Genomic DNA, 122,500 nt, shown 5'->3' on the forward strand with positions numbered 1-122,500 from the left:
TTCAATTTGTCAAGACCCAATATTAAAAAAAATACTAATAAACTATTAAATTGTGTGATAATATTAAAAGCAAAATAAAAAAAAATATGTAGATAGATTTTTTTTAAAAAAATGAGATCACTGCCTAAAATAAAAAAAATACAAAGTTAAAAAGATACGTTAAAATTAAAAAATACTCCATAACAATTTCAAAGGGAGTGAGAAATGACTCCATTAACATGTACTTGATATTAACATGTCGCATGTGATTACGTGAACATATGCTGTTGATCACGTGTATCATTATATCAGCCGTGTGACTCCTAAAGGATAAATACTGTTTTAACTTTGATCCGACTCGTAAATAAGAATTTGGATTCATTTATTTTAAAATCTTATGAATTTAGGTTGGATTTGTGCCCATGAGTTAAGAGACTAAGTCCGGATCTACATTTTTAATATCTAGATTCGACCCATAAACCTTTTTATATCTATGTTTTCTCAAAAAATAATATGTGACGCTAGGTCGCTAGCTATTATGTGTATTTAATTTCCAGTCTTCATGAACAACTGGTTGATCGGCCGATCAAATTAATTAGCAACTTTATTTGACAACTATTTACCAAACAAATATTAAAAAAAAAAATAATATATATCACCAGCTATTATATGTATTTAATTTTCATTCTTCATGAATAATCGATTGATTAGTCGATTAAATTAATTATCATCTTTATTTAATAATTATTTACCAAACAAATTGTTTTACATTGACTAATTAGTTCACGCAAGTGTAAATTATTCTTCTTTAACGTCATTATTATTATTATTATTATTATTATTATAAATTATTGAAAACATGATTACACTAGCAATTATGTCACCTAATCAACCTCCTTTTTAAACAGTAATTAGATAAAGAACCATCACCAAGTCAACTCACTCAAAAAGTCTACTACTGGATCAAGTTTTTGATATTTTTTAATGAAAGACTAAAAGGTGTTTTGTCTTGTGGTTTGCATTTGTTCTTTAGTTCGTGATGGTTTATTGTTTATTAGAAAATAATAAATCAATAAGTTAAATGTGAATGAAAAATCTAACAAAATTAGATTTTTTATTTTGGCGTATAAAAGTGCTAGTTTCCAATTCTATTTTTTTACTAGGATCTTTTTCATTACTTTTCTCTATTATTCATATTAGGATTTTAATATATAGGTTTTAAAATAAAAAATTAAATGTTAAAATCTCTCTTTTAAACTCTATCAAGTAATTATAGCCATTAAATTAAGTAATGGACCATCCATTATATTTGAAGTAATGGAAAGAATCCTAACACTATTTTTTGCCAGAAGCTAAAAATAAACCAAAATGATAACTAAAAAATCATTTATGAAGAATTAGGTATTGTCTCGACTAGTAATAAATATCACTTTTTAGAAAAGATCTTGAGTACAATTTGCCTTGGCGGCTTGACCTTTCCCTGTGCCTACCTCGTAATAAAGAAAACAATTTACCGAATACTTCCTCATATTCTTCATACTAGTATCATTTACTTTTTAGTTACTATTTCACTCATCCATATCAATTTAAAGAATTTATTCTTAGTCTATAATCTATAAGTTAAAAACATAGTCAAGTGTACTCATATTTGACTCGTCTCAATGTAAAAATTATTAATATAAAATTTCCATTATTGATATAATTAAACAAATGTGAAAAACCTAAATAACACTAGTAAGTAGAGTTGTTCAAAATCGACCCGAGGACCCGAAATTTACCCAACTTTGTAACCGAATCTGATTTTAGTCAACTTCAAAAAAGATTTACAATTTTGCAAAAGATAATACGGATACATAGCCCAATTTCAAACCGATCCAAAACACATAACTCGAGATCAACCCGTCTACAATAAGCAACTACCATACTTTATTTTTCTACTATATACCGGGCAATGCAAAAAGATAAATGAGACTAGTAAGCTAATGGTAGCAAATATATATATATATATATATATATTTTTTGTGTAGATTTAAATAAACCTTCTTTCTACTGCATGCCAGGCTGCCAGCTCAAAATTCTGTACCAAAACGTTGAAATGTCTCTGTTTTTGCATCCACTTTCCTCTCTTCTTCACACCATCCCCCTCTTCATTTTTTCTGTCTTATTCAAACATTTATGAATTTTAAAATCTTATATTTTTCCCCCAAATTCTTTTTTGCAACTTCCTTGTTTTTTCATCTATTCATTTACATAAATATAATCCTCCCTGTTTCTTAGAAAGCTGATTTTATTTCTGAGTTATCTCAAAAAAGAAACTCTTACTACTTGCTAGTATTGCTAAATTTTTATTCATGGGGTGTTGTTTTAGTGTACAAATTAAGGCTGATGCAAGCCCTCTTTACCATACTAGTAAGTATCCACCAAATATTTTGGTGTTTTTTTAGCATTTTATAATAACATATGGTTGTTTTCATCTGGGTTTTGATTGCTTTTGGGTCTAATATGTTGAATGATTATTGATTTTTGATTATGTTGGTTGGTTGTTGAATTGGAGAATGTTGGGTTTTGGGTTTCAATTTTTGGGTTGTTGTTTGAATGTGTGAATCATGATTGATTTTGATTATGTTGATTGGTTTTGAATTGTAGAATGATGGGTTTTTGGGTTTTAATATTGGGTTATTGTTTGAATGTGTAAATCTTGATTGATTTTGATTGTGTTGGTTAGTCACTAATTTTAATTAGGAAATGGTAAACCTAAAATCGATGTCAATAAATAATATTTTAAGCATGAAGTAAAAACAAAGTCGTGTCGAATCGACCGCATTATAACATTTTCAAAATAAATAAATTGATATTTTTTTTGGTGTAAAAAATTTATATTTTGGGTTTAGACGCTATGATATCCACATCATTTCTATTAATGCATTAGCATTCCGTTACCGCGATCATGAACATTATTGCATTTTTACCCTATTGTTTCATGTTAAAAATAGAAGTAATAAACATTAAATAAGACAAAATTATATGTGGTTTTGTTGTAAATTAAGAACTAAATTCCATAATAGGAACTTTTTGTGTTTGGATTTCATACTACACATATTATCCATTTGTGATATTTGTTAGTCATATTAGTTGAAGTTTGATTATTGTTGGTAATTGACTTTTCTTGTTCTTCTAGACATGATTTGCATTATCTGCATGGTTTGGAAGAATTTGCTTTTTCTCAAAAAGGAAAAAAGATGGGAACTTTGAATTTTCAACATTCAACCCTAAATATTTTAGTTATATTTTGAAAAAGTTGATTTTTTGGGGATTAGATTCCAAATGCAATAATCCTTCCTAGTTCTTTCCTACTAAAGCAGTGTAACATAATTTATCATTTAATTCGCAATTCGCTCAAAAGGACCCTAAAATAACCCAAAATTGATCATAATTCCCTTATTTTGATTCGCAATTCGCAAGAAGATTTGTGAATCATGTGACAGTGTACTAAAGTCTCGATAGGATTCTTGAACAGGGGGCTTTCAATGTTCATGAACAATCACATGCTAAATTTTGATTTTGGTTAGTTAAAAAAGTTCCCTTTTCCAAGTTTTTATCATTTTTGTGTTCATTTTGAAGGTGGTGGAACTGAGAAAGCTCCATCTGAAAGACTGAATTTAAGATCAGAGGGAGAGATTTTGCAATCATCAAACTTGAAGAACTTCTCCTACAATGATCTTTCCACAGCAACTCGAAATTTTCGGCCTGATAGTGTGTTGGGTGAAGGTGGTTTTGGTTGTGTGTACAAGGGTTGGATTGATGAGCAGACATATGCACCTACAAAACCTGGTTCTGGAATTGTTATTGCTGTCAAAAGGCTCAATCAAGAAGGATTCCAGGGTCATAGAGAATGGCTGGTAATTTTTTCATCAATTTTACTGTCTCATTGTATGAGAGAATCAGGCATACTTCTTATTTATGTGAAGTTGCTGATGATGTTTGTCGTCAAAGTTCAATCAGAAACAACCTCTTTGTTATTAACAAGGGTATGGTTGTATACATCTGACCCCCAACTAGTGGTGAATCTAGTATACTAGTATATGTTAAAAGTATATAATATATCTTGGGCCTCAACTATCAGCTTAAGCTTTTGGTTGAGTTGGTTCCTTGACATGGTATCAGAGCTTAAGCTAATAGTTGAGGCTTCATAATATGTTATATACTCTAACTGTATAGGGTGATCAAAACGCTCCTGCATGTGTGCAGACCTATTTAGCTGTTATTCTCAAGTGTTATATGTTACACAATTCAATATTATCACCTCAACTAATTAGAGATGGTTTCACCATGAGACCGTGTCATTTAAGAATTTGTTTAATATTGATAGGTTTATTTATCAAATAACCTGGGCCATTGCCTAGGCAAGTCCGGGCCTAGATTCTCTCCTGCTCGTGGGACTTGGAAGCCATTTAATGGAATTGGGGTGACAGAATGAAATAATTGTATGAGATAATTTGACTTGGTTGCTCCATTCATACTACAACTGAGTAGCGAACTTTAGATTATCTGTATTCTATTGTATCAATGGGTCATCATCATTGTACCCAGTGTATTCCGCCCATAGGAAACTATGATCCGGGTCTGGGGAGAGAAGGAAGGAGGCAACTCATACCCATAATGGGTTATTTACATATTTATGAATCTTATCCAGCAATGATTCAGACATACACCTTCAAATTTCCTTTTTCTGTTGCATTCACCTAAACATATCTTCTGTTAATTTGGAACAGACTGAAATCAATTACTTGGGGCAATTGCGGCACCCAAATCTTGTGAACTTGATCGGATACTGCTTAGAGAACGAACACCGCCTTTTGGTGTATGAGTTCATGACGCGTGGTAGCTTAGAGAATCATCTGTTCAGGAGTAAGTTTTATAGCCTATAATCATTTCGGTAAATCATTCTAGTTTCTTCCGTCCTCTAAAATGTGGATATGTATCGTACTTAACCAGGATCATCGTATTTTGAACCTCTATCATGGAATCTCCGGATGAAGGTCATTCTTGGTGCAGCAAAGGGTCTAGCTTTCCTCCACAGTCCGAACATAAAAGTCATTTATCGAGATTATAAGCCTTCCAACATACTCCTTGATTCAGTAAGTTTAGCCACGGGATTAGCTTATTAAAAGCTTCCGAACCATCTCTTGCATTGCTTGACATCCTTATTATGTGTAATACAGGATTTCAATGCAAAGCTTTCGGATTTCGGTTTGGCGAAAGATGGGCCGTGTGATGATCAAGGTTATGTATCTACAAGAGTCATGGGTACCCATGGATATGCAGCTCCTGAATATATGGCCACTGGTAAGAGTCCTCTAATTTCTCTTTTACATATGTAGGTTGATGTTAACATAAAAACTCTTTTCTAAACTCGTTATTCCTGCCCAGTGATATATAATTCGCTAGTTAGTTCGTCTTTTGAATTCGTGATTCGCTCAAAATGGTTCAAAACTAGCCCAAAACCGATCATTATTCGTTTTTTTCGATTCGCAATTCGCGGGTCGATTAGCGAATCATGTGACACTCTTCCTACTTGACGTTAATGGAGGCATATAAAAAATATACGATAGTTATATAGGCCTTATTTATATTACATTTGTTCGTAAGTTTGACACCTAAAAATAAATAACTAAACTAAAGTAAAACTAATGAAAACTAATATTTGAGGCTGTTAATTTAGGAAAAGTGTTGTATAGACTTGGTTTACGCTATTTTAGTCTGCACCAACCTAATAATAGCAAGTATTTCCTGAACATTGTACTATTTTAATACTTTTAAGGTTGGTGCATACTGAAATAGTGTAGATCAAGTCCATACAAAGCTTTCTCCTTAATTTAGGAGACTTGTGCTGTCAGGCACCTTACACATGCCCATATTCACCCCGGAGCTTGAGTTAGTTGCTGATTAAATATTTTGAACTTACTATTCCGACATCGTTTGACAGTAGTTAAGAACTGAGCTCCGATACGCAGCTCTTTAGATGTGTTATACTAACCTTGAATTGCTGCTTGTTTTGTAGGTCACCTCACACCAAAGAATGACATTTACAGTTTTGGAGTCGTTCTCCTTGAAGTAATGACTGGAAGACGAGTGCTAGATGAAAATGCGGCTCCTAAGGAAAAGGATTTGGTCAAATGGGCAATGCCTTACCTTCGTAAAGAAAAGATACGACGTATTATGGATACAAGAATTCAAGGGCAGTACTCCTCAAGGTCGGCAAAGGTCATAGGCAACCTCGTCATCCGATGCTTGTCAATGGACCCGAGATTTAGGCCTAGCATGACCGAGGTTGTCTCGACACTAGAGCAACTACAAGAGACTAAACCAATTGTTGATTTATACCCTATTGACCGTGACTTATACCCTATAAAAGCCGAAGTAAAACGAAGTGCAAATTATCAAAAAGCCGGCCAAGGACAAAAAACTCGGAGAAGAAGTGCAATTGGTAACGATATGTGTAGGGGCGGTGGTACAACTTCTCCCGATTATAGATCTCCTATTGCACCTATTCGTTGTTGACAAAAACAAAAGAACATCTCTTCGTTTTTCCCATCATTCAGTCGAGGGAGTAGGGAGGGTACGTTTTTGGAGAGTTTATGCATAATATCTTATGCCGTGTGCCTGTTTAGTTTGACTTTAAAAGTCAATCACTGTAGAATTCTTTTATAGAAACATCTTAGAAAAACATGTCTATTAGTTAGGATGCATAATATATGGTTTTTCCAATGTAAATTGGAGAACTTGTGTAAATGGGTTTATATGTTCCCATGATATGGCTGATGATTGTACAGTAAGTTTATTGTTGTAGCTATTAACTTTATGTATTGAGATTAGGAAAGTCAAGTTATTATTTTTTCCTGCTTGGTTAATGTATTTCTCAAGGATGATGTGGTAATAGATTTGCTTTGCATCTTTACATAGTATCTCAACTTGATTGATTTTGGTTTATACTCCCTCCTATTCAGCTTATGTGTCTCATTTCTTTTTATGGTCAAGTCACCTTAATTGTCCCATTTCTGTTTTTGGTATGGGTTTTTGACTTTTATGCCCTTAGTAACTTTATCCTATTTTCAATTATACCCTCTATTACCCATACTAATTTTCCTCTCTTACATTAAAAAACCCATAATACCACTCTCTTATCTACCCTTAGGGTCCTACTTTTGACTCTCCTTAAAATCCGTAAAAAGTCAAATGAGACTCCTAAGGTGAATAAGAGGGAGTATATTATAAAGTTCATTTACATATTTTTAAATGAGAAGGTTTAACGGTGAAACTATTTTTATTGGGCTAATAGGCTCGTTTAATGTAAATTTACGATCACCTTAAAGTGTTACTTATATTGTTAAAGTTATTATTTTTTATAGTATTTGAATAATTACTAATAATCTTAAAGTGATTATTTATAATCTTTAAATGACCAATTAGAAAAATGAATTAATTATATGAGCTCGTTTTATGGTGAAGTTATTTGTTAGTATTACCCTCTTTCCGATTTTTTCAAATTTGCTGGAATTTGTAATTGAAATGAGGTTAAAGTAAACAACAAATTCAAACCCTTAGCAAGGCACGACACGATGGATAAATCATACAGCGCTAGCCCTTGTTGCGAGATCGCCAAATAGCATACCAAGCCGAACTTTTTTTTTTTTCCAAATTCGGGAACACGAAACCGACAATCAGGAGGTATAAAAAATTTCAAATTACATGTTTTGAAATCGTCTCATTTAAAAACGGTCTTTCACACTTACGCATCATACCGCAACCGCATACGTGCTGACCCGGGCCGTGCTTTTTTTTGGAAAGATTATTCTGAATAATACGATCTTTCACTGATTTCCCAACAATAATACGAACTTTCAATTAACCACGAATAATACGAAGTTTAAGATATTTTTTCCGCTAGTATACCTGACTGGTTTGTAACCAGTAGAAAAGGTCATTTATGATCGTTGCACATCAGATTTTATCTCCTACCTCTATTTCATTCTTTTTTTAAGATTTTTTACCTCATCTCCTCACTTTATTCTTCCATTTTAATTACTTCTTCTAGCTTCTTCTCAATTTTTTTTTTCCATTTTTATTTTCAAAGGTAAACTAATTTGATGTTGAACATGTATTCCCCTTCGTCATCATCTCAATCTAGAACATCAATTGCAAAAGGAATTCCTTTATGTAAACATGGTGTTCATGCTAAATTAGAAGTAATAAAAAAAGGAACAAGGGTTGGTGAGAGGTTTTATAGATGTGCATTTTGGCCAGTAAATATATATTTTTGAATAGCTTTATTTTGTTTTATGGTAATTTTTAATTTCTTTATCAATTAGGGTTTCATGATTTGATTTGAAATGTAAGCACAAGATTGTAAATTTTTTAAGTTGGAGAAAGATGTAGAGTACTCAAGTGGAATATCATCTTGTTTGGAAGAAAAGAAAGCTATGTTAATTGATAAAATAGTGAAATTGAAGGCCAAGATGCAAAGTTGAAAAAAAGTGAAGCCACAGTTGAAATTGAAAGTTGTTAAATATGTAAATGCACAAAAAACATTAAGTTTTATACTTATCGCATCATGGGTTTTATTTGGATTGTTCTTATTTATGTTAAGCTAAGTATAAGAATTTGATCATGTAATGAAACTTCATGTATTAAAAATTCAATGTAATGAAAAAATGTAACAAAGTTTCTTCTTTTCAAGAATTATAGTTTCATTCCATACATGTTATAGCCAAAATGTTACCTTTACGTACATAAGCATTCCTTACATACAAAAGTACTAAATTGTTTTCCAAAATGCAATATTTGAACAATGTTCTAAGCCATAGATTACACCATAATGGTAACTTAATATATACAAAAGAGTTATGTTTTCCAAAAGAGCAGCAAAATGACACTTAGTCTTGCAACATCATATCTTTGTTGTCGATGCTTGGGTTGATACTATTTCAGGAGGGTTCTTCTTTGGTTGTCCCCTTTTAGCAGTAGTGACAGCACTCCTTCCGCTTGCACTACCAGTCTTACCTCTTCTATTCCCTTCCCCTGTTCTAATTGTCTTGTTGCCTTTACCCAAAGAACTAGGTTGTGCATACATGTTGTGATGGGATAACCATGGTGTGTTGGTTGCTACATCAACAATTTTTTTGGTCTTCCTCAACTTTCAACTTCTCTTCAATGGAGGTGGTTGCTCAATCGCTTTACCCTTTTTCGGACACTTCCTTTTATTATGTCCAACCTTATTGCAAATGCCACATGTCATCTGAAGGCCGTGTCTTGAGAGCTTTCCTGGTTATTTTAGGATGATATCAAAGACAAAATTCATATTTAACCCCAAAATCCTCCTTTACAATTCCTTCTAACTCAAAAAAGATATCTTATCTGGACCTATGGAGATAGTTTTATATATTTCATACAAATACTCAAACCCCTCAACTCCTTTTTTGAATACCCAACCATACCAAAACTTCAAAGTAATTGAATCATTCACATTAGTGATTAGTCTAAAAACAAGCAAAAAACACTATATCACATCCATGTTCAAGTAAACAGACATTTTCGAGTAAGACCAAGCAATAATCACAGTGAATGAGAAAATGGAAAATTTGAGTTTTTAAAACCCTAATTTTTTGGATTAAACAAAATTTAGAGATAAATAATGCAATTGAGAAGAATAAACTAATCATAGTATGCGTTTATGTAGCCCAAGTATTGCCGTCTTCTTCAATTTGTATCTTCGAAGCTTGGGGCAGTGACTTCCTAAGTATATCAGCAGTAAGTTTTAGAAGTTTTGGAAGCATGAATGAGAGAGAAGCAGTAAGCAGTGACTTCTTGAGTATACCAACAGTAAGTCTTCTTTAATTTGTCTTTCTTAATTTTCTCAAAAAAAAAAATAAAATTAGCTCACCTCCAATTAGCCGGTTATAGGTAAAAAAATATATCAGCGAAAAAACATCTTAAATTTCGTATTATTCGTAGTTAATTGAAAGTTCATATTATTGATGGAAAATCTGAAATGCAGGGTAATTTTTTTTTTTTTCGATTTTGAAAAAGATACTGCCCATTCTTCGTGCCCACTTGTATTTATCCTTCATGAAAAAAAGAAAAACCCCAGATAATTAAGCTGAGGTTTGGGGGTTTTTCCTGCAAGTTTTGTTTCTGCTAGAGGCAGAGAAAAAACTCAAAAGTGAACAACAATGGCGTTTCTACTACAAGTTTATTCAATCCCATTCTCACGTACCTCCATCCGCTCACACGCTTTAGCCTTTACAATTTGTTCTCGTTCTTTTCTATCTTCTTCTTCTTCTTCTTCCTCTTCTTTCTCTACTATTCCAACTGCTACTACAATCAATAACTCAAATATCTTTAAAGTTTCATCTCAAATTTCACAAACATCTCCTACAAGTGTGTCGCAATCTGATTCTCGAATTCTTCTGGGTATGTCTGAGCAAGAACTTCAACAACTTGCCCTCGATTTTGGACAGGTAAATTTTGTAAGATTGAATATTTTGTGGAAGCCCTTGAATTATTTTTATTTTTTGATGTATTTAACGTTTGGGAATTTGTGGGTATTTAGCAAAGTTATCGAGGGAAGCAGATTTATCATCTTATTTACAAGAGGAAAGTGAAAGAGATTGAAGAATTCACCCAATGTATGTTTGATATCATGGGTTTTTTAATAAAAATGTTGGTGTTATTTTAGTTATGCATGTAAAATTGATTAAAAATGGGTATTTGTATGAATCAGCTGTTCCTAATTAGGTTATTTGATTGTATATGGAGGAAGTGCCACAGGTATTGAGGAATGAGATGCAAGAAGCAGGGTGGAAGGTGGGTCGATCTCCTGTGCATCATACTGTCACTGCTGCTGATGGCACAATCAAGGTTTGCGTTTAACACCTTAATACCCATGAATCATGATAGAGTATATAACATATCTTGTGGCTTGAACCATCCACTTAATCTTTTGGTTGAAGCCTCGGAATATGTTATATTACTCTATCAAGCTAATGGTTAAAGGCCATGTTATATACTCTATCAATTCATTTAGGTTATCTAGTGAATTACTTGTTTCTTTGTGTTTTTAGTTGTAATATGTTGTGCTATATTTACGCTTTTGGATTTGTATGTTTAGTTGGATTAATTGTGAAAAAATTGTTGTGTTAGAATTTTGAGTTATAGGTTGCAATGCATATGTTTATGGGAATTGGAAATTTACTTCTTATAAATTGCTTGGGTTATTTGGAATTAGGGAAATATTTTCAACTTCTAGTGCTGTTTAGGTTGGTAATTTTCTTTGTTAGCGATGATTACCCACGTTAATATATTTTGGTTTATGTAGCTGAACCCATATTGTTGAGATTCAAGCCTTGCATTGTTATAATGTTGTGTCATGTGTGATCATGTCCAATTGTTATGGCACTTACTGTAATGTGAATTGTAATTCCTATTGCTTGCTGACCCATACCCATACTGGTGAATGGTGAGGAAAAAATTCCGCTTTGGGTGATGTTGACGAGAGGTAATAATGATTGGACCAATTGGTACTTGTTTTATAGATTTGATTTGGTTTCAAATCATCTTTTTTTTCTATCCCTGCAGCTACTTTTGAAGCTGGAAGATAACAGGTTGGTTGAAACAGTTGGCATACCAGTGAAAGATGATGAGAAGGGTTCAATGCGTCTTACGGCTTGTGTTTCATCACAGGTCATTTTCTAAAATATGCCTTTTTGGGATGATTTTTTAGTGTCACTTCAAAATCGTCTTCATGTGCATCAATGAATATCACTTGATTGTGCCTATGATCTTCTTTGTGTGATGCTGCTACGATCTTATACCTTTCATGTTGGATTATTGGATTAGGTTGGTTGCCCATTACGATGCTCGTTTTGTGCTACTGGGAAGGGAGGTTTCTCAAGAAACCTTAAGAAACATGAAATTGTCGAACAGGTTTGTTCAATCTGTTTCCATTTTATTGAAAAACTATACTTTTACTACAAAGCATGGTCATATTACTTAGGAGGAATTTTTCTTAATAAAATTAAAAGCCGCAACTTGCAAGAGCTTCTCATTAGATCTATCTTTGGCGTTTTTATTTTTGTTTCATATAGTTATTTTTTAGTGTTCCTTGTCATACTTGTGCCTAAAATCAAAAACTATTGAAGCCTGAATGGTATATTTGATTATTGTACGATGTGATAAGTTAGTTTACCTTTAATAAGCATATGAATTGCCTTTTTGCCTTTCAGGTCTTGGCTATAGAAGATGTTTTTGGCCATCGCGTCACAAATGTTGTTTTCATGGGAATGGGTGAGCCAATGCTCAACTTAAAATCTGTTGTTGAAGCACATCGATGTTTGAATAAGGTAAGTAGTGTCTCATCATGTTTTCATTTGAATGTGTCTCCGGCCCACATGTAAATACAGGGGCGGAGCAAAATTGACAAATTTTGTTAAAAGCCCTATGCAATTATTAAAATTTAGATATTTTTCTAATAATTTTGTATCTTTAAAAACTAAAAATATACTACGTAATTTATTATTGAGGCCCCAAAATTTTCGGGGCCTCGTGCGGTCGAACTTGTTGAACATGCTCAAAACCTCCCTTGTGTAAAATACGTAAAATTGGCTCAAAAGCTAATGAAAATCAGTTATTTTTGTGGCAATAATGGTCAGGTTATCAATATACATCACCTAATTGCACTTTAAGCCAAGAGCAATTTACCCTTGTTTAGTCTGAAATCAGAATCAATGACCCTCATGTATCTTAGGAGATATATTGTAACACCCCGGCCTCTCGGACCGCCGGTGATTACTCATGGAGACTGTAGACTGGCCTCACAGACCAACACAAGTCTTTCCAGCGCACTTTGGCCTCATTCGTGCGCGCCCGGGAAAATTTTCCAGGAGGTCAGCCATCCTAAGATTGCTTCCCACCAAGCACGCTTAACTGTGGAGTTCTTAGCAAATGGGCTCCCATGAAAAGAAGATGCACCTTGTTGATATGAGTAGTCTATCAATCCTTTTTCATGCTAAATCCGGGGTATCACATATATAGAGGGATTTATTACACCATTTCTAGTATTTTTCCTAGAATTTCCTAAATATACAGGTTCAACGGAAAATTGCATAGCATTGCTAAACAGATGGTTGATATTGTGAAGACTTCGCTAACTATTCTGTGAAACTCTATGATTCGGTGAAAATCTAATTTTGACTATGTCTTAATATTTCAGGACATTGAAATTGGGCAAAGAATGATCACTATATCGACTGTGGGAGTTCCTAATACAATCAAGAGATTGGCTTCGTACAAACTTCAATCCACGTTAGCCATCAGGTTTACCTCCAATTACCATGAGAATGCTTGTAAAATATATTTGGGAATATTCTGTGTTTTATCATATTTCTGTTGTACTTTAAACTTTGACTTACTTAGTTACATGTTTATCTTCTCTTGTGCTTACTTATTAGTTGTCTTGAATGCACTAGGAATAGTAGCACCTTCTTCACATGTTACCCTGAAGCTAATTTCATAAACAATAAGTCGGTTTCCACGTAATATGAATCCTGTTATGCCAGTAATTCAGGAGCTGGGACTGCTAAATACTCGTAAACTTATTTATGCGTAATGAAGTTTGTTGACCAGAATTTGAGTTTTTTATTGAACAGTTCAACCCTTTAGAAGTGTTGATGTAGATTGCAAACACCCTTGTGAGAGTGCTTTAAAGGCTCAAAGACTTCCCTTTGGTTCTTTTTAGGATTTGTAAAAGGTTGGCTTTTAGAAAGGATCATACTAGGAAGATGAGATTTGTGGAATTGCGAATCATATGATGGATGAGTGGAGATACCTTTAGGAATTATTGAAACGAAAATATAAGGGTTTAGGAGTTGTGAATATTGAGGAAAAGATGAAAGATCATTGTTTAAGCTGGTTTGGACACGTGTAAAGACCGGGTATTAGCAAAGGTAGATCGAAAGTTGGAACTCGGGAGACTAAAAAATAAGGTGAGGAAGACTGAAGATGACTTGGAGGACATGAGTGGAAAAGGATATGAAGGATCCAGACTTTCAAATTGAGATGGTGGAAAATCAAAATGCATGGAGAAGAAAAATCCTTGTGGACAACCGTTGGAACTGATATATTGGTTCATGTAGCTGACCCTAATCTTTTGGGATTAAAGCTCTGGAATTGTTGTTGTATTATCGATAGTCCTTTTTTTATGTGACTTATGGTCTTTACACTTTACTAAGGCTTTTTGTTGAGTGACCCAAGGTTTTTTTTGGCAAGTTATTGCTTATTCCCTCAGGCCCAGGTAATCTTAAGATGCCATTTGGAGGCTGAAATATGTCTTTAGTGTATTAATTTATACTCTTGGCGGGGGTGGTGGTGGTGGTTGGCAATATACTGTGAAATTGATGTTGTTTTTAGACTTTTTTGCTCACCAGGTCTCACTGCTCCTACTTTGATTTATACTCTTGAAAATCTATTGGTTCATTTTTGGGATTGTTGTTATAAGTACTATATCTGTCTTAGAGAAACATTGCATAGCTTTTTAAGTGCTTGAAAGACTTACTTGGAATTTCCATCTAGGCAATGAGGTTACAAAAGGATGTCGTAACTCATAGCTGTTATAACATTTGATATTACTTTTTCTTAAGCCAATTCAAAATTATTCTCATCTATGGTCGATATTTTGAAGCCAATTTTATCTAGATTGGAAATCATAACTCAAGAACTATTACATATAGTGCAAAAACAAGACCACATCACTGTATTGTGATTATTGTAAAGGTTTTTGAGTTAATGCAGCCAAAATATAGGCCGCACAGACCGCGAAATCCGTTTCTCGACCGTTACCGAAACCATATTTTTGCACTATGTTTTTACATGCATCGAGTGATTTAGGGTATTCATGTGTAATTGGTCATGTGTATTTGATACCTTTACGTTTCTAGGATTTGCACCAAACACCCATCCAAAGCTTTTATTTTTATGATCTTTCCTTCAGCAAGGTTTGATCTTTAATACCAACGGTGAGGCCATGTACTAATATTATTAAATTTCTTCCAGTTAAAAGGCATTGTATGATACCCCTCCCATTATCTCTTTTGTGGTGTGCTGCTGAAGAATAGTAAATTCATTTCTTAGAGATACACAGAAAAATGTTTTTTCCCTTGAATTACTCCATTGTTCCAACGAGAAAGCATCCAAATGATTTCATTGTATTGTATTTTTAGTGGATGAAGGAATTGGGATGGAGAATAAGACAAAATACAAGTGGATGGTAGAAATGTGGTTAAGATGGAGAGAGAAAATAAGTATACGAATGAAATTAAAAGAAACAGAGTGGGACCAATAACTCCATTGTTCCAACGAGAAAGCATCCAAATGATTTCATTGTATTGTATTTTTAGTTCTACACTATTTTCTATATCCCCAATTCCCCAGAATGTTTTTTTCCATGGCTTGTTTTCGAGCAGCCTTGGTTGATTAGGATTACGTTTGAGTATCTCTTAACTGTCCCTGCCCCTGATGGGGCAGAACCGACGTCTAGAGGTGTCAATGTTTTCTAACTGACTTTTCACTGTAACTTGTGCGACAGCTTGCATGCACCAAACCAGAAACTTAGAGAAAAGATCGTGCCAAGTGCAAAAGCATACCCCCTGGAAGCATTGATGCAAGATTGCCGGGGTTACTTCCTTGAAACTAATCGACGAGTGTCTTTTGAGTATACTCTCTTAGGTACTGCATTTTTTACCTTAAATTGGCACTTGAGTGCGAGGAAAATTTGACTAATCGATGTCTGTTTCAGCTGGTGTAAATGACTCGGTCGAGCAAGCAATAGAACTTGCCGACCTACTGCATCAATGGGGACGAGGTCATCATGTTAACCTCATACCTTTCAATCCGATTGAAGGCTCTGAGTACAAACGGCCTCACCGAAAGGCGGTATGTTTTTAATCTCTTTTGGTGGGGTCCTCTTACTTCACCTGTTTTCCTTTTTTCCTTAAGAATTTTAACAACTTAAGTTTTGGTAGTGCAATAGCATCTCCATGCCCCTTTGTAGGTCCGCCACTGGTAACTAGGTTAGACTATAAAAATTAACGGAGTAGGAACGGATCATCGAACATCTTTTCGATGCTTCTATATAATTGTATTATATTGGGTTTTTCTTAGTAAAGGTATTTTCGGAAGAAAACCCTTTGAAATTGGATAAATTTTCCATATGAGATCGGGATATCTTGACTTGGGGAGGGGCCATTTGAGGAGACGATCATACAACTGTAGGAAGCAGCTGCAGCGCCTTTCTTACGTTACTTGAACACCAATATCGACTAGATTGCACTTATGTTTTATACACTTTTCAGATCCACGCGTTTTCCGCTGCTCTGGAGTCCCGCAACATAACCACTAGTGTACGTCAGACTAGGGGTTTCGATGCAAGCGCAGCTTGCGGACAGCTGAGGAACAAATTCCAAAAGACACCTCTGCTTAGAGACAAAGAAATCGAGCAATCTGGAGATGTTGCTTTTGCTTGTTGATGAATTACATTACATTCATTATTAAACTTCCGCTATAGAAACGAAGGACACGAAAGGCCGTTTGCAACAGCCGATGCCCTATAATGGTGCGCATTTCGGGCTTCAGCTGCCCATCTTGGCAATTTTCGATTGTGGAATTGTTCCGAGGGCGAGTTCTATAAATGTTGTTGATATTATTGATCATGATAAAGTAATCCTCAATGGTGAAACCGAGCTCAAAGATCTGCTACAGATGGACTTACGGACCGTAACATGATCCCTTGAGAAAGCTAAGCTTGAATTTTGAAGGTTGTGTACACTATACACTTGTGTAATAGTAAGCATAGAATGAACTATCTATATTCTAAATTACTTTGTATACACAATACAACTTGTATTTTGGAGTGAATTTGAGTAAATTTATGACAAGTTCAAATTAAGGCTCACATAGAAGTATACTTCTATATGTTAACTTTTTATAAAATACAAATTTTTAGCTTTTTTTATTAGAGAAGTAGTTTTAAAAGGTTGGTCAAATGATTACTTAGCTCAATTTAAAAGTATCTTAAAAAAGAATTTGTGACAATTATTTTAATTTTTTTCTTCTTATTACTAATTTTATTTTACTCACTTTATTCTTATATTCTTCTCTCCTCCAAATGGAAATCTCAGAGAGTTATTCTATTTTGGAACATGTTTTACAATCATTAACAACTCAACATTAGAATCATTCATCCTTGGTTCTTTCCCTTATTTTATAAGGAAAGACTAAATATGATTAGAGGCCTTCTTATTATCTCACTTAAAAAGATAATGTCTTGGCCTCTTGGGTTTCATTCTCACCAAGGCCTTCTTTTTTCGCCTAATATTTCTACTTGCTAAATATTCTTCATCAATTAATGTTGTTTTGCAATATTTCTATATGTATAATGTAATAGTCGAGTGAAATTTATTTAATTCTTTTTAATGCATATATTTTCATAATATTGACTTTTTAGAATTATTAACGAAATTAAAATTATACATTTAATAGCGTATTTTTTACTAATAACTAATCAAAAAACTAGAGGGACCGAGATTGTTTATTCGAGCCATCAGGTCAATTTCGAAATGTTTTGGGTCAGTTCAAATTCATATCTCGTGTTTACATTAATTTATATATATTTTGAATTCATTTTGAAATTAAGTCAAATTAAATTCGGTTTAAAAGGTCAATTATATATTAAATCGTCGAATCCGTTTTCTAATACCAGTAAAAGGGAGTATATTTATGATAGACATTTTAGTTGACTTGAGACTTAGTTTTAAATAAATTTTCGTTCGCTTTTTATATAAGTCACCGTCTCTCCTTTGTTCCCCTTTGTGAACTAATCGTTCAATTTCTTTCTCCTATCGCTTTCTCTCTCTACTGAACTACTCAGTTTTTAAAGTTCAATCCAATTTCAGGTATGGTAACAATTGTCAAATTATTTCGCTTTCTTCTTTCAAACAATCATATATACTACAAATTTTCTTTTTTTTTTCTCTCTAATTTATCGATTACGAAACCCTAATTGTCGTTTTTTTCCTCCTTTTTTCGGTTAGAAAATTTAATATTTTTGCGCAATTTTTTACTGAACATACTGTCTGTATCATCTAGATTTTGATCAGGGTGGTGATTTATTTGTTATGGTTCTTGATTAGAGATCGATGTTATGATATTGAGCCTTTTTCGATACGAAATTGTTGCGCGGTTTAAGATATTCTATTCTAAGAACATGAGCTGGTTGTGAATTTTGATATAATAAAAGGATAACATTTTAATTTTTTGATTGATTGCGTTATTTAGAGCACTCTAGGTTAGTAGGAGTTGATTGAGGAACAAAACTCATAATCATTATTGTGTATATATCAATCAGCTAACCAGTTAGCTGTTGGTTTAATGGGTCTTGTTATTGATTTCAAATTAATGGCTCTTATTAATAGACTTTTTCTATTATTTGTGTATGAAATGAGTTTTATTTCAGAAATTTTACTTTGGTCTATTGATGTATGGATTTTTATGGAATGCTTTTCCTGTTAGTTGTTTGAGTTTAGCAGTTTCCTATACTCATAGTCTTATTTGTTATTAACCCATACTTTTGGTGATTGGTTGTTGAGACTTTAGCATACTTTAGTTGGGAACTCAAAATTCATTGTTGATCTAGAATGATAATTGATGGAAGTATACTTTTTCAGGGCACATCATGAGGAGGTACAGCCCGGGGTATTACAGTCCCCCAAGAAGGGGATATAGTAATCGTGGAAGGAGTCCACCAAGAGGTGGTTATAGCCCGCCGAGGCGGGGTTATAGTCCTCCAATAAGAGGATATGGTGGCGGTGGTGGTGGTTTTGGAAGACGCAAGGACTCAAATAATGGAAGTTTGTTGGTTCGTAACATTCCTTTGGACTGCAGGTAAACTATTGTAAAGTTATCAATGGTTTGCATTGTCATTTTCTTCTTGTCTTATTCATTTTTCTGATATAGATATAGATTTCTCGCTTCTATACAGCAAATGGATGACTTTTAGTTGTGTTCGTATTGCAGACCTGAGGAACTTCGAGTCCCTTTTGAAAGATTTGGGCCTGTTCGTGATGTATATATTCCAAAGGATTATTATACAGGGTGAGCTTTTTCCTTTTTGCTGTGTATTTGTAAACTTATTATGGTCAAGAGTCTATGGTCGTACTTGTCTTTCGGTTTGTAATTCTGATGCTGTAAATCATGTTATGAGAATTATTTTATTTTGCTGATGATAGGTGTCATGTATGTGGCATAGTCTTGTGTTATTTTCCTGAAAATAACATTATTGGGATGAGTGTATAATGTGTCTTGTTGTGGTTAAATTTATTTGATGGATCATTGTGGCATTGCTCTGGATAGTGATCAACTGATTAGGTAAAGTAATCATAATCTTTCTAGGCATTCCTCTTTGATTACTGATTAGGTGTTCTTCAAATGTTTTTGGGCTTTCCTCTTTAAATCGTAGTAAAATGTTTTTTTGAACTGGTTTGTCAGGGGGTATATTGGTTTGAAGCCAAACAAGCCCAAGCCCCACTTTTGATGAAGACCTACTGTATATGATTGTTAACATATTGCCTGCCAAGTATTTAGGAGTAATTTTAAAAGAAGAATCTTCCTATAAGAAGAAAATTATGTGATGATTCATTTTAAAGACGCTTGATGAAGAAGATGATTGATTTTTGATGAAATGAAGACAAGATGCCAAGAAATTAGTGTTATCCAGAGTACAAGAATTTCTTTTGTAATCAAGTGCTTCTTTTTTATATGCCCATATGAAGAATTTCAAGTCACATTCATTTGAGGTTGCTATTCTCATTTGTTTTGATTGCGAATGGAAAATTGGTAGTGGCTTAATGTTAAGGAAGAACCTTGGTAGATCGAAAAAGAGGTATATGTAATTACATTATGGTCATGCATCACTCACTGCAGCGTGTCTAACATTTTCTTGAATTGTATGAGCTGCTTTGCTTAACTTCATTTATACACTGGCACACAGGGAACCTCGTGGCTTTGCCTTTGTGCAGTTTGTGGACTCGTACGATGCTTCAGAAGCTCAATATCACATGAACAGGCAGATTTTTGCTGGACGGGAGATAACCGTAGTAGTTGCTTCAGAATCAAGAAAACGGCCTGAAGAAATGCGCAGGAGAACCAGGCAGAGGTACGCACACCTATCCCATTTGGTCCTGACTTCCTGCTGTATGAATCCTTTATTATACTTTATTTTTCTTCTATGATTGTAGTCTTATTTCTTGCATCTTGTACAGAAGCGGTGGTCCTAGATACGGTGCTCGAAGATCACCTGCTTACAGTAAGTTTTTGGTCTTAAGCTTATCATTTATGTCCTTTATACTCTTTTCGGTGGTCGATTATCTGCTAGAGTTCTTTTCCTGTTTACTAATGTAAGGTCTCTTGACTTTTTATTTATAAGATTCCTCGGATTTTTCATGTGTTGTCTTGAAGTGGTGAATTTCTAATTCATATTGGTCTAAGATTTAGTTAAAAATTTCCCTGGTATTGGATCTATATGATTGGTAGATATGACTGTACTGCATTGTGCCAATGTGGTTTTGATGGCGTTGGCCGTTTGGGTCAATTGTATGATGTTGCTTGGTATCCTGTATTTGGCTGTTTAATGCTGTCCATGGTGTAAATTTCATTCTGTTCCTTTGCTGAGTGAACCTGATGATTCATATAATTCTTGATAACTATGCATTTAATGTCATAGTTTATCCATTTTAACTATTGCAAATGCAATTCACATCATTTTCGGTTGGGGTTGTCTTTCTTTTAGACCTTGGTTGTAAAGTTTTCTGGGCCAACATTGTTAAGTATAGCTCGTCATCAAAAGGTCAATATTCAGGCTGGTTGGGAATTTATCTTGCTTCTCACAATTGAGGTGGCTATTGAACTAAGGGTTGAGGTCAAACTCTTGGCTTTTTCTGCAGTCATGGCCTTTTAATGATCTTTTTTAATCTATTTTTGTTTAGTTTGCTGCATGATATTACTCTTGCAATGTAGAAGGCTGCATTGTTTGTGTACCCTGATAAATGTGCTGCTAAACTCTAGCATAGTATTTGATTCTGTCCAAAAGTTATTAAAGTTTGACGATTTTTCTGTTTGATTGGGATGAGAATTTCTAACATTTTTTTCAACTTGTTTCATCTCTCGATCTAGCTGAATATGAACAATTTATTCCTGGATAGGCTATATTGCAATCTATCATGTATGGAAGGCTATCTGCTTTTGTATGCAAGGGTCGGTTGGGGTCATAAGTCATGAATTTTTCTATTTGCTGAGATACCCAGTCTTTAGTTGAGATGTTTCTGTTTTACGTTCATGCTCAACCTTTGACTGATATCATATTTATGTTGTGCTGCCAGGACGTTCTCGTTCGCGATCAGTTTCTCGTTCACGTTCGCCTCCCTATCACTCTGTTTCTAGAGGGGGTCATCACTCGAGGTACGTTATAAATGCTGTTTATTTGAATCATTTCTTACTGATTTTTACTGAAGAGAGATGGTTAGTTTGGATGCTAATGTCTTACTTTTCAGATCTTATTCTCCTTCTCCAAGAAGACGTGAGGAGTATTCGGCTTCCCCCACTCGAAGACCTGTTGATAAATCAGGATCACCCAGGGAATCTCCTCGTGGAGATGTCCATAGATCATATACTCCTGATCATGAAAATGGGTATGATAAACTTTTTTTGTTGCTATTTTCTTGGTTTAATTGATGCTCATTATTTTTTTAAGGAAAAACCGACATTAATAATTCAACCTTTCACCCATCCGTTGTGAATAGTTTTACCTTTGAATTATTTTATAATAATCTAACCTTTGCCCTTAATTTGCTATTAGCATAACCTTTTATTTTATAATAATTCAACATTTGACCTTAGCTTGCTATCAGCATATCCTATTAATATGCTGACAACAAACTAAGGGCAAAGATTAATTTATTAACAAATAATTTAAAGTTGAAATTATTCATGGCGCATGGGTAAAGGTTAAGGTTGATTTATTAACAAATAATCCAAGGTTGAAATTTTTTATGATAAGCAATCGAGTGAGCCACTGAGGTATTAGCTGGCATATTTAGGCTTACTGGGTTCCTGTGCTATTTTACTGTTGCAGTAAAGCGAAATATGAAGCCGAAGAAGGAGGTCACAGAGATTCTCAAAGGCGTGTTTCAAGATCACCGTCTGGCTCAAGATCTCGATCAGCAGATGGTTCACCTGCGCTAAGTAGATAAACGATTGTCGAGACGAAGAAATCCATGCTTTGTGTTTGATTCAGTTTACATTTGATATCCAGAACGGTTTAGAATTTGCATGTTTTCTAATATCAATGCTTCGTGTGAGTCCCAAGTAATTAAGTTTTCTATTGTACCCAAATTATCAAATGCTCTTTAGAAAAATTTAACACACTCGTTCGTTTGTTAAACTTGGCTGTATTACTTTTAGCATTGGACTTTTACTCATTATCCCTACCAATTTTTTTTTTCTGACTATCTTATATGTATTTTTTTTCCTCCATTTATTTTTATTTTATTTTATTTTATTTTATTTTTTTACTAAATTTAGACTATCACGTCCACAAGTATGTAGGCGATTTTAATTTTTATCTGAACTTAATTCATTCAACTGGTTTCTTAAGAGACCGTCTCTTTGGGAGACGTATGTCAAGTTGAATTCAATAAAGATTAATATCTGCTTACCGTATCTATAATGTCAACTTGTACTATCCTTAATGCTTACTTATCATATCCTTAATGCCTATTTCAATATCGTAAATGTCTACTTACATCATTTTTAATGCCTATTTATAATATTTTAAAAAAAATATATAATGGGCGGTCCAAATGAGAAGAAACCTCTCACAAGAATTTGTGTAATTCATGAGCTCTCGTATTAGTCTTTGTGGACAAAATCTAAATGCTCTTCCAAGCCTTCATTGTAGTATTTTAAAAAGTTAGATTTTAGAAGCATCAAATCTTATCTAAGTTGGAGTAAGTAATGTCTTTTTTGGTAAGGATTTAGGATAGAATCTTAATTTGTCCTCCCCTTCTCTCGGCTTATGCAGTGATAAAAAATTTTAAAATTTTATCTCATGAATGATCATTATAACACAGATTGTTCATGTCAAAATCTCATATTTTTGCTTGAAAAATGTGGTCGTACTTCATTAGAAAATTTATCAAAAGAAATCGGTCAATATTTTTTACAAAAAAATTGTTTAATTTATTTGGACTATTAAATTATATGCAATTCTTTTATATTAAGTTGCAGTCCGTACATCAAATTTACAACCAAGTGTCAATGAAAAACTATACTTTGTTATAATTAACAAGTAACAAATAAAATAATGTATCATGCCTTATTTTGTAACCTTTAATATTGTTTAAGTATTAAATAATTTATATTGTTGCCGTCTTAGCTCAGTGGTAGAGCGCGTGGCTTTTAACCACGTGGTCGTGGGTTCGATCCCCACAGACGGCGAAGTAAAAAATTAAAAAATTCACATAGTTTAATAAATAATTCTAGTGTTTTGTTTATATTCGCTTCAATATCTATTAATTTCAACCATAAACTAAATTAATAGATATTTATATATTTTTATATATACAAGTATAAAAGTAGATATAGTTTTAATACGTACGTACTAATCCTTTGACCAAACAATATAAATAAACATTTACTTATAAAAATCAAATAATACATTCGTGCCTAAGAAATTGTCACATTGTATATAGCACAAAAATTTAGAAAATAGTAAACCATTTGAAATGTGAATGATATCATTGAAAATTTAAATATTTGAAGAGAAGAGTTGAAATGCGTTAATAAGAATAAAAGAACGTAGTGGAGAATGCTATTTTCACAATAATTGCACAATAACTAAACATTAAAAAATAAGAATTAAGAAAATATTTTATAATCTTAAGAATTATACAGCACTAATTTAATCACATTATATGATATTAAGCTGAAAATTTATAATCAAATTATGCAATAAATGAAATAATCAATGTTAAGAGTTTCCATTTTAAACCCTTATACATAGCCTGTTAAGGCTATAAATATCATGAATACCGAATCTTATCTCATTTTAAACATATGGCATTCGCATTTTTGATTCCAAAAGTAACAAGAAATATGATATTTTTATCTTTTAGGGTTATGCACAATAGGCTTGAAAATATAATCCTAATAGAATTCTATTAAGCATTACTAACATTGGTTGTCGTATGATTTTGTCATAAACATAGGCAGAGATAGGGTGGCCAAGGCCAACTTCATAACTTTTTTGAAATTAGCTTATAAGAAACTTGTATGAATTCTGGTCTCTCAAACAACTATAATCTAATATTTTGGCGTAAGTGTTGGCTTCACCATTGGTTATAGATCTCCAACTATCAGCTCATTACCTTCTACATCGCAACTCAACCTTGTTCTAGTTTCATACTATCCCATTCTCCGTGTACATAAGTCTTTAATAAAATTGGTGGAACACTGCAGATTTGCAGTCAATGACTCGGAAAAATTGGTAATTCTTCACGACAATTATGAAATTTGAAAATTTCCTCATGACATTGAACCAGAAGCAGCACAGAAGGATCACTCTTGAGGAGGTCACTACTTGGAACATGATCAATTTCGAATAATAAGTGTTCATAGTTTAATGATCGGAATTCATGTTCAACAGGTCGAGGAGCTGCAGACGTACGGTGTGCTTCAAAACACATTGAAATAGGAATCTGGCTCTATTAGACCATTCGTTCAACAAGATTCCATTAACCCAATGCCGTTGTGTGGTTCCCACCTAGGATGGAGTTTAGGAGGATCGGATATACTTAATCTTACCCTTGTTAACAATTAAATTAACAAAAAGGTTGTTTCCAATTGACCCTTGGTAGCAAACGTCATGTTCAACTTCACATAAATAAGAAGTGCATATGAGTTAATGAGGCATTTCGCTTGGTCTATTAGAACAGTAAATCAGTTATGGAGTTTGTGCATGATATGATCTTAGCATAAAAAACATTCAATAGCATCATTGCTTTATTTGTTATTCATAGTCTCTCACATCCCAACAAGTACTAAATCTCAGCTATTAACTTTGTTACATGGCCTTAAAAAAATACTCTTAAACTCAAATTATAGCCTTTTATTTGAGGACAAAAACATATGATCTCGATTTGGATATGGGTCATACATCATACCACAATCCAAAAATATGGTTTCAATATCAATCGCAAAACGAACTTTGCGGTCAATGCATATGGTTTCATGATGATCAGGCCCCTATTTTTTGCAATATGCTTCATTTGACTAATACTCCTTCAAAGAAAACTAGAAACTTAACGTGAACATTCAATGAGCTATATATGGATTAATATTTTCACAACATATTTCAACTCAGTTAAATTTCATGCTGCTGGTGCAGATGCAGGTGCTTCTACCTGAATTAGCAGTGGCATAGAAAGAAATTACTTGGTCGGAACACAGCGTTGAAAGCTTAAAAGAATCTTTACACTGAGGTGAAGCTGAACAAAGATTGTCAGTTGAAGCAACCCACAAACACCTGTCTGTCTCTGACGAAACTTACTCTTCTGCTAAGGTTGGAAAATTGTTCAAGTTAAAAAATTTGAATTCCATTTTCTATAATACAGAAACTTATCATGAACAGTGAAAGAATCAAACTAGCATATAAAAACAAAACACGCAGAAAAAAAAAGAATAATTCAATAAATGAGTGTTGGGTCACTTACATTGTCAATCCATCGGTGAAAGACTGAAAGCAGAACAAACTACCGGAAATACCTGAGAATAATAAGATGTAAACCAAATCATAGCACAGATGATGAAGCAGTGAGAATCAAATAGAATCACGAGAGCCACTCAGTTGTAAAGCAAAATCACCTATCGATAAGGATGACGGAATTCCAGAAATTTGTTATGGTGCAGAAATTGATCTTGGCCCCTTCAAAAACTTCATCCAAATCACAACAAATGCACTGAAGACAGCTCAACTTTCAGATTCTTATCCTTCAACCAGAAAACTTGGGTACTTTTGTATATTCCTCACTCCTCAGTCAACATGTACTTATCATGTAGATATAAAAATAAAAACTAGCTGTCATGTCAATGCAAACGTAATTAACATCATGCCTCCATAATGCACTTACTGTAGCTCAGTAAGACATCTAACTCGCCAAGTCCAGTAAAGAACAAAATATATGGCACTAACCCAAGTGTTATGTGTTCTGGAACAAGCCTATGCCAATTCCAAATACGCAGGAAGGAATGCTGACGCTTCAGAACAAGGTGAATAATCTTCATACTTTGCAGGCTTAAGCAACATAGATAGGAAGCATGGATAACGTTAAACTAGAACAAAAGGGCAAATTATAAATACTTAAATCATATGATAGGGAAAAAATAAATGCACACTTTTGAACCAGGCTATGCTAAATATTGGCGGAATAATGCTGTATGCTTCGGCTATTGAGCATTACCTTCTATGGCATCCAAACTATCCAAAATATGTAGATAGTCAAAAATTTTCCTATTTTCATCAATTCACAGCTAAATAGGACATAATAAGAAAGCAAACAGAATTCATTCATGCAGAAACCACTTTCTTAATGCACACTGCATCATGAACTAACTCGTCAGTTTCATTTTGTACGATTTCACATATGAAGGAAAAATGTTACTATGCCGTGACTTTACGGATTAGTACAGTCTCCAGAAATGGACCAAAATAACCTTTGAACTTGGCCGAGGAAAACTCCTTCACCAGCAATGAGTATAATATACTGGATTTTTTACACGACAATATCCTTGTTTTACTACTAGAGCAAAAGTGGAATAGTTAGAAGCTTCCATATGAGTGACAAGCACGACAAAGGTCCTAATGCCCAAATACCTTAAATGGAACATGCAAGATTTTGCTGATCACATGGAACCATGAATAGAGAAGATTTATGGCTCATTGCCTTCAAACGGGATACTCGAAAGAGCAATAATGGAGTGTCTCTAAGAAGACAGAAAAATGCCCGAGGAGATAAAAATTGTGCCCTACCAATATGGTTTTCAATACTTGCTGTCACATCGAGGAAAATCAAACACAAATAAGCAACTCCTAGAGTTGATCCAACAGGCAAACTTATAAATAACGGCAGGTACACAGCTGCAGTAGAAACAATAAAACAGATAACATGTCAAACTTTTCAGGTAGCTAACAATCATAACTCATAAAAGGACTGGTTCATGTAACTTCCGCTCTCGATCCTATTTCACAAATTATTGTCTAGAACTTGCAAAACAATGATTGTAGAACTCCTACGTAGTATGTAGTACACATGTTCAACCGAAAAAATATAACCGAAACCTCAGCGGTGCATATTCAATCTGAAACACACAATTAGAGGGTCCATTTTCCATCCAAAACACATAAAACAGGTTCACAAGACATAAAAAATATACTTTTCTCCTTCAAATAAACCAATGACGGCAAGAGGGTGCGCGACACAACCATAAGCATCACTAAGGCTTTACCAACGTGAGTGTTCATGGACTTGAAACTTGTCTTCGCCGCACTCTACAAAAAGAAAAGTTCAAGGGCGTGTAGAATTGTCACAACTCCAGCCCCCAGTTTGGGTGAAGGATTATATACAAGCTGCCATATCAAAGACAGGTTATTAGCAGCACAAAGCATTACCAATGAGAATACAGCCAATACACAACTGGTTAGCTTTCATTAGCATCATGGTTTTGGAGAGAGCAATACACAAAGTGATATCATAAAATAAAATCTTGCTTCTCATGGAGCTTTTACAAATCCACCAATCAATTTTCCTTGATAAAATAAGTACAGATAATGAAAATAAAATGAAGTAGAAAAAAAAGAATGAGAAACTGTTTTGAAGTATAGAAATGTAAACTAGTAAGACAAGAAAGAACCACAACTTAATAATTCTCAAGTTTGACAAGTACATAAAGACAGGAAAGTTTATTCTTTCCTTAAGAGCAGCTAGACAAGGGTTCAGCTAAGAAATTTACAACCCTGTTTAACAGATTTAAGCCAAAAACAGTTTCTTCACAGTTGACTTTCACTGACATATTCAGTGGTTCTGAACAAGCACCTTCAACTGTAATGGTAATCAAGCAAGGAACAGAGCTGCTTAATATTTCAGCACTGAACCGTAAGCACAAACCTGATGCATCATCAAGTTTAGATGCCAGAGGTAAATCCACAGAAACAAGAAAAAGGTTTGCATTACTTAGCATCTTTAAAGCTATGCTCTCACAGATTATAAGATATGCGTCTTTCGAAAAGGAGTTCTCACTATTGTCCTTGCTCAGCTCAACAACGTGATCAGAAAAGGTACACCTGAAACATAGTTTGCAGGTGATATACATCAAGTCCAAAAATCATGACAAAAGCACTAAGCTTAAATCAAAAAGGGAGCAAAACAGAATTAATACACTCACATCAGATGAAATAGTGACCCAAAAGGCAATGTAACAAAAGCAACATTGCATAGATGTGTGCATGTAGATAAAGAATAAACTTAGACAACCCTTAGAACTAATATATGGTTTCATGTAGTACATGTAGCCGACACAAATTTTTTGGGATTAACGCCTTAGCAGTTTTATTGAAAGAGAGGTATTCTTGTAGAGTTCCAATAGTAGTAAGATGAGCTAGAGATCTCAAACTTGAAGATATAGCATGATTTGGCTTACTCTCTATCAATCTGTATCATGGCTCTAATAGGTGATCACATATCAATTGCAAATTCAAAGTTCATATGGTAACAAAGTCTAATTAGGTGAGGTTGAGCAAAGTTTTAAAGCCATGAACAATAACAATGAAGCCATACCTTCTCACATACTCAAACATGCCTGGTAGCTGTGATTCTTTATTTCTAAAATCTAGAACATCCATCTTTAGGGGTTTTATAAAGTATCCAATATCAGGGCGCAACTTTACAGGGTACTTCTCACCATTGCACTGTAAAGACAGCTTTAAGGGTAGAAGATGGTGATGGAACCGAACATGAAGGACTCGTTTCACTCTTCGACGAGGTTCAAGAGAACTAATAGCTTCCATGGGAACCAAAGTTGGGACATCATCGTGAACTGCAGAGGACCTGAAAAATCACCTTTGTTAGCCCTGTCATCTCAGAAATCAATAAGGCAACTTCGGAGAATCAACTCGGCAACAAAAAGACAGATAAAAAGGGGGAGTAAGTAGTTCCACATAACATATACACCCACTGGGAATCTTTGTACATTCTTTTAGAACTAGCAACCAGTAAACCATATATTTTTCAATTGCTACACTTTGGCTTTTGCACATGCTGCTCACATTTCAAACATACTATCTTTATCCATTTGTGAAAACTAAAAAAAAGTATTTAGTAAATATACATATAGCATATCCAGCAAAATTTTACATAACATTTGTTTTTATATGTTAGTAGAAAGATATATGGTCAAAATTTCGTATATAAATAGTGCTCAAGTCAAATTGCTGCAATTGAAAAATTAGAGCACGTAAATTATTTCACAAGAAAGACGAAATTATAAATGCATTCCTCCTTGAGTAAGAAGGGATGGAACTGTTTACTAGAAAAGCAAACACTCCAATAAAATTTATCAATAAGGATTTATGATATTAACTTTCATGTTCCATCTGCAAAAGCACATAAGTGATTCAGAGCATTTCACTCAATACCTTTCTAATTTCATCAATCCTTGCTCTGTCGAATCTGGACCTTTATTAGCCCCCTCATCTACCAGTATCACTTCTGAGAAAGAATCGTTAGAGCAATTATGAAAAGTAACCTCCACACAGACAAGCAACGGTGAGACATCAGACACCTGACAAGAAAATGAATAGTCCACCTTCAAACCCTGGCCAGTCACAGTATCCAAAAGAGTATATGATTTAGGCTTGACTCGATTGCCAAAATCGTCAATGGAAATTCTGGCAGATCTTTGAACGGTATTGATACCAGATGGTTTCAGGTCCGACAGAACAGGTTGCTCACCCAACCATGACTCTAAGTTCCTTCTAGAAAATATTTCCTCTACTCCGCCAGATCCAGATTGGGCATGACTAGTTTCAGCACAATTCTGCCCCTCAAAAGCGTTATCAGCATCTGAAATCTGGATCAATGGATCTGCACTCTTATGAGCTTCATTAGGAGATTCACTCTCCTCACTGCCATCATCAAAACTTGACCCGCTATTTGAATGCTGAGAACTATAACCAGACACGTTTTCCTCATCCAGAGAACCAGATAATGTCTCAGAATCATCTGTTGCATAGTCCCCAAAGCTCTCTTTTTCTTTGATAATATTTGAGTCTTTGTCAACATCAGCAAGAAGCAAACTACAAGGTTTAGGGAGAGGTTCATATCCAGGCGCAGCATGCAGAACTATTTGTGAAAGAGATCCAGGAAGATAAAAGCGGGAATTGAGGGGTTGAGACAATGGCAACCCTTTGGATGGGCCGAGCATTTTTTCTGCAATAAGATGTGCTGCCCCCTCTTTTGGCGAGGCATGATTTACATCATCATCAAGAGATTCTAAAAATGTTGACAATATTTTTGAAAAAGCACGAGCTCGGTCTCGGACATCATAATTCATGTCGTTTCTTGCCAGTTCAAGCACATAACTTACAAGTTTTCTAATTGTTAAATGATCTTCACTTTTGGAATACAACAAGACCTGAATCCAATGGAAGAATATAGTTCAGGAATGATATACAAGCTTACTGACAACATCAAGAACTTTAACAGCAAGCTTATCAACCACCAGTCCACCAAGAATGAAGAACGACCATCATAAGTATCACAATAATCCAACAGAAATTCAACATTTTACTTTTCAGTTTATCCTGATTAATTTTAACTTATTCTTTGTTCAGGTCCCACCAATTCTTTACAACATCTTACTTATTCCTTTGAGCTCAACTATCTCTCCAATTGCTCCCCTTCAAGCCCCGATCTTATCTACTTACTTTTAGATATAGTAATGAATGGAGGAGGAGAATATATGTAGATGATCATTGGATTAGATATTATTAATTGTAGATTACTCATCCGTCCCTAAGATTTAGCATCAAAAAGAAAGTAGGGTGTTTTTAAGAAAAAGTGGATATTTGGTAATAAATGAAGAGAAAGATTGAATTATGTGTATAATATTAAAAAGGAGTAATAATATATAGATAAGATTAAAAGAAAATGGTGGGTCCATTTTCTAAAATAAAAAGGATGCAAAATGAAAGAGACAACCCAAAGTGAAAAATGATAATAAGTGAGGAACAGAGGGAGTAGTATTATACATTTATTATTAGCAGTTGATAGAGCCGAATGAACATCGTTACCAATCAATTATCAGGCTGATTTAAATTGTTTCATAAAGCCAACCTCATATAGTGAGATTAAGGCTTACGCATTATTTTTGTGTTGTAGTACCATTATTTTTGTGTTGTAGTACCTCCTATTAGTAGAATAAAAGATGACTAACCAACATAAAACCTATAACAAAACACTATATGGGCCCAAAAGAAGTGTAAGAACTATTATAGAATGATAACAAAGAATAAAAAAGAGTAAACATACCAGACTTAACAACGTTTTAAACATGAAAAAAATTTCCTATTACACAGGCACACTATTTACAAGTCCTTAATGCTATCTGCGTCATCAATATACTTGATCCTACGGAACTCTAACATTATACCCCATCGTCCATCTAACTACATCCAAAGCTAAGTCCATAAGATATTTTAGTTTTGCATTAAACCAGTAATAATAAGCAGTAACAACTGATGAACGGGTAAATGGTAAAATAAGAACCATCCAATAAACCTTATTTTTTTCTTACCTTAGTAGCAGTATTAAGTATCTGAAGTTTTGTTTCAGCAGCTTCTGAAGTGAAACAATGAGCAAGATACTTGAGCACTGAAGTTAACATCAAAGGAATTCTGTCTCCTAAAGAATTGTATTCTCCAACCATCCACACAATTATTGCTCGGGCTGCAGGCACCTTGATAGAATCCATACTCCGAACCAATTGAATAATTACCTTAAAATTGTAAAAGATTAACAAATAAAAAACACCAGAAACGGCGCAGTAGTGAAACGGATTTTAAAAAGCATTAAAGAACAACCACTTTAGTCGTTAAACACGGTCATAACTTTCTAAATATTCTAAATCTTCTGTTAAAACACCAGGATATAACTTCTAAATCTTCTGTTAAAACAATTACAAGAACCATCAAGAGAAAAGCTTAACTTTTTCATTGTCGCTTGACACATCCTCATAGAACTTCTCTTAGGACGTGCAGCAATTGAAACATATTAAAATAGAACCAAAAAAACGCAACGGAACTACAAACTAATTAAAAGATTTATCAAAGGTTTTCATTGACGTGTTTATTTTGAACATTGAACCAATTTCCACCTTACATCAAGAAACAGTACTATCAAGCATACTTTCCTCACATTCATAGGTTTAGTACTTCAGTCAGTTCTTTACACTACTAGCATAAAGAAATTTAGATGTTCTGAATTCTGGTAAATGCATATCCATTAACATTATATAAGATAGATATTGGTATAATAAGATAAAACAAAATCACACTATTCGTAAATACATTAGGGAAACATCAATTTGCAGTCACTCAAATGGCTCCTCAGACCTGTCATGAAGGGAAACATCATCGTTGTAACAGAAAGTCAAAATAGGAGTAAAAGATTTGAGACACAACACACGACCTAAGACTTCGTTTTTTTTTTCATTTTGTAAGTGAAGACTTCGTTGTTTCTTCCTAGATCTGTAGAGCACTTTCTGGAAAAAATGCACGCGTTTAAATCTTGAATGCAGCCAAAATCATGATAATAATGTCACTGGTAACGTGAAATTGTGAATTATTTGCAGCTAATTACAAACTACTCCTAATGCATTTCACATTATAGAAAAAAGGCTATGTCTGCAATTCAGTTGCAGCGACGGTTCATTCTCTGACATCACAGTGTAATTTACGATTTGGAATACTTTATCATAGTATTCAACAGTACAGAAACATTTTGTCTAACTTAGTTACTTTTTAGCACCTAATTCTTTTTCAAACAAAAACAAAAAAAGGATTCTAAATGTTTGAGATGACTACAATATGAGCTAAAAAGTTTCAATATCTGGGAATTTGAATTGGATCAATAACATGTTACACCATACAATGGCAAATGGAGTACTATATTAATTTATAAAATACTTCGCAATGTGATTTTTAGCACATGTATCATAGTATTCAACAGTTTTGAAACATTTTGTGTAACATAATTACTATGAAGCATCTAATCAATCTTTAAGTAAAAAAAAAAAAAAAAAAAAAAGAAGATTCTGAATGTTTGAAATGACTAAAATATGAGATTAGAAGTTTTTATATTTGTAAACTTGAATAGGATAAATAACATATTAAAATGGCTAATGGGATAACATCAATTTACGATAGATGTCAAAATCTGATTTTAAGCATGTGTTTCAAACAGCCTTTTGGCAATGGTAAGTTGGATAATAGAAAATGTTCTTTAGGATGGCCACCATTTGATTTGATAGATCCCAACCCACCCCTGGATGGACAAAAGTCATTCACATCATGGAAGAGAGAACTACCACTGACAAAAGTTCTTAATGAAGTTTACCCAAGTTTCAATTAATATTGCCTTCAGGTAATACTAGGAGAAAAAAAATCCAAACAAATTCCTACAAGCAGAAGCGAGCTGTATGGCATTGGATTCGCATGCTGTGAGTGATCACCATATTGTCACACAACATAACAACAATTTGCCAGTTTTATTTTCTTAAGCCTCTCATCATAAAGAGAAATGGCAGTTTGACTGGAAATGCAATAAAGATGATTATACCTTGTCATGACTTGGTGGATCTTGACTTATGATAGCTTTCATTGACATTACAGATTGAATCAGTATTCCAGCTTCTCCATTTGAAGCATCTTTCTCAATAGATGAAAATTCTGCAATATTGCCCTGTTTGATAAATGCAGTGATCTCATTCCAGAGAAGGAAATTTTATTAAAAAGCTTCAAAATGTCTACCCTTTTTGGTAAGTGATAAAAGCCCTTCCAAGCACATATTAGCGAGTTTCGGAAGACGTTGAGCACATAGACCAATGGCAGCTACCGTATCAGCAGCAAATCTTCTATCTGGATCTTTAACATAATCCTGCCAACAACAAAATAAAGGTTAAAATAGCATCAGATACGACATCACAGTTTAATAAAGGCCTTTATCTTAAACAAAAAATTAACCCTGGTTTTAATCCCTATTCATAATAGTTTGAAGCAGTACCACACTGCCGTCTCATTATATATAATAAAAAATTATGAGAAATATGTTTTGGAAAAGGATAAAGAACCAATCAACAACCTACTTTACCCTATTACGTAAAACCTTGTAACAGGCAACTGAAGTGTCATTATCACCTCAAGTAAGAATTATCAATTAGAAAGTAATGAAGAACAATAATTCAAAACGATTGTATGTAGGGAAAAGCAGGTCATCTTCATAATTACCTCGAATTCCTGAAAAATGCTAGAAATTGAAGAATCTGTAGCAATTAAAGACAGAATTTCAAGCTTCAGAGCTTTTATCTGATATGTTTCTGAAGTTGATACAAAAAAATCTTCATAGAAATCGGCAAAAAGAGAAGGCATGACTTTAGAAAAAACTTGAATGTTGCAGAGCACCTAAACAAGCAAACGACAAATAAATGGTTTTATCCCAATTCTCAATGCACCATGTAAAAGTACAGCTAGTAATCAATTTGAACTTGCAAAACCAAGATTACCTAGATCACATAAAAAATTACTTATAGTAACAAACTCTAACACATTTAGGGGGTATTTGGCAATTAGCTTTTTATTGGCTTTTGGCTTTTTGGTTGATAAAACAACCAAAAAAAGTGTGGTAAATGGCTTTCAAGCCAAAACCAAAAAACTACTCATAGTAGCTATTTTCATTGGCTTTTGGCTTTTTTTTAATAAACAACCAACAAACAACAAATAATTTTTACCAAATATCTCCTTAACAGCAACCAGCTACTGGTTTATCAGCCAAACCAGCCCACAACCAACCATTTGCCAAACATTTGACAAACAAACCCATAAATTTAATCTAAACATAACCTTAACAATTGGGGCTTATCAGCCAATGCTTTTAGCTGGTCAAACAGCTAGCACCTCCAACTAACAATTTGCCAAACATTTGCCAAACAGGTCCACATATCTAATCTAGAAGTTCTTAATGGACTATAAAGAATCCAAATAGAGCCAAGAGGCTCAAGACCACAACACGATGAGCATTTATGCTCGTTACAACAACTAAACAGTTAGTTAGCAAAAGGGTTCTTTTTTGTAACGCATTGTACTTCAATCACAATTGTTACAATGAGACCACAACAAGACTTGGTTAAATGATTCACTCAACAAGATCTACAGGACAAATAAGATGTTGAATGTCAGTAGAAGAATTACTCTAGTGCCCATTTAAATGAACAAAGGAGATGTCCAAGATTGCTCCAATTATCAAGAAATAAAACTCATGAGTCAAACTAAGAAGTTATGGGATAGAGTGATAGAGATACGTATGAGGAGATGTACTTACATATCAGAGAACCAATTTAGATTTTTGCAGGGAAATCTACAATAAAAGCGATTCTCTTATGTGACCCATAATGAAGTACTATAACGCTAGAAAAAGAAACTTGCACATGCTCTTCATTGACTTGGAAAAAGAATACAACAAGGTAACAAGACAAGTACTTTGGTAGACAATGACAAAGTAGGGTATTCCCAAAAATACATTAATGTAGCGCAAGATATGTACCGAGAAGTAAAGAACATTGTTAGGACATGTAGAGGGAAAACAAGCGATTTTCCAATCATAATTACTCTTTATCAAGGCTCGGCCTAAAACCCTTTTTTTTGCAGCAGTATCAGATGAGATAACTCGATCGATACAAGGAGATGTGTGTTGGTGCATGTTGTTTACTGATGACATTGTTTAGTGGATAAGACGAGAAAATGGTAAACTCTAAGTTAGAACGATGGAGACAAGAGTTGGAGTCACGAGGTTTCAAATTAAGTTGGAGCATGAGAAAGTACATAGAGTGTAACTTCAGCACAAACAAGGTAATGAGATGCACTATAATGCTAGAAGAGAAAGAAATCTGTGACATTCGGGAATTTAAAATAAATAAAATAATTTTGGGCTTTAAATTAATTAAGAAAATTACCGTGAATCAAGTAAGTAAAGTAGGTAATAATAATAATAATAATAGTTATAGTAATAATAATGATGATAAAAAAAAAAAAAAAACTAAAACTAAATATCCAAAGAAAAATCAGAAACCCAATTCCTTATCCCCATTTCCCTTCCCGTCACTTTTTTTTTCTACCACCTTCTCATTCCTTCTTCTTCCTTCTTAAACCGACACCCTTCCCACTTCCTTTTCCTTTTCCTTTTCCTTTCTTCTTCTTCTTCGAGCGACAGCAGCACCGGCAACACCTTCACCATCTTCTTCCTCCTTCTTGTAATTGTTGGTGTAAACAAACTAAGGTATTAAATCTCTTAATTTCTATGTGTAATTTCATTTTACTCATCTTTTATAATCGATTTTCTTCTTATATGTTCGAACCCTAACTATTTCTAATCGAAATTACATGTAAAAAAATGAATATATTTGTAGAATTTATTCCATTAAAGAAGAAAGATCTGAAAATCCTTTTGTGTTCTTTGTTCATCCATTTCGAAGGCTTTAGTTGGGTTCTTTTTAGTGTTGATTAGTATTGGTTTTTGGGTTATTTGATTTCTAGTATAAAGTTTGGTATTTATTGAAATTTCAGTCCGGAATTTGAACGTTCTGTTTTGGCCACTTTCGAAGTAGTTCTAATTGTTTTTGGGTTCTGGTTCCTTCATAAGAATTGTAAAGCCGAGGCCGTGGAAGCTTATAGTTTGTATTAGGAATTTGTTTAATGTATAATAGTTCTGATTAGTTTTGATTATGTTGGACTCGTAGTGAGTTGTATGGTTACTTTATGTTTAGATTAGATATTTGATTTGAGATTTAGCTGTGTTGGTTTCGTTATAGAGCTGGTGATCCCTTTGCCCAGGTTTTGGGATATGATTTAAGTTTCTTGGGAAATAATCCCCGTGACGACCCTGTTTACGCGATCCGATCATACCGCGACCACTACACCTGTCGTTCCGGCTGCCATCACAGTCGAACAGTTTGAGACTATGCTAAAGATGTTCCACACGCAGCAACAACAAAACCTTCTTCTGCAACAGCAGATGTTTCAGACACTTAACGTCGGATCTTCAAAGGGTAGTTCTGGGCACGATTTAGGGACGTCACAAGCAGAGGGTATTCAAAGATTAGCCCCTAGGAAGTATGACGGTAAGGGTCTTCCTATTAAGCTAGACGATTGGATCCGGGAAATGGAGAAGATATTCGTGATATTGAAGACACCCGAAGATATGAGGGTAGATCTAGCGGTTCATTACCTGACCGGTGACGCCGATACTTGGTGGGTCACTCATAGAGATGCTCTTCTATCAGCCCCTTCCGCAACTACATCGGAGCACCCTTCTACCGTACCTCCTCTTCCCTGGAGCTTGTTTGTGTCAACGCTTCGCGACGAGTTCTTTCCTCTACATCTTCAGCGGAGGATGTTCGATGAGTACTCTCGACTTACGCAGGGAACCCAGACCGTTCACCAGTACTACATTCGATTTATGGAATTAGCTAAGTACGTGGACGATATGAAGATTGGGGAGAGATTCAGAGGTTCTTATTAGGGTTAAGTCTGGATATTCGGGAACGTATGAGGAACTTGGGGCACGAACATGTTAGAGATGTGTACCATGATGCATGTGAGGCTGAACGCCTATGGGATGAGCGGAAGGCCACTCAAGGGCTGAAGCGACGTAGGGAGGATACCAATGAGATATCACAGAGTGTTGGGGGTCGAAGATATTTAGCACCTACTCAGTCACACCGAGAGCCCCGATCTAGTTTTGGGAGATCAACATCGAGCACACCCCAGGGTAGCAGAGTCACAGAATGTTTCCACTGTGGGAAGAAAGGGCACAAGAAGGCTGACTGCTTTACGCTTTTACGAGAGCAAGGATTGATGAGGACTTCTCAGGGTTCAGCGCAGAAACCGACCGGCAGTCAAGCTGTTGTAACTCAGGATAGAAGGCAGGGTCGACCGCAGGCATCTTTTAGGCGTGGTTCGCAGAGTCAGGGGTCCGCTATGGGGAGTTCATCTAAACCATCTGTCGGTACACCAGTTAGCGGCACCAAGGCTACAGGGAAGCTTATGGCTCTCAAGAGAGATGAAGCAGAGGTTACGCCAGGAGTTATCACGGGTACGTTCTTAGTCAACAATAAACCTGCATATGTTTTATTCGATTCGGGAGCATCTCATTCATTCGTTGCATCTTCGTGTGTATCAAAGTTGCTCTTGCCTGATTCGCTTGAGATAAATAGCGAGTTTACACAACCATCGGGCGAGAGAATCTTATGTCAACGAGTGTATAGGGATATAGCTTTAGACTTCATGGGATTGGATTTACGCGTAGATTTGATAGAATTTTCTTTAGATAATTTTGATGTTATCTTGGGTATGGATTGGCTGAGGAAGTACAAGGCAAGTATCGACTGTTGGATGAAGAAAGTAACTATACGAGGACCTAAATGGCAGAAAGTGACTTTTAAGGGTTTTGTGCCAAAGAATCACACTAAGATCATATCTGTTATCAAACTGAAAACATATTTGAGGAAGAATTACCCGATGATTCTATGTCACGTAGTAGACACGACGATGAGAACACCTGAGATAGGAGAGATACGTGTAGTACGTGAGTTTGCGGATGTCTTTCTTTCTGAGATACCTGGATTACCACCTCCAAGAGCAGTTGATTTGACGATTGATCTTGTACCGGGCACGAGTCCTATATCTAAGGCTCCATATCGCATGGCACCTAGAGAAACAGCAGAGTTAAAGGTGCAACTACAAGAATTGTTAGACGAGGGTTCCATAGTGGTAGAATGACCCACATTTTAGTATACACGAGGATGGTAGTTTGCGATACAACGATAGATGGTGCGTACCTAATGACACAGACCTACGTACTCGCATTCTGAGAGAAGCGCATAGTTTATGTTTATCCATACATCCGGGCACTGACAAAATGTACCAAGACCTCAAGAGGACGTTTTCGCCGGGTCTACCGATATACCCTCACTAGACACAATGCGCCCAAGAAAAGAAACCTTGCGTAGCCAAAATTCGCACTTTGAGAATTTGGCATACAACTTATGCTCTCTCAAGGTCTGTAATACGATCCTCAAATGTTCGGCATGTTGATCCTCATCTTTAGAATAAACTAAGATGTCGTCGATGAATATAACAACGAACTGAACAAGGTATGCGGTAAAGATGTTGTTCATGAGGGTCATGAATGCCGCCAGTGCGTTGGTTAAACCAAAGGGCATAACCGTAAACTCATAATGCCCATATCGTGTCCTAAAGGCTGTCTTAGGAATATCCTTTGGTGAGATGTTCAGCTGATGATAGCCAGACCTCAAATCGATCTTAGAGAACACCGATGCACCTCTGAGCTGATCGAACAGATCATCTATCCAAGTAAGAGGATATTTGTTCTTCACAGTTGCCCGATTGAGCTCTCGATAATCTACACATAACCTAAAGGATCCATCTTTCTTCTTAACGAAGAGAACGGGTGCGCCCCAAGGAGACACGCTTGGGCGTATATAACCCTTGTCTAACAATTCTTGTAGTTGCACCTTTAACTCTGCTGTTTCTCTAGGTGCCATGCGATATGGAGCCTTAGATATAGGACTCGTGCCCGGTACAAGATCAATCGTCAAATCAACTGCTCTCGGAGGTGGTAATCCAAGTATCTCAGAAAGAAAGACATCCGCAAACTCACGTACTACACGTATCTCTCCTATCTCAGGTGTGCTCATCGTCGTGCCTACTACGTAACATAGAATCATCGGGTAATTCTTCCTCAAATATGTTTTCAGTTTGATAACAGATATGATCTTAGTGTGATTCTTTGGCACAAAACCCTTAAAAGTCACTTTCTGCCATTTAGGTCCTCGTATAGTTACTTTCTTCATCCAACAGTCGATACTTGCCTTGTACTTCCTCAGCCAATCCATACCCAAGATAACATCAAAATTATCTAAAGAAAATTCTATCAAATCTACGCGTAAATCCAATCCCATGAAGTCTAAAGCTATATCCCTATACACTCGCTGACATAAGATTCTCTCGCCCGATGGTTGTGTAAACTCGCTATTTATCTCACGCGAATCAGGCAAGACCAACTTTGATACACACGAAGATGCAACGAATGAATGAGATGCTCCCGAATCGAATAAAACATATGCAGGTTTATTGTTGACTAAGAACGTACCCGTGATAACTCCTGGCGTAACCTCTGCTTCATCTCTCTTGAGAGCCATAAGCTTCCCTGTAGCCTTGGTGCCGCTAACTGGTGTACCGACAGATGGTTTAGATGAACTCCCCATAGCGGAACCCTGACTCTGCGAACCACGCCTAAAAGATGCCTGCGGTCGACCCTGCCTTCTATCCTGAGTTACACCAGCTTGACTGCCGGTCGGTTTATGCGTTGAACCCTGAGAAGTCCTCATCAATCCTTGCTCTCGTAAAAACATAAAGCAGTCAGCCTTCTTGTGCCCTTTCTTCCCACAGTGGAAACATTCTGTGACTCTGCTACCCTGGGGTGTGCTCGATGTTGATCTCCCAAAACTAGATCGGGGCTCTCAGTGTGACTGAGTAGGTGCTAAATATCTCCGACCCCCAACACTCTGTGATATCTCATTGGTATCCTCCCTACGTCGCTTCAGCCCTTTAGTGGCCTTCCGCTCATCCCATAGGGGTTCAGCCTCACATGCATCATGGTACACATCTCTAACATGTTCGTGCCCCAAGTTCCTCATACGTTCCCGAATATCCAGACTTAACCCTGATAAGAACCTCTGAGCCCTGAATCTCTCCCCAATCTTCATATCGTCCACGTACTTAGCTAATTCCATAAATCGAATGTAGTACTGGTGAACGGTCTGGGTTCCCTGCGTAAGTCGAGAGTACTTATCGAACATCCTCCGCTGAAGATGTAGAGGAAAGAACTCGTCGCGAAGCGTTGACACAAACAAGCTCCAGGGAAGAGGAGGTACGGTAGAAGGGTGCTCCGATGTAGTTGCGGAAGGGGCTGATAGAAGAGCATCTCTATGAGTGACCCACCAAGTATCGGCGTCACCGGTCAGGTAATGAACCGCTAGATCTACCCTCATATCTTCGGGTGTCTTCAATATCACGAATATCTTCTCCATTTCCCGGATCCAATCGTCTAGCTTAATAGGAAGACCCTTACCGTCATACTTCCTAGGGGCTAATCTTTGAATACCCTCTGCTTGTGATGTCCCTAAATCGTGCCCATTTTACCCTTTGAAGATCCGGCGTTAAGTGTCTGAAACATCTGCTGTTGCAGAAGAAGGTTTTGTTGTTGCTGCGTGTGGAACATCTTTAGCTTAGTCTCAAACTGTTCGACTGTGATGGCAGCCGGAACGACAGGTGTAGTGGTCGAGGTATGATCGGATCGCGCAAACAGGGTCGTCACGGGGATTATCCCAAGAAACTTAAATCATATCCCAAAACCTGGGCAAAGGGATCACCAGCTCTATAACGAAACCAACACAGCTAAATCTCAAATCAAATATCTAATCTAAACATAAAGTAACCATACAACTCACTACGAGTCCATTATAATCAACATAATCAAAACTAATCAGAACTATTATACATTAAACAAATTCCTAATACAAACTATAAGCTTCCACGGCCTCGGCTCAAAAGGACATCCTTAGCAATCTCATCAACATTGCTAACCCGATTATTCCCGACCGGATCCGACCTGTAATCAGCTAAAAGATGGGAACAACAAGGAATCAGATTAAACTGAGTGAGAAGCAACAATCCAAAACGATTAAACACAGAAATTCAAACAATGGTTTAAAAACAACATCAGTTTCCTAGATCTATGTGCGCACAGGGAGTCTAGTTTGAGAGGTGCCCCATAGCTCTAAGGCTATGTCGCTCTCGGGTGAAGCTAGTCAATATCTCAATGACAATTCGCTTCAAAAACAGGGAGTAGGGAACCATGTTCCTCAACTCTGTCAATGACCAGCTCGCAAGCCCGATCCATTGACCATATCAATCTCAGCATAATCATTCATAAATATTTATCACATTCATATAAATTTCACAAATTTTAAATAAACATTTTACAAATGGTAGCCTGGCCAGACCCCTTTTTAAGGGACTGTTACTACTCACCAAAAAGAACGCTTCAAGAAGTAAAATTCGTTTCTCCGCTATCACTAGAAAGGTTCCTCAATGACGTCGTCTCCTGGAGCATAACAAACACAACATCACAAGGTTCATTGGACCCTACGAGATCCTTGAGCGCATAGGCGAGGTCGCATATCGACTTGCGTTACCTGCGTCTATTGATAAAGTGCATGACGTGTTTCATGTATCCCAACTAAGGCAGTACATCTGGGATGATTCACACGTTCTTCAACCCGAACAATTAACCTTGGATGACACCTTGCAGTATGAAGAGACTCCCGTTCAGATTCTTGATAAGAAGACGCGTGATACTCGTCGAGGTAGTGTAGCACTTGTGAAAGTGCTATGGTCTAATCACGTTACCGAAGAAGCCACGTGGGAGGCAGAAGATGCCATGAGACGCGATTATCCTTGGTTATTTGCTTAGGTATTTATATTTTTATCGTTTTATATGTATTGCATCTCGTTAGTCTTATAAAGTTAAGTTCAAGGACGAACTTCATTCTAAGTTGGGTAGAATCATAACATTTCGAAATAATACTAAGTTTTAGCGATGCTAAGCCTTAAAATTTTGATTAGTTCACATAGTTGTACGAGTTATATAGATTCTTTCAGTGCATAAGTATGAGTAATTGGGTAACATAGTCTTATGATATGTATGATAGCTGGATATTTGAGTTTGTGCATGAGACTTGAGTTAACTTCGAGGACGAAGTTCTTCTTAAGTTGGGTAGAATGTGACATTCGGGAATTTAAAATAAATAAAATAATTTTGGGCTTTAAATTAATTAAGAAAATTACTGTGAATCAAGTAAGTAAAGTAGGTAATAATCATAATAATAATTATTATAGTAATAATAATGATGATAAAAAAAAAAAAAAAAAAAAAAAAACTAAAACTAAATATCCAAAGAAAAATCAGAAACCCAATTCCTTATCCCCATTTCCCTTCCCGTCACTTTTTTTTTCTACCACCTTCTCATTCCTTCTTCTTCCTTCTTAAACCGACACCCTTCCCACTTTCCTTTTGCTTTTCCTTTTCCTTTCTTCTTCTTCTTCTTCGAGCGACAGCAGCACCGGCACCACCTTCACCATCTTCTTCCTCTTTCTTCTTGTAATTGTTGGTGTAAACAAACTAAGGTATTAAATCTCTTAATTTCTATGTGTAATTTCATTTTACTCATCTTTTATAATCGATTTTCTTCTTATATGTTCGAACCCTAACTATTTCTAATCGAAATTACATGTAAAAAAATGAATATATTTGTAGAATTTATTCCATTAAAGAAGAAAGATCTGAAAATCCTTTTGTGTTCTTTGTTCATCCATTTCGAAGGCTTTAGTTGGGTTCTTTTTAGTGTTGATTAGTATTGGTTTTTGGGTTATTTGATTTCTAGTATAAAGTTTGGTATTTATTGAAATTTCAGTCCGGAATTTGAACGTTCTGTTTTGGCCACTTTCGAAGTAGTTCTAATTGTTTTTGGGTTCTGGTTCCTTCATAAGAATTGTAAAGCTCCGAGTCATGGTTGCGTGGGCACTTGAATTGCCCCAAAATGAGTTCGTATGAGGAAGTTATACCCAAAATGCTAGCAGGGTGTCTTGTAAATTCGAAAATGATATTTTTGATTTACTTGTTCATAATTAAAGTTGGAGTTCAAATTGAGTACTCTTTTTATCATGTGTTTAGGGTTAGTAGTTATCCTTCAATTGGGTTTTATTAATATGAGGTTGATTTCATTGACATACTTTCATTAGCATGCTCCTTCGTCATGAATTAAGCTTTAATTTTATTGAATCTTGAGTTTATATAAATTAATTAGATGAGCTTTGTTGATTGAGACTAGCTGTGGGATATGTATATTTAGCTGTTGAATTATTGTTAGGAATTAGGAGTTGTGACAAGTTATTATAGTGGTAAATAATTGAATAGATTAATGCTCATAGGTGTAATACTAGATGCTTGTGAAATAATTTATGGGAATGGATTAGTTGTGTTCTTCTTCTAGGATAGCTGGTTAATCTTGTTTAGTTTCTTGGTTTGAGTTAAATGAACTAGAAGTGTTTGAATTGGAAATACAAAGGGAATTGTGGAGACGTATGATCGTTACAAGGTTATAAGCTAGTCTTAAACAAGGTTACATTTTTATATATGTTGAGGTTAGAATTAGAACTTGTGCAATCTTTGATATTAGGGTCATTAGAATAGAAGATAGAACTAAGATACGATCATAGGAGGAGATGCAATGAGTTATATAAACCTAGTTCGTAGTATCGAACGCTTTGTTGTGATGTTGTGTTTGTTATGCTCCAGGAGACGACGTCATCGAGGAACCTTTCTAGTGATCGCGGAGAAACGGATCTTGCTTCTTGAAGCGTTCTTTTTGGTGAGTAGTAACAGTCCCTTAAAAAGGGGTCTGGCCAGGCTACCATTTGTAAAATGTTTATTTAAAATTTGTGAAATTTATATGAATGTGATAAATGTTTATGAATGATTATGCTGAGATTGATATGGTCAATGGATCGGGCTTGCGAGCTGATCATTGACGGAGTTAAGGAACATGGTTCCCTACTCCCTGTTTTTGAAGTGAATTGTCATTGAGATATTGACTAGCTTCACCCGAGAGCGACATAACCTTAGAGCTATGGGGCACCTCTCAAACTAAACTCCCTGTGTGCACATAGATCTAGGAAACTGATGTTGTTTTTAAACCATTGTTTGAATTGTTGTGTTTAATCGTTTTGGATTGTTGCTTCTCACTCAGTTTAATCTGATTCCTTGTTGTTCCCACCATTTAGCTGATTACAAGTCGGATCCGGTCGGGAATAATCGGGTTAGCAATGTTGATGAGAGTGCTAAGGATGTCCTTTTAAGCCGAGGCCGTGGAAGCTTATAGTTTGTATTAGGAATTTGTTTAATGTATAATAGTTCTGATTAGTTTTGATTATGTTGATTATAATGGACTCGTAGTGAGTTGTATGGTTACTTTATGTTTAGATTAGATATTTGATTTGAGATTTAGCTGCGTTGGTTTCGTTATAGAGCTGGTGATCCCTTTGCCCAGGTTTTGGGATATGATTTAAGTTTCTTGGGAAATAATCCCCGTGACGACCCTGTTTACCCATTCAACAGTAAGTCGGGTTGTTACAAAATCGCTCCAAGTGAATGCTTCAACTACCTTGTGTCCATATTTCAGGGGGACATCCAATAAGAAATGTCCGTTAAAGCTAAAGAGCAAGTGTTATCAAACAACCATTAGGCGCTATTACATGAATCTAAATGATGGGATTTTAAAATTGATCAAAATAAGAAGATGGAAGTAGCAGAACGCAAATGCTTCGATAGATGAGTGGACATACCTTAAGTATTAGAATTCAAAACGAAGATATAAGGGATTAGGTGTTACAAATATAGAGGAAAAAAGGAAAGAGAATCGTTTGAACCGGTTTGTGCATGTGCAAAAACGGGGAATTAGAAAATCGTACGGAAGATAGAAAGTTAAAATTCGGGAGACTTAATACGAGGGTGAGAGAGACCGAAGATGATTAGGAGGACGGGATTGAAAAAGGATATGAAGAATCTAGACTTACAAAATGAGATGGTAGAAAATCATGAATCGAGAAGAAGAATCCATGTAGATGATAACTGAAATTGATATATTGATTCATGTAATCAACCTCGATCTTTTGGTGTTAAGGCTCTGGTATTGTTGGTGTTGTATTGTGCTTCAAAAATGAAAATGTCGATACAAATAAGAAACACTAGCTAATCGGAATTTTTTCACAAAAGGTGACAATTACAAAAGTGACTCTAAGCATGTACAATAAATAGAACATGAGAAGGAAAAAGACAAGAAAACAAACCACATATTTTGAGGCGTGTGATGATCTTAAGAGAAACAACAATGGCTTCACAATTCTGTTTGCATCATTCTTTGGTGCCATTATCCAGTGCACTCCAGCAGCTGCAAGTACTACAGCACTATTTTGACTCCATAGTAGAGGTGATGTACACTTCAGAAGCATCATCAAGTCATCATTGGTAACAGAAGTTAAGGATGCATCATCCAGGTCAAGAAATATCTTTTTCTCAGAAGTTGAACGTGATAGGTACTCATCAGATCCTTCAGTGTATGACCTCGCAACCAAACCCACTAACTCTGGCTGAGTGCTTCCAAGGGCCAAGTCACCACTGCCCTGGAAGTGAATGCCAGGATTTACATCATCCTTTTCACAGCACTTAGCCTCAGTAACACAGGGAGAAAATAACACTGATTCCTTTGCAAGGCCATGCCTTGCAATCACATAACGCAATAGAATACCAATCAGAATAACTTGACCCCATTCTTCTATATCAGGGAGAACTTCACAAAGCTTTCTATAATTTTTTGCAATCAAAGGCAAGTTTTTTGGACATATTGAGTTAAAAGCAGCAGCAGCAGCTCCAACAACTCCAGGTGAATGATCATTTAGTAGTATACCGATAACCTACAGAAAAAGTTCTTGTTACAAATTTGTCGATAGACAAACAAAAAACTAGATGTTACCATTAATTACAAGAATAATTAAATGGTATGATGAACAGACAACATTTTATTTGACACATTAAGAGTGAATCCTCTACACCAAAAAAGAAAAAGAAATACTTATTGTCCCTCAATAAAGTAAACATCTTCCATCTTTTGGGTGTCCCATTAATATTACCTTTTAGTAAACTTATCCTCACTATTTTCTTTCAACTTTGAATTCTCCTTGATCAGTTAATATTCATGCAAAATAAGAGTTAGCTTTGCCAAGTGATGATGGCAGAAATAAAGAAAGAATTATTTTGATGTGTAAAATGAAGAGCATGAAGCAATTTCTGCTTTTATAAATTCACATGAAGTACTCAAAATTATATTACCCAGGCCTTGCCCCCACAAGTGGAGGTGTGCATCTTGGTCTCTTTTAGGGTTTAGGTTGTGTACGATGTCGGTTGGCTCACAAATTGGGTCTTATGTTCACAAGATTGATGAGTCAATACGGTGTCAAATTTGAAGTCAAATTGGTTTAATGTTAGGCAGCGACGCAGCGTCTGTTTTGCATATCTCTATCCACAAACATGCTTGAAATGCGTTATGGATCCAGATTACCTTACATGATTATCCACACATCAAATTACAGCTCAGAGATAATATACCTCTTCAATTGCAGATGCATTTTCATCTAGCCGCAAATCATTCAATTTAGGAAGAGCATTGGCAGCGCATTTTCTAACATAGACAGATGGATCTCTGGCACATGTATTGACAGCAGCTAGAACAAGGGGTGCTATTACATGTAGGCGAATACCCGCCATAGTACGGAGTGCCCATGCACGCACCAAAGGGTTGGTGTCTCCTAGATCCTTCTGAAAACAATTGATTGATAATAATGCTTCATTTGGTCGCCTGAAGCCAAAATGTAGGGTACATTGATAAGTACTAGACTAAGAGCAGTAGAGCATAACAATAAGGAAGCAACTAACCACATAATCTTCATGACCTCTACATGTATGTCTCCATTGCTACAGAACATATCCTAGACTATACATAAAAAGATTGTGTGAAAGGCAAACAATAAAAAAAACGCGAGCACAAACAAAGCACACCACATTCACATGAGTGAAATGGATTTCCCTTTTCTAAAAGGAAGGAAAACCATGAGTTTTGAAGTATACCGATCATCGACACATCATAGAGACTATTTATAAACTAATAAATCAGATATGTTTCTACTATCACGTAGTCAAGCTCTACATCTACACCTAAGACACTAATCTTGACTCTAGCTAATAAAAACTTGGATATTTGAATTTCTTAAATCCCTAAAAAAACATTTACTCATAGCTCTTGGTCTCGCACTTTAGCATACGGTGTGTTTGATGTATGAGATGCATTTTTATTTTTGACAAAAGAATTCTTAAGATTCATCTATCATCCAAACTCTTAAGATCCACATTCATTAGATGTTCCAAGCATAGTGCAAAAGGAGGTAACGGTCACGGACTCACAGTTATGGTAACGGACACGTGGATGCGGGAATAGGGATGATGTGGTTATCGTACCGCCAAATATCAGCCTAAACTAAACCATGAAATAACGCTTAAAAAGGCCTAAAACACGGTTTTTCACTCCTTTACGATGCGGCCAATATCGGCTTGGTAAATTTGAAAAACTTTACGATGTTGCCGATACGATATAAAGCGGGCTTATTTTAGCACTATGGACTTCCAAGCATGAAGCAATATTAGCGGACCTATTTCATTTGGGAAACTACGGTAAATAGAAACAAGAATCTAAAAACTGCAGAAGTCCAAGCTGAATAAAGGGAAAAGGACCACAAATAAGAAAATAGAAAGAATTGTAGACTCTGAACCATGGCTGGTAGCTCCATCCTTCAAAGTTCAAACCGTAAGAGAATAGTTTCAAATAAATCTGACATTCAATTTGCACATTACACACTTAAACCATGGTAATGAGTTAACATTGGTGTGAGAAAAAGTAAGAGATGTTTCCTAGAAAAGGGCGGACACAAATAATTAGGATAGTCAAACAAAGAAAAATGCCTAAATAAACTAGGAAAAGGAGGTGTAATATAAGCACTCTGATCTTCCATGAAACTACTATAAATTGTAGTCTAAACCAAGTCTACACAGAGCACTGAGACATTTTTTATTAAAAATTAGGATAAATCCTACCACTAGCTTGCAAATAAAAGTTCTGATGTACAGCCTCACTCTCTAACCCTTTGAACTTTGAGCAATCATGAGCAATTGTTCTGTTTCAATGGTGCACCAAAAGAGAATTAAAGAAGATTCATACAATGAATCAAAAGCATCCCTTTGCTAAATTATATCATGTCAAATACCAGTGCAAGTCACAGTTACGAAAATTTGAATATTTGTGTTGATTGGACTAGTAGATATTGAAAGTTAACTATCGGACATGAACAATCAAATAGGTGATAGACTAACAGTCCTATTATTTTTTGAGCAATACTTTAAGTTCCCTAAATCATTAACAAGGAGAGGGTAATCTATTAGTTACAGTGTTTATAGATAAAAAATGCAGTTGTGTTTCCTAACTAGTGACTACAAATTTAAAAGTTGACAACACACCCAAGTACTAAACCTCAGCCACATCACAGCCTCAAGACTGCTATTTTCCACAACTGTAACATTAAGCAGTAAGAGCAGCAAACCATCTGAATCACTCTCAAAGTGGTTCCGACACTATTATCATTGTTGCAACCTCAACAAAATTTAAATTAATGGTACAAACTGTAAAACATTGTAAATAGAAAGAATGGGAGTCTAAGTGAAGTCATAACTACAGAATTTCTAGATGATGAAATTAACAACAGTCCACCTATCTATTATATCAACTCTAGAAGACCAACGTTGGGGGACATGACCAACGAAGAACTGAAAAGCTTTTTTTTATTCCAGAAATTTGTTTTGCCTTAAAAATTAAGGATCTTTCACTTTTTGACTTCTCATGCGTCTTTTTGTAATCATTTCAAGCCAAGAAAAATTCCCACAAGATCCTACAGAGAAATGGTAAGTCCAATAAACCTACTACTTGGAGAAGGACAAAAAAGGTTTTCTCCGACAATTTTAACAGCTTAACCTCAGCCCTGAGGAATCTTCCTTCTTCAAGGCAACTTTTTCATTATTCGTTTATAAGGATGCTTTAAGTATTGAGTAGCAATCAACCTTCCAAAAGAGAAGTCAAGTAGAGTTTTTCTTAAATAAGCATAGCCTCTTAGTAACGTTAAAAAATTGGTTGCAGAGAGTCAGATTACCAATTTAAATTCCACAGAAAGTAATTCCATGATCAACAGTGAAGGGATTACAAGCTTATATCGACTATATAAACGACACATATGGGTCTGTCAAAAGAAATACGATACTTAGTCATTACTTAGGATTTATGAAGCATACTTTTCCGCATAATGCTGCAGGTATACGTACACCAGCTTCTTGACTTCCAAGGAATGTGATGCCACATTCTTGACAACCTGTACACAAAACAAATACAAGCATGTCCTAATAAGTATAATTGAAAATCAATGCGTTTCCAGGAGAGAACAGATGGAGGAACACAAGTACGATATAGTATTCCAATATGAATCATTACAATTGAAGTTTAACCCAACCAAATGCAATATCAATGTAACACTATCAGTCTTTCACACTATCTTCTTGTAAAATGTTCCATTAACTGATTACTTACGCTTGAGTAAGCAACCACAATTCTCACTGACTTTCATTCCAAATCCAATCTGAAAACAAGTAAATTTCCATTTGCTACTATAACAATGCAGAACAATTTATCCGCCATAATTTAAAACCTAAGCATAGAATAATGTATAGTATCTGCATTCAAAGAAAATTCTTCTTTCGGCATCAAAAAAAATAGTTTATCCTGAAAAATAAAACTAGACCAGAATGATCTGCAAATCGGATTTTTTTTTTCTCCTTTAGTATTAGATTGAGCTTAAGCCGGAGATTACTAAAAAAATCGACCTCATATACACACAATTCTTACATAAAAATTAACAAAAAAATCAGTCAACTTCATAAATTAAGCACCTGAGGGAAGAAATTGGAGACATCGAATCCTTGAGCAATGAGAGCCAGAAGACGCTTAAGAGCTTCGCATTTCTCCGAGTCAAACTTGCTATCGAGAAGAGGAGCAATATTGACATCCTCAGGATCGTCATAGAGATGAGCATCAGTTCCGATCCGAAACACCATTGTTGATGCTTTGCTGAGTGATTCTGCTGTTGCTCCGAATTGCGGGAACATTTCTCCCTAATTTAGATTTATCAGTGGTTTTCTAGGGTTCTTGAAATGATAGTGCGCTTCTGATGAATGAAAAGGGGGAGAAAGTATGGAAACGAAGAAAGACGATGATACAGCATCACACAGACCAAAAATGGTGGAAAAGGTAACTAAAGTGTTTATAAAATTATCGAAGTAATTTTTTTTTAAGGTGAATTATCGAAGTAATTAGTACTCCGTATATTCGCTCTATGGAGTATTGTGTTGGAATATAAAGTATAAATAAATTAAATTAGATTAAAGTTAATTTAAAATTTAAAGATTTAATTTGAGGAAAATAAAGGTTTTTGACAAAATATTTTTGAAGTTTGTGTATCAATGAAGAAACATTATTAATAAGCAAATATTTTTGGCCGAAAAAAAAATAATATATATATATATATATATATATATATATATATATATATATATATATATATATATATATATATATATATATAGATATTTAGGATCTAATAGGAAGGGATTTGAAAATAAGAGGGATACGAAGGAATTTCATTAGTCAGATCTTAGATCAATGGTCCATCTTGTACGTGGTTCAGAACAAAAAATAAATTGTGATGTTTTCTTAATTAATATGTGATAGTTTCTGTATAAACACGTGTCACTTAAAATTGTGATGTTTTTTAAATTAATATGTGATGTTTTCTTCATAAACATGTGTTACTAGATCTTTTGCTAAGATAACTTTTTTTAAACCGTTAGATCTTAATTAATCAACCGTAGCTATTCCTTTCTATCTTTCTTATTTTCACACCCTTTCTTTTATATATATATATATATATATATATATATATATATATATATATATATATATATATATATATATATATATATATATATATATATATATATATATATATATATATATATATATATATATATATATATATATATATATATATATATATATATATATACACATACATATATATATATATATATGTATATATATATATATATATATATATATATATGTATATATATATATATATGTATATATATATATATATATATATATATATATATATATATATATATATATATATATATATATATATATATATATATATATATATATGTATGTATATATATATATATATATATTTATATATATATGTATATATATATATATGTATATATATATATATATGTATATATATATATATATGTATATATATATATATATATATATATATATGTATATATATATATATATATATATATATATATATATATATATATATATATATGTATATATATATATATATGTATATTTATATATATATATATATATATATATATATATATATATATATATATATATATATATATATATATATATATATATATATTTAATAGAATATTTATGTGGATTATAAATCCAAAATTTTATACTCCACGAAACTTTAAAAAAATATTTTGTTGTGATATACAACTCATATATTAAGAGATACATTGATGTTAACTTAGTTTGATAGGATATATTATTTTTTGATTTGATAAACTTATTATGAATTATGTGACATGTAATTTTGATTTAGTCAATAATTACAATGACAAACCGATATGAGATTGTCATTTGAAAATTTTCAATGTTTTAGTGAAATACGACAATTATATAAGCTAGACTACTAGAGTTAAGGCTACACTTTGATTAAAAGAGATTGGATAATGAAATGGAATTAAACGTTGGTGATCAAAGTGAATTAGTACAAGCTACATTTGTCAAGATGTCTTTTGAATGCAGGTGGAGACCTAATGAACATGTTGAACTTTGAAGAGCAAGCAAACAAGTTTAAAAATCGCCCGCATTACATTGCTTAAACCCTAACGTATATCAGCATGGGTCTTTATTTTGTTTATTACATATTTGTATTGTTGTCTGAATTTGTTCTAACCCTATCTTTGGCTATTTAAACACATCATTCCCTTGTATAGTTGTATATTTGTGAATCAAGCAATGAGCTCGACTATATATTCTCTCACACCTTAATTGTAATTCTATTTTTTATATATGGTTCCTCACAAACACTCAAATGTTTCATTTATGTAATTCTTTCAACTTTGTATTGAGCCTTCAAGCTCTTTTATAATCTAAACACAAAATGAAATACACTAGTGACTAGCTTATGATAATGGATGTAGCCTAATTCATTGTGTACCATCTTAAAATACTTGTGTTATTGTTTGCAATAATTTTTCATGCTTAATCGTGCATCTTCAAGTGACGATGTTTAACATTTCTTAGCACATCTAAATTATCAATTCCATATCGTTAGGCCTCCCTAACTCCCTCCTCTTTAAATTGTCACACTTTTTATTTTAGTTCGTCTTTTTAATTTATCACAAATTTCTTTTATAAAAATGTATCCTAGCACCTTCTATCTATCCTTTTATAATTATCACATTTTTCATTTTAATTCGTCATTTTATTGTGCCACAAATCTGTTATACAAAAATATATTTCCCACTAACTTTTTTGTCAAATGCCTTTGTTGCAATTTCAAAGGAATTAAAATGAATATGATAGAGAGACAAGGAAATTATTACATATCTCGGGTAATTGGGTATAAAGTACTTCTATGTTCCACTTAATTTGTTCCATTTTATATTTTTACTAGATAATGTCCGTACGATGCACGACTTTTTAAATTTTCTGACATATTTGTTTAAACTAAAATTTTAAAATTTTAACAGATAAATTTTACATTATAGTTATATCTCATTTCACTCTAAACTGTTTAATATATTACGTTGTATGATATCTTGTATTGTGAGCGGCAATGATTGTGAAAATTTAGTTTACGACAAACAAATCACAACAAAAGACAAAAAGTATGTTATGCTTTAACCATCTCAATATATCCAATACATCAATTAATACTCGTTTAATAAATAAAATTGAAAATATTTTATAAATAATTGAAAAAAATGAAATAAAATATATAACTTTCTAATACATTAAATGATGTGACCTAAAATGTAAAAAATAATAATTAGATTCTATTAAGTCAAAGATATGAAAATAATTTATAGGAGTAAAAACAATGACATTATAATCTAAATTTTGAGGAAATGACACTTAAGTAATTTCTTAAATGATGATGTCAGCTGTATTTTGTTTTAGTAATAGTTATAGATTTGTCCAATGAGTTGCCAAATCAATTTTTGGATACAGTTCCATAACTTTCTTTATGTTTTCTCTCTTATTTTAAATATTCAATTATTATAACTCAATATATTCCATTTTTTTAGCCTCCATACTTAGAGCAACTAAGGTTAAATGATTGAGATTAGAGGTGTTCATTCGGGTAATTGGATCGATTTTGAATTGGTTCAAAATTAGATTTTGTGTCCACATTGATTTTCACATAATTGTAAATTTATTTAAATCGCATCAAATCGAATTCGATTACAGAGTTGGTGAATATCAAATCGTTGGGTCAGTTTTGAACCTTATAAAATAGGAAAATTATCAATGGTACCCATAAGTTTTTGCAAATTATCAATGATACCCTTAAGTCTTTTCGATTATCAATGGTATCATTATGTTATTGAGCGTCTTATAATTATAACCTTTTCTAATATTTTCCGTTCAAAATCGTCCAAAACCATAATTGTTTTTTTCTTTTATTAATTATTAATACAAGTATAGTAGAGTACATTAAAGCTTCTAACGAACCACTAGTGGCATATATAGTAGTTCGTTAAGGTGTGATCAAAATTCATCATAGTAACACACTAATCTCATTCTCCTCATACTGTCTGCTGTATTTCTTTTTCTCTTTCTCATTTTGTCTCCTCAAATGAACAAACAGTAGCTTGTTTTTATGGTTTACTAATTACTAGGTAGTATAGCAATCTCAATTCTTCAGCATTTTGTTAATTCTTCAATTATTTCTTAATCATTTTGATTAACTCCTTTGATTATATGCTGAATTGCTAATTGTTCTTTCTTTCTATCCTCAACAGGCAATCCCTAAAAAGATTGTTAACAAGGCCAGTGAGACCCATCACCCATTTTTCAATTTTATGTTTTCATTGGTTTATTTTGAATTTTTATATGCTGCTCTTTTTCATTTTCAATAGGCCTATGATTTATACTTTATACTCACATTATTTTAATTTCGAATTATAGTGAAATATATAGATGGAAAATTTATAAATAATTCTCTTAAGTATTGCTCATTGACTTAAAATACGACAACTATTATTTAGACCTCTATATCCCAAGTAAAACCTTGTATACCCAACTATTGCTTATGAACTCAAAAATACCTAAAAACAATCGGTTAAATATAATGTGCATAGTGTTTAAGGATAAGTAACTCAATGAGCAATAATTGAGATTGTGAGTATTATTTACAAACTTTCCAATATAAATAACCTTAATAAATCAATGCACTTTATTTAGGAAAAATTGCTTCTAACAACCCTACCTTCAGTAAATGTCATTTTTCCCCTCTTTTTCCCATTGATTTAGTCTTGAACTCTTGTTTAACAGTTAATCAAGATTAAGATGTAAATTTGGTTACTCAGTTGGATTTTGGGTCGATTTTATCAGTCTGGATTTTTCAGGTTGTGTTAACAATTTTGACCTGGGCTGGTTCGGTTACAGGTCATTTTGGGCGAGTATCTATGTCAGGTCAATGCCACATTGAATCATGTACAGTTTTGGATGGAGTCAAATACGGTTCGGGTTTATATTGGATCAGCTCAATGCAATTAGTGTATTGGTATCCGAGAATGTAGACAAAGAAATATTGCTGGATCAGATGTATGCTCGAATCAGTTCCCTTGAACGAGAGAAAGAACAGATGCTTTTGAAGACTTCCTGAAGTATGAACGCATTGAAGGAAGAGAATGAGAGGTTGGTGAACGAGAAATTTGTTTGGCCGTGAAAATTCATCACATAATCACCCTATTGGCCCACTCGTGTGGGCACACCCACGGGGCACCCGCAAGGTTGGGCCCACAAATCCACGGGTAAAAAATGTTGACCGGCATACACACTTACTTGATGACGCTCACTTTTTTTCAAAGCCATATGGTTTTAGGAGGATTACCCATCGAGCATTATATATAAGTCCACAACCGACTAATTAGCAATGTGGGATCTTTTTTACATATGAAGTATTTCCTAAAAAATCTGCTTATCTTCTTCATATGGTATTGATAGGCTGCGCAAAGAGAAAGAATGGCTGCTTAACGAGAGCTTAACATGTATGAATGCATTGAATGTCGAAAGGGAAAGGCTTGTTAATGAAAAAGCTGCAGTATCAGCACTTTGATGGTATTGAAGGAAGAAAACAAGATGACTATGGAGGATAAATCTTTGGCCATTAGCAAGTTGATGGCAGAGAAGGATCAGTTGCTTGAAGCTTTTGAGAAAGGTACATGGCTGTTTTTTTGATAGTTAATGTCCAGGTAAACTGTGTTTCCTGTTTCCACCATTTTGAAAATATTTTTTTAGTTTGAAAATCATAGTGAAAAAATGTAGTAACAGACATGGTGATGCCGTAACTAGAGTAATGCGGTTATTGTATCTCCAAGTATTGGTCTGAGCCCTGAAATATCCCTTGAAGCGTCCTAAAATGCGTTTCTTACACCTTTACGATGCAATTTATATCTATTCGGTAAAATTCAAAACCTTTACGAACCGACCGACATGATGCTTTATGGCCTTGTTTTTGTTTTGCATTATGTTCATGATTGTAGTTTTACCACGCATAGAAAAATATTTTCCAATTGTTAGGAAGGAATAACATGATTGTAGTTTTACCAAGCATTGAAATTGCTACAGCTCAAAATCGAAGTGATAGCTTTACGTACTTGTTGTAGAAAATTCAAAGAGACATAGGGAGTAGTTTTTTCCAGCTCAATTATCCTTCAGAGTGAAATTTTTAGTTTTTCTAGGCTACTTCTGTATAAACAACTACATCCTAGTGCTGTCTTCATGCACCTTTTTATATTTTTCTACTATTTCCTAAAGTTTGTTGTAGCAAATTGCGGATGATGATTGCTACCAAGGGTCAACCGAAAACAATCTATTTGTTATCGCTAACAAGGGTAATGTTATGTACATCCAACCCCCTATACTCCATAGTCGGGAGCCATTTAATGGCTTTGGGATAGTGGAATGGAATGGTCCTAAAGTTTGTTGGTATTTGAGACTTTGGCATGGTTGTTGTCGCCTAGTCGGGTCTTAAAATTGATGCTAATGATGCAAATCCTGGTGTACTTTGTAGGATCAACACAGACTAGAAATATGAAGCAAGAAATAGAGAAGATGAAGCATCCAATGGAATCTCAAAAGGAAAAACTAGAAATGTTGATGAAAGACCGGGTTCAATTAGTTCAAGAAATAGAGAACAATACTGAAATTCAGATGGTGGTCGAATGCTGCTTCGAGCCTGAAATGGGTGTTCAATGTCAGCAACTCAAGGATTCAAAGGTTCGAATTGAGAAAGACCATTGTGTCGTAGGAGTCGAAGTCTAGGAAAGAGCAAGGTTATACCTATAAGGGGGCAAGAGGGGCCTATGCCTCGGGCCCATCCAAAAACATTAGTTAATAGTTGATAGTTAGGGGCCCATGATTAATGTTTCGCCCTAGGCCTCACAAATCTCAGGGCCGGCCTTGGCAAAGAGTCAAATTGCATGCTTTTATCATTCATTGATTTATGCTCCTAAGATGTTTATTTTTATGTTTCTTGTTGTAGCAGTTGAAATTAGAAAATGTGGTAGATTTGAGAACCGAGATCAACAATCTAAGAAAAGAAGTGCAAGAAAGTGCAGAGCTACTCGAAAACTTGGAAATGAACAATCAATTTCTGACGGTGAAAGAGATTAGAAGTAACCATGAGCTACAAGCTGCTCGGAAAGCTGCTATTGAAGTACTACCGATTATCTTGAATTTTCATTGACGGTCTTACAAGACTTGACTAATTTTGTAGGGTGTGCTTGGCAAGTGACTCCGACCAACAACCATGTGCCGAACAGACCGCTTGATGTATTTGTATTCTATGATTTTTCACCTTAATTTGCAGGGTTTGCTAGCAATGCAAAGTTTGAAGATGAGTGTTGGGTTCAAAATAATGGGAGAGATCAAACGCAAATCTTTTCGAGATGCTTGTTCAAAAAGGTTTCGTAGTGGGGAGTGGGATATGAAATTCGGTAGATGGGAAGAAAAATGTGTGGAATTGTGCGTAGCATGGCAAAATAATATAAGTGATCCCGAGTGGCGACCTTTCAAATGAGAGATCATCGATGAAAAACTAACTATAAGTCGTATTATCTTCCATTTTTAATACGAATAATGAATCGCACATCGAAAATTAGAGCTGGTCAAAGTGTAGTTCCCTAATCCACCCTCAACATGTCTAACCAAAACTCAATTTTTGGACCGTGGCACATGACCGTCTAAAATCATTAGAATTCGGGTGTTTGGCATATGTTCGTTAGACTTAGTTGGAGTTGTTGGCTTGTCTGACCAGTTTGAAGTATTGGCTGATTTGTTAGCTGTTTAGTCAACTGTAACGTTTCATAAGATTAAAGTTTTTCTCACATGGATTCCTCCCAAATTTCTGCAGAAAGTGATTGATGAACACGATCAAAGATTGAAAAGTTGAAGGAAGAATGGGGTGATGAAGCTTATACAGAAGTAGTCGAGGCATTGCTTCAAGTGAATGAGTACAATGCAAGCGGTCGTTACCGGTTGCTGAGCTTTGGAACTATAAAGAGAACAGAAAGGCCAGTCTAGACGAGTTGATAAAATACGTTATCAAGCAATGGCGAACTCACAAGAAAAGGAAGTTCTTCGCGTAAATCCTAATGTTTCGTGTTGAGAATTTAACATGCAGAGTTGCAGACTTTTCTTGTGGCTCTTCTCTTCAATTTGTGTTAATCTTTGGATATTAAAACTAAAGAAAGTATTTTGAAGATTTTTCAGGATGAATTAATTGAAGTATTTAAGCTAATGCAGTAATATGATTAGTAACAAGGCATAGCAGAAAATTGACATTAACCTTAAAAAATTAGTCTATATTCCTATTAAGTTGTGCTGTTGTGTATGTCTAACCATATTTCTATAATATGTTGTCTTTATCATCAAGCTATTATATGATAATGATGCTTGATGAACCTTAGATGACATTACAACTCTTGTATGTGACCGTTTTATTATGAGTATATCGCTAATTTTTCTAATTGATCACTTTAAGATTATAAGTGATTACTTTAAGGTTGTAAGTTATACATTCTAAGTCTATAAAAAATAATTACTTTAAAACTGATAATAAGTGTATATTGAATCAGCCTAATAGAAGAATTTGTGATGAAATTATAATGTCTAAATATATTCGTGTACTAATTATTAATTAGAGAAAAAGTGTGTTAAAAAGTCAAAAGCTAATAAAAATGCTACTCATACTTTTCGACCTAAACAAAAATATTATATTGAAAAAAATTAATTGTTTGATCAACTAAAAACCCACATGTCAATTAAAAAGCAAGTAATAAAATCATTTGCCAAACTTTTGGGAGAAAGTTTAATATTAATATTAATTCTATAAAATTAGAAGTACAAAGTACTTATCTAATATTACTTGCTATGTATAACATTTTTTTACCTATAACATTTTTTTACCAAAATGTCATTAAATAATTTCGCTATTTAATTACATATAATCAACAAAATAGTTATGTTATCAAATGATCAAACAAACAAATATCTAATCCACAAAAGAATCGCAATTTGTAGACTTGAAAGTTGAGACTACTAGGAATCAAATATAGTCTTTATTAGAGTATGTACTATTTTTCTTGTGGGACCAATCAAACTTATCCCAATGAATCACAACTTTTATGTACATCGTACAAATAGACTTGTCCAAACAGAGCCATTTTGGAAAATTTAGATGTTCAGTACAAAACTTTTATTTTACGTTTTATTTATAGTAAATATATTTATTTTATTAATAAAATATATATTTTTTTAATTTACATTTTTATATACAAGAGAAAGAGAAAACTCTATGCGATCAATGACCTCGCACGTACTTAAAAGACTCCCTGGTCCCAAATGGCAAATAAAGCAATTTATATTTTCATTTTCATATACTGAAAATTTTTCACCTTTAGATTTTATTTTAGTTTCATACTCCTCTATTTAACATCCCAATTTTCCTGCTCCTCCTTCTCCAAGTAAGTATTTAACAGCTAATTTCATTTCATTTGTTTTTTCATTGATGGTAGAACTAATTACATTGATCCTCTCTAATTGTGATTTTAGTTCATGAAGAAAGAGTTTACAGCTTTACAAATCTCAATTTTCTGCAATTCTTGTTCTTTCCAGGAAAAATAATTTGTGGGGTTTTCCGACAAGATTAAGTTTTGCCCTTAATTTTATGTATCATTTCAAGTTTTGATCTTGGGTAGTAATCCTATGAACTTAACACTGCTTAAAAAGAATTTCTTTTTTTAAAAAAATTAAAAGATTTGGATTTATTAGGGTGGGTTAAATGCAATGCACATGGATTGCTGCTGGTTTTTTTTTTTTTTTTTTCATGTTAGTAATGTAGACTCATGAACTTGATCCAAAGTGTGATTTACCAAAAGAATTAAGTGATTATTTTTTTGGGTTTAAAAAATTTTTTTTTTCTTCCCAATTCCACAGTTCTAAGATTTTTCTAGTCATTTGTTTGGAAATCTTATATGATAGAACTTCATTTTGTGTTTTTAATATGTATGATTGTCCAACTATCTTTGGTTGCAAGTTCACTCTTCTATCAGAATTCCAATTTCCTAGTGGTTCTCCAATTTATAAAAAAATTTAATGTACCTTGCTCAAGGGTAATAATACAAAGTTTATAGTAAGTGTTGCTTAAGAATATGATTAGCAGTTGGAATTTTGGGTTTCTCTTGAATTTTTAATATTTGTTGTGTGATGCAAATTACTATTCAAATCTAATTAGGATGTTGCCGATTAGACTAAAAGGAAAATTCTATCTAGTTGTCTTTAAATATGGTACAGAGTGTTGGTTTGTTAAGAAGATTTACGAACAAAAGATGGAAGTACAAGAGACGTGAATGTTGAGGTGGATGTATAGTTGCACAATGATGGATAGAATCAGGAATTGAGAGTTTAGAGACATGCTAGGGGTTGCTCCTTTTATCCACAAAAGAAAGGTTATTGATGCACCCGTGAGAAGGATAGAAAGCATCATAGTAGAGGATAAAGGAAGTCAAAGAAGAACTAAGAAACTTGGGATGAACAAATTAAAAAAAGACTTGAGTGAGTTGCCCCTCTCTCGAGACCTGACTAGGGATACGAATAGTTAGAGTCATTAGATACATGTCTTAGACTATTGATGCTACCCTTAGTTTCATCTTCCTATCCTAGTTTCTAGTTTCTTTTTGTTGTCTTTTTTCCCATTCTTTACTCTTTCCATGTACTTAACATATTTTTCTATTGGCTTTGCCCTAGTTTTACCTAGTGTCATTTTTTGCATGTAGTTCCCATCATGAGGACTATGACTATGACATTATTGATAGAGTATATAACACATTTGAACCTGTGACCAGGGTTTTGATACTTTGTCAGGGAATTATCTTAACGAAAAGGTTAAGCTAATGGTTGAGCCCGTTGAGGCTCCAATATATGTTATATACTCTATTATTATGCCATTATACAATTATGACTAGGATTATTCCATGTCTTTCACTAATAAGATGATCATTGTTTTTTTGTGTTTGGTCGAATTTACAGATTTTGTTTTAGTGGGTGTAATGGAGGATGAAGAACATAATAAAGAGTTACAGCAGCTACATAAGCTTGTAGCAAAGCTTGCAATGGAAATTGATGCTAAAAACATGAGGCTATTTCACTTGGAGGAGAAGTATGAGCAGTTGACTACAACTGTCAAGAATATGGTAATGGCAAAACGGAAGCTGCAGCAAGATCATGCTGAAGGTATATCCTGCTCTACCTTCCTTGACATTTTCCAATATGAATGATCATGAATCAAACTTCTGATTTCTACATGATGTTTGTTCCACTTGTATGATGAGCCTAAACTTGGAGTGTAATTGTTTCAGTTTGTAATCATTGAAAAAAAAGTGGTCACAGATGTGTTTGCGAAAACGATTGTAGTATCGCGGAAAACGGCTAATAACGGAGTAATCACACGAGTTGGGCCGATGTGATGTTAATTTTCGAAAAAAATTCAATTAAGGGGAGTTTTGAAGTTATAATTTCATTTTTGTTGTTGAATTATTATTATTATGCAATAATATGCCCATAGCTATTATAATGGCACTGTATGAGGTACATATAGTGGATAATTAATAAACGTATTAGTTGATTTTTTGTTTAACAATTAAATTATGAATAACTATAATTTAAGTGATCTGTTATATAATTAATGTTAATGGGTATAATGAAATTGTAATGGAGATATGTTATAAGTACTTTTCCTACAATTTAGGAAGATGTCAAGAAGAAATTTTTTTGTAACCTTTTCTTGAAAATAATGTTTTAACGGTGAAATATCAGCCGCTACAACGGTCGACGCAGCGTTTTAACCGCAAAATTCATGCACCATAACATAACAAGATTTAGCGTCACGACAGCTCTTAGACAGGTTACATAGTGGCCATTACGTAACGTAATAGGCGAGTTTTATTCTTGTAATTATATCGTGGAGAATAAAATGGAAGTTTGTCTTTCTCTATGGAGATCATGGTTGCGATTGTGCTAATTAGTTTCAATACCATACATTCTCTTCTTTTGAAGGTTTCTTGAGGTGTTGTTGATGTCTGAATTATGTAAGCTCACACTTTGTACAGTGTCCTTGTGCATCAAGCTTTAGCAATCAAATTGATGATTTCGTTTCAGTTGTTTCTTTCAGAAATCGGAAGATTGCAATCTAGTTTGTCGGAAAGTGAGAAAGTAAGATCCGAGTTGGAATATCAAAGAAACCAAGTTGAGCAAAAGGCCAAGGAAGTTGATAAACGTGAGATTCAACTGATATCTGAACAAGAAAGGGTACTTCACTAATCACTTATTCTCTGTTCATTAAGATGATTGATATTCATCTCTTTGTACAATAAATTTCTTTGTGGAAAGAGGCACTTCATTTAGAAGCAATGATTTATAGTGTGAATATATTCATGAAATGTACCAGGTCATTTCCATGTTGATGAAATTTTGATCATTAAAAAATTTTTTTGTTAATAATTTTTCATTACCACCTCTCCAAATAGTAATCTATTGGAATAAATACATGATTGAAGTAGAACAAGTCTAACCATTAAAATTGTCAAGAGATTTCTGCCAAAATTGCTCTAACTTTTCATTACCAATTCCCACCAATAATACTAGCAACCAAATGGGCCGAGAGAGTTTTTTTGTTGCGGTATGTCTGCCTGTTCCTTTTTAATCGCCTAAATCTATATTTTGCTTCGTTCTAATGGTTGTTAATTTTGAACTCGTACATCCAAGTTTCTCCATCTTAATTTTCTTTCCATTAAATTTTTTTGTAGATGAATTTATTATTTTTTTATGTCAATTAGTTTCTAGGTAGCCAAATATGTTTTTCGAAAAAAGAAATCTGAAGTGTAATAGCTAAATTTTTATGTTTTATTTTCTCGACTACTAGCTTGAATCTTTAATGAGAGATATGGAAGATGGTGGAGATGAGATGCAATGCTTAGAAACCCTTAACCAGACACTCATCAGCAAAGAACGTATAGCTAATGCAGAGCTTCAGGAAGCTCGCAAAGCATTGATTCATGTAAGATTCCCCTAGAACTCATTGCAACTTCATTTGAGATGCTAACTTGTGTCTTCTGATATGATAGCAAAGCGCTCATTTATGAATTATGATGTAGACTTTGCGAAGACTTCCTGATGTTGACACTAACATCGGAATTAAAAGAATGGGAGAACTTCAAGTTAAGCCTTTTCGAGATGCCTACTTGAAAAAGGGCCCTTCGGGGGATTGGGAAATGAAAGCGTCTGAGATGTGCTCATCATGGCAAGAAATTCTCGGTGATCCTAGTTGGCATCCTTTCAAACATAATGTTGTGAATGGAAGGCTGCAGGTATCTTTAATAATCTAACCTTTCACCCATTAACTATGAATAGAATAATCTCACTCGTCGATTATTTTTTAATAATCAACCTTTGTCCTTAGTTTGCTATTAGCATAACTTTTTAGTTTATAATAATTCAACCTTTACCCTTAGTTTGCTATTAGCATACCCTATTAGTATGCGGACGGCAAACTAAGGGCAAAGGTTAGTTTATTAAAAAATAATCTAAAGTTGGGATTATTCATAGCTAATGGGTGAAGGTTGGATTATTAATGTCAATTTTTCCTAAATTTTTCATAGATATTAAAGGGCTAATGTTTTAGGTTGATTAGGTGACTTTATTATTTGTTTATTGAGGAGACTGGAGACCAAACTATCAGGTAGAATTTCATAAAATTGTCTCCTAGTAGTATCTAAACTTTGTTAATCCTAGAGTCTTCAAAATATGTTGTAAAGTTCTATTAATGACAATGTTATGTTTGATTTGTGGGTAAGGCTAGAGAATCCCTCACATGCAAGGTGGAGGGGGTTAAAGAGAACGCCTTAACCACTAGGTCAACCCATGATTCTCGACAATGTTTAGTTAATGCTATGTGTTGGGAAAGGAGAACAAAAAAGGAACTTGTTCCTGTTTGTTTTCATCCCTTGTGGTTACATTTTTCCAATTTAACCCGTCTAACTGAAATCGAATGTCTCAACTTGACCCGGAATAACCCACATATAAAAATCAAATCAAATTGTTTAGATATTTACGTACACATAGAACATAAATCATCTCGACCCAAAACATCGTACCCAAAACCCGCCCGAACACCCATATATGCTCTAATGTGGTTATCGTTTTCTTCCTTGACTGGAATTATTGATTCTTAATATCTTATGTTCATCATCTAAATGTTAAAAACATTGAATTTTCTAGGACTTGTTGTTCACTTGTGATGCTTTTAAAACATTGATATATTGTTAACGTTAAATTGTCTCGTGTAAATTTAGGAAGTTATAGACGAAGAGGACTGCAAGTTGAAAGAATTGAAATGTCGATGGGGTGAGGAAGTATACAAAGTAGTGGCCGATGCGTTATTGGAGCTGAATGACTACAATCCTAGTGGTAGGTTTGTTGTTTCAGAACTCTGGAACTACAAAGAGGGAAGGAAGGCTAGTCTCAAAGAGGCGATAGAGTTTCTTATACAGAGATTGACTACCAAGTCCATGAAGCGCAAACGATAACAGGTACAGATTTCATGTTGTATATTTCAAGCTCTGTTTTGTTTTCGCGAATTATAATCCTTTTCTACTGCTCTTTGTTTCCTAGCATCTGAAGAATTATGTCGTTGATGTACTCAATTTTCATTTGCTTTGCATCATTATTCATTCCCAATTTGAGCCATTTTGTCTTCTGTTTTTGCAATACTTTTGTTGAAAGTATATATTTCTGGCTGGAGTAACTAATGAAAGATCTTGTGATACCATTCCAAATTACTCCTTTTGTCCCATGCATAGTGCAAAAAGCCAAAAACAAGGCCGTATCGTATTGTATTGGACGTATCATAAAGCTTTTCAAATTTCCAAACCTGTATTACCTGCATCATAAAGGTGTAAAAAATTGCATTTTAGGCCGTTACAAGGGATATGTCATGGTTTAGGCCGATATTTAGTGGTATGATGACCGCAGATTCGTATTACTTTGTCTGTTACGCAACCATGACCGTTACCACGTTTGCACTATGGTCCCGTGTGGTTTGCCCAAAGTACAAATCTTGTGCATATGAAGGAAAGAGAGAAAAAGGGGTAAAGGGATGCTTTATGGGAAAGTGGGAGAAATGTGTGGACGCGAAGAAAAAGTAAGTAATATATGGATAAGAAACAAAGAAAGTGTTCAGGTCATGGCCAAAAATAGAAATGGAGCAAACATCATGAGACGAACTTAAAAGGAAAACTGCGCAAACCCCGTGAGACCATAGTGCAAAAACAAGGTTGCACCGTATCGTATCAGTCGTGTCGTTAAGTTTTTCAAATTTATTGCATGGGTATTACCCGCATCGTTAAATTCATCGAGCATGTGTCTTTTTCATTATATGCGTGAAATGTCGTATCCATGTCCTCTTAAGTCTTAACTATCCGATGCTGATACTTTTGGTTTGCGTAATGCAGAACCAGAACACAAACAATCTGCACAGGTAGAACCGTCCTTCGTGTAATATTACTTATTCAGAAAAAACTCGTGGCTGCTTGGATGTGGATGCACTAGGAGTTACATTTATGTAGGTATTCTGGGTTCGTAACTTCGTTTGAATGTACGACATTTCTAAGCACTCATTTCTGAACACGTATTTGCATACTTCATTTCAAAACAAAGAAAAAAAGAAGCAATAAAAAATACGAGCGTTGTTACTGCACAATGCTCATGATCTTTTGTGCCCTAAATATCAGTTCTCGCCCGTCACAAAGAAGAGCAAGTACTACCTCCGTTTTCCCCACTCGTACAAATGCACCGTTTCTCCTTTCTATACAGGGTTTTTTTTGGGTGAAATAGTAATTGGAGGAAGTATAGTATTTTGAACTCTGGAAATATCATGCTCGTGCCATTTTTTAGGCTCGTGTTGCATCACTCAAAGAACATCACTACACGAGTTTAGATCTTACATAAATGATTGCGTTTCTATATTGAAAAATAGGAAGCCTCTTTTGTACAGATTGAGTTTAACAATTGATTTGTCCTACTCATTTTACCACGAGATGAAAAATAGAGAGCCTCTTTTGTACAGATTTTGAGCTTGCCAATCAATTTGTCGCACTCATTTTGCCACGAGACCTGGTGTGTGGCTCGGTGACATAGATGATAGACCATTGCCAGAGCAACGGTACCGAAATTTTTTTTTTTTTTAATGAGTATGTCTTTTTATCCCCTAAGATGACACAAAAATTTAAAGAGACGAACCCTAATAGCTTTGAACTGTTTCTTCCTTTTTTACTCACAACAATGCTGTTTTTGTTACAATCATCACTAATCATTATGTAATTTTATTCCACAAATTGTTCTTTACATGTAAGAAAATAAAAAGGCTAGAAAGATTTTATTTGATTTGTTTTAATGCCTACTTTCCAAAAATCAAATTTATAGTATATAATTTTTGTTAGACCAAAACGTGACGAGATCATATCTAAAATGACGGACTAAGCTAGAAAAACCAGTAATGTTGGATGGGAGGAGCGACATTGAAGGACCGTCAATGATGTCGAGATCATATCAAGTCGAAAATCTAGCATTGGATTCAAGGACTGTCAATGTTGTCGAATAACAAACGCGGGTAAGATAATCGTACAAGAGCAACACAACATAGAAAAAGAAAATCTCTAGTACCAACTTATCCAAACATTACTCTCAAAAAAAACTACAAAATCGTCTAGTACGCGTCAATTTGATGACACATAGAAAGGTAACAAAAACTCAAGCACCAATGTTCTGGGCCTTGTTGAGGATGACACCCTCGTATTTGACCTGAAACCACTTCATTGCATCCTCCTTGGTGACCCTGTGCTGGATTCCAACACGGGACTTGCACCTTCTACGACGAGCAACACGGTAGCCAGGGCGCTCAAGCACAACATAGAAATCCATGCCGTAAATACCCGTTGATGGATCGTATCTGATCAAGGGGGAAAAAGAAAATGGAAATCAAGGACTATAATGCGTTTAAACATCAACAATATATATTGGAAACGAGATAACAATCTTGAAGCCATCGACTGCTATGAGCATCTCCAATGTTCAATTAATCACAACGGCGAAGCCAAAAAATAAAAGTTCAGGGGAAAAATTATCAAAGCTTCCTTTGTACTACCTCTTGTAACAATACTAGCATTATACACCTAAAAATCTGCAGGGACTGAATTATAAAAAGAAGCCGCTAAGAGCGAGCCGCAAACAATGGCAGATCCAGGGTTCAAAATCCCATGGGACACCATCTGTTAAATTAACTCTTTACCCATCTGTCGCCCCCCATCCCCTATGCAGAATCAGAATACCAAGTATTGCCAACAGACAACAGAACTGAAAAAAAAAAAAAAAAAAAAAAAAAAAAACTCACTTGATTCCGAGATCAATGTGCTCCTGTATGCCGAAGCCAAAACAGCCAGTGTCACTGAAGTTCCTCCTCAGCAACTCATATTCCTTTACTTTCAAGCCACTCTCCAGTAGTTGCATGGCCTTTTCGCCACGCACAGTCACATAACAAGCAATCTTTTCATTACGACGGATGCCAAAAGAACGTACAGTATACCTGGCTGTTGAACATAAACGTACAATATAAGCAAACTGAACCAAGTCCATCATCTAAGCATTCTTGACAGATCATACATACCAATTTCATCTACAAACACAACATTCAACCACATAAATGATACGGTAAATGATAGATTAATAATAGCACGGATGAAGAAAAGCATCAAAAGGCATTGATTACATAATTTACACTCAAGAACGCTACCTGGCTGTTACTCATAAATAAACCAATTAAACAAATTGAACCCGTCCATTGTCTAATCATTTAATCAACAAAAACATAGCAATTTCATTCACAAACACAACAATCAATCAGAAAAGAAAGCATCAATACGCATCGATTCCACTCAAGTACAGCATTCACTTCCATTATTTATAGAACAGCAATATTTTCAGCACTAAGACATGTGATATTAACTATCTCGTTAACACTCGTTAGTCGTATACAAAAACAATAAATTACAGGCCTTTGTAGTCTCGAGATCTACTCTCATCATAGTGACATATGATGATCAAAAACAAAAAGACATACATTTACCAAAACAGTTCAACCAACCAATTAAATAACACAAAATCCTAAAAAAAACAAGGGTAAAATCGACCGCTTTCCTCTGGTCCTCCTTGTGAAAGAAGTACGGGTATGGATTGTCCATCACCTTCCCTCAACCAAACCTACTCTCGAGGGGGATTGTGGTCGGCCACATGAGCCACAGATAGTGGTTCACGTAAAATATCCGTGTCCATCCCGGCTGATTGTCTACAATCTCAACCCATAAAAATTATCTTTTTCCACTAAGACACAATTCATGGGATGATTAAAACCACATAAATCAACAAACAGAATTTTCCAACACAAAACAATCATTAGAATTTATAATCCCTCCAGATCATGAAAGACAATGCCATTACTTAAACTATACAAACAATAGAAAAAATACACATTAAACGCAGAAACAAAAAAAGTTCGTTACCTTTAGAATAAACAGGTGTCTGTCCACTGAGTTGCTCCAACACCTACAAGATTAAATACCCAGAAAACGAATTAATATCCTAAGATTTAAATTGAAAAAAAAAGCCCAGAAATTGAAAAATATTACTTTAGCAGCCCTAGTCAAACGATCACCACTTTCACCAACTGAAATGTTGAGAACCAATTTCTGGACCTTAATGTCTCTCATGGGGTTGCTTAATTTCTTCTCCGGCGCCTGCATATGTAACATCCAAAGAAATTAATACTAATATTAGGGAAAGTCGAAATGAAATAGATAATTGAAATGATATTCAAAGAATTTCATTCGGTGATGGAAAATTCAAAACCCTAATTTAAATCCAAAGCGGAAGAAAGAATCGCACCATTTCAGGGTGTTTTGAAGCTACAATGAACTGAATAAGAACCCTAATTTACAAGGGTTTTTATTCCGTATCCCGCCATAAAATTGTGTAATGTGTTATATTATTGTTTATGTTTACTTATAATATATATAATATATTTAATGTCAATATTTAAAATATCTATTCATAATATTTTTAATTGTCCATCGAGAAATTTAGTCTATTAGTCTACTTATTATGTCTTTAATGCTTATTTATAATATTATTAATACCTACCTACAATATACTTAATACACCGAGTAAGTACTTATGTACTTATAATATTCTAAATGCCTACTTACAATATTCATAATGTCTACCCAAATGTTTTTTTTTTTGGGCCAGCCCAATTAAAGAGCGTCTTTCACAAGAATTTGTGATTGAATAATCACAAATGGTATGAAACTAGGTTTGACAAAAGCTGAAAAGCTGACTTGCTAACCTAATCTGAACCTAATCCGAAATAAGTAGGTTTAGGTTGAGACTTTTGTCCAATTAATTAAATGGGTCGACCTGACTAGATATTTTTATTTAATCATAAATTCTTGTATGAGATTGTCCCACCGTGAGACGTGCCAATAATAGAAACTTTTAGCATAATGGACTTTTTGTATAGACTCGTCTCAAGGTGAAACGGTCTCATACAAGAGGGGCTTTTATTAAATGGGTTAGGTTTAGGTCAAATTTTAAACCTGAAATAAACCTATATAACCTATTTTACTAAACGTGTTAAACCTGAGTTAAATCCATGAATATAAACTAATTCATTTAATATTTTTTTTCGTAATATATACAAAATAAACAACAAAAAAACATTAAATTTAAAATTAAGGTCTATAGAGTTCAATGTAATCAATGTTAACAACCTTAAAATGAAAACAGAAAAATATAAAACAGGTTAAGTGAGTCGAAATCAAGTCGACCTAATCTATTGCAGGTCAGGTCAGGGTTGTGATTTTTGACCCAATTAACTAAATGAGTTGGGTTTGGGTTAAGAATTTTCTGACATGTTTATATATGACCTGAACTTGAATCCGACTTAACATGATCTATTTGACATGCCTTTATGAAACCGTTTCACCGTGTTATGCGTCTTTATATATGGGACGAGTTGGTAATCACAAAATCTGGTACGAGAGAGTCTCATTATGAGACACACAATGTATGAGTTAAATACTCTAACCAATACAAATTATTAACCTATAAACTTTTGATTTTGAATATCGTCTCACCGAAAGTTTGTCTCTATCACAAGTAGTTTTGAATAACTGTTATTTTATTTTGTTAAAAAGTTTCGGATATTGAACAGCTCACGGAGCATGGTTAAAGACCCATAAACAAGAATTGTTGATTCAATTCGCTTTTAACTTTTAAGTAAACTAGTTCAAGCTGGTACAATGTATAAAGATTGTTAGTATAAAAAAGCCTATAAATAAAAATTTTAAAAGAAGATGCAATTATATGTTATATTAAACATGATTTGAATGTCCCACAATCACGTTTTAACATGTAAAAATAATTTGATATGGTAAAGCTCTATCAAATCGTCATTTGCAATTTTCCTATTCTTTATAGTATTATATGATTATATGATTTAATCTAATAAAAATTTATTTGAAAACTTACTTTTAATACTTAAAATCATAATATATGCAAAACTCTATAAAATCGCCATGTGAAAATTTTCAATTCTTTATCGTATTGTGTGGTGTTTATTGGGTCCACTTAATAGAAATGAGATGGATTGACATTAGAATTTGCGTATATAAATGGAAAAATTACCTAAAATAATCAAACATTTTCATAATTTATATACAATAATCATACCTATTGATTAACCATGAATAATCCCATCTTTATGGTGTATTTGCCTAGAGCAAACTCGGGTAACCGGATGACCTACTACAACAAGTTTTTTAAAAAAAGATAAACTAAAATAAATATCAAAAAAATATTTAAAAAATGTTTAAATTCTTTTAGAATTTTTATGTAAATTTTTAAAATTTTTCTCTAACTTTATATTTATTTTCAGTTATTTTTTTTTAAATTACCTACTATAGCAGCTCATATGGATACTTAAGTTTACTTTAAATAAATACCCCATAAATTAGAATTATTCCTAGTTAATTAATAACGAGAATTATTGTAGGAAAATATAAAAAGGTTTACACAAAAACTTGGCCGAGACCGTCTTAGAATAAGACCAAGCGTAGGCCGCCCAGTGTAAGGCGCGTGTATGCACACATTCTTCTCTCTCCAACTTTCCTTTTTTTTATTAATAATCAAAATTCAAATCTTTTGATTGATATGACGTTACAGCATTAGTATTATTATTATTTTCTTCAGTTTCTTGGTCCCTTTCATAACTTCCTTCAAAAAAATTTTCCATTTTCTCTCATTCCTCCATTTTTCGTTTTCTTAATTCTCTGATGTTCTTCCATTGCTGTGTACTAATAATCTTCTTATTCATTTTCTTTCGTTTATAGTTTTTTGCATGTCTAGATGTGTTTTATGTTTTCGTCTACGTTTTTTTGTGGATTTTTTATATGTTGTTTTTCATCATTTTGTTATTTTCGAAGTTCATTTCGTTTTTATTATTGTTTATGTATGTTGATTTTTTTTCCTTTTTCTTCGTGTTCATCTCTGTTTCAGTTGTTTTTTAAGGTTTATTTTTTCGCGGTTTTTTTGTAGGTTCCTGTTTTTCTTTTTTTTTTAAACAATGGTGAAGTCTTCAAAAAAGAGTGATGAGGAGGTGTTGCCTCTAACTGTCGTCTCAAAAAAGAAAGCAGTTTCGAAGAAATCAATTGCTAAGAAGTCTAAGAAGAACGATGATTCTTCCAAGAAATTGACCGTTGTGAAGGAGAAACAATCACGCAATACATTGAAAGAACAAGTTGTTGTGATTTGCACTCCAGAAGGACCGTATGTTTTCTGTTCATATTTTTTAGGTTTTAGTATGAAATAGATGTGTGGATCTATAATTGATTCTTGTAAGTTTAATATTTACATGCATTATAATTGTGTTTTGTTCTATAACTGACAGTGATAAGTATTGAATTGTATGTTGTTATTAGTTTATTTTTGTTGTTTATAATTGATATAGTTAATATCAAAACTAAAAAAAAAAATAAGGTCAACATTTTTTAACTGATGCATGTTAGTTTTTCATCTGTTTTCATAATTGCTATATTTGAGTCAATAATCGATGTATATTAGTTTAAAATTGAAGTCATATCTTTTTTGGTAATAATTGATAGTGATAAGTTTGAAACTAACAGTTATAAGTGTTGTTTTTCTATTGTGTTTTTTGTGTCTTTTATTTTTAGTTTTAATAATTGAAGCTCTTAATATTTAAACTGAAATTGATAAGCTCAAACATTTTTATTCTCTTAGCATTTAAAATTAAAGCCATATCGTTGGATATTTTTTGTTCAGGTTTCAGAAGGAAATTAAAATAAACTGTAAGGTTTGGGGTTTTTTGGAATTATATGGTACTAAAGTTGTTCTAACTAAAGGTCAAATAGATTCTATTAGAGAGATTGGGTTTGGTGGAATGTTAGACATTAAGATTACTAAATATCCTCCAGGGATTTTAGCATATCTTATTTCAAATTTTGATCCTAATGGTTGGGTTCAACGCATTACTAATGGTAGAACTGAGAGGGAGTATTATATTACTGTTGCTGATGTAAATGATATTTTTGGCTTGCCTATTAATCCTCGCAAATTAATAAGGATGTCGTTTAACAACAAGGATTTAGTAATGAAGCGGAGGAAATTTTTGGGGGTTGGTGATGATGATGAGTTGAAAACACATATGATATTGGATAGGTTTAAGGACTATTTTGATGGGGGTGAAGTATTTAAGCAGTTGTTTGTGTTGTATGCTGGTTCGACAATCTTGGCTCCATTGCCGAAGCATAAGATTAGATATAATTTACTTCTTGTTGTGGAGGATGTAAGTTTTATTCCTACATTTGATTGGTGTCATTACACCTTATCAATTCTTGATTCTTTGATTGCATGCATTCTAAAACCTGGCTCAACGCATTCCACTGTGAATGGTTGTGTTCTTATTCTTCTTGTGGCTTATTGTTATCGATTAGTATTCAAGGGGCAGAGGTTTTCGAAGACACTGCCACTGGTTAAGAATATTTCTGATCAAATGCTCAAAATTAGGTTTTATGAGGAAAGGGAGGCTGGTTTTGGGAATGGTATGATTCAGGTAGATGGATTCCCTATTTGTGAGGTATTGACTGAATTTGTTGCTGAAGAAAAGTTTTATAGTGCTGCTGACGAGGGTGATTGTGAAGTCATTGGCGAAGACTTGCATGCAAATGCCGGTGAGGGCTGTATGAATGAAGATGAGTATGATTTTTTTAAGTCCAAAATTCCAGATGGTGTCAAGAAGGATGCTGACATCAAAATAATTGTTGAAGAAGTGAGTTATTTTGTTCTTTATTTGTTTATTTTTTTTTATTTGTTTTCCATTTGACCAATTTAAGCATGTAACTGTTGGGTTTATAATTAAAATTGAAATTCATTTTATTCAACTGCATTTACATTTTCATAATTGAGTTTATTAAATTGTTAATTGTTGGGTTTTAATTTATAAGTGATGGTTTTATGTCAAAAATTTATATGTGTTTTAAATTGCACTAGTGGAAAAAAACATATCTACTGCGTGTCATTTGCTGCGGTTTTCTTTAGACGCAAACAATAATTAACAAAAAAAAGGAAAAAAAATATGCCTCAAATGCTGCGGTTTTTTGCAGCCCGCAGCAAATAACCTATAGCATTTTACTTCTGAAAAATTTAAAACCCGCGTTTCAACGTTCATTTTGCTCAAAACCCTCATATACTGTTGTATTCTCCTTAAACCCATGACATTTGCTGTTCTTCAAGTTCTTTAAAAATTTCTTCAAAAACCCACGACATTTGCTGTTCAATCTATTCTTCGTGCTTCTTCTTCCTGCTTCTTGTCTTCAATCTGTTCAAGTTCTTCTGTGTTCTTCGTGTTCTTCGTCATTTTGCTTAAAATCTACTGTTACAACATTTGCTTCTTTCTGCTTCTTCTTCCTCGTAAACCCACGACATAAGCTTTCTTCATTTGTTCATAAACTCACGACATAATTAAGCACGACATTTGAAGGCCACGAATTTGCTTCCTCATATACTCTGTTCTTCATAAACCCACGAATTTCTTATTTAAGCTTTCAAAATCCACGAATTTTTCTTCATATACCCACGAATTTTCTCTCTTCAAGGTAATTTTCACGAATTAAAGGTGTTTTTTTATGTTTATTTTTACTTATGTTTGGAAAAAATGGTTATGTGTAGTAATTTTGTTTTTCTTATTTCATTATAGGTGACATTGTGATTGTTCTTCATCTACATACGCAAGGTAATTTCTAGTGATGCTAATTTTTATTGTTTTTCATATTTTTAGGGTTTTGGGAGTTTGACATTATTATATATATTTTGTATAATGATTTTGAAATTTTTCAAAGTTATGTTATTAATTTGTTAATTATTTTGATTTATGTGTATTTTGTTAAAAATGTGGTTTGTTGTTGTACATATGTTTATAATTTTTAGAATTAGAATATACATATTTTTAGGGTTAAATGATTTTATTTTATTATTTATATTTTAAATATGATTTTATTTATAATGTGGTGATTATATTGACGTATGAAGTATAGAATATATGTTTGGTTATATAGAATTAGAATATGAAGTATGAAAGATGAAATATACAATGTTAATTATTTTAAGTGATTTTATTTTAGAACACAATGTAGTACTTATATTTTTAGGGTTAAATTTGTTTGGTATAAATAAGTATATATGTGTATTAATTATGTTTTGAATTAATTAATCACCCTAATTAGGATGACAAAATATCGTTCTTGGATGTATGGAAGCATTTAATCGTCAAAATTTATTGATGGCGTATTAGAATTTTGTAGTATTGCGGTTGAACATCAAGTTATTACGGGGGAGTTGGTTTTTATTGCCCATGTGTCACTTGTGGCAATGTATCAAAGGTAGATAATGTTGATATCCTTAAGGAGCACATACTTCAACGTGGGTTTAGGCCTCAATATCATGTTTGGGTTTGGCATGGTAAGGAGGGAGTTTACAAAGAGAAAAGTGTTGTTGAGGACGTCAATAATGTGGCTGATGTCAATGAGGATGTAGTAGATCATGTTGATGGGTATGAGACAGATGAAGAGAATGTCGATGAGGATGTGGATCGTGCTGATGAGATGATGGAGGGAGTCGAGGATGAGTTAGGAAAACGTCCTCGTGTTTTTGACTTGTTGACAGAGGCTTCTCAAAAGCCTTTGTACCCTGGATGTACAAAGTTCACCAAACTAACAACAGTGTTGACAATTTTCAACATTAAGTCAAAGTTCAATTGGAGTGACGCTAGTTTCACAATGTTATTAGAAGCGTTAGGTGAGATGCTTCATGAGGGAAATGAACTTCCAAAGCCGACATATTATGCCAAAAAGCTCATGTTTCCTTTCGGCTTAGAGTACCAGAAGATTCATGCGTGTCTGAATGATTGTGTATTGTATTGGAATGAAAACGAGAACTTAGAAGAGTGTCCTAGATGAGGCTTATCGCACTACAACCGTAAAGGGGCTGGGGATGCTAAAGGGCCTCCGGCTAAGGTATTGTGGTATCTTCCAATAATATCTAGATTCAAGCTCTTGTTTTCTATAAAGAAAGATGCGTTAAATTTGAGGTGGCATGCAGATAGGGTGAAGAAAGGTAACTTGCTCACACATCCATCTGATTCTCCGGAGTGGAAGAGTATTGATAGGTTGCATAAGACTTTTGGGGATGAGGTTCGTAATTTAAGGCTCGGACTGTGTACGGATGGAATGAACCCATTCGACAATCTTAGTTCTCAACATAGTACTTGGCCGGTACTGTTAGTGATCTATAATTTGCCACCTTGGTTGTGTATGAAGCGTAAGTACATTTCTTATCTTGGGTCCTAAACAACCTGGCAATGACATAGATGTATATCTTGCACCTCTCATTGAGGATTTGAGAAAGATGTGGGATGAAGGCGTTTCCGTGTTTGATACATATGCATATGCGTATAAAGTAGCTCAAACTTGGTTTGTTTTGCACGAAACTTGACACACAACACTATTTGGTATATATTATTGTGTTGAAGTGGTTAGAAATGAAAATAATAGTCATATGCAAGAATTTACGTGTTAAGTTGCAATTTTATGGGTTTTTAAGTTTTTTTTGGCACTTTCGCGCATAAAGTAGCTCAAACTTGGTTTGTTTTGCACGAAACTTGGCACACAACACTATATGGTATATATTATTGTGTTGAAGTGGTTAGAATTGAAAATAATAGTCATATGCTAGAGATTACGTGTTAAGTTGATTTTATGGGTTTTTTAAGCTTTTTTGGCACTTTCGTGCATAAAGTAGCTCAAACTTGGTTTGTTTTGCACGAAACTTGGCACACAACACTATGTATATATCATTGTATTGAAGTGGTTAGAATTGAAAATAATAGTCATATGCTAGAAATTACGTGCTAAGTTGCGATTTTATGGGTTTTTAAGCTTTTTTGGCACTAACATCTATTTTTTCTTAGTGCTTTCGACAAGCTGATAATATCGTTGATTGCGGCTACTACAATCTCAAATACATGGACGATATCTTACAATCCGTGAAGGAGGTTGGAGTCGAAAACATTGACGCCGTAAGTATTTGTTACGTTCTTAAATTATAATATTATATATTTACTATTGGTAAAATCTAATGTTTATGTATTATTTAATTTAATATTATATTATAGCTTTTATACGACATTCTAAGGGAAACACGCCCTTTGAGAGATGGAGAAATGCGCCAATTGAAAGACAAGATTGCCGTGTATCTTGCTTATTTTTGTTCTTGATAAATAATGTAATTAGTTTAGATTTAGGACTTTAATTTGTATATGTACATATTATTATATATACGATCGAGAGTTTACAAAGAGATTATTGGTGATAATTGGTGATTATCATTGGATTATTGGATTAATCATTGTTTACATTGTACATTATTAGATTATTATTAGTATTAAACGAAAAAAGAAAATATATATATATATATATATGCTGCGGGCCTCCCTAAAACCGCAGCATATAGTGCAAAACTATATGTTGCGGTTTTGGGGAGGCCCGCAGCATATAGTCTTGCACTATATGTTGCGGTTTTAGGGAGGCACGCAGCATATGATTGTCTTTTCTGCTGCGGTTTAAAACCGCAACATTTACAATAGGCCATCTGCTGCTATCACTAATGCTTGGGGCTAAAATCGCAGCATATTATGGCAAAAAACGCAACAAATGAGGTTTTTTCCACTAGTATTGATATTATTAACTTTTACTTCTATAAATTGTATGTTTTAATATCTGAAATATTTCATATAAGATATTTATTGTTTCCTTTTTGTTTGAATATCTTAATCATTGATGTATTTGTTTTTCTTTTAACAGTCAGTTCAAGAGGCTTGTTTGTTGCTGAAAAGAGATATTGATGTTGTGGTGCACACCTATATGGAAAGGTTGGGTGAAACCACAAAAAAGAAAGTTGAAGATGAAGGTGTTGTGTTTGTTACACAACAAATTTTTCAAGATAATGATTGGTTATCTTCGGTTGATGCACTTATAGAACAATTAATACAAAAAAAACAAATGGATCAAAAAATGTGGATGGTGATGCTGTTGCTACTGGGCAGTCAACTCCTATCCAATCTCAAGAAAAGCCTGATATAACAAACATTCCATTAGCTTTAAAAGAATGTTGTTCTATCAACATGGGGGCCATGCGGTGTTGATGTCCCGTATATGTCCTAGTTCATAATTACAAACAAAGAAATTTTTAAAGATTTGCATTCATTGTAGAAGGACGTACCATACTTTATTCATTATTGTGTTTTTCTGGTTTTATTACATTCTTTTGTTTTTAAATTTTTTTTTTGTGTTTTGCTTTTTTCAGTGAAGATATATTTTCATTTGGTAATTTTTATGCTTTTCACGCGACGAAGCATTTACTTTGAAAAATAATGAAAAGATTTCGTCGGTAGTTTTTGATTGTTGGACAAATTATTTGAACATGATTGAAAGAAATTAGGAGTTGGCTTTGCCTGATAAAGAATTAAAAGCATTTTTATTCACATCCTAACACTGTGTAAGTGTGTAATACCTTTTTAGTAGCTTTGTTTGTTTTTATTGTACATACTATTTTTTTTTGTTTTTCATTTAATAACGTGCTTTAGAAAAGTTTATGTCTGAGAAGGACGATGAGAAGGCGAATGACTTGAAGGTTGAGGTTGTTGATGCATGGGAAAATCATGTAAATTTGATTAAGGCAGATGCTGACATTAAAAAGAGTAACATGGTATGTTACATTTGGTTTTATTTGATATTGTTTAAATTAACTTGTATAATTGCATATTAGATTGTTTTCCTTAGAATTGAAGACATAACTTGATTATTGAGGCATATTACAGAATAATTGTATTGATATATGTTTTTCAATTATTATCTTATCTGCCTCAATAATGATATTGTATCAGTCAATTTTATGAAAAAGAATCCAATATACTTATTGAATAAAATATTCATAGAATTGATTGATTTAAATGTGTTACTGATGAGTGTAATATTGTTTTTCTTTTTCTAGTTTTTTGTTCCTGTGACTTTTGTTGAACAACAACACCACGTGCTGGTTGTTGATACTCAACGCAAAATTGTTCACTATTTAGACGATATAAAGAGGAGGAAGGATTACAAAGATGTTGCAATTCTGCATAAATTTTTTGTTGGATGTTTTTCTGATTTTCTTGATGCATTTGAGCATTCATGCGCTGATGAAGTACTGAATTGCAAGTTTAGCATTGTTAAACTTCCTTGGACTGTAAATGAATCTAATGATTGTGGTGTTTACGTTGCATTTTTTATGGAGCAATTTATGGGTGATAACAACTTTGGCCCTCTTCATTCATCTGAGGATAGGCTAAAGTATAGGGGATTGATTTTTAGCAAATTAGTCTTATCTGATGTAAACAAGAATAGGGAAGAAGTACTGAAGAAACTCGATGCTTTCAACAAAGAAAAAGAATTCAAATTTCCACTTATTATAGCTGAAAGGGAGTTGAAAGCAGCTAAGAACAAAAGGAGGAGGAGGAAAATATCAAGCGTTTGCATGAGCTTAAGAAGAAGCTAGATGAGGAAGACAAAACAAAGAAGACGAGTAGGAACAAATTGGTTCCTGTGAAGAAGATAACAAAAAAGAAACAATGAATGATTTTTATGGGTTTGTGGTTTAATTTGGTTTAGTAGTTAGCTCTACAAACAATTTATTTTGCTTGTCAAATTAGCTGGATTGAACTTGTCTTATTGTATAGTTTAATGCCACTTTTGTGTTTGTAAATAAGTTAGCATCATTCTATGACTTATTTTGAACAATTATATCTCATTATGGGGCACTCCAACTGATATATAACCTACTAAGTTTGATTAAGTTTTAGGTTTGATTTTTGATGTGGTTATTATTATGCAAGTGATTGAATTTTATATATTTACCGTTAATATAAAGGTTATCTGAAATTGATGTTTTTGAGGTAATAATTGATGTTGTTAAACGGTAAACAATGTTGTCATGTAATTCAATTGTTTTCTTATAATATTCAATCATATATATAAAAATAGATCTTCGCATTGAATGGAGACATTGCTCAACATCAATGTAAAATTGAATAATTTAGAAGTACAATTGAAATATATAAAATAACAATTTTTTGTTATCCATAATTGACATGCTTTAGTTAAAAATTGATGTGTTTTAAATAGAAATAGATTTATGGTTTTATGGCCATGTTTATTACAAATTGAAATACATTAAGCAATAATTTGTGTTTGTAAATGATAAATTGATTAGGTTTTTGTTATGATATTCTTGCTATGAAAATTGACACACCTTAGAGAAAAATTGATGTGTTTAAATGTAAAACAAGAACTTACGGATGAATGATTTTTTGTAAGTATTAGTTCAAAGAATACGATATACAAATTGTATATGTTTCATGAAGCATAAAATGTATCAAATTATATGTTTGTTTCTTGTTTTTGTTGATGAGTCTTTTTGAGTTGAAGTCTTAGATCCTTTCTTCTGTGATGTCTCAAAATGTCCTTTCAATCTCTTCTTTCTTCTCTTTGTGACTGTTCTTTCTGGATCTCTTACCCGTGTTGTTACTTGTAATGTTGTTGATGCTTCTTCTGTTTCTATTGCAGCTTCAATTTCACTACAAGCCCTCTTAATGATTTTACCTACTTCATCACTTGTTGTATTGTATAGTGCTTCTACACCCTTTCTTGCTTCTTCATTACTTTGTGACTTTAACACAAGATTGTAAAACTTACGCCCCATGCTTTGTCTCCACGTAAGTGTAGATATTCTAGGGGGTTCCAAACCTATAGGTGGACATTGATTACCATAAAGTGTATCCCAAATATCCTTCTTAGCATTCTTTGTTCATCTTGGAAGAATGTATATGACTGGTATTTTTTGCACAGAATGCAAATGTAGTACCCGTAAACAATGACAACATAACCATCCATTCGATTCAAAGTTCTTACTAGTACAGTCAACATGTATAGTATCATTGTATTTGGTGTATTGAACTTCATGCATGTTGATGTCAGTATATCCATCAAACCAGACTCTGTTACCACAATTTAAAATCTCTATTATCACAATTTAAAATCCATTTAAGATTAAAACTGAAGTTGTTAATACTGAAATTGATACATTTTGTATAAGTATTGACAGATATTTATTAAAGTAATAATAAAATTGAATATTATAATAAATGAATTGAATAAGTTAACAATAGTACTTTTATAAAAACATATATGTACATCTTTTTATCTTCCATGTCAACAACCTATTCAATTCAAGATGAGATAGTCATCTTGAACTCTTGTTCAAAGTCTCTGAATAATGTTATTGTGTACACCTCTGACGCATGTCGTACTAAACTAGTAAGTTTAAATGCAGATGTTAGGGTTGTTGTTGTGCAGTAAAACTCTAATGCTATCTCCCTTTCTCTCCATCTTTCAATAGCTTTTTGAAATATTTTGAAGAATTGATATAGACTTGTGCTTTTCGTTCCTTCAAATCCGATTGCAGTGTTTGTGGATTCACTTCGTTGCGAAGATAATATCCCAGCTGAAAAGAAGTCTTTGCTTAATGCAGTGCACCATGTGTCTCTTAGGTATTACAGTCTTTCAAATCATTTGTAGTAAGTTTGATTCCTTTTTAGTTTAAAACTATCAACTATGTTTTCCCAACATCCCTGGAATTCAGTTGGATTGCTACACCCCATTAAGCATTTGTTAAAATCATCTTTGAAGTTTGCATCTGACTTCAACGCTCCATATTGTGAAACTGCATTTTTCAATATGTGCCATAAGCATAGCCTATGCCTTGAGAAAGGATAGACCTACAACAGATATTGAACTGTAAGTGTTAAAAGGAAAATTGAAATTGCTAACGTTTAAATTGAATATTGTAAGAGAATTATTATATGTAAAAATACCTCTTCTACTGCTATTGCAATTGCTACGTCTTGGTCTTTGAAAATTGATACGGGATGTTTTCCTTCCATTGCTTCTTTGAATTGCTCAAGGACCAAAAGAAATGATTCAACTTTCTCATCTGCTATGAATGCACATCCAAACATTGTAGTGTTCCAATGGTTATTTATTCCAACTAATGGTGCACATATCAAGTTGTATTTGTTTGTACAATATGTTATATCAAAAATGACAACATCCCCGTAAATTCTGAAATCTTCCTTCATTAAAGAATCGCACCAAAAGAGTGCCACAAGCTTTGCATCATCATCAAGTTTCATATTCCAAAAGAAATCATTGTCTTTTTGTGCCAACATAATCAATTGCCTGATCACAGTTTGAGCATCCCCACTCTCAATTTCCTTCATTCTCAATTTGTTCACATAGTTTAGATGGTCTCTTAAAGTATGTCCTACACACTCAATCCCTCCAGCATGCTTGGCCAAATATCTGTACGATGTAGTATGCCTTACTTGTGCATCTTCAAAACCTTCAATGGTTTCCATTGTTTCCTTTAAATTTGTCGTCCTCCCGAATCTTTGCAAGTATTGCCATTCCACTATCGCTAACATATGGTTATATAATCCAACATGTTGTTTGACAAAGATGTCTCCACTGTATACATCCAGTTTAATCCTTATGTGTGCATCACATCCACATCTTTTAGTTGGAACTAGCTTTCTCTTGGCATTTTGTCGTTCATTTTCTTTGTTTTTTATCTCTATAGTTCCTTGTTTAGAACAAACGAAGTATCGTTCATGTATAAAACCATCTATTTTCCTTATTGTGGATTTCCGAACACTGAACCCTCTTGCTCTAGCATGATCATGATACAATTATTTAAGGTCCTCCCAACTGCTTGCTCTCATGCCCTCTAATGAACCTCATATGTCAAACTCCCTCTTTCCAGTTAAAGGTTCAGTGTGCAAGCATTCTATTGCAGTTGTTTTATCTAAAATTTACACAATTATTGACAATTGTTGTTTTGAAATGTAACTCAATTGTTTGCTTATAATATTCAATTATCTATATAAAATAGATCTTCGCATTGAATGGAGACATTGCACAACATCAATGTAAAATTGAACAGTTTCGAAGTATGATTGAAATATATAAAACATCAATTTAACATGTTAGTTTTTAAACTGAGACATTTAAAGTTGCATTTGGAATCCATGAACTTATACTGAATCACAGTGAATTCATTGAACACTTTTATGTTTAAAATTGAATTTAGAACTACAATTGATATATATAAAATATCACTTGAATATGTTAGTTTTTAAACGGAGACACGTAAGTTTTTAAACGGAGACACATAAATTTTGGCATTTGAAATCTATAAATCTATATTGAACAACTGAGAATTGAACAATTTATGCTTAAAATTGAACATTTTAATAGCAGAATTGATCATACCTGTATCAATCATATGAATCTCGATATTATCTTCTTCGTTTTCACCATAAACCACCATCATTTGTTCTTTATCAAGCGTCAAATCTGTAAACAAAAGATTATCAATTATATATTTTTGAACAATATCATTCTACATACGATTTTCGTAATATTACCTTCAATCTCGTCTACATATCTTTGTGATGTTTGTAATGTCATTTTCATGTTAAATATCTTCATTAAACCTTCCATTACAGATATTTTTGAACTTAAAATGTTGATTTTCTTTGATTGAAAAAAAAGAATTTCAGAGATTTTCGAAAGAATTGAAGAGAAAATCTCGTTTTGATTTGTTTCCTTATTCGTGTGAGTGTTATAACGGTTTGAAAATGGGTTTCTTTAATTACCATTTTCAAATTTAGCAGTTTTTATATTTATCTGTTTTTCCTTTTTTTTTAAACTGTATTATTGAAAATGGGCTGAAATGTTTTGGGCTGTCTCAATCTGAGACCGTCTCGGCCAAGACCGGCTGAAATGTTTATTGGAAGTAATTTTTACTAAATAAATTAAGATTACAAGCCCAACCAAGACATCATAAAACCCTAGCAAAAACACTTCTTCCAAAACCCTCCTATTTTCATTCCTTCTTCCGGTTCCTCCATTTTCTTGTGTACAAGGTATTTTCTCTATTCCTTTTTCTTCTCCAAATCCATTATTTTCCGAAAATTCGGGGTAAAAAAACTAATGGGCTATGATTATACTATATTTTTTTTCCCTATCTCTGTCAATTTCACTAATTCTTGTAAGAGACGGTCTCAGAGTTTATTTCTCTCTTTTCCTTGTGTGTGTATGTGTTTGTATGTGTAAATCCGGATTTGAATCCACGACCTTTCGGATTGTTAGAATCTGTTCATCGTACAGATTTATGGCTATGATTATAAAGAGAGAGGGTGGAGTTGGGAGGTTAATTCTATTTTTCATGGATTGTTTTTTGAAGAAATTGATTTTGCTAAAAATGCCGCTCCCTTGAGATTTGAAGGTTGAGCTTTCAGTAATTTTTATGGCGTTTTTGCTTTATCTACATATTTCTTTTTAAAACTATCCTTATTTAATCGAATTATGCATTAATGGCTATTTTTCCATCTTCCCTACTATGATGGATTTTCTTCAAGTACACTTGATATGAGCCCTTCTTAATATTTTACCCCTTTTTTCTTTGTTTTTAAAATTTATTTTGGCTTCTTAAAAATTATTTTAGCTTTTTGAATACTTTGGAATTTGGTTTCTAGGTTTTTTTGATTGTTTTGGTTGTTTATTAGAGAAATTCACTTTTTTTTCCCAGTAGATTTGAATTCTTGAAGGAATTCTGTTAAGTAGAAAAACAAACAATGACGAAGAATGGAAAGGATAAACCCATGGAAAGTAATGCAGATTTCTTGGTAAGTTTGTCCATATCAATTCATATTTTGATGGGGTTTCTTAATTCTTAGTTAATTAATGATTATTAATTTCCAACCATAGCCATTAGAAGGTGGTCCGGCTCGTAAGCTTCCCAAAGGTGAAGATTTAGTTAACAAAGCTACTGTGGTTTATATCGGAAGGATTCCACATGGCTTCTATGAGGATGAAATGAAGGGTGTGTTGTGTTGTCTTTTGCCTTTTATTATGTTTCTGAGTTATTTGTTCGATATCTTTGGTTGATTAAATTATCTCAACTTTTTCAGGTTTCTTTCAACAATTTGGAACCATTAAGAGATTAAAAGTTGCACGAAATAGGAAGGTAAAATACATTCAATTAATTTGAATTTGAGGTATCTGAACTAGTGTTGCATAATTCGCTTTACAATTTCGGGATTCACTCAAAATGACAAAAAAATTTGCCTAAAACCAATCATAATTCGCTTTTTTCGATTCACAATTTCCGAGGAAATTAGTGAATTATGTGACACTTATCTGAACTGATCTCGTTTTTATTTTCGAAAAAAATGATCTTTGTACATCTAGTATTATGCATTGCATCCCATTTGAATTAGTTATATAATTTGACTCCTTTTTTGATGTATGTTATGTGCTTTGAATGTTTTACAGACCGGAAAATCTAAGCACTATGGTTTCATCGAATTTGAGTATCCAGAGGTGGTCTCATTTCTCATACGTGAATTAATATTTGGACTTTATTACATTCTATAACTTTTGCCTCTGTTTACAGGTTGCAAAAATAGTTTCAGAATGTATGCACAATTATTTGCTGCTTGAGCACATGCTGCAAGTACACTTGATTCCTCCAGAGCATGTACATCCTAGATTGTAAGTCTTGTATTATTTTAGATATGAAAGTTTAGGACTGCAGGGCCTGTAGTTATGTTGTCCTCCCACAAAAAAGATGAGAAAACCCTAAGACTAGTTGGAACTTGATTGTTATTTTGTGTGTACATGAAGCATGTGATTAGTCTCAATTGAATGAACAAGATTTTTTTTTACCATATTTATTTATTTGAGAGTTGGGTAGAATTTAGCATCATCAATGAGTGCTATTATGCCGACTGTTAGGGAAGCCTTTTGTCCAATTAGGAAAATGGCAAGAAATCAAGATAAATTGAATGAAATGTTCATTTCAGGAATTGAAATTGTTCCCTCTTGTACCTTTTGATTAACAAAAGGATCATCTTGTAAGAATCCCAAACACAGTACCGAAATAAGCATACTGCTATGGCCTTACTTGCTGAACAACATCCACAATCAATGCGAATGATTTTGTTGATAAGTTCAAAAACCTTTATAATATGATTATGAATTTGTGATACTTTGAGGTGGGTGATATTTTGCACTATGCCCCCAACATTCTTTATGTGTTCCTCCATTGTAATGGATTGCCATCAGTAGTTCTTAATAAAACAATCACGATCATTTTAGTCTGATGAGTACTAAAGGGCAGTATATTGCCTTTATTCAAAATCTTTGTAGCTAATTGGTCTTGCTTGGTGTTTCTTTTTTGTCTCTTATTTGCATTGGCTTGCACTGAGATTGTAGGTGGTGGTTAAGTTGTGAGGCTCCGTGAGAGTGTCCACTTCGTATTTGTTGACTCAAGTGTTTGTGGGGGATTGGGTGGTGGGTAGATGGTAAGTGCAATTATGGGGATGAGATGTTCAAGATAGGCGTTGGGGTGAAGGTTAGGTGGCCATTGGTCATTGGTTTTCTTGGTGATTGGAGACTATTAAAGTAGGAGGGGTTGGTTGTGAGGTTCCGTGAGAGTGTTGACTGTAATTGTTTGGGGGGGATCGGATGGTGGGTAGATGCTAGAAGGTTAGTGCATTATGGGGATGAGATGTTCAAAATAGGCGTTGGGGTGAAGGTTAGGTGGCCATTGGTCATTGGTTTTCTTTGTGATTGGAGATGGAGACTCTAAGCTGGAGAGGTTGGTTGGAAACTTTGATGGTGTTGGATTGTTGCCTAGAGTTGGGTATGATTGTTAGTTGTAGTTTGGATGGTGTTGGCTGCTTACTTTATTGAGTGTTGGTTGGGCTGGCAAAGATGATGATGGTCTTTTGGACTGAAGTGTAATAGCTGAATTTTATGCTTTTCAGGATGGGGTTGGAGCTTTGTCTGTTTGGAGTTTGGAGGAAGGTGGTTAAGGAAAAATCATTAAAACATTCATTTTCTAAGGAGAAAAGAAATGATGAAAGAACAAAACATTGTGTTTTGTATGGTAATTTTTTCTTTGCATCCCTAATGTTGTGTGCATCTGCGATGTGTATTGCTTTATTTCTTTGGTGATTGGAGTTTGTGAAAGTGGCAGAGGATGATTTGTAAATATGATGTTGATAGGTTGATGGATTTGGTTATAATTGTAGTTGTAGTCGAGTTGGTGTTGGCTGCTAACAACATTGATGTAGATGAAGTTTGTGTTGGCTACTGGGTTGGAAGAGAAGGTAGACTTTTTTCCGTAATGAAATGTAATTGGTGATTTCATACTTGTTACTCTTAGTTATAAAAGGCGCAAGGATCCTTAAGCACTAAGGATCCCTGGAGCCTAGGGCACTTGGTGAAGGCGCCTTAGAAACCAGAAACACCATTATCACTTGGGAAAAAATCCACAAGAAGAGAAATCAAGGGAAAAGAAATGAAGAGGAGTAAATATACATCGTGGCTGCCCATTTTAAATGGGTTTCGCCAAGATCAAGTGCTCCTCAAGGCGCTCATAAAAGGTACTATCAGGCACTCACCTTAAGGATTCACCTCGCCAAGCCTAGCCCATTCAAAGTGTCCACACCATCACCCGCCAAAGCACACAATTTAAGACTAATAGCCGAAACTCGATAAAACTAATTTTCTCTTTGCCTAGATGTGTATAGTTTGTTTTATTATTCTTTGTTTGGGATTTGACGATTTAATTTGCTTGAACTTTTATAAAATCTCAATCTTAATGCACTGCGTAGATATAATCAATTTGCAATTTTTTAAATAGTGTTCAAGAATACTTTTGATACACTATTTTGTCATACTTTGGGTTGTTTGCATCTATGTTTTATGTTTAGTTGGTTAAAATTTCCTCTTTAGATTTTGGTTCATTTTACGTTAATGCAGCTGCTCACTTTTGTACCTATGTTGTTATTATAGGTGGAAAGGTTTAAATCGTACGCAAAAGCAGCCAGTTGATTTTGTTCAAATAGAAAGGTTTAAGCATAACAAGGTATATGTAAAATCAGAGGTGCCATAGCTACAATTTAAAAATCTTTTCGATAGTCTTACTAAAATAAGGCCGTTCAGGATAGGACACTGGATGAGCACAAGAAATTGCTTAAAGCAATCCTGAAGCGAGACAAAAAGCGAAAAAGTAAAATAGAGGCTGCTGGAATTAATTATGAATGTCCTGAAATTGTAAGATCTTTCAACCTCTATTTCAGTATGTGACTTATATGCATGGGAAAGGAGAGCTATTTATGTACTTGACCACTGTCACATGATTCACTGTCCTCTTTGTGAATTGCGAATAAAACAAGCAAATTGTGGTCGGTTTTGGGCTATTTTAGGGTCATTTTGAGCGAATTGCGAATCCATAAAACGAATTAACTTGCGAATCATGTTACACAGTACTTGACTACTACACTAGATAACAGAGTTTTGGTGTACAAAAAGAGGAAGGTTGATGTGACCAAAGCAAATGCTAACAATTGCCCCTGTTTTATAGAACTGACTCTCCAGAATCTCAAACAATGCTGTCTTGTTTTTATGACGCTACTACATCGAGTACCTCCCTTTTGCATATGCTTTAAAAAAGTGACTTAGCTGGGTTCGTGACGCTTGAAAGTCTCATGCACTGCAATTGTTGTTGGGATATCCCTTGTTTCTTGAAACATGTATCATACTATCATGATAGTAACTTCATTTTGCACAAGTTCTTTAATCATATTAAGTTTAACCAAACATTAATCTTTACATCAGAAAAATATTAACATTAACCTAACTGTTTCCTGCTCAACTTGCATATTGAAAGGGATAGTAAATCATTTGGTTTTTGAACATCATTCATCGATCACTCTTAATATGTTTTTTTTTCTTAATCTATTAGTTATATATTATCCAGTGAGATTTTGTTTGATTCGTCTTAATATGAAATTATTAACATTAACTTTTTATAATTTTTACTCAAGTACAATTAGAAATAATTAAAGATTGAATTAATACATTGGCAAATGTGCCAAAACCGACGTTGACATTGGTACCTATAAATCGGTGCTTGTGCTATATTTCTCATATGCATATGTATGAGGTGACCCGCTATTTTCATTCTTATTATGTTACGTTTTCTATTTTGTAGGAGGGTGCTAACCTGCCTGCTCCAAAGAAAATTAGATTTGATTGACGATAGCTAGTTTTTCTAAAAAAAACGCCAAGGTAAGCAAGCATTGTTTTTATTTGTTTTTCATGCTTTTCAATCGTCTTATAGTTTGATCGACCTTTAAACATTTATGGCAGTCTTATCTCGGTAAGCCGCTAAATAGACTGCAAAGTGAATACCAAACGTTACAAAAAGCTTCCTTAAGTCGCGCAGTGAAGTGTTTACCGATGAGCTATGAAGCCACGCCATTTTTGAACCTCCAACAATGAGAGCATTGTACTTTTGAATTTGTTCTTATAAGTGATTATCTGTAGTTTCTGTTATAGGCTTGCTTAATACTACAATTGCTTGCATTTAAAATATAATCCAATGAGATTTTGTTTGATTCGTCTTAATGTAATGATTATTAATGTTAATTTTTCTTAATTTTTAACTAAGTATAATTAAAGATATTAAGGGTTAAACTTGAAATATTGCCTCAGCATGTGTGAAAAATCTAAATGGGACTATTAGATTAAATAGGAAAAAAGTTTATCCACTACTAATAGCTAGATAACTCCATTCACTTCATAATACTTTTTTTTGATGTGGAATGATATCCTTCTTTGCAACAAATAACTTTACTTTGTTACATTTTAATTTTTTTGTATTTTTTTGTTTTTTTTTTCTACTTTTTTTCTTAGCTGTTCAAGTTTTTGCTCGTTAATAATTTTGATGTCAAAATAAATATTCTTATCATGTGTCATAGTTATTGCGTTGAGTATGGATATATGAATCATTCCCATAGTCCTTTTGATAATATTCTTATTTATAAATAGTTATTAGAAACGAAAACACTCAATAAATTTACTAATATTAGAGAATTAGAGACATTAGTAGGTTTCAAGCTGATTATGATAACCACCTAATTGCCACTAAAGCAATTAAATTCTACTTCTATAAAATCAAGTTTGCACCAATAGTTTTGATACAAAGTTTTGGACTTAATACGCATCATTGGATAATTTTCCAATCAATCACACTTAATGTTAAATTTGAATTTCAGCCAATTTTATGTTTGTTTAAAAATAGTTAAAATTAAAATTGGATAATTTTCAATCAATCATGTTAAATTTAAATTCCAGTCAATTTTATATTTATCCAAAAAGTAGTTAAAGATGAAGATGACTTTTCAAACACAATCTTATTTCATTTTCTAAGATTTTAGCATTGGAAAGAAAATTTAAAATTTGAAATGGAAATCAAGCATATAATTAAGTTTTTTCTTTTTAAAAAAACCCATAATAGACCGAATAAAAATAAAAGGGTTAAGTGAGAGTTGCAATCAAAACCTTATTTGAAATAAGTGATAAAACTCGAATTAAAGCAAGTTTCGATCCTCAAATCTCAACATATAATTAAGCCTTAACGGTATCCATTTTATATCAATAAAAATACTTAGTTAACAAAAAAAAGCAAATAGAAGTACATGTATTGTATATGTTGATCAATATATATAGCAAATACAACGAACTAAGTATTATATTCAAAGCCGCGGGCTAACTTTTTTTTTTTAATCCTTGGCCACTTCGGCTTTTGTTTTCTGAATATTTAATCAAAGATAAGTAACTATCAAAATACAAAAGAAAAAAAACACTCCTAATTTCCTTTAATCCAAATGAAAAACGTATTAACTTCACAAGAAATGAGAGAGCACTAATCATAAAGCAGATCTAGTATGAGACAAGTTCATACAAAAAGTCTAATTAAAAGTTTTAACAATTTTACGATGAGACGATCTTTGATGAGAATTTGCGATGATTATAAGGTTTTTGGGTTAAGCTCTAAAGTTTTTGCCGATAAAAGTTTGACCAAATTGCCAATTAGAAGGAGCAATGTTAAAGGAAGTGGCGGTTCTACGATCACTAGCGGTGACACGAAATGAGAGAGATTGTCCAACCAAAACTGCATTTGATTGCCAATTTTGACCCCAATTGCGACTCATACTCATCCATCCTGTTCTTGATCCTTTAACACTAGCACTCACGATATCACCTGCACCTGCGACGTTGGTGATCAACACCAAATTAAAGTAACGGAAACCGTTGATTGTGAACCTTATTCCTCCACGCTTTCTACATGGCACTCTGTAATAAAAAGTAAATAAATTGTATTAGTTAATTGTGAGATTTTGACATGAAGTTTAAATTTATAGTTAAATCAAGAAAAGAAAGTAAAAATGGTAAAAAAAAAAACTAAATTTTATGAGAAAATAGAAAAAATATCTATGTAGATGAGAATTAAAGAAAAAGTATAAAAAAAGACAGATTTAATCAGACAAACTAAAAACAAAAGGCTGATTCTCTGGCAGTGTGCCATTTGTATATAAAGTACGCAACTTTCCCAACATTCAAATGTTAATTGGTTAATGATTTCAACACACAAAAAGACACTAGGCAAAACAGAAAAACAACTACTTATAAAAAAAGTGATTAAAACAGAGCAAAAACAGGGGAAGAAAACAGATTTACCTGCGGAAAGCAACAGGAACAATGCCAGCCCGGTACTCAGCAATCTTAAGAAACATAGGCATGGCGAGATCAAAATGAGGGCGAGGTGGATTGCACCACCCACCATTATCACTGGGCAATTCATAATTTGGTGGGCAAAAGTTAGTGGCTGTGATGAATATGGATGGGCTTCCTGGGTGGCACCATCTCGGGTCGTTAGCACATTTGAGCTCATAACATGACCCACAACTTTGGCCATTGTTGAATAGAGCTGTACTAAGTGCAGCTGTATTTACTCCATACCCTTGACTATACAAGTTTCCATACCCACAAGCTCCCCCTACACACAATCATAACAAAAAATGTTTTAGGCCTAAGATTAACGGTGAGTCTAAGATGTTAGCATAGGATTGGCTGAACACTCGTCTCTGCATTTGTTTTGTATCAATATGGATGTCATTCTTTTGCGTTATGTACTATACAATTCAATATTTTAAAGGGTTTTAATAAAAAATCTGGCTTCATGCCTATATTTCCGTGCATATAACTAAGTAATTAAGTTGAGGTAAAAGTAATTCAAACCAATATATAATAAATAAATCAGTCGTCCTTATATTGAGATATCTCTATAGATCTACATCTTACACATGCTTATAAATCACCTTATTTATATTAACAATTTTAGTGTTCCTTGAGAATTGAGTGTTTTTTGGGTGAAGAATGTACTACTTTTTTTCAAGTAAGATTTTGGGTTTGTTTCCCTCTTTTCTAGCCTTCTCTTCCCTCATCCAACTCTGTACTAGAAAGAAAAAAATGGTGACTCCAGTGTCACATAATTCGCTAATCTCCTCATGTACCACGAATCGGAAAAAATGAATTATGGTCGGTTTTGGAATATTCTTGGGCAAACTTGAGCGAATCGCAAATTCAAAAACTAGCGAATAATGTTTTCCTGGGTGTCCTTTATGTTCCATGTTTTACGCTGAAATGCCCATGAATTTTCTAATACAAATGGTATAAATATAAGCACATGAGACATTATACCAATGTAATGATAAATGGAAAATAATGTAATAAGAAAAGGAACTAACCCATGGTTCCGGAGGCGTCGGAGCCACCATAGAAGGTAGCATGGGCGGTTTGCCAACCGCCACCCGAGTATACTCCGGGGATTCTAGCCTGACTAACAAAAAAAAGAGAGGAAACTAACAAGAATAAATGGAGGATTATAGAAGCCATTGATACCCTAAAGAACGAGTATTGGAGTATATTGATATACTTAATACTTGATAGTAAGTGAAGTCATGTAGTGGAGACAGAGTACTTATATAGGGGCAACATAGTTGATTTTCTTCCGTAATTAATGCTGGTTGGTCACTTTATTTATGTATTTGTGTAGTGTGTAATTAGGACTATTAGTTTTTTTTCTTTATTCATTTTGCTTTTTTGGATATTTTTTTGACTTTTTAAAATTTGGGAACGTAAATTATGGCTGATTTTATCAATCAGTATTCATACAGTATATGAATAGGCGCTGTCTGTTTGCCAATGCAGTTGTATTTCTTGCTTGTGGGTTGTGTTCTACTTTCATTTTTTATTCTAAAATTACATCAAAGTCTAATATATAAATCAGTGTTAATTTTACTGTGCATCAGTTCTCGCACTTTACTCCACTAATTCACACTTTTCTCTCTATGAAAGTCGGATTCTTACTTTACTCGACTCTACTTCATTTAGCGTGCAAATTTTCTTATGCGACCCCCTACCGCAACTAGCATTTTTGCGTTATCGACTTAATCCTAGAATAAGTTTCCTTAACCTTCCTCAGTTGACTTATCTTTCATACAATTTTGCAACCCTGAACACATACTAAGCTCTGTATCCAAAATAGTTACGTTTATGAGTTACGAGTCAAGTCGAACAATCCCCAACTCAAGCTAAAAAATACAAGTATGCAAGTGGTAGGTGTACATTATCAATCAAGCTACTCCAACAATATATTAAAGTGATAGTGCAAATTAACGCAAATAAAGAATCAATTCAAGTACTATGCATTTCTCCAAAGTTCCATTTTAGGTTCGGAGTCAATTTTCTTTTAGGATTCTTTTTGGCTTCTTTCAAAAACAAAGCGTAGGTATGAAAATTAAGAGAGATATATTCCTCCATTCCTTTGATTGCTACTGAAAATGATATTTTCACTTACATGTCATATTTAATAGCATATTTAAAGAGACGACAGAGTGCACAGAAAATTTTAGGAAATATGAAATTATGAATAGCAATTTAGTACCAAAATTGAAAGAGCTTTGGCCCAAAAAGAGCTAATGTGAATAAGCTCTGCTTCACTTACAAGTTGTGCCATGAATGGCAATCTTCACTTTACTTTTCACATTTTCTACCTTCTTTCTATCTTCCTTTACTGACATATTTTTTGGGAAATTATCAATGGTACCTTTGTGTTTTTGCACTTTATCTTTGGTACCCTTGTGTTTTTTCGATTATCAATGGTATCCCTAGCATTTCATGCTAATTACAACCGTGACATTATTCAAGTTTTTGTCGTTAGCTTGCCGTTAAATCCTTTTAAAAACAAACTATGGTCAGTTTGTTTGAACCTTGAATAATGTCAAGATAACGGCCAAAACTTGAATAATGTCACGCTTGTAATTAGCATGAAATGCTTGGGGTACCATTGATAATAAAAAAACACAGGGGTACCAATGATAAACTGCAAAAACACATGGGTACTATTGATAATTTCCCTATTTTTTACCTTATTTCTATCTTATTTTTACAGATTTGTCGATAACTCGAGAAAATTTTAAAGCTCATTCTATTTCTATGAGTTTATTCTTCATCAAATAATGTTACATACATTCGACCTTTTTATTTAAATTTCATAAAAGTCACTAAATAACATTAAAATAATGGAAAATTGACTCTATTTTTATGAGTTTATTGCTAACAGAGAATATTTTGTTATAATAAATCACTATCAGTGGTAAACTAAAAAATTTTGTAATAGTGATGGAATTGATTTAGTTGTCAAAATCAAGAATGGACTAAGAAATTGTTATTTATTGATTAGGTTGTTAATGGTAGGTTTATATCAATCTCTCATTATTTTAATTGCCCTAATAGTGAATAGGTACTTAGGTAGGATCTTTTCTATAATTTTCATTATTTATTTTTTAAAAATTATAGGATAGTGAAGAAAAATAGGTGAAAATCAAACCTAAATTCTTATTATTTAAAAATATAATCTTGATATATCCTAATTCTCAAGGGTAGTGTATTATTTCACCTAAAATAAAGAATTAAGTGAACTTTATTCTGTAATCTAATAATGCTGCCATCACAAATTATATAGTAATAGTAATATTGGTTTAGTACTGAATTTAATATTTTTATGAATTATGACTAAGAGGATAAAAGTTTAAATTTTTACCGTAACTCTTTATTTTTCATTAAAGTTTGTAGTTTAAATTTTTCATAAATTTTCATTTAAGAGTATTTCATCGAGAAAGTTGGAACAATCTTATTTAAACAAAATAGTCCAATCAAATTAATTAAGACATTTATTTTCAAACTTAAAATACTCAATTTAATTATTTAGTAAAACTTTATTTTTATTTGTGCTTCTCATTTTCTCCAAATAGAAATTTGACAAGGTTTTCCCATCATGAATCTTTCCATATTTAGACAAAAATATTAAAATAATCTCAATTGTCTCACATATTTTACTAAAAGACATTAAGGGTATCGTTCCCTCATTATAACTATTCTATCTTTCTACTAAACCCCTCTTACAACTTTTTACAATTTCACGCAACGATAATTATTATTTATTTCAATTAATAAAAACTTCTGATGTAATCTTCTTTCATTATTACTATCTTTAATTTCTTCTCATAATCCAAATCAAAGGAATAAAAAACAATTGAAAAAACAATTGAAAGAAGTATTTCACGTATCATTTCAAATGTTTAAATAGACACTTTAAATATTAAAATATTCACATTAAATCGGTCTAACCATCAGACGCCTTCATACAAGAATCGCTCCTAAATTTTTGTCCCTTAAAAGTTTTTTGAGGAGTTACCAATTTTATTTTTTTTCACAGAAAAAGGTTAAGAGGTGGCAAGAGAATTAATTTGGGAAGGGAGGAAAACAGTTGAAAGGATTTGTATATCTATACAAATTTCATGTATAGAGGGAAAACCCAAGAACAAGCCAAGTGTCAAATTGTATCCCATCAACCAAATCTTCAAAAAGATCATAGAAGTATAGAAAATAAAATACTCCATAATAGGAGGAACAAACCTTTTTTTGGTTATTTGTTAATTAATGTTGGTATTTCAACTACAAATTGCAAGCCTCTTTAACTTTTATTTATTATTTACTCGTTTTCTTCAATATGACATGTGAATTTCTCACTCAACATTGATTTGATCTCCTCCTTGCCCCTTTGACTTATTCGGTCATTCCAATGAGATGTATTTAAATTATTAAAAAAGTCTTCTATGTATTTAGTTTACACTTTTTTAGTGTGTATTAACCAAAAAATAATAAATATTTTTTAATAATTGTACTTGTCAAGTGGAAAAAAATATTATTCTTAAACTTTTTAAGGTTAGTAGACACTAAAATAGTAAAGATCAAGTTCATATAAGACTTTCTCGCAAATTATCAGTGTCTTTTCGAATGTTTTAGAGGGCATTGTAAAGATTCAAATATTAACATTTAAGAAACCAATATGTAACCGATTCACAACATGCTTATTTTTATAATGAGATAAAACTCAAAATTTTCAATTAATTCAATATTAATGGAGAAAATATATAGCTATCAATTATCTAGTAAACACAAAATCAACGATTCTCATAAAGAAAAAACCTATTACAACCCAAAATCAATAATAAAAAAGGTATTGACCACTGAAATATAGCAAGAAGCAAATAAGCCCTTGAATAAACATATATGGAGTAGTAATTATTAAGCAATAACAAAGAGCAAATTGAAAAAAAAAAAATTAATTTAACTCAATTTCCATCCTATTTTGTTTGCCTTTTATGCTTTTCAAAGTCAACCAATGGCCTTCTCAATTTTTTTAGTTCTTAATGAGGAAAAAAGACATAACTACCAGAAAGTAGGCATTTTTGTCTTGGGTTTCAAAAATGTGTGTTTAGTTATTGGTAATTAGTTAATAACTACTTTTTATGGCCTCTTATGGTCTGTCAATTAGCACAATTTTATTTTAATCTGATATTGATTTTGCATCCAATTCTTCCTCCTTTAAATCTATCTACAGACTTATTCTCTCTATATATCTTAACCGTTTCCACTAATTTTCACCAAAATTATTTGGTCTATTATATTTTATTTGGACTCATAATATCTTTTATTTATTGTAATTATTATTGCTCTTATAGTGTTTCTTTGTAAACAAATTTATAAAACCAGATAGCATTAGTTTACAACAAAAAAATAATTCAAATAAAGAAAAATTAGTTGCAACGCATTGCATTGAAAGGACAATCCTTGATCATTATTAGTTATAAATAGTGGTCATGAAAAATTTGTAGTATAAATTTTAGTGTAATGCACAATATCATTCTTATATAATGAAACTTTCATCATAAAAAAAGTTACAGTTGTTTTGCACACAATTTTCAATTACCTCCTAATATTACCTCACTAAATGATAATGCAATAACGCCATCATCATTACCAACAGTTAATTATTTATTATAATAATACTTTGTTGAGAGATTTTCCTATCAAAATTAAACTAACTTTTCATCATCATTTTCACTATTTAATACCGACAACCAAACCAAACTGGCCAATGTCATAATTAACAGTTAATTATTTTAAAGGAAAACATAATACATGTTCATTGTTCACCTTCTTGTTATATTATGACATGAAGTATACTTGCGTAATTGTATAATGGCATCATGAAGTAGCCAGTAATGCTAGACTTGTACGCAACATAAGTTTTGTAGTGTATTTACTATGCTATGATCATTGAACTATTTTTAATTAATGAAATAATGGTAAATGAAATGGAGGATTGGAGAAGAAAGGACAACATTATAAATGCTTTATATGTTAACTTCCACAATACTTTTTCACATAGAAAAACCTGTAATTTTCATCATAAGGTGTTTTTTATTCTTATGATTTATTAAATAAACATTTAAATAGCTTTATTGGGACCGAGTATGAGAATTACGGGTTAACATGGTGATCAAGAACTTTTCCTTTCACCCTTGTGACAGAAGTTCGATCCTTAGCACTTATAGAAACGTTTAATTTCTTCTCCCTTTACTTATAAGGATTCTTCAGCTTATCCCGAGAATAAAAGAAAAGACTCATTTATTATTTTTTAGGTCAGTTCACCTTAATCGTCTCATTAATATTTTTAGTAGTGATTTGACACATGGATATTTTTTTATTGTGCCTCCTCCTTAATTTATACACATACACCTTATTATGGTGGTCCCCTTCTTATTTTATTTTACTTTTCTATAATTTGTACATTTAAATGGCTTTTTGTCGTGGTTCCTTTCTTACCTAGTTACCTTAATATTTATACAAATCCATGGATTAGAGTGAGTATTAATTTTTACAAAGCTTCAATTTTTCAGCAAACAAAAGGGACCATGACTAAAATAGAAGCATGTTTCTCCCTTTCTCAATCCCACAATTTAAACTACATCATAGGTTCACGCAATCCCAAAGGTACAAATTAATAGAATTGGTTCCAATTTTGTTAAGCAAGCGATTACAGAATCAAATCTTGAGATTTTTTTGACAACTTTATCCCCATGGATGGATACACTCATGGTCCACCCAACAATTTAATAGATCATAAATTATAATAAAAATAATAAAAAAAATGGCAATTGTCATCTTCTAAAAATCTTACACTTGAAATTATATATATAGGATCAAATAAAAAAGTTGGAATTAAGGATAAAAAGATTTTTTTTCGGGTCACAATGTCAAGCTTAACCCAAAAGATTGGGATCGACTACATGAATAAATACATCAATTCTAGTGGTCATCCACATGAATTTTTTTTTCATTCATTCTGATTTCACTACCAACTCAATTGGTAAAAATAGGTCATTCATATCCTATTCCAATTATGTCCTCCAAGTCATTTTTGGTTTTCCTCACCCTCTTTTTAAGTCTCACGAGCTCCAACTTTCTATCGTCCTTACCGATTTGTTAATACTCTGTCTTTGCATATGTCCAAACCATCTTAAACGATTCTCTTTCATCTTTTCCTCAATATTTGTAACTCCTAAACCATTTCTTATATCTTCATTTCAAATTTTATCTCCCAAGGAGTGCTCACTCATCCATCGAAACATTCACATTTTCCCTACTCTCATCTAAAATAATAAAAGTCAAAGTTTCCCCAAGCTAGCTACAAATTAATCATGAAAAAGAAGAAAAGAAAACAAATTAGAAACTTAGAGTATTACTTTAATATCTTATCATGGAAGCATAGAGTAATAAGTAGTACTTAAAAGGTACATCCATAGAGAGATCAATAGTACTCACTTATTAACTCCTTTCAAAAGATGGTAGTAAGAAGAAATTGATTTACCTTTACATGTAAGGCTTAGCCCAATTGGGGTATCTCACATTAATTATGCACATACTTGTATGTTTATGCTACCTTAAATTCAGCACTCACTTTTAAATCCCTAACGGCTCCTATGGCTTTTGGTATTAAAAATAGAAATGGTAACGCATATTTAGAATACTTTACTTAGGAAACTACATGATAAAGTCTGTGACCATACTTCTTTTCTAATTGATTTTTTCTTCAGACAATTCATTATCAATCTTTACCACTTCAAAAAGATGACATTAGGTGGTGATCGAAGATTATATAATGAAAACAAATAATTAGGGATGAAAATTTCAATACCAGGATAAACATTTTGAGCCAATCTTAAACTTGTTGTGAACCGACATTAAATATGTCACGCCTTGCTTCTTACCTCCAGCTGAATCATCATAGACATGGAAAACACCTTACTATTGGTACAAAGAAAAAAAAACAGCAAATTAGTACTTCCTTTATTCTGAATTACTTGAACGGTGGTGGCACAAGAATTAAGAAAAATCACTTTCAATATATCTTTTTCTATTGAGAAAATTATAATAAACTACCCATTCTATACCCCTCTTTGCAAAAAACTACCTTATCTAAAATTTTTTGCAAAAAACTACCTTATATAATACATTTCTTTGCAAAAGACTACCTTATAACGGTTTTTAGCGTTTGACCGTTTAAATTAACCGTTGACTATCACGTGATAGTCACGTGACCTTATAAAACACGCCTTCTTCTTCATTTCACGCTGCTTTGAATCAGTTGCTCTTGAAGGAGGGTTAAATACAAAATCCAAAGCTCCATTAATGAAGCTTAAATTCAAAGTGCCATTTTTACAGCTTGAACCCAGAAAAGTAAACCCATCAAAAAATCATCCCTAATTGATCTTAAACTCTACGATGACGACGAAACACTTGTAACCCATGTATCTTCGATTCAATTCAACTCAATACCCGAATCCGAAGTAGAAAGAGAGCCCGACGAAGATGAATTTCATGGGTTTTTTCCAATCTCTCTTCAACCTCAAAATCCCGTCAAAGAAGAACTCATTGACGCCTATACATCATCAATTCATCATTTTGATGTTAGTTTGGGCATCAAATGGAGCTTTCATGGTTGAAATTTAGGTAGTTTGTAGAGCTTTTATCAATGGACTAAGAGGCTCCATACGAATCACACGAGCTTTTATCAATCTTGCATATATTGAATCCAGTGTAGGGTGGTCGAGTTGTTCCATTGAAATTATATAACCTGTTGCTTTTGGATGTGCAATGAGACCAGACAATTGTATGAGCTCCTATTATTCACATTTAAGATATTACGGGTCAGAGGGATTTAGAGTCTGGGACAGGGGAGGGAAGCAACTGATTCAAAGCAGCGTGAAATGAAGAAGAAGGCGTGTTTTATAAGGTCACGTGACTATCACGTGATAGTCAACGGTTAATTTAAACGGTCAAACGCTAAAAACCGTTATAAGTAGTCTTTTGCAAAGAAATGTATTATATAAGGTAGTTTTTTGCAAAAAATTTTAGATAAGGTAGTTTTTTGCAAAGAGGGGTATAGAATAGGTAGTTTATTATAATTTTTTCTTTTCTATTTTACCCTCTTTGAATGTTATGTGAAAAATAATTATGTGATGAATGATAATAAAGTAGGGGTAAAATGGAAAATTATTGAGTTGCTTTTTGCCAAAGAAAGAAAGAGTGCAAGTATTATAAAACAGCTAAAAAAAGGTGATAAATGCAAGTATTATGGAATGGAGGAAGTATTTAGTACTAATATCTTCTTTTTTCCTATTTAGCAACATTTTCTTGCTTTAATATTGGGGAATTTCGAATAAGCTCCATCCTTCAACTTGGTAACAATAGCTTCATAGCTTATAACACAATGATCACTCCACCATCCATCATCCAGTTAACTCCAAGAATATACATTTTTCAGAAATAAAGCAAAGAATTTACACTTTCACAAGCAAAGCGAAAAAATATCTGGATCCTAATGAAAAGTAATTGCCTAATTATTTTGACCATAACTCTATTAGGCTCACTATTAATACTTAACATTTGATTGGAACCTAATAATCATTAATTATTCACAAAACTTGCTCATTCCTTCTTGTTCTTGTACTTACTCTTATCTCTCTAAAAACCCAATGGCTGATCTTGCAATATCAATTGCTGGAAAACTCATTGAAGTGATCGGAAACGAGATCATCAAACAGATTTGTGACACATGAGGCTGTGAATCTGAACTCAAAGATCTCAAGGAAACTGTCTCTACCATCAGAGACGTGCTCCTTGATGCTGATCATGAGGCTGCAAGGCTAGGGCTCACTGACCAAGAACGAGGCTACATTCAAAATCTAAAGGATGTTGTGTACGATGCTGATGATCTTTTTGATGAGTTTCTTACTCTTGCCGAGCTGAAGCAGATTAAGACCCTAAGCAAGGTAGAAAAGTTCTTTGCAAAGGTATTTTGTATCTTTTCTTTTAAAAAAGTCGGTGAAGCTTGTAGGATGTCTAGCCAAGTAAAGAAATAAAAAAGAGGTTGGATGCAATTGCTGAAAACCGTAAAAAATTTAAGTTTAAAGTTGAGCACCGTACCAAATTAGAGTTTGATGTTGATCCTATAAGTAAGAGAAGGGAGGAAACATGTTCTTATGTTAATGTGGAGGATATAATTGGAAGGGATGAGGATAAGAAGAAAATTATAAATATGTTGTTGGGTTCTAATGGTGATGAAGATTTTCGTTTCGTGACTATAGTGGGTATGGGAGGTTGTGGAAAACTGCTCTGGCTCAACTTATATTTAATGATGAAAAGATTATGAGAGCGTTTCCTGAATTTAGGTTATGGGTTTGTATATCAGATCAAGGAGTAGAATTTGATGCAAAAAAAAGATCCTTCTGGAAATTGTCGAATTAGTTACCAAGAATAAACCCCATAGTAGCTCTTCAATGGAAATAGTCGTAAACTTGTTTCAAGAGTGTTTGAGAGGAAAAAAGTATTTTCTTGTTCTTGATGATGTATGGAACAAGGTTCATGAAAAATGGGATGACTTGGAAAAATACTTAAGGATCGGGCAACGAGGAAGTAGGATTGTGGTAACAATCTACCTCTTGCTATTAAGGTTGTAGGAAGTCTTTTATTTGGTCAAGACATAAGTAAATGGAAGACATTTGAAGAGATTAGGTTGGCTGACATTTCTAAAGGTGAAAATAGGATTTTTTACATATTAGAGTTCAGTTATCACAATCTTACACCCTTATTGAAAAGTTGCTTCGGTTATTGTGCATTGTTTCCCAAGGATTTTAAGATTGAAAAGCATATATTACTTAGTCTTTAGATGGCACAAGGTTATGTTGTGCCATTGCATGGAGGATAAAGTATGCTGCCGAGGAATATTTTTTAATTTTAACGCGGAGATGTTTCTTTCAAGAATTGAACAAAGATATCTTCAGTGATGTTGTTTCCTTTAAAGTTCATGACTTGATGCATGATGTTGCACAAAAGATGGTGAAGGAAGAAATTAGTGTTGCGCCTTCCATCACAAACACCTCAGTAGATAGAACTCGTCATGTGTGTTACATTGGAGATAACAAATTTGAAAGTTATTTTTATAGCGATAAGATTCTTTCATTTTTATACTATTTTCCCGGAACCAAAGAGTCTTTGTTGTGTAGACAAATAGGTAATTGGAAGTGCCTAAGATTGTTGGACTTGTCTTGTTTGTTGAGTGTGAAAAGATTGCCCGATTCAATAGGTGAGCTAATACATTTAAGGTATTTTAATCTCTCTTACAATACTGATTTAGAGGAGCTTTCTTATCAGATCAAAAAACTACATAATTTGCAAACACTTATTTTAACTCATTGTGAAAATTTGAGAGAGTTGCCAAACTATATTTGCAAATTAGATCAACTTAGGTACTTGGATTTAGAAGGTTGTTATAAATTAACTTGTATGCCTTCAAGCATAGATAAGCTTACAAATCTTATAGTGCTACCACTCTTTGTAGTTGGTAAGAGACCTTCAAATGACAAGAAGAGTGACGACCCGCTCAAAGACCTAAAAGCTCTCAACAAAGTAAAAGGTCACATTTGTATCAGAATAGTTGAATATGAAGAACACGTGGGAGGCGTGAATAGGGAAGGAAGACATTTGAAGAGTATGGAATATCTCACTCGACTAGAAATCAAATTTCGAATCCATCAGGAAGATAATAATGCTAAATGTGTTAAACATGAAGCTGTATTGAAAAACCTAGAGGCTCCTACAAATCTAAAGATATTTCATTTAGAAAATATGAGGGTAAAACAATATAGAGATGGGGAAAAGTAGAGGATAATTGGGCTATCTCCCTCCCACATCTTGTCCTCATCGTACTTTACGAATGTAACAACTTGGAGGAGGTGCCATTGTTGAGTGAACTTCCTAATTTGAAATCACTCAAACTATTAAAGTTGGAGAACTTGAAGTGCATGGAGATCAATAGAGGTAGCAATATTGGTAATGACTCAAAATCAGTACAATTACCAACATTCTTCCCTACACTTGAATCTCTTTCATTATGGAATCTGAAAAAGTTTTAACGATGGGGGAAGGAAGAAAGGTTGATGGATGATAATGATGATGATCATATCGTTGGGAGGGCATTAAAATTTCCTTGTCTTTTTGATTTAAATATAGACCGCTGCCTCAACTGAATGTCGATTCTCTGTTGTCCTTGTTTGAAAAAATTGACCTTATATGACAATAGTAAAAGATTGCAAATAATAAAAGAACCAGGTCAAGAAGATGGCATCGCTGGAAGTTCACAAGATGATTTCGAATTAAAGGAGGTTGTAATAGATAGAGTGTGTTACCTCAAATCATTGTCAATGTATAGTCTGATTTCACTTATTATTGATAAAGATGAGGAGGTGGAGTGTTTATCACAACTTCGGAACGCATTTCAGAGTTGTGCTTCTTCCCTTCAGATTCTTCATTTGAAGTCTTAAAAGAATCTGAGGACACTTTATGGGTTGTACCATCATTTCACAGCCTTAGAAGAGATCCGCTTGCTCAATAATGAACAATTGGGCATATCCGAAGATGAGGATGAGCCTTGGAGATCCTATCTTCAAACAATTCGCTCCCTAGAATTCATTTCTCTTCCAAAAATGACAAGTTTGCCTAAAGGGATGCAGTACTTGACCTCCCTCCAAACTCTTTGTATTTGGAATTGTGTGAATATGAGAACCCTTGGTGTGTTCTCATACTCTCAAATACGCGTACAATGATGAGAACCCTAAATTGAGTGAATTGTGTGAATATGAGAACCCTTGGTGTCTAAACAATTCCCAATTTTAGATGCATTGTTGTTGCTTAAAGTCAACATCTAACATTGATGCTATACAGGTTTCCACGTCCAAAACCAGGACGACCAAGAAGAGTTGCTGCACTGGAACTCCGTGGAGTGTTCTCATGCTCTCATTGCCCTTTTTACTTCTTCCCCCTTGAAGACAATAGCAGAAAGTGCTACAAGCCAAATCATTTGAAACAACAACGACAACAACAATGCAACTCTTCTTGGTCGTTGTTGTTTAGAACCCCAAATCAAAGGAAATTACCAAATGCTCTTGGGCAATGATATTTGGATTTACTTCATAAAATCTTCATTTTTGGGGCTTCCAATCTCACTCTCGAGTTTTGGTTCCTTGCATAATTGGCGATGACATGATTGACATCAACCCACATTCAGAATTGTTCAGAACCATCCATTTAACATGTCAGCCTCTAATACGCGTACAAGTTCATCACTCACACCGACGTGAGAATTTTTCATTGGCCACCATCCACCAACCAAAAATAACTAAAACTAGGAAATTCAAAAGAAAAAATCTAACAAGCCAGTTTTCAATGGTCTTGGAAACAAAAAGTAGCAAAATAAATCAAGAATTTGCAGAATAACACGACAAAAACACGTTCAAACAACAATTTAGGTCAAAACTAAGAGTATATACTAATACCAAATCAACAAGTTACGGCATTCAATCAAAAAATGAAAAGAAAAGACGTTTAAATTAAAATCATCATACGACACAAGAAAATGATCAAGTGCTAAAACGAAAGAAAGAATTAGGGTTTTTAAAAACTAACCAGCCAATGTCAGGAAAGGCCATTGAAGTTCGTCGATTGCACTCGGAAACGCCGCATTATGTTTGCTGAGAGCTCGATCGAAGGCTAATTGGACGGCCATGCAGGATATGGCGCTGTTAGAGATTGGCGGTTGCTTTGTGCGCTTTGAACTTGTGCGAAATCGGCTCTTTAGGAATGTAAATTTTTGAATTAAATAAGTTTGTTAAAATTACAAAATACTCACATCATTTGACTTTTTTACATAAATTAATGTACTAATTCAATTCTTAATATCTCTAATTATGTATATTAAAAAATTATAAAAATTTTATATTAAAAATCTATGCATTGAGACGAATTAAACAAATCTCACTTGCCTATGTTTTAACTTATAGATTATAAGCTAATCACAAATTAAAATGATGAGTAAGTAGTGTTATTTTTCTAATATTGCGAGTAAAATTTTGTAGAAAATAGTTTCCAAAATACGTCTTCTTTTTCCAAGTATATGGACAGGATGAACAAGATGGAAAATTATAAAAAAAATTCAACAAGTGCTTGCAAATATAAGCTTTTAGTTGACTTTTTATACCAATTTAAAATAAAGGCATTATGAGTATTCAAACTAGTTATTCTTTATTCCTTTATAATAATTTTGAACAAATATTCTATTAAAAACATATAATGCCTCTCTTGATTTCATGCTAAGTTTTATTCTTCTCACAAGTGTTTTATAATAACATGCATTTCTCAAGTTGATCTAATTAATGTATATCTCTAGTTATCTTATTTATGAATTAATTACTTTTAATACATATTATTTTTATCATTTGTTTGAGTTTATTTAATTAACTAATTAGGGTTCATAATTGTGTTTATATGTCAAATATTAATATTGAAGAAGAAAAGTACTTATGTGGTTGAGAATCTGAATATGGTTATAATTTAAGCGACTTTAATGTAGATGGATTCGAAGGATACAAAATAATACAAATATATCATTATCAAGTTAACTAAAAAGTAAAAAAACTTCAAAGCGAATTAGTTAGAGCATCAATAATGGTGACCCTTTTAAAGCTCATATGACCAAATCATGACAAAAATAATTATAATGGTGACCTAATATTGGGTGGGTTGGGAAAAAGATTGGACAAATAGATCAATATGTGACTCGTTCATGTGAACGGTCACCCCTTTTTTAAAAAAAAAAAATTGCCACGTGTCCCTGTGTGATTGGGCGGGGGGAAACTGCCAGCCTGCTGCCTGACACGCTTCCCTTTGCTGACGCCACTTGTTGGCTTTTGATTGGGTGCAAAAAAATACCCGTTTTTTTCCTTTAGCGGCTATTTTCGTATTTAAATAATTTTTTTTAAAAAAAAATTATACCAACGGTCATATTTTTTCGAGATCTATAAAATGAGACCCATATTGATATTTTTTGACATAATTTTATATTTACATATTTTCTTCTTATTTTCCTACTTTTTTTGTTAAAAAATACCAAAATAATCATTTCAAAAATCCCCCAGAAAAAAAATATGGATTCAAATAACCCAAATTATGGAAGAAATCCAAGTAAAAAAACCATGAAAATATTATTATAAAAAAATAAAGATAAATATTAGATAAATTAAGGGAGATAACTTATGGTGGGGTATAAAAAAGTAAGAAAGAGATAATGATGACCTTTTAAAAGAAGTCATTGTTAATAAAATTAGGTTGAAAGATGAACTTTTAGAAGAAAAAAAAAATTATAAAATAATAAGATGATTTTTTTTAGGTCATGAATAATGATGCTCTTAACTTGACGATTTACCGAAGGGGACAAACAGAAAAGAACCTGAGGAATTTCAAAAAGTGGATAGTGTATTAGATTTTATGGAGGAAAAATGTTATGTAGAATCCTTTTTATGATGAGTGTTGTACTTGCGCAATTGTAATGACTTTTAAGTCCATGGCAATACAAGCCCATGTTTGGTGATTTTAGGCCCATGATGATGAATTTGAGAAGTTAGTTAGAACAACAGCTACTCTTGTGAGAAATCGTCTTTTAAAGAGACGATATTAAAATAAAAAGTCCACATTCTTATTTTTATTTTAATTTGTATTAATACTATGTAGCTTATATATCTAATGCATCTTTCAAAAAATCGTCCCTCACAACGATTTGTGTAGGAACAATTATTATTGGATTCTTTATCAAGATCATCTCATTATGAGACGGTTTAATATGAACTGGACTAACATTTAGTTTTTTTAAAATAGTTTATTTATTTAATTATTTTTTAAAAAAACGTTAAATGAGCTGCTTGTATGGACCCGTCTCATCGTGAGACGGTCTCATACAAGATTTGTTGTTATTCTTGTTAGAGATTATCTCTCATCGAGATGATCTGATATAATGAGTTTATATTCTTATGACCTGTATTTGTTTAGTTAGTTAATACATGCATAATTACTCTTAGTGAGACAACTTCAAAATAAAGAGCTTATATTTTTATAATTTATATTATTTGGACTATTTAACCTATACATAAAACATGTTTCATAATAAAACTATCTCTTACAACAATTTCTGATCCTTTGATGAAACATGTGTTGTAGTTAGACCGCCCCATACATTTTTTTAAATGAAAATTTGAAGATTAATGTGACATCTATTATATTTTTAAAACTAGATAGATTCTCATGTAAAACACGGATGTAATAAATATATACTTATATTAACAAATTAATATTAATTTATAAAATTAATTCACTTACAACATAAACTTAATCTTTTAATCTTTGTATATGTTATAATTATATAATTGACAAAGCGAAGAAATAATTTATTATAGAATTATATTATCACATATATGTGAAAATTTTCTATCAATTTATAAAATCTTATCAAAATGATTATCGTTAAGCTATATTATATTGATGAAATCAACCAAGTAAGTTAAGAAATGTACGTTAATAGTTTTTATTTAATTTTAATTACTACAACCTTTAACATGTAATAGAATACTTCGTTTATTATAAAAAAATTAATTTTTTTTCTATGATTCTATCATTGAAAGATTTTTAGATTTTCTATTAATATATTATATTTTAATCTAATTTGTAGATTTTTATCATGTATGATTATAAAATATTTTTAAAAGAATAATAAAATATATAAACTGAATATAAAATATAATATAAATTTTGAACTTAAGACTTAAGATTGTGATATGATAATAGAAAATAAAATTATTTATTTTTGTCTTTTTATAGTTGGATTACTTCTTAATGAAACAAACTTTAATTTTATTTAAGATTTGGGATAATAAAAAAAATTATAGGTTCATATAAGAAAATATATTTATAGTCAATCAAAAAAATTTTCAATAAGTTAATTATTTCCTTAAATATTAAGTCATTTATTAAAAGTTTTCATATTAACAATAGAAAAAATATGGGAAAAATTTTAATAAAAAAGTGATATGTATTCTAAATCGTTTCTTTATTAGTATATTTTATTGATTATTAATTGATGATATAAAGAGTTTTTTATTTAATGTTGGTGAGAGTCGGATTATTCCCACATATTTAGACCACAATTTCCCATTATTTTCAATTGAATTCAGCATTCCTTCCGTGACTTTTACTCTTTTATTTTCGATGATTATATATATATTTTTTTTTTGGCATATTTCAATAGTTTCCTAACTCACATGCACCACCTCATATCACTTATTCTTAGTTGTCGAGCACGTTTGTAGTTGTAGGTAATTACAATGTACAATGTCTTTTGACACTCAGCTTTTTTTGATACGAATATTATACGCTCAATTTTTTTTTTTTTTTATGTGAATTATATTTTTCTTTTAAATGTTATATTTTTGAATGTATAATATATAAAATCATTTAATATAGGAATACATTTACACATGATTTTTGAAAATATTTGGCTAGAATAAGAAGTATTTCAAAATAAAAGGAGTATTTACATACAAGTACATAACCTAACTAAGGGTTACAAAAATGATGGGGTATTTGACAAATGGCTGATAATTGGTAGCTAATAGCTGATTATAATGCCTGATTTGACTAGTTAATTTTATTAACTAGTTTGACCAAATGATTTTGAACCTGCTGTTATGAGCCACTTATTCAAAAACAACTTATTCATAACAATAAATTATTTCAACCAGTTAATTTACCAAATATTAACAATAGATGGTTTGACTACCAAACTCTTTATTTGTATCAAAATAAGTTAAAATTTCCTAATAAACTATATATCTTGCGAAACGCCCCCAGTAACTTCGTGAACAAATATTAACCTAACCTAGGGTTACCAAGGTGCTAGCACAAAGAATAAAAGATATTTACATGTTTATCTATCTATCTCCCCATCCCTCCACAATCAAATCGAAAGATATACAACTTTACATATACTAAAATTGACACAAAAATCATCAAAAAGAACTTTGGGAAGACCCTTATTAAAAATATTTGCAACCTGAAAACAAGACGGCACATGTAGCATGCAGGCTTCACTACGTTCGACGTTCTCACATACAAAATGAATATTCATTTCAATAGGTTTAGTGCGTTGATGCTAAACATGATTGCCATAAAGATAAACAACACTAACGATATTATCACAATAAATCAAGGTGGATTTGGTAACAGAGCAACGTAGCGTTAATAACAAATAAAAGATGACTTGCATGAGTTACACCCATCTGAGGACCTGATCAGGGATAGGGTTAGTTGGAGGCTCATTATTCATGTCTTAGACTACTGATACTCTCTCGATTACATGTGAGTGTTCTTGTTCTTTGCCTTTTACTGATCATTCTTCTACTCGTTTTTACCGGATTATTTTTATCTTATTTACATGTCTTTTATATATTTTTAATTTTTGATTAAGGGTCTAGCTTGTCTGGTTGGATGCGGGCTTGCAGATTCAGCTTTATTCGATCCTTTTCGTTGCATGAATTTTTTTTCTGAGGTTTTTTCTAATGATTTTTTTTGAGCCCAAAACTCTTTGGCTGCATCTTTCTTATGAATATGAGTTGTTGATTATAATTCTTATTAGTAAGAAGATGATAATGAGAACCAAAATCGTTATGTTTGTTATTTGCTTGCCAATCACTAGAATATTGTCATTTCTCATCTTGTTAAAGTTCTATATGCCTATATGAGGCGAATCTACTCTAAATTGATCCTACTAGACTGTATTTTGTATCCATAAAAGAATTTAATTATTGAAAATTATTTTTTTACCCCTTTAATTTTGTTTAATGGACCAAAAGAATTTTATTAGCAACATTTTAAATTTTGAAGAGAGTGCTTCTTAACTAAAATATTGCGAATGAATGAGACATAAGTAGGGATGGTCATGGGTCCAGGACCTTGTAGGACCCGCCCCGGACCCACCCCTTTTATAAGGGTCTGGGTCTTAATTTTTGAGACCCGTCGGATCCGGGTCCGGGTCTGTATCCAATTTTTTTTTGACGGGTCCGGGTCCGGGTCCTAAGGTGAAGACCCGGACCCGGACCCTAAACTTTTAAATTTTAAATTTTATATTTTTGAATTATGATATTATGAATGGATGGGCGTGGGAGTGGGCCATTCTCATTCTCAATTATTTACTTTTATAAGCCTTGCCTTGCCTCTTCTTACTGAGATTACAGTGTTGGTCTTCCACTGACTGCTTTGCTCTATTTTCATATCCTTCTTGTTCAGAAATTTTCAAGATATGGTAACTTTTTCAAACAATTTTGTTGACGGGATATAATCTAATTATTTTGTAATACGATATATTTTGTATTTGAATTTCATGGACTCGAACAAGTATTAATAATACGATAATAAGTTGCTTACAAAAATACAAAAAAACTCGAAAAAGGTTCAATTTTGACAAATCAAAGAGGCTTTGTATAAGACCCATTAAGGACCCTAGACCCTGTCAGACCCGTAGGGTCCGGGTCTGAAAATTTTGGACCCTTAGGGTCCGGATCCGGGTCTAGATCCAAAAAAAAGGTCTGGGTCCGGGTCTGGCCAGACCCGCCCCATGACCATCCCTAGACATAAGTAAAGAAAAGCGTGAAATCTATACAACAATGCAAGTGTACTAATGTTAAAGAAAAAGCCAAAATAAAAATTAACCAACATAGAAAACTATGAATTAGCTTAGTAGTTTGAGACTTTCTTTTTCACCTTTGTAACGAAGATTCGGTTTTTACCACTTACAAATATATTAATACTATTTTTAGTTTGTCTTTGTTTATTGGAATTTCCAAACCTAAATCTTTAAAAAAAATGAGCTACTTTTATGAGAGATCATCTTTCGGTGAGACGAGTTCAAATAAGAAGTTTATGTTCTTATAAGATATATGAGATGAATTATTTAACTCTTGTAATATAACAGGTGTTTCCCGAAAAAACCATCTCATATAATAATTTGAAATAAAAAATTCTCCAAAATAGAAAAAGAAAATATCATATTATTGTCAAAAAAATTCTAAGGATGCAATTAATTGCTCTAAGGTAGAGAAGAATGTGCCAAAGTGGATAGTGTTTGACCCTTTTGAAATAAAAGCATATATCAAAGGTCCATAGCAAAACTTGATTGCAACCAACAACCGATAAGATAGATGCAATTATAGTCACTTTTGTCATTACATTTCACCACTTTCTTTACCACACATCTTCCATATATTTAGTTTTCATTTTTTTATATATTTGTAAGATCCTAAAAATAGATTGATTGGATAATTTAATATTTATTTTTATTTCATAATTGTATTAGACTTAAATCTGATTTTTTTCAAAAATGAATATACAATTATGTATAATAATATGGACACAAAATGTGATATTACACTAATATAATTATTTAACTCAAAATTAATCTGATGACATAAATAAATAATTGTTCCAAAAAAATTATTATAAGAAAGCTCTAGATTTTTCCTTTCCCTATTTGTACGATTCTATCACTTGGAAGAAGTGATGAAGGCAATACGTTTTTGTTGTTTTGTTAAAAAAAAGGTGATTTACTAATTTCAATAAAAAGTTTCCAATAATGAATGGTATTAATATTTTTAATTAATATTAAGGTAGACATATTTAATTTGTCAATTTATTTTGTGATGACCAAAAAGCATCCATCATTTTTAAAAATATTAATTTTATATATTTATGATATGATAAAACTCATCCACGACTTGTAAATATCAAGAAGTTTTAAAAATTCAGTATAGCTTTTATTCATGTAAACTAATCAGATAGTTAATACTTAATGATAAGCACATGTAACTTTAATTTATTTTATCATGATTAATTGCCACTTATAGTAGGTGATACATGAGCTTGATTAATGTTTTGATTCAAAATTATTAATATAGATAAAAAATATACTCCCTCCTATTCAGCTTATGTGTCTCATTTCCTTTTATGGTCAAGTCACCTTAATTGTCCCATTTCTATTTTTGGTATGGGTTTTTGACTTTTATGCCCTTAGTAACTTTATCCTATTTTCAATTATATCCTCCATTACCCATACTAAATTTCCTCCCTTACATTAAAAAACCCATAATACCACTCTCTTTCCTACCCTTAGGGTCCCACTTTTGACTCTCTTTAAAATTCGTGAAAAATCAAATGGGACTCCTAAGATGAGTATGAGGGAGTATTTAGCAAGTTATATTTTTTTTATTCAAGTGCAATAATCTGTAGACTAGAAAATCCATACAGAATATGGGGAGAAAGGCTTAATTTTTCACGTAGGTGGTGAAAAAGAAACCCCTATCACATGGATAAAAGAAAATGTCCAACTACTAAGTTAATCATGATTCTCTTTTGGGAATAATGTCACTGTTATACTCCCTTTGTTTTTATATGTTCTTTTCAAATAGAATTTACGAATTTTATTGTCAAACTTTGACTATGATTTTTCATCTATCTATATGAAAAACATATTAATTTGGGGTCTTGTTAGATTTATCTCAATAAATATTTTTTAAATATCAACTTTTTAGAATTTTTAATAATTCACAATTAAAATTATTTAATTTTTAAGTTTGCATTGAGATCTATGAAAAAACAAAATGAAAAGAACAAATAAAAACATATGGTGTTGTTTGTTTGGTTTTAAAAATGGTGTTTGCAAAAGTTAATAAACCTACAGATGCAACGATTTGCGATAGCTTATTGCGCTGCTTGTTGAACAAGCGAAGCAATGAACCTTAGTTCGTTGTGACATTTGTTCAACAAGCGATGCCTCAAACTTAAGTTTTGAAGATTAATATTTTGTAATGGATCTAGTTTTTAAAGTACTATCTTATAATAAAAAATAATAAAATTAGGTAGTATTTTGCTGAAATATAGAAAATTTCATTTCAAAAATACATTTTAATAATCTTCAAGTATCAAATTTGAGTATTTACCCCTAGTGTCTTACTTTCACTAGAGCAAAACATTAATTTGTTGAATAAATTTATGACCTGTTCTCTTTAACTTAATTTTTAAATTTATAATTTTTATTCTTATTGAGATCAAATCAGATCAGATCAAATTAGATAAGATTTATTCTCAAATCAAATAAGATCATATTAAATCAGACCATACCATATCAGATAAAATCAGACCATATTAATTATTATTATTATTATTATTATTATTATTATTATTATTATTATTATTATTATTATTATTATTATTTATTGAAAGATTATTATTATTATTATTATTATTATTATTATTATTATTATTATTTTATTGTTTTAAAATTTAATTATTTTTATTATTATTATAGGAGTTATAATAATTTATAATAATTAATTAATTAAAAAAATTATTTAATTAGTTCTTTAATTAAATAAAAATAATAACAACAACAACAACAACAATAATAATAATAATAATAATAATAATAATAATAATAATAATAATTAATCAATTTAATTAGTTAATTAACTAATATTAATATTAATTAATTAGTTTATGAATTAAAAAAAAAAAAAAAAAATAATAATAATAATAATAATAATAATATATAATTAATTCAGATCAGATCAGATCACAAAGATTTAGATCAGTTCAAACTAAATCAAACCAAATCAGATTAGGTCAAATCTTAGTAAATTCAGATCAAATTCAATCAGATCAGACGAAAAAAACATGTCCTTCAATTAGCTTATTTAAGAATAAATAGATGTTTGATGAATTAGAAATGGTCAAGCAAATTGATATATTCGTTAATCAACCATTTCAAGCTGTCACATTTTTTCCCAAACTTCCCATCGCAAAATTAGAAATTAGAAAATTTGAGTCCTAATATTTCTAAATACGTATTATAAAAAATATATAATAAAAAATTATATATTAAGACGAATGTAACGAGATCTCACGTTGATATATTTGGGATAATTATTAATCTTTCTAAAATTATCATTGTTTAGTCCTAAATTCTCTAAAGCACTACTCTATCCAAAAAAACTACAAGATTCCATATGTCTAAAACAAGTTTATATTTAATTAATTAGTAATTAGAGAAGATTAGAAAATTTAGGAGAACAGTAAAATCAGTGGTTTTAACATATTTCTAAATACTTGCGGACTTGCCACAAACGAATCATATTTCATTATTTTGTCTAAATTTGAGTAAATATTATTTTTCTTGATAAGTTTTTAAGTTTAATTATGATTTAGTGTTTTTTTTAATTTACTCCGTAATAAAAAAAGATAAATTGAAAAATGAAAATAAACATATTGTCTAATTTTAGATAAACCCACGTATTGGGTATAATCAATGAAAATAGTTTTACCTATTATTTAGAATCTTGTCCATATATTATTGTAACTTAAATAGATTGTTAAATGAAAATAATAATAAATAAATCACAAATTCTTAAATTAGACTTTTCTAATGGGTTGAACTTTGTGTGTCAAAGTAATCAATTACAATTTTAAAGTGATAAATTATATAAATTAGCTAATTATATAAAATTGTCTTATAATGAGATGATCTCATACAAAATGAAATTTATTTTCGCAAATTGTATGAGAGACTGTCTTTCCGAGAGACGCATTAGATATATGGGCTAAAAAACCCAATTAATACAAATTAAAGAAAAAATAAAAATGTGAATTTTTTGTTTTAAAATCGTCTCTTTAATGAATGGTCTCTCACAAGAATAGCTGATTTATATTTTTTTGATCAATTAAAAATTGATTTATTATTGATAATTTAAAAAATTTTACCACCGTAAAAACCTTTGAACTGCCTATAACCGGTAATAAATTAGTGGTTGAGAGATTTGGTTGGGGTTTAAGCACGGTTTTTTGGTGGTATTTATAATCCCGGGGTTTTTGATATCCCATTGTCCCCACATCAAACCCCTATATTTTAGAGAGAAAATCTTTCTATTTTTTCTAGAGAGAGAAAATTAAACCAAAAAAAATTAAAATTATAAAAACTGATTTTTCTTCTTGCGTTCGTTAACTGAAATGAAATGATCATCAAAAAAATTATTCAACTGAATTTCAATTTCCTAAATTCTTATTGAAAATTTTATTTATTTATTTGAATTTGCAAATAAACATGACATAATTATATTGATTGTTTGTGAGAGTTGTAGATGATTAGGTAGAACCGTAGAAGTTGATTATCAGATTATTGAACGAAGATCGTTTTTGCTTGATTTTGAGGTACGTAATTCTCAATCATTATTAAGTTTTGGTTGTATTTCTGTTTCTGCAAATTGTTTTGGTAAATGTGCTTGAATTTGATCTCAAATGATTGCGAATTTTGACTTGTTTATTTCAAGTGATCAAAAAATTAAGGTTTTTGTTCGTGAATTGGTTCGGTGATCAAAGGATCTTCGTTGAATTGATTTTGATGATCAAATTTCCATGATTTGGAATTTGATGTTGATTTGCAAACTTGGTTGCTTAAACCTCTCATCTACTTTCTTTATGTAGCTTCTTTTAAAAGCAAATGAAGAAAAATGTTAGAATACTTTCATGTGGTTTTAAGAAAGAGAAAGGGTTTAATGTTTTAGTTCTGAGAATTTGTTTGTTAAAATTCTGTTGATTTCTTTCAGATGTTTACTAATTTTGATTTATTTGGATGAAATCAGATTTAATTGTGAATTATGATGCAAGTTTTAATGGATTTTCTTTCCTTTTTTATAAAGGTTGTGAAATGTGAGCTTTTAATGCTTTGAATGATTGTAGTAATTATTTGTTTGTGAATTATTCCAGATTTAGAATTTGGATATAGTTATGATCTGCAATTGTACAATTCATTCAATAGTATAGTAATTATATAACTTAGAATGTCCTTCACTCCTTTATTGTAGAATCTGTGCATTTGGCTGTGGCTGTTTCTGGAATGTATAATTGAAATATGGTGGTTTTGAAGAGGACATTGGATCACGGAGTTATTAGCTACCATTCTTCTACAATACCGAGAGGACCTAGATCCGCGAGAGTAAGTTTATTTGATTGCATTCTAGCTCATTGTTCGCTTTCGTTGCGTAATTTTGATATATCAGATGCAATGGTTCCAGAAATGGAAGTTTCCACAGAAAATACATAAAGGTCGCGGACTAAGTGCATTTGATTTGCTGGCTACGGTTGCTGGAAAGTTGCTAGAAGAAAGTGAATGCTCTTCTGCTTCGAGTAGTGCGGCTGTGGGATTTGATCGGTGTGGAATTGATAAAGTTGTGATTAAGAATGAGCCTCGAGATGTTGATAAGGAAGGGGATCATGATGATCAGGGTAGCTCTGAAGGTAGTGTGTTTTTCTCTGGTCTTCAAAAGGATGTTTGTATAGGGAAGCTTGAGACGGTGAATGAAGTGAACGTTGAGCTTGCTTCGCCTTTGGCTAGTTCTGGGTGTTCTGAGAAAGTTGATTCTGATATGAAATTGATAACTGGAAAAAGCACCGATTCATTTGTAAATCATTCTTGTAAATTAGATGGAGGTTCCCCAAAACGTGGGGAGACTGATGATACTAACATAAAAAAAAGGCTCCTTAGGCAACTAGACACAAACTTGGGTGAATCTGGAGATACCACTGTGGCTAACAAGTCTCCTGCGCCAACTAACACTGAGGAAGATATTGAGTTAACCCTCTGCAGGGGTTCTAATCCTAATACTTCCTTTCTGAAACATGGGAACAATGTAAAAGTAAACTTTAAAGACACCAACGAAATAATTTCTCAGTGCTCTCAACCTAACAACATGACGAAGGCATTTAGATCGCCAACAAGTGTAAGAGATTTTAAACTGTCGACATCTAAATACTGGAAGACAGCTCCTAAACTGAAGGATTATGAAGAGTCTGACACAGGTGCGCTAACTGCTTTGTGACTGAATTTTGGCTGTGATCAATTGAGAAGAGAAACCAAACTAATTAAGTTTTTTTTTTTGGCATCTTCAGATGGTATAGCAAAGCACACCCAGCCTAGCCAGAGAACCTATAATGAAATAGAAAAGTCTCAGCGTCCATTAAAAAAACGAATATTGTTTCATCCTAGCTCAGTGGTGACTTATGATGGAGGTATCAGTAGTGAGAGTGTTACTAACTCACCTGAGAAAGGCATAATTGATGAGAAGAATGCCTTGGCTGCGAAACTACATGAAGGTTTGTTTTTGTATTATTTTTGTCATTGAATAGCCTTCCGTTATTCCAGTTAGCTAAGATCAGAATTTGACTGGATGGATTTCTGGTTCTCCGTGCAGAAAAAGGGACACCCTCTTCAGGGTTTTGCGGCCAAAAATCTTCTAATTCAAGAAACTCTCATGGTACTAATGGGGTTTTTGTCACCTTAATGAGTGTTATTTTTGTTGCACTGTTAAATTATCTTACATTAAAATTTGTTTTTCATGCAGTGCGGCTTAACATCAAGTCCTTCAAAATCCCCGAGCTTTTTATTGAGGTTCCAGAGAGTACAACTGTTGGTTCACTAAAGGTACGCAGCCACAATTTTTATGTTCTGAGTTAATGTTTTGAAATACCTTTTTTAACGTGCAGCCGTGTTCTGGTGTCTGCATATGGAAATTGTACTGCCGGACAGTTTTAGTTATATCCCGTTTGTTTTTCTTCTGTTTTCATGATTGAAGTTGTAATAGTGACCTTCAAACGTTTAATTCTTTCACTATGTTCTTCTCAGTGTTTATGATTGATATTTGGTAATGATCATTCAAGTATGACTTTTCCAGAGGACTGTTTTAGAGGCTGTGAATGCCATACTTGGTGATGGATTACGTGTTGGTGTACTTCTCCACGGAAAGAAGATTCAAGATGACACCAGAACCTTACTTCAGTCTGGTATATCTCAAAGTGATGATATCAATACAGTTGGATTTATGTTAGAACCAAACAGCCCAACCCAACCTTCTCCACCTGTAGGCCTTGCAGAACATCCTACTTCACTTCCATGTGGCCCACCCAAGTTTGCGATTAGGTACTCGACTATTTCAGTTTTTGCACTTCTGTTATTCTTTCATATGGACGACCATTGGAACTGATTTATTGGTTCACGTTGTCAACCCAAATCTTTTGGTATAAAGACCATGACATTGCTGTTTTGTTGTTATTGCACTTCTGTTAATTCTTACTTTGATTCTAATATTGTGTTATTGCGTGTGACTAATAACTATTCGGGCATTTCTTTCAGGTCTCAAGTTAACACTATTGTCGATACACCAAATAAACCTTCTATCACTGACTCAAACAGACCTACGGAAAGTATCAAAAGCATTGTTCCATCTCGTACTACTGAACTGACTGACAAAACTGTTTTCAATTTTAAGGCAATAGTGCCTGTTCCAGAAGATAGAATTGAAGCTCTAGCTGTGGTGCCTGTGAGCCATAGATCCAAACGTGCTGATATTGGACAACGCCGTACTAGGCGACCATTCTCTGTTTCTGAGGTAGAAGCACTTGTTCGAGCAGTAGAGAAACTCGGAACCGGAAGGTACTTGATTTTAATGCCCCCTACATCCTCTTGCAGATGCTGTGGGGTCTTACAATTTTTTCTTTACTAAATATGCATGGATTAAAATTCAGACCATTTCCTTATGTATTGGTTTTCTTATCTCGCAGATGGCGTGATGTCAAATTGTGCGCATTTGAGAACGCTAAGCATCGAACCTATGTTGATTTGAAGGTAAAAGACCCTTTTGCTGTATACTTGTAGTATTAGTTTACTAACATACTACTCTTATCTTCCTAATGTTATATTCTTGAACAATTTGAGAAGGTAATTGTCGCCTAATTTTTGATTAAAAAGCTAATGAGTGATTTTTAAAGACAGAGACATGAGCTGTGCCCTTTTCAATTGGGGGCCTGAATTATTGTTCTCTGGTCCTTACATTGCTTTCACTGTTATGATTCTTTCTGTTGGCACTCATAGTTCCTTCCATATTTGAGAGACTCAAGCAACCTTAACTTCACTTGCACATAACTTTCTTGACAGTGATTGGCTAACTTCTCACTCACAATATAATATTCCTGGTATATAATTTATGCATCAATATTATATTTTAAAATTCCTCTTTTTCGAAAATCATTGGTTAGCCTAATTGTTGAAGGTAACCATTTACATCCTTATGATTGCGTTACCCTAGATCAAAATAAATAAAATAAAAACTCCTTTGGTCATTAAGTTGTGGTCCGTGAAACATAATTCGCTAGTTAGTTCATCTTTTAGATTTGCGATTCGCTAAAAATGATTCAAAAATAGCCTAAAATAGACCAAAATTCGTTTTTTCGATTCCCAATTCGTAAGGCGATTAGTGAATCATGTGACATTGGTTATGATTCCTACTTAATTCTCATAAATTTGCTACGTTTGTCTATCGTATCTGAGAGTTTTTTAGTGAAAATATACCAATCTGGCTAGGACGGATAACTACATGCGAGTTGTTAACGAGACATGAATCTAAGCGTAGCTCCAAAACCCTTGTGGGGATGAAAAGCCTGTGTACCACATGGTTTTGTTTTCTTGCACTTAAGCCAACCTATGATTTGTGTTTCATGAACTGCATATGCTTATCCTTTCATTATCACATGATCTTAGTTGGCATTTCCTAATTTTATTAATTATTTTATTTATTAATTTTTTTCCCCTTTTTCCTTTTTTCCTTTTCTTTAGGATAAATGGAAAACGTTGGTTCACACGGCAAGAATCTCACCCCAGCAAAGAAGAGGAGAGCCTGTTCCACAAGAACTTTTGGACAGAGTTTTATCTGCTCAGTCTTACTGGTCTGAGCATCAAGCCAAACAACATGGAAAACAACAGCATCATCATCCACAGGGTATCATACCTAAACTTACAAACTCCGTCGCCTAAATTATTAATGGCGAATTCATTTTTTACTTTGTAGATTTCTAACCTTTGTGTTGTAGAAAAAAAAAGCGATACATACAACTTACAAGGGGGACAATATTATTGTAGAATTTTACGAAACTTTCATGTAGTAATTTCCATACCGATTATTTTTAGAGGTCGCTTGGATTGAGAGTAAATGTTTAAAGGGGTAAATAAAAGTCAAACTAGAAAAACAAAGTTAATTAGATTAATGATTAAAGGAATTTGATTGTTAGAGAGGGGGAAGAATTAATTAGAAGGTAATGAAAAATGAAAAAAATAACAACTAGTTTCCTTATTTTTGGTATAAATTTACCCTAAAGAAGGATAGGAGAATTCTTTATTTCCAAATGAGGAAAATCAATTTTTTTTTATTATCTTTTTAATTCACTTTCATTTACCTTTATAACAATTATTTCAATAACTTTATTTGCATCTCTAAGTACCTTTGTTACATTAATTTGACTTTTTTATCCCTTTAATATTTATTCTCAATTTAAGCGAGCTCTTATGTACCATTATTCATTGCCAATGACCGTATATAGTTGGGAATACGGCTTTGCTTTGACATTGTTATATTCATTGCCAATGCCTCACAATTAGTGTAGAAGCTTTGGCCCCTTTGTAAATGATTTGTAACAGAATAAGAGGGTATTTTCCAAATTGGAAAACCCCTTTATTTCATTTTTTGTAAAGACTATATACTATTAATAGGGTAATTAAAAATTAATGAAGTTGAAGATTTCAATAATTGCATTCGTTATTATTTCAGTATTTA

The 122,500-nt window shown here is 33.0% G+C and overlaps 9 protein-coding genes and 1 non-coding gene across 22 annotated transcripts; 7 read left to right on the plus strand and 3 right to left on the minus strand.

Annotated features, from left to right (window-relative positions):
* The first annotated feature begins 2,033 nt into the window (after nt 1-2,033).
* Nucleotides 2,034-6,937, plus strand: LOC130803256 (probable serine/threonine-protein kinase PBL11). The gene is made up of 6 exons (XM_057667451.1): nt 2,034-2,388; nt 3,601-3,878; nt 4,752-4,887; nt 4,975-5,117; nt 5,202-5,325; nt 6,041-6,937. Exons 1-6 carry the CDS (start codon nt 2,331-2,333, stop codon nt 6,538-6,540), a joined length of 1,239 nt encoding a protein of 412 aa, XP_057523434.1. The 5' UTR covers nt 2,034-2,330; the 3' UTR covers nt 6,541-6,937.
* A 3,156-nt stretch (nt 6,938-10,093) lies between these two features.
* On the plus strand, nt 10,094-16,975 carry LOC130803255 (uncharacterized). The gene is made up of 10 exons (XM_057667450.1): nt 10,094-10,496; nt 10,589-10,664; nt 10,799-10,896; nt 11,614-11,718; nt 11,875-11,961; nt 12,261-12,377; nt 13,247-13,350; nt 15,617-15,756; nt 15,827-15,963; nt 16,383-16,975. The coding sequence occupies exons 1-10, from the start codon at nt 10,209-10,211 to the stop codon at nt 16,554-16,556; spliced, it is 1,326 nt and encodes a 441-aa protein (XP_057523433.1). The 5' UTR covers nt 10,094-10,208; the 3' UTR covers nt 16,557-16,975.
* An 869-nt stretch (nt 16,976-17,844) lies between these two features.
* On the plus strand, nt 17,845-22,587 carry LOC130802915 (serine/arginine-rich SC35-like splicing factor SCL30). 3 transcript variants are annotated; one of them, XM_057667033.1, is made up of 9 exons: nt 17,845-17,981; nt 18,753-18,969; nt 19,102-19,179; nt 19,925-19,966; nt 20,075-20,239; nt 20,346-20,389; nt 21,462-21,540; nt 21,633-21,770; nt 22,214-22,587. In XM_057667033.1, the coding sequence occupies exons 2-9, from the start codon at nt 18,761-18,763 to the stop codon at nt 22,329-22,331; spliced, it is 873 nt and encodes a 290-aa protein (XP_057523016.1). In that variant the 5' UTR covers nt 17,845-17,981; nt 18,753-18,760; the 3' UTR covers nt 22,332-22,587. The 3 variants fall into 3 exon arrangements, with proteins under 3 accessions (XP_057523016.1, XP_057523017.1, XP_057523015.1); XM_057667032.1 differs by lacking the exon at nt 17,845-17,981 and adding an exon at nt 18,002-18,114; XM_057667034.1 differs by lacking the exon at nt 19,925-19,966 and having other exon boundaries at nt 17,903-17,981.
* A 918-nt stretch (nt 22,588-23,505) lies between these two features.
* TRNAK-UUU (transfer RNA lysine (anticodon UUU)) lies at nt 23,506-23,577 on the plus strand. Its single transcript has one exon. It is a non-coding gene; the product is annotated as a tRNA-Lys (tRNA).
* A 658-nt stretch (nt 23,578-24,235) lies between these two features.
* Nucleotides 24,236-51,633, minus strand: LOC130803332 (AP3-complex subunit beta-A). 8 transcript variants are annotated; one of them, XR_009039885.1, is made up of 13 exons: nt 51,204-51,591; nt 50,553-50,629; nt 47,769-48,018; nt 46,454-47,077; nt 34,697-34,870; nt 34,220-34,346; nt 34,029-34,138; nt 31,987-32,187; nt 29,828-30,825; nt 28,971-29,240; nt 26,002-28,477; nt 25,851-25,902; nt 24,244-25,691 (listed from the first exon to the last, which is right to left on the minus strand). XR_009039885.1 is itself a non-coding variant. In XM_057667538.1 (12 exons), exons 3-12 carry the CDS (start codon nt 48,143-48,145, stop codon nt 28,108-28,110), a joined length of 3,174 nt encoding a protein of 1,057 aa, XP_057523521.1. In that variant the 5' UTR covers nt 48,146-48,153; nt 50,553-50,629; nt 51,204-51,240; the 3' UTR covers nt 24,236-28,107. The 8 variants fall into 8 exon arrangements, 4 of the variants coding, with proteins under 4 accessions (XP_057523521.1, XP_057523522.1, XP_057523520.1 ...); XM_057667538.1 differs by adding an exon at nt 48,096-48,153 and having other exon boundaries at nt 24,236-28,477; nt 51,204-51,240; XR_009039884.1 differs by having other exon boundaries at nt 24,242-26,215; nt 26,330-28,477.
* An 8,881-nt stretch (nt 51,634-60,514) lies between these two features.
* On the plus strand, nt 60,515-67,615 carry LOC130802714 (factor of DNA methylation 1-like). 2 transcript variants are annotated; one of them, XM_057666751.1, is made up of 7 exons: nt 60,515-60,659; nt 62,224-62,427; nt 63,365-63,501; nt 64,115-64,249; nt 64,347-64,559; nt 65,544-65,780; nt 66,702-67,615. In XM_057666751.1, exons 2-6 carry the CDS (start codon nt 62,244-62,246, stop codon nt 65,775-65,777), a joined length of 903 nt encoding a protein of 300 aa, XP_057522734.1. In that variant the 5' UTR covers nt 60,515-60,659; nt 62,224-62,243; the 3' UTR covers nt 65,778-65,780; nt 66,702-67,615. The 2 variants fall into 2 exon arrangements, with proteins under 2 accessions (XP_057522734.1, XP_057522735.1); XM_057666752.1 differs by having other exon boundaries at nt 60,571-60,659; nt 63,352-63,501.
* A 151-nt stretch (nt 67,616-67,766) lies between these two features.
* On the minus strand, nt 67,767-70,277 carry LOC130802715 (60S ribosomal protein L11-1). Of its 2 annotated transcripts, XM_057666754.1 has the most exons (5): nt 70,186-70,277; nt 69,930-70,037; nt 69,804-69,846; nt 68,639-68,834; nt 67,767-68,197 (listed from the first exon to the last, which is right to left on the minus strand). In XM_057666754.1, the coding sequence occupies exons 1-5, from the start codon at nt 70,186-70,188 to the stop codon at nt 67,999-68,001; spliced, it is 549 nt and encodes a 182-aa protein (XP_057522737.1). In that variant the 5' UTR covers nt 70,189-70,277; the 3' UTR covers nt 67,767-67,998. The 2 variants fall into 2 exon arrangements, with proteins under 2 accessions (XP_057522737.1, XP_057522736.1); XM_057666753.1 differs by lacking the exon at nt 70,186-70,277 and having other exon boundaries at nt 69,930-70,043.
* Nucleotides 70,278-84,810: 14,533 nt separating this feature from the next.
* On the plus strand, nt 84,811-90,559 carry LOC130802941 (uncharacterized RNA-binding protein C1827.05c-like). 2 transcript variants are annotated; one of them, XM_057667068.1, is made up of 10 exons: nt 84,811-84,949; nt 85,618-85,711; nt 85,794-85,908; nt 85,997-86,052; nt 86,361-86,408; nt 86,482-86,579; nt 88,890-88,962; nt 89,040-89,150; nt 90,091-90,167; nt 90,249-90,559. In XM_057667068.1, the coding sequence occupies exons 2-9, from the start codon at nt 85,661-85,663 to the stop codon at nt 90,133-90,135; spliced, it is 597 nt and encodes a 198-aa protein (XP_057523051.1). In that variant the 5' UTR covers nt 84,811-84,949; nt 85,618-85,660; the 3' UTR covers nt 90,136-90,167; nt 90,249-90,559. The 2 variants fall into 2 exon arrangements, with proteins under 2 accessions (XP_057523051.1, XP_057523050.1); XM_057667067.1 differs by having other exon boundaries at nt 84,857-84,949; nt 85,615-85,711.
* A 950-nt stretch (nt 90,560-91,509) lies between these two features.
* Nucleotides 91,510-94,167, minus strand: LOC130802698 (expansin-A6-like). Its single transcript, XM_057666731.1, has 3 exons — nt 93,692-94,167; nt 92,622-92,940; nt 91,510-92,237 (listed from the first exon to the last, which is right to left on the minus strand). The coding sequence occupies exons 1-3, from the start codon at nt 93,837-93,839 to the stop codon at nt 91,928-91,930; spliced, it is 777 nt and encodes a 258-aa protein (XP_057522714.1). The 5' UTR covers nt 93,840-94,167; the 3' UTR covers nt 91,510-91,927.
* A 22,557-nt stretch (nt 94,168-116,724) lies between these two features.
* LOC130802761 (telomere repeat-binding protein 3-like) lies at nt 116,725-122,473 on the plus strand. The gene is made up of 10 exons (XM_057666819.1): nt 116,725-117,050; nt 117,704-117,834; nt 117,914-118,697; nt 118,788-118,991; nt 119,090-119,152; nt 119,240-119,319; nt 119,570-119,814; nt 120,028-120,327; nt 120,456-120,519; nt 121,507-122,473. The coding sequence occupies exons 2-10, from the start codon at nt 117,751-117,753 to the stop codon at nt 121,702-121,704; spliced, it is 2,022 nt and encodes a 673-aa protein (XP_057522802.1). The 5' UTR covers nt 116,725-117,050; nt 117,704-117,750; the 3' UTR covers nt 121,705-122,473.
* The last annotated feature ends 27 nt before the right edge of the window (nt 122,474-122,500 follow it).

This window comes from Amaranthus tricolor, chromosome 16, assembly GCF_026212465.1.
Source record: "Amaranthus tricolor cultivar Red isolate AtriRed21 chromosome 16, ASM2621246v1, whole genome shotgun sequence".
Lineage (NCBI taxonomy): Eukaryota > Viridiplantae > Streptophyta > Magnoliopsida > Caryophyllales > Amaranthaceae > Amaranthus > Amaranthus tricolor.

What these genes read in the sequence shown, in the direction of transcription:
- LOC130803256 (XM_057667451.1), top strand. Translation starts at nt 2,331, where the DNA reads ATGGGGTGTTGTTTTAGTGTACAAATTAAGGCTGATGCAAGCCCTCTT. An exon ending in AAGCCCTCTTTACCATACTA is followed by an intron (nt 2,389 to 3,600) that starts GTAAGTATCCAC and finishes TTCATTTTGAAG; the next exon opens with GTGGTGGAACTGAGAAAGCT. An exon ending in CCAACATACTCCTTGATTCA is followed by an intron (nt 5,118 to 5,201) that starts GTAAGTTTAGCC and finishes TGTGTAATACAG; the next exon opens with GATTTCAATGCAAAGCTTTC.
- LOC130803255 (XM_057667450.1), top strand. Translation starts at nt 10,209, where the DNA reads ATGGCGTTTCTACTACAAGTTTATTCAATCCCATTCTCACGTACCTCC. An exon ending in GATTGAAGAATTCACCCAAT is followed by an intron (nt 10,665 to 10,798) that starts GTATGTTTGATA and finishes ATATGGAGGAAG; the next exon opens with TGCCACAGGTATTGAGGAAT. An exon ending in AACGGCCTCACCGAAAGGCG is followed by an intron (nt 15,964 to 16,382) that starts GTATGTTTTTAA and finishes TACACTTTTCAG; the next exon opens with ATCCACGCGTTTTCCGCTGC.
- LOC130802915 (XM_057667033.1), top strand. Translation starts at nt 18,761, where the DNA reads ATGAGGAGGTACAGCCCGGGGTATTACAGTCCCCCAAGAAGGGGATAT. An exon ending in AACATTCCTTTGGACTGCAG is followed by an intron (nt 18,970 to 19,101) that starts GTAAACTATTGT and finishes TTCGTATTGCAG; the next exon opens with ACCTGAGGAACTTCGAGTCC. An exon ending in CTTGGTAGATCGAAAAAGAG is followed by an intron (nt 19,967 to 20,074) that starts GTATATGTAATT and finishes ACTGGCACACAG; the next exon opens with GGAACCTCGTGGCTTTGCCT.
- LOC130803332 (XM_057667536.1), bottom strand. Translation starts at nt 51,419, where the DNA reads ATGTTCCCGCAATTCGGAGCAACAGCAGAATCACTCAGCAAAGCATCA. An exon ending in GCATTTTTCAGGAATTCGAG is followed by an intron (nt 34,347 to 34,696) that starts GTAATTATGAAG and finishes TGTTGTTGGCAG; the next exon opens with GATTATGTTAAAGATCCAGA. An exon ending in GGATTGATGAAATTAGAAAG is followed by an intron (nt 29,241 to 29,827) that starts GTATTGAGTGAA and finishes GTGATTTTTCAG; the next exon opens with GTCCTCTGCAGTTCACGATG.
- LOC130802714 (XM_057666751.1), top strand. Translation starts at nt 62,244, where the DNA reads ATGGAGGATGAAGAACATAATAAAGAGTTACAGCAGCTACATAAGCTT. An exon ending in CTCGCAAAGCATTGATTCAT is followed by an intron (nt 64,250 to 64,346) that starts GTAAGATTCCCC and finishes ATTATGATGTAG; the next exon opens with ACTTTGCGAAGACTTCCTGA. An exon ending in TTGTGAATGGAAGGCTGCAG is followed by an intron (nt 64,560 to 65,543) that starts GTATCTTTAATA and finishes GTGTAAATTTAG; the next exon opens with GAAGTTATAGACGAAGAGGA.
- LOC130802715 (XM_057666753.1), bottom strand. Translation starts at nt 70,043, where the DNA reads ATGCAGGCGCCGGAGAAGAAATTAAGCAACCCCATGAGAGACATTAAG. An exon ending in GACACCTGTTTATTCTAAAG is followed by an intron (nt 68,835 to 69,803) that starts GTAACGAACTTT and finishes TATGTTCAACAG; the next exon opens with CCAGGTATACTGTACGTTCT. An exon ending in CACATTGATCTCGGAATCAA is followed by an intron (nt 68,198 to 68,638) that starts GTGAGTTTTTTT and finishes CCCCTTGATCAG; the next exon opens with ATACGATCCATCAACGGGTA.
- LOC130802941 (XM_057667068.1), top strand. Translation starts at nt 85,661, where the DNA reads ATGACGAAGAATGGAAAGGATAAACCCATGGAAAGTAATGCAGATTTC. An exon ending in TCGAATTTGAGTATCCAGAG is followed by an intron (nt 86,409 to 86,481) that starts GTGGTCTCATTT and finishes CTCTGTTTACAG; the next exon opens with GTTGCAAAAATAGTTTCAGA. An exon ending in AAAGGTTTAAGCATAACAAG is followed by an intron (nt 88,963 to 89,039) that starts GTATATGTAAAA and finishes AAGGCCGTTCAG; the next exon opens with GATAGGACACTGGATGAGCA.
- LOC130802698 (XM_057666731.1), bottom strand. Translation starts at nt 93,839, where the DNA reads ATGGCTTCTATAATCCTCCATTTATTCTTGTTAGTTTCCTCTCTTTTT. An exon ending in CGACGCCTCCGGAACCATGG is followed by an intron (nt 92,941 to 93,691) that starts GTTAGTTCCTTT and finishes GATTGTGTGTAG; the next exon opens with GGGGAGCTTGTGGGTATGGA. An exon ending in GTTCCTGTTGCTTTCCGCAG is followed by an intron (nt 92,238 to 92,621) that starts GTAAATCTGTTT and finishes TTTTTATTACAG; the next exon opens with AGTGCCATGTAGAAAGCGTG.
- LOC130802761 (XM_057666819.1), top strand. Translation starts at nt 117,751, where the DNA reads ATGGTGGTTTTGAAGAGGACATTGGATCACGGAGTTATTAGCTACCAT. An exon ending in TTATGAAGAGTCTGACACAG is followed by an intron (nt 118,698 to 118,787) that starts GTGCGCTAACTG and finishes TGGCATCTTCAG; the next exon opens with ATGGTATAGCAAAGCACACC. An exon ending in GAACCTATGTTGATTTGAAG is followed by an intron (nt 120,520 to 121,506) that starts GTAAAAGACCCT and finishes CCTTTTCTTTAG; the next exon opens with GATAAATGGAAAACGTTGGT.